This window comes from Xiphias gladius, chromosome 19, assembly GCF_016859285.1.
Source record: "Xiphias gladius isolate SHS-SW01 ecotype Sanya breed wild chromosome 19, ASM1685928v1, whole genome shotgun sequence".
NCBI lineage: Eukaryota > Metazoa > Chordata > Actinopteri > Istiophoriformes > Xiphiidae > Xiphias > Xiphias gladius.
This window is the reverse complement of record NC_053418.1, coordinates 22,437,829-22,561,828: the sequence shown is the minus strand read 5'-3', so window position 1 is coordinate 22,561,828 and position 124,000 is coordinate 22,437,829. Positions and strand designations below refer to the sequence as shown.

Here is a 124,000-nt window from a genome sequence, read left to right as displayed (position 1 = left end):
ATAAGACTGCCAGCTGAGTCATGACGCCCGTTTTTAGAGGTAATCCCTTCTGATAGCCTTAACTCACCTCGAGATCAGTCCCTGCTAAAGTGGCTCCCCGAAGGTTACAGTTCTTCAGCTTTGCATTTTTCAGAGTGGCCACACGCAGGTTGATACCGGTCATTTGGCTTCCTTCCATGTCAACTCCTTTCAGGTTAGCACCTGCTTACGAAAACATTTGGTCAAAACATGACTACAAATGTGGGACCAGGGATTCTTTGCTTAAGAATTGTGGCAGATTACCTTCCAGGTTGGCCTTCAGTCCAGATGGATCTTCAAAATTGCATCCTTTGAGAGAAGCCCCCTCGGCATTGGAACAGAGCATCTTCACCCCTTGTAAGTTAGCACCCTTCAAGAGACAAACCAAACCTCCAACAGCCATCATGCTTTATTGCGTATGCAAATATTAAGTCACATCTTACAGGATATTCATATCACATCAGCAGACTGAGGAAAAAACAGTCTGTTATTTTTTCAATGGGGTGACTGAGAGTAGGTGTGTAGCATTGGCAAACATGTTTAAGAAAAGAATAGCCCTTCCTCCACACAAGTGAGGGAGCAGCAGGTGTGAAGTGGCTGCAAAACAAAAGCCAAGTCCATTGCTCACCAGCAGGAAGGCTAACAACTAAAAATAACACAAAAATGATACACACAACTTAGAAAAAGGAAATATTTGCTTCCCCACAGTGTGGAAAACTTTTTGAGTGCATTCTCCACTTACCTTGTATCATCTGATACTGTATGTGCACATGAATCATTTAGTGCTGACAAGAAAAGAGTTCCCAGACTTACATCAAGGTTGGCTCCAGAAAGATCAGCCCGCTCCAGATTGGAACAGCACAGGTTGGCGTGTGTCAGATTGCAGCGGCTCAGATTGGCCATTTTAAAATTAATGTAGCGCAGGTCAAGTCGGGACAGATCAGCACCACTGAAATTAAGTCCCTAAAAACGGTCAGAGTAATAGCACCAGATATTAACTTGATATGGTGAAATGATGGGGTAAATGAAAACGCTTTCATTAAACTGCACCTGACAGCGGAGCTCTGACTTGGTGGGTGTTGCCAGAAGAAAGCGAACAAACTCCTTGCGGGAAATGGGAGAGTGGTCCTCTGGTGGCTGCGAGTTCTGTTTTGGACGTAATATGTGTGGTAAGTCACGATGCATTCAAGGGAGGGATCACATTACTAAATGTAAGATGTTTGCTTTCCACACTTCGTCTTACCTTGATTGCTACTTCCAGTTGTTCAGCAAGCTGCTCAATCCCAAAGAATCGAGCCTCCTCGAGGACACCTGGAAGACATTTAGGAGAATGCTACCATGTGCTTATTTTCTAATTTTAATCAGGAAATTGTTGTGGGAATTTTATGCAATGACCCTCTTTAGAGTGATTCAGGTAGACTTCATCGTTTTGGATTCATCCCAAGATTACCTCGTATATTTATGCCTTCATTGATAATGAGCTGACCATGTCTCAAGTAGTTTAGAATTGGCTCAAAGTATTCGGGGCTGCGGTCGATTAGATAAGCCCCGTGCTTGTCCTGCTTGTTCCCCCACACATCTGGAGCGAACACAGAGGTTGACAAAACTCATTCAAAAAGATGGCTCACACGAATAAAAAAAAGATATATTAATAATGAAATGCTTAATGACTGGCTAGTCTGCTCTGTAGCCATAATGTACCTTTCTCTCGAAACATGTGAGCAAGCATACTCTCTGGCTCCTTGCTGACCAAAGTGCTCCTGAACACAATACAGACACGGTCAGCAAAGAAGACAATGAAACGTAAAACGCAGCATAAACAAACACTGTGGTATCGAAATCTCAAGAGTTTGGCGTTGGGTTTGTTACTAGGGAACACGGCATTAAAACCACGGATACCTGGTGGTGGTGAAGAGACGCCCACCAATATTGAGGGTCAGCCAATCAGTGTGCGCCCCATGCGGATCAGATCTGACTTTGGCTTCATTTTGAGGATCTGTGACATAAAAAAGAAGAAGAGAGAGTTGCTGAGACCATGTGCATACTCTATACCGACTGTGGATGAGAATCCTGCAGCAGACATGACAGCACCCACCGATAAATGGATCTCCTTCCGATACATACAGCACGTCGTCATCTCTGTTAGAGGCACAAACAAGAGCGATGAGAAGCACGATGAGGGGACAGCCCCATTATGTTTTGGCCATATCTCTATTATTACCATGGGAACTTACCTTATAAGGGCAATGTCATCTATAAGACCACCCTTTCCATTGTAAAAACTAGAGGCTTTGATTCCTAACTTATTGCTTGCTACGGATAGTAAGTCGGACAAGGTCCCGTACACTGCTACAACCTAAAAAGAATGGATTAAAAAAAAAAAAAAACAGTGGGCGGTTAGGGATTTGAATCTGACACAAAATGGGTCACTCCTGCAAAATACAAGATTAATGAGTCGCGTTTAGCTGTGATGTAACAATTACGTGTATCTTAAATGTGGGAAGAATGTCAAAAAGGCTCAAGTTAGCCAGGACCGCTGTTGATGATATGTTGTAGTTTCAATGTAAGATAAATAAGGACGCAATAATAATGAAACACGTATGATCACTGGAAAAAGCCAGTCATTCTACGGCCCGGGCTCCCACACTGAACAGACTGAGTTATTACCCACCTTGCCATTTTTAGATGTCCCGTTAATAAACAACGTAACTCTTCTCATTCTTTATGCGCTTTGGTTATGAGTACTTTGCTATAATTTCAAAAGTAACGTAGCTTTTGCCAGCTACTTGTTTGCCGAATCAAGCTGGATAGCTAGCTGCATCAGACAATAACACGAGACAAAAGATGCCTTCACAAGCTTACGGGGAAAATTGGATCATGAGTTTATAACTTTAAACGCAGCTGAGAGGCGGATATATTACATTTATAGCCATACCCGCGCTTGGGATTATCATATAGTTATGGTACCATATTTATTATCAGCGAAATATATAAATACATTTATTTTTGCCAGTTGGGGAATTAAAGAACACGGAAAATGTGTTTAATATCTGTCATTAATAACAGATATGATGTTTTTTGATGAGTTTTTTATGATTTATAAATACATGGAATGATCGGTTGCACCAGTGCAGTGTTGCACCTTTCATAATCATTATCCACAACACAAAGTTATGTGCCACCGCTTGTCTGTCTAAACGCATTTGGGACGACAAAGTGACCGAATCAGAGGGCGCCTGAAGGGTGCCTTCTGACTGCAGCTCTGCAATTGGTCGGAGCGTTCACACGTAGGCACGCTGCCTTCGTGCGTCGGGTGGTCTGCTGCAAACTAAAGTTGTTGTTTCTTTATTGTTTTGTATAATTATCTATAATTGAATAAAGTGTCTGAATTCTAATATAACGTGTTTTTGCCATTCGCTTTAACAATTGTTGGCTTCTTAACTTTATTTTTGGGCTCGTGTGTCTGCAAGCCAGACCTGCTGGTGGTGGTAACGCATCACAAAGTTGTCGACCGCTAAAGATCGAAGAAGAAACACGGAACTGTCACAGCATGATGCCAATTCATACCTGTGACTGAAGAACTAGCATTGTTCAGCTTCAGGTTTGAATCAGTCCGGGACAGTCTTTATGCGGTTTCTGCCTGTTAACACAATGGCGTCTGACAAACAGCATTGCTCGTGCTGCTCCCATCCAGTCTCCTCTCCTAGTGTTTACCAGACGCTGAATGAAATGGAATTTGAACGAGGTTTGCATTCATGTGTCAGGCATGTGGTGACTGAGTTAATCCGTGGTACTGATAAAGTTATAGACGATAACAAAAATATTTGTATACTCTTTTAGTAAAGGCGTCCTGACTGACTCGGGCTAACGGGTTATTTTCACTCCTGATTTGACTGATGTGTCAGTGAAGTACAGTACAGTGCTGTGCTGTGTGTCATTCCTCGATGCAGGTATCTGGTCTTCTGCAATGGACGGGAACTTGGAGAGAGTTGAGTCCTTGGTCCAGAAGGGCACAGACCCTAACCTGAGAGACTCATCTGGATACACAGCACTGGTGAGTTTGCAGGGAAGGTGTTCGGCTATAAGTATGTGCTGTAGTGTCCACTGTTCTTATGTATATAAAAATCGGTGCTTAATTTTTGTGTTTTGTCTCAGCACTACGCAAGTCGCAGTGGTCATCTCGCTGTGTGCAAGTTTCTTCTTGAGAATGGTGCCTGTGCATCTCCCCAGACACCAGGCGGTGCCACACCACTCCATCGATCAGCCTACTGCGGTCACCTGGATGTGGTTAGACTCCTTGTGCACCACAGGGCAGATCCAATGCTCTGTGATGACGATGGTGCATCCCCTTTACATAAGGTACAGAAAGACCAGCAATAACATAATAAGACCTTTCCAGAGAGAGAGTTTGATGGTCATTTAACTGGTGCCTGCATTTGTTGCTCTGTTACATGCTTGAGCAGGCTGCAGAACAGGGTCATGAAGAGGTGTGTCAGCTGCTTCTTGAGCACTGTCCTACACTCTGCAGCCAGGTGAACAAAAGGCTCCAGCTACCCTACCAGCTGGCACAGCAGGGAGATCTGCAGGAGCTCTTAAAACCGCCTCGGTGACGACGGACACACTGCATCTGAGTTGCTAAGATCAGACAAATGATATGACCTCAAAACATGCTAGGTGAGGTCCACTTAAGTCAGGATCATGTTGACCTGGATTCACTACATTGGGCTGCTTTTTTCTCAAATGAACATCAGAAGAGAGCCACTGAATGAAACAGGGTGAACACGACATTACATTTTCTAGCTTTATACATAAAAATCACCCTGTTTTTGATTTCTAGTTTACTGCTTGTGTAATAATTACACATCCTAAGCTATAGAAACCTGTAAAACCTGCCAAATAACACCAGTTTCCACTGTCTGCTACTGCTGCACTCCTATCAGGTAATTGTCAAATAAAATAAAAAGTAATTGTATTTAATTAACCAAGAATGGTCGCCATTTACGGATTTGAATTATTGACTATGACCATTCAAAGAAAGAAAAAAAACATCAGCCTTTGTGTTATGATGAGCAAGTTATAACTGTATTTAGTTGGCGTTTGAGAGCTTGTAAGTAATGAGGAAACAGTGAATGTGACTGATCAGTTGGAAAAATCACGTGAATACTCCTACCTCACCATCTGATGTGGCGTTATAGCTGAATCTTCAGACACTGATGGTGTGTAGGCGCACTGAACTTCAATGTGCATTTGTTGATTGATTTCACAGTGGAATTAGCCAGACACAGATTTTTAAGTTCAGTACAGGAATAGAGCAGGCATACAAGTAAGCTGCTGACAGACGGACAGGAACAACAGTCCGGTTTAAAAGGCACAAAGTCTTGTCATGAGTGCTGAAGTTTCTCTTTGAAATTACTGCATTTAAACACACTCGGTGCAGAATTTGAAATGGTCTGATTTTAAAAGGGCCGAAAGCAACAGATCAACATTGATGCCATCAGAATAATTTGAAAGGCTTCGTAATGAAATTTAAAAAAGTCGACACACACTGCAACATTGTGAGACAGAAAGCTCCTAGAGCATCTTACAAGCTATTTGTAAGTGGTTTAGGAATGATAGTGGAGTCATTTGATTGGTATCACATACTGAATTTGTTTTCACATACTGAATTTTCGTAGTGCACTGGAAACACTGTGCCATGATCAACACAGCAGTTTGTATTAAAACTTGAGGTCAACATCTTCCTCATATTAGGGTTATTTGTTAAACTTTGCCTGGCAAATTTATGTGATGTGACCCTTGCTGGGCTTTTTAAGTTTCTGGCAGCAGGGGGGGCTATTGTCTTACAAGCAGCATGTGTTGTTTTTTTTCTTTTTTTTTTTTTCTTTTCTCTTTTCAGTAAGCCATGTGAATTAGCTGGCATCTTACACACAGTGACCTCATTCGGTCCTCTCAGCACACTGCTGGAAAACACAACAAGTGAATGTTAGAAAGAGAGAAAAGCATCAATGTAGCTCTTATCGCTGATAGTAAAGCATCATGGATGGACACCACGGTTCAGCCAAGTTATGTGTATGCCACTGTTAATTATTGCGTATTAATGAAGTTATCAATCAATCAAACACTGCAACAGATTTTTGATTTATTATCATTATTTTTTTCTAAAATGATGACAAATTCAGGTAATTTTGACTCATTGCTAAATTTGGTGTGGTCTTTAGGAACACTCACGCTCATTCTGCATATTTTACTAGTGACCTGTTGCTAGCAACATGTCTCCACTGCTTCTACTATACTGGTTTTATGTCTGTGAGTATTTTAGCAAAGTCTTGAGACCTACTGCTTCGAGTTTAAAGCCTTTACACTTTCCTGCAGTGAGAACAGATGCTGGTGGTTGATAGTCTTTGTGTGTTTGGTGTGGTAATGACCTGAAACCACACAACTGGCCACCAACTTAGAACCTCTGGCTCCTATTTTGTCATATCTGTGGTTTTTTTATACCTCTTTGTGTATTATTGTGACCCACAATGAAAGATTAAGGTAAATTAAATAATAGTTTCAAGACACACGTTTTATAGGTCTTTTTAAAGAAAATTTTGTGCTACAATTTTTTTTTTTTTTAAGTTTTAAAACTTTTTTTAAAAAGCATTAGAAGTTATTAGCTTTTGTCTTGCCGCTCTCAGTGATATGACTCGTTTTTTCTTAGGATATCAAAGGCAGAATACATTACTGAGTCCTTTTTAAATCAGTATTTGTATGCAAAGGGAGTAAAGGATGGAAGCCTGGGGGTGAATAAAGGATGCTGATATTTCCATATCTGCTGAAACAGATGGAAATACTTTGAACTATTGTCTCACATACTTATTTATTCAAAGCATGTTCAATAAGTAACACATGCACATTCAAGAGGCAGATACCTTTTCCTCTCAGCCTTCCCAGATTTGCAGAGCAAGTACTCCACATCTTCTGCGCTCCTACAGTCTGCACAAATATGACCCCGCGACAGAAACCTCTCACTGCAGTCTGAGGAACTTTCATTGGGTCCGCTGGTGGGTGGTGTTTCCAAACTACCTTCAAACCACATCCAGCGCCGTGACTGGATGGGTGCCAGGCCACATCTGGAGCTCATTGCAGCTGACGCCACACAGCACAAGGAGATGGGGTGTCGGGGGGTAGATGGGATGGGGGTATTTTTTCTCGGAGAACTAAGCCAAGAGAGCTGTTTACGCTCACTGACAAGTTTCCTGCTTCCACACAGCTGAGGAGCTGTTACCAGGATCACCCGACTTGATTGCCACATGTCAGTAATAACAGTGTTTGGCTCAGCCTTTTTTACACTGGTCACTGAGGAGATTGGTTATAAGATATCCCTGTTTGTTATCTTAATGGCACAACAAACCAACGCACATTATGCTATTTGAATTAAACCAGTAATTTTGACCGGCACACAGACTATCACACCCGCCCACAGCTCCCTCTGATTGTTCCCTTGCCAGGTTCTATGTAACATAATCAAAGGTGATGTCTTAGATTTGCTAGCAGTGAGCGAGGTAATGGAAACCCTCTGTGTCACTCGGTAAAACCGGAGGAATGTTAAAGGGCCTCATTCTTTTTTGATAATTTTTCATGAGCTGGTTTGAATTTGAGAGCTGCTTTGCACCTTTATGTGGAAACAATCAGAAACTGGCCCGTGTTGGCTGAAAATGAGCAGCTATGTCAGAAAAACACATTTTCCACCCTTTTTAAAAGTTACTTTCAAGCAGCTGTGTTACTTAACTCAGTTTTGTCAGTACAATTGTTGTAACAAGTAACATCTAGAAGCATAGTGTGGGATTTTTACGCCTAGCTTTTGAGAGCTTTCACGTAATGTGAGGACTTGGGGAGGACTCCACAAGACGAGGAATTTGGATTACAGCTCTGTTTAGTGAGATTTATTTGGAAAGCAATGAAACTTCCTGGCCCTGGAACCCACTTCCACCATAATGAGCCCAAGTTAAACCAGCACTGGATGTTGTTTTCCTCAGAAATAGAAGGTGGTCTGTATTCCATGCTTGTGTGGAGGATTTGTAGTCCGTGTTTGGGACTATATTTTTAACAACACTTCAACCTGCGAGTGGATGATGAGAACCGCTTGTCCACTGTGGAAAAAAATGTTGTTTAAGCAAAAGTAATATTAGTTGCTTTTGTGGCTACAAAAAAGGTGTCATCTAACACTAAAAAGTATGTAATTCACCATTGTATTCAATTGTACCAAATGTCAATTTTCCCCATTTAAGTGATATCTAGGTGCTTGTTTTCACAGGTAGAAGGGTCATCTGGTCCTTATCTTTCCTGTGTCCACCTGTACAAAACTAATGCCACTCTCTGGCCTCCCAGCTGCCATGGCAGAGCCAGACCTGTCTGAGTTATCCCGAAGTAATCAGGTAAATGGCTGGCAGATGGGCACACATTAAAAAGTGTATTACCAGAGTCTGGCATGGAGGACCGCCCCACTTTGTCTCATCTGCTTTTGGGGAAGCAGGAGTGTGTGTGTTGGGTGAGGTGGCGTACGTAATCAAATCTACAGGAGCTGCTCCTCAGAGATGCTGCATAATCCAATTTAGGTCCACTCCCACTTCAAAGCAGCATGTTGTCTGCTGGTTGAAGTGATGTTGCAGATCTTACGATCCCACTTTCCAGGTCAGAGGGTGATGAGAGCCATGAGTCCAGAGCGCTGCAGCTCAGTTCTTCCAGGCGATCAGCACTGTGACTGTGGCTAATGTTAGGCTTATCAGGTGAACCAGCCAAACACACATAGGACCATATGATACAGGGTTTTTTTTGTATGTGTAATCAACATACTTGTTAGCTTTATATTTTGATCTGAAAGACTTTTTTTTTTTTTCCAACCACATTATTTGTGGATATGGAAGCCATGTGAATTTGGGTTCCTGTAGCCACACTGGGACTAACATGCACATCCGGACAATGTCAAAATGTCCCTACCTCCTATCATAATCATGAAAAGTGTCCCCAGGAAATTGTGCTCAGTAAACATTCAGTGATTTTTGTGTTATTGTGGGTATATTTGAGGGGGGAAGTTTATTATCCCAGATGTTTTTCTGGTTCAGACTGTGTGGTGGATGGTTAAGTTTCTTTTTATTGATTATGGAGATGTAATCTTCTCAAAAGCATGGCCAGACAAACAACCCATAAGCTGTACCATATGAGTCAGAGGACAATTGATGTAGCTTTTGAGATCATATATCTAGGTCCCATCATACAGAATTTTGTTAGAAATCAGCTTATTATGCATCATCTACCAAGTCTGCAAATGTACTCTGCAAATCTGGTGTATATTATATGCCCCTTTTTGAGCGCACTCAAGCTTTTCCAGCATATTGTTCATGCGCACATGTTGTCCACCCTATTGAGATTTAATTTGCATGTCTGTTTTCCATGTTTTTATATACCATGTAATTTATGGTGATGAGCGAATTCATTAAGTTACCTACAGACTGTGGTTCAAAAGAATGGAGGCTTTGAAGCCTCTTTGAGATAGAAAAAAGCAGAACAGATACCCAATGTCATTCTTACAACACCACTTGGATCAAATAATTGTGCTGTTTTAAATATGCTGATGTGGGTTCACGTTCCATTAGCTACGCCAGTACTGGCTGTCCAACATGTTTTTATGTCATTCAACTTTACTGTCGGACCCGTTTTTAAAACATTAATTACATTATACTGTATATGTCACATTAAACAATCTAAAATATATTTTAATCTAATTTTCTGCTTTTTTGCCGCCATAGATTGATGACAAATCAGAATGTTGGTGATGATTATTAACTCCAGGGACAGCCAAAGTCATCAATACGTAACTTAATGTTAGGGTGAGTGCTCAGGATCATTGTGTGAAGTACAGTGGTGGAAAGTACATTTCCTCAAGTACAAAGTTTTTACACACAACATGTACAGTATGACGAACTAATAGAAATGATGCGTTGTTATAGATTAAACTATCCAAGAGAATGTAAAGAGAATAAAATGAGCCAAGCCTCATCCAATTAAACATTAAAATGCTACTACACATCAGTGTGCTTATAATAGTAATCCAGTATAATATGTAATAGTACGACACTCACACGGGGGCCATTTTATGCATTGCAGGAAGTTTTTTTTTTTTTGATACTTAAAATACATTTTGCTGATAACATTTTACTTTTACTTGAGTAACATTTTAAATGCAGAATTTGTAATTAAGTTGTATTTTTAAAGTGGCATTGCTACTTTTACTGAAGTAAAGGATCTGAACTATTCTTCCACCAGTGGTGAAGTAAAAGGAAGGGATCAAGAAAAGTACGGAAAAAAAGATCTTTAAGTCTTCAAATTCTATAACAAAAGAACAGGAAAAAAAAATTTTGGGCTTTAAAATTTCACTAATGTTGTCAGACAGAGATGTATGGGCAACTGGATGAGATTCACATCCAAAACCTTTGACATATTAGGTTTATTCATGCATTGTTGGTATTGGAGCACAAGGGTCTGACTTAACACAAAGACAAGATCCTGCAAGCACTCTTTTTATATGATCACATCTGATAAATCAGATAACGCATTGAATTTTAGATATCAAAGGAGAAAAAAAATGCATTTGGAGGTAATCATTCACAACTAAAACAATGGAGCCTCATTTGTTAAGAACTCCTCTACAATACCGAGCAGCATAATATTCACAACTGCAGTGACAATACTCCCATTCAGTGTGAATGTCCACGAAACGCAACACCGGGTTGCACGTGTAATTGAACAAGATGGTTACGCTGATGAACTAAGACTCATACAGAGGATCACCGTCCCTCTGTCAGTAGGTGCCCATCACACTATAACCCTTTCATATGCGCATTCCTGTCTCTCCACTTACAGCCCAGCAGGTTCCTCCCTGGCCACTCAGGACAGGGGCTGACGCACACAAAGGGGTCTTCAATCTGCCTAAGACAACAGCCAGCATAAAGGCCCGGAAAGCCACAACAGTGTTATGTCAAAGACTAGGCTGGGGGCGGTGAGCAGAGCTTGGGGGGCCCTGTATAGAACAGGGGCACTGCTGATGGATGGATGAGGGCTGGGCTCAGGCGATGTAGTGGAAGGCCCGTCTGAGGTTTTTACGCATAAAGGAGGATATTTGTACTTGCCCAGTAACAATGGAATGCAAACACGAAAAGCAAGGACAATAAAACACCACTTTGGGATGATGAAGAAGCTGCTACGGAAATCATCATGCAAAGCATCCCATGGGCAGATATTGTTCACTCTGAGGATCGCATGACTCTGGGTTTGTTCTCATGCTGACCTGTGGCTTAGCCTGCCTTCAGTTTGCTTTTGCATAAGGTATACCTGGCTTTAACAGTGTCCAGCACATTTCCTTACACTGAAAGGAAGCGAGGAGTGATCAGAAATGCCCCACCTCATCTTAAAAAAGACTTTGTGTAGGCTGAGCATTTTTCAGCCGCATTTAAGCAAAGGTTCAACTGACTTTAAGGCCTACACAGTCCTGTTCCTATCTCAGATCATCTAGATGACTGATTTGACCCTTGTAATCAACCAGTGAACATTTTTTGCATTTCCTTACAAGTTAAAAATAACTGCACTGTGTAATTATTAATAAAAATCATAAACTTTATGCCTTCATTTTATAGCCTTTCAGGTAAGCCCTGTCGATAACCTTACCTATATAATTCTTGAGCTACCGTGGAATGCACACATCACAGGAATCACAGGGACAGGTTAATGATTAGTGATTGAAGCTCTTTCAAATTAGCCCCAGATTATACAAGCTTTTATTGTCTTACGTGTGCTAGTGAACTTGTATAGAAATACAGACAGTATGTCTCCCCTGTGCTTCTGTAAACAACTGAAGACCACCCTTTATTGGTCTGCAATTGCTTTTTAAAGTTTTGTCTCATCTGTTTTGCACAAATTCTACCACCCTAATGTAAGCTGTCTCTGTTCAGACTGTGGTGGAGTTCCAGAGATTCAGCTATATTACTCATCTCCTATCATCAGAGCAAAAACTATAAGCAACCAAATGAATAAACAATCACAATATGTAATGATTTCTGCCAGGGCTTTCATGTTATGTGTAGAATTTGTTTTTAATCATTAACAGCTTGATGCACATCTCAAGGGAGCTCTTCATCAGTGACACAAAAAGAAAAAAATGTCTATGAAAATCTGGCTTCAAACTGCTGCTGCATCAAAGATCTTTGCAGTTGTGGTTGCTGCTCTGAAATTGTAAGATGTGGCTGATGGCAGCGCATGCAAACTTAACTCTCACTATTAGTTACCCTAATAAACATGCTTGGTTTTTCTCTGGTATGTATGCGGTTGTCAGAGTCACACTTCATGTGCTTCACAGTTAGCAGTTCTCTTTGAAGTTGCAAGCTGATTTGAGCAAAAAGAGCGCAGGACAAAAAACTGGCATCACAGTCAGTCAGTATGACTTTAGTCAGCATTTTGGGAAATATATGTATTTGCTCTCTTGCCAAGAGTTCGATGGGAAGATTGATACCGACATCATGTCAGTGCGTTAAATGTGAAGATACAGCCAACAGCTAGTGAGAATAGCTTAGCATAGACTGGAAAAAGAGGAACACTTAGCCTGGCTCTGTCCAAAGGCAGCAAAATCTGCCTATCAGCATCTTTAAATCTCACAAATGAACACTTTATATCTTGTTTTTTTTTAATCCTCGCAAAAACCGTAATTTTAGAAACAACGCATGTTTAGGTGTTATGTGCTGGATTACTTCCTGGCCATGCACAGTCACTTCCTGGAGTCTTCGCTAGTTGCCTGGGGACCTCAAGGTGACGACTAGATTCAAGAAAGTCGCCACACCCGCTCAAAAATAGCCCCCCCTAAAAACACACAACCCCTGTTTCCAGTATCTGTGCTGAGCTAACTGGCTGCTGGCGGTAACTTCAGAGTTAGCATACAGAGATGAGAGTGGTATCAATATTCTCATCTAACTCTCAGTGAATAAGCGTTATTACCCAAAATGTTTAACTATTCCTTTAAAAGAGTACTCATCAATCTAGCATTGCACTTCTATAACATTTTCGGACTCACAGTGGACAGTTAAAAGACAGTATCTAAATCAGTACAAGAGAACAAGAGATATAATCTTTTTTATTATAATTATTTCTCGTCAAAATCTGGCCCCTACATTCCCCCAAAATGCAACTCGACCCTCGACAGTTTGGTTGGAGATTTGGGTGCATTATGCTTGGAGCAGCTAATGCAGTCTTGAGCCGCTAACCTCAAGCTGAGATGAGAAGTGGGCTACAGAGGTCTGGAAAGCTCACTTCTTTCTCACTCCACACCACCAGATTTTTTTTTTACATTTTCAGACTTGTAGTCTTCAGACCCAACTGACGTTGAAGTCTGACGAATTGCATCAAGTGATGCCTTTGAGGCAATTTATAAGACTTTATAAGACTTCACGCCGCTCCCTCAGGAACCACAAAAGGCTTTATCTAACCATTTTCACATATGCAATAGAGCTCCCCAACATCTGCGAACAGACTTAGATGTGTAAAACCAGCGGCGTTCTCCTTTAGGAAAAGTTATTGAAACTGAACAGAGGTTTTAAACTAATTAAGACAAAAGTGATAAAGTTAGCAGTACAAATATGTAACGTTCAAAATTTGCACCTACATGAGATGTGAATACAATTATGCTGCTCATACTGAGTGCTTGAGCAAAACAATGCAGCAGATAACAAAAAGTATTAATAGTAGTAGAATTGGTAAATTCACAAAATCACAGCATTTAGAATTTCAAGTATCTACGCTTATCTTGTCCCTAAACTCTTGTGTAGTCTAGACTCAAAGGCAATGTTTGTTTCTTGATGGATTTCCTGGTGTGGCTCAGGATTGTTTTTGTTCATATAGCATATTGTTCAGTCTTGATCTCTTCTTGCACTTTCTGTTTATAATCTAACATTTGAATTTTAGGTAGATCGATTACAGTGTCAACACTTAATCTAATGGATGAGTCAGAGAAGCCATACAGTGTGTTGCGTCATGCCAGGTCCTCCTGTGTTTGGTGATAGGAGATCAGTTTGGGGCTTGTATTACAACCAATATAACAGCAGTAACATAATGTTTGCTTTCTCAATAGAGGAATAGAATAGAATAGGGAAGCATCTACAAATGCAGAGCATAAGTATCTTTGTATGAGGCTCAGTTGTTGTTTGGGACTGTGACCATCTAGCACTGACCTTCAAAATGCAAAACTTGGATCTCCAGGAAAGTAAAGGAAAAGAGAGAGTCACCTCATTTTGCGAATGTCCCTAACATCACGCGAGGTTAACATTGCGTGGAAAACGAAAGGCCAACACATGTTGAAACACAGATTCGGTTTCTTTGTTTCCCAATCTTCAATCTAACTACCAAGCTGGGCTTCATGTGTCTCTGTAGCTTCAGTCGTCAATCATTTGTCAATCGTGACATGAAATCAAAGACCATATGAGCTCCTCAGATATGAACTATGTGTTTGATCAGGCAGAGCAAACTTGTATTAGTGCTGAGTTTGTAGATACATTTGAGATCCTGATTCTCTTTGAAATGCTGCCAAAACCAATGATCTTTACGCCAGCACAATAAAGCTATTTTAAAGTTGCCTTGAGTGGCTTGTTGATGAAAGTGTTTGTTTTCTGTCAGTGAATTAGTATTCATGCTGGTTATTTGAAATGCTGCGAAAAAAACAAAATTCCCTCCTTACACATACATACTCATTATATTGCAGGCTCATTCAGTAAACATCTCTTTACACATCTGTTTACACTGATAAACCTTTGTCCTCTCGCATCAGCTTTTTAAAAAATCCTGTACTTTTTGTTAGGAAATATATAGTAAATGTTGTAATCTGCCAGATTCAGCAGGGATCCTGTTGAACTCTATAGTTTTACATTTACTTTATATTTCTTCAGTATTTTTATGTATATTTCTTATAGTTTTTTGTTGTGATTAGATTTGAGGTTGTAATTTGTTACAAGGTTTTGTGCGCAGTTTTTATACACTATGGTAGCTGAAATGTAATGCAGGAGTGCTCTAATTATTTATAGTCAGGGTATTGGCCTGTGTGTTGTGTAGGTCTCCAATCCCACAATGCAAAGAGCGCGGTGGTGAAAGTTGGTGGAGCTCAGCTGGAGAGGTGCAGTGGATGGCAGGGGCCCTTGAAGATCTGGTCAAGTTGGAAAGTAAAAGCCCGGATAATGGCGGTATTACGGCGATTTGACATTCAAAATAAAAGCTGAAAGAATTTACATCTCAATATGGCACACGATATTTCCAGATGAACTGCCTTTCTATGAAAGCTGAGGTTAGGGGAAAAAAAACAGTTGATTCATTAAATAACTTTAATGGCAACACACAGAAGAACAACTTTGAAGAACCTTAAATAAATTCCAATGTAAACTCAAGTAAATTTAGGATGTAAAAAAAAACACAACAAATTTTTATGTGGCAACAGTTTGTCTTTAACAAATAGGTAAACAAAATACAGGTAATGTTTGCTCTCCATTTGGTTGAACTGCGCTTTATTCAGTTTTAACTCTAAACAACAACCATCTATCAGTGCATATAATCAATGAGAAAATCCTCGCCATATTAACATTCCCTGCCTATTTTCCCTTAAATCTGACAAAAATGTCTAATGTCTAAAAAGTCATGTTTTACCTATAGAGGTAGCACAGTTAAGTGCAGAATGGGAGTTAAACAGGAGCTTTGACCTTTCTAACAAAGCAGAAATAACTATTCAGCTGGGCAATGTATTTAGTTAACAATGAAATTTACATCAGTCCAGTAAAATTTTCCAGCCAGCTACTGCTTCTCAGGGCTGGTTTTGTCAAGTTTAGTGGCCCTTGCTCATGTTGGTTTTATTTTACAATTTGAGACCGGACGTTGTCTATGTCACTATCTCTGTCTTGACAGTGGTCCGAATGATGCGCATAGTCTCAGACTTAAGGGGGGAGGTTTGGAGCAGCCCGGACTCTCGTTGTTTAACAGGATATCTCCGCCAGGAATAGTCAAAATACTTTCTAGGATTCACTTAAGAGCCTCTCTTGTGTAAGAATATAACACTGAACGACAATTCGTTTTCGGGAGTTCTGTTACAGCGAGTTGAACAACTTTAGGATACAGTTTTCGGAGGTGAGGAGACTTAATTTCATCGCGAGCGGAACGTTTTGGGATAAAGGGACTATCAAAACCACCTCACGGGCTCGACTCGCTTAGTTTCTTCGGGTCTGTATAGGTTAGCTTGGTAGGATAGAAGAAGCTTATCGCAAAGGAAGTCAGACCCCAATGTAAATTTTAAAAATTCATCAACTTCACACTATTTAGGAAGGGTTTCTTTCCCGCTCCGTTGATTATTGAGGGTTTTCGGACCGGGAGACTCACATTCTTTTCCTCCGTCGCTCAAGTTTGGCAAAAAATATGCGCAAACTTGTTAGCTTAACGCAGATAGCTCGGAGTAAGTGAGCTTCACACGTTAAAGTCTGGATATACTGTTTTTTCGGGAAGTTTTTTCTGCATCAAATTTCAGCCCAGTAGTCTTCCTTATCTGACCAACGCAGGCTGTTTCACAGCCCCCCGCCTGTAAGGTGAGTTGTTCTTATTATTCCATCTCTCTCGGATTTACCTTCATCTTACTGTGTACTTGCTCAAGGGGGTAGCCAGTGGTGCCCATTGTAATGGCGTGATTTTTTTTTTTTCTTTTTTTGTACGATCCTCTTGTCCTAAGAAGGAGGCTAATTAAAAATTTGTGGCTCTTAAATTGACTAACAGTTATTCCGTTGCTCACATTCAACTACCTGTTTTTCTTCAGAAAATGTTTTTTTTTTTTATCTCTGGCAAATAGTAAATAGGGAAAACTGTCTGTTTACGTACGTATTTTGTTTTCTTGACGTTATGTTTCATGCGTAGTAACACCTCAGTCTCCTCCATGCTTGAAAATGAAAGGTTGCAAACGGTAACGTTAAAGCACAAGGCCCAAATGTTGCCTGTAATTCTGCTAAAAGCTGCTTTGGTTTATTATCTAAAGTCACAGCAGGCACCTTTCTTCAGATTAGATCATTTACTTGAATAATACTACCCACATCAAGGTAAAAACATGGAAAGCAAATGATTTAAACTGCACATGATGGCGTTATTCCTTAGCAAACAATGGACTTTGGCTTCATGGATCCATAGTACTTTTCCGAACTTCTTTGTTGTCTTATGATACAAGTTTGCAGTAGTGTTATCATTTGTGTTGTATCTGTTCAAATTGATCCTGGTCCTTGTCTTTAGCCCTGTCTCATTTGTGTTACGAGCTCATGTCGCAAAATTTTCACACAACCAGTAATGTTCAGCTCTCAACATTTTTTTCTTTCTTTCAAGTCCTTGGACAAATTGCTTATTAAGAAATGGAGTGAAGTAAGTTACCTCTTTGAAATTCTCAAAGGACGGCCCTCATTACTACATCTGTCATGAGGTCTGGGTCTGGAGGGACAAGCCTGATGTTATGTAAAGCTCAAAATGTTATGTTATAAAGGGAGAGGGAGACGATGGATGGTTTACAAAAGCAGCATGTCCACAGGGAGTTCACCAGAGAGAAAAAAGTTTTCTCTTGAACCATATAATGGGAAGTAAGGATAGTCCTGCCCTTTAATTTGCTAGACTGCTCCCTTGGCACAGAATTATTGTCACTTGAGCTGTTTGATTGTATTTACTATAACTAAATCCATCAAAAAACACATTTTTTGTGAGTGTAAATTTTACCTGAGTAGAGTGTAGTCACTCAAGGCTCAGATTGATATTGCAATTAATTTTTAGAGATTGAGGATGTCGTTTGATTTGGTGTGTCTGATGATAATAATGTAATTTATTTCAAATACAACAGATTCTGTGCACGTTAGGAGCATCTCCAGGTTTAGAGTTTTGTTTCTCAATTTAACCTCCCTTGGGAAAACATACATACTCATAAGTACTGAATAGAACTGATCTTACAGCAAAGCACTTTGGATTTGAGTGTCAACCAAATGGCATAGTGTCAGATGGCTCAGCATTAATTGTCTTTATATTTGTGTGTAATCTCAAGACACCTGATATCCCTCCATGGCACACTGCTGGTGAACCACTGATTCAGATTGTGAGGCTGCAAAGAAAAAACAGAAGTGTCTGTTTTTGTAAAAACTGTGGCCTTAGGGAAATGGTCTGATGCTCTTATGTCCGTTGAACTGCAGCCATGTGCAGACTGGCCTGTTGCTGGCTGAGATTGCAGACTTAATTGGGAAGGGGGATACAGAATTTGGGAGCTGAGGAATTTTATGCATGGATGGCAGTGAACAGTAATTATTGGGCAGGCCATGTTATGGGTTAGGGCCCTAACCTTTGTCTTTGTATAATGAGAGAAGCTAAATGTGTCTTGCATGTTCTAATCTGTTTAGTTTAACCCCATTTATCTGCCAAATTCGGGGAATGTTTTCCTCTCTTAACAGCATAGAAAACCGAGTGGGATTTTACCAAACATAATTTTGTACTTTTCTAATGCAACAAAATTGTAACTAGAAAATCCGAGTTCTCTAGTTAGAATTTTTATTTTCTGAGCTGACACTGTTATTAGTTAAGGAGCATTTTGGATTTTTTATTTTCCTTGTTTTAGATCCAGTATGTTTTATACATTTATAGCAAGATTGTTTCTTGAAAAATATGAGCAACAAAACTGAGACTGTATTTTCCTGTCCCATCACCATTTGTGTTGGAAGTGTTTGTAATTTAGAAACCTCTCATAATGCCAGGAAAGGTACTGAAAAAAGGAACAAGAAGGCGGAACACTAAAAAGAGAAATGTAACATCAAATTTATGGACAGGTTTCGGTCTTGTTATTTCGGTTTGAATCTCCCACTTCTGGAGGGTTTGGACTTGCTTTTTAGTCCCTACTCAAGTCAAGTTATGTTGAAAGTGAATCATTTTATACAACTTTTACCCACCTGAACCAGTGAATGAGTTGTAGCTGCACAATGGCGACAGTAGAGGACTGTAGTATTGGAGAGTTGAGGGGTGTGAGAGGAATTTGTGTGGAATTTTTCTTCATTTAGTCCCTTCATCACTGTTAATCAGAAGTTGTCCCCTATGATTTGGCTGGTTTAAAAAAAACCGGTTGGATTTTTCATGCCAACACTGATATAAATATAAAAACTGGATAATGATATATTGTTGGATTTTTTTTTTTTTTTTTTTTTTTTTTTTTTTTAATAATTGAGACCAAACATCTGAAATGAGTGGGACATTTTACAGTTGAAAAAACAAACTATGTAATGGTTATACTGTTTTTGAATTAAAATTACTAATTTTTTTTTCTATTTTATTGGCCTTTTGAATATACCAATATTGATATTTCTTTAATAAGCTAATATCAGCAGATATATCGGCTGGCCGATTAATCAATTCAGTTTTAAGAGTAACTATCTATAAAAACTACAATGAAAATAACCTGACAAATTAGGACTGCAGACTTTATATATATATTTTTTTTTTGTAATGTACTGCCAATACTTTTTATAATACTAGTATCTGTGATAAAACATATTAATATGAGCCTGCCATGTGTTGGTCAGTCTGTTCAGACCTACTCACAAGTTCAAGATGAGTGTGCTCTGTGTGTGGATTGTAAGACATACTGTATGTTTAGCTCGTGCTCCCATGGGAGCAGAGTATGACAAAGCTTTGTGTCATACTTTGAAGAAGCTACTTCCTCCTCTTTCATTTATTGACGGTTGTCGTACTGACAAGGGCCCGGGGAACGTGATCGGCTGCTCTTTGCGGTTCCTTCTGTCTGGCAGCAGAAGCACTTTCTTGGAGCCCTCCCAAACACTGACTCACTGCATACAAAGCTGCGATGACCAAGCTTCTTTATCCCCCTCGGACCCCCCTGACCTAGCTCAGCTGCTGGAACACTAGACCATTCTTGGAAAGTGAAATTGAATTGGTTTTGAGTAGAACACAATGACTGTTTCAGTGATGAACGCTCACACAAGTGATTACCTCTCAGAGGAAACCACAGCTGCTTCTGAACATGACTTTGTGTGAAAACGTAAACCAAACTGGGATTTCTTTGACCCAGATGCTTGTGTTGTTGTTTTACAGAATGGACTTGAATGGACATTTTGGATTCATTCATGACTACATTTGATTTTTTTCTTTTTTTTCTTTTTCCTTTTTCCTTTTTTCAAAGTTTTCATTGATGAGGCCTATGTTCTTAAGCTTCAATTAAAAAGAGTAAAGAAACCCTAAAAACAGCATTTGTTTGACACTTATTGACAACTCATGGGAGCAAATGGTTGCAGGGGGGTCATTTTAGGCTTGGGGACAAAAACCAACTGTTAGGTGATAGATCTCTCAGTGTGGAAATGATGGCCTGGCGGTCTCTCTCTACAACGGTGTCACGTAACAGGCTGTAGTTTTTTTGGCCTTAAACAAATTCCTCAAGGGGGGTTATGGGGGTTAGGGCCAAGTGTTAATCTCTCTGGCCAGATGCTACAGAGGTGATGATGCAAGCAGATGTGCATTTGAGGGTCACCCACTGCACTATGCCCCGTTTTGGAGGGTACTGTACATCTTTCAACTCCGACAGTGGTCTAGCAGCGAAAACGGAAACTTGATATGGCATTGTCTGAATGTGATGACAGTATTTATGAGGTCAAACTTTAATAGTAGTTTTTAAGTTTTCAAAACAGAACATTTCATTCCTAAGAACTGAGCAAGATGTGTCCACTTTTTGCTTGCTTGAGCTATCAGACCGAGCCTGGTGCTCTGGAGTTTCTTATCAGTGTTTTTGTACAAGCAGCCTTAAATGCTGAAGTACCCACCTTGAACCTTGCAGACATACAGAATATTCTCTTCTTCATTTTTGATAAGAGAGGAATTTCCTTGTCACATAAAACATAGATTATCTTTAGTAAAAAAATTACCTTAGAGAGAATGTACTCTTATTAGTTTGTGTCAGTTTTGAAGATTTGAACTGGCCTAGTTTCTATCTTGTATATCAAAGTTTATTTTCCTTTAGCATAGTCCTATCAAATGTTTCTTTTTCTATTACTTGTACCCTGAATAGATTTTGACGTATTGTTTTTCTTACTAAAAACACACTTATGAAGATGTGAGGCTTGCTCATGTGGCCAAGCATTCATTTGTTTTTATTATTTTTTGTTTGTTTTTAGTTGAGCACTGTGAATGACCCACTGCTGATGCCCCAAAGGTCTGAATGGAGTTCCAGTCGCAGAGAAGCCAACAGTTGTAGCTCCCTCAGCAGGATGCTGATGAGGCAAAGTGTACTTCTGTTTCTGGCTTTATTCGCCCAAGTTTTGAGGACCCAGTGCTGGCCAGCCAACACCGATGAAGGTAAGATGGCCTGATAATTAAAGCTACTCAGACTTCATTTGTACACTGCATTTTTCTTAGTTCTGGTAGCTTTATTATTCAATATCGTCTAACTGTTTGAACTCATAAACTCATTAAGTCGGACCTATCTTGACTCTCGCCTCAAGAAACAGTCAATTGATAATCAAAGCTTTGTTCTTCGTGCAAGACTGTTTTGTAATTCTAACACACTCCAGGCTTTGGTGAAGTCTGTCATTTGTAGCGTTACTGTTCCCGCACCACCCCCATTTGCCTGAGTCTGATGTTGTTTGCGTATACTTAACTGCGTCAGTTATAGCACAGCTCTGTTTCTGACTATTAGTAACACCTTTTGTATTTTTCCTGCCTAACTGAACTAGTTCATACATATGAGCTTATTAGAAACGGGTTCCCAAGAAATCTTACTGATGGAACTTTTGGTCTAATTATTTTATTTTGTTCTTAAACTGGACAGTACAACTTAAACACAACTTAAAAACTAAGATTTCTTTGTACAGAATTTAGCCTGGTCTGGCTGCTACACAAGTTCAGTTCTGAAAAAGGGAAAGAGGCCCTGAAATCGAATCCTTAAAAATGTGTCTCTTGGATACAGTCCAGCAGTGTAATAGCTGCCTGGACTTGTGGGTAGATGAGTTTGGATGTTTACACTCTGCAGTCGGAAGTGGAGAGACGCAAAAGAATATGATAAAGTTCAGCATTATAATTAGAGTAATTAAGCAAAAGGGTCTCTCTTTGGCTGTAAGCCCTGAAATAAACTTGGTGCGGCTGTGTTTAAGCCAACAGTGGGACAGGGAGGAGAAAATGACTCCCATCTGTAGCCCAAGGGCAGCCCCACTACCTAGCAGTTCCTGCTCCTCTACTTCTTTGTAATGAAAAGGTATTTGTTGTCACTAAAAGAGGAGTTAACTGCCAGGGAAACTATAAATTAGCCTGTTTTTTTTTTTTTTTTTTTTTTAAAAAGGAAAGAAGATGCTACTTTGAGCCCTCCCTTATCTCCAAGGATAGGGTTTCTGAGGAGAATGTTTGTCTTCTAAGGTGAACCATAAATTTTCACCAGGCTGGGGGAAGTCTGATGCATTTACACTCCACCCAGTTCTTAATCGCCAAATGGCCAGGTACTATCTATGCGCCTCTGTGCTTGTCCTCCTGCTCCCCCACTGACTTTAGCTCGGGAATCCTTCACTTTCCCCCCGCTTCCCTGCTGGGTGACGGATGGCTTCAGCTGTCGACAAACAATCACAGCAGAAGCATTTGGTTGCATTCCTTTTTGTCTTCGGTGAGGAAACAAAATAGTTATATGCAAATGGCTGTGTTTTATGCATGCTTCATTGTTTGTCTTGGGGTTTTTTTTGTTGTGTGCTGTTCACATAAGAAAAGAATAATTCCTGAACAAATTCAGTTAACTGAATTACCTAAGGAGCCACATGTACAACCATTCAAATGATTACAGCACCTTTAACTTTTTCTCAGTGTGATCATTCAGAGAAACTTGACTGTGTTTTTGTCTTAAAATAGTTTTAATGTTTGTTTATATTGTTAGACGTGACAGTGAAATGTCAGGAAGTTTTTTTATGTGTTGTTCCCAGCGGATTTCTTTGACTCAATGCTCTGCTGTCAGTCAGAGAAGAGCCACTGACCCTTTGGTGGATGGCTCTTCAGATTTAGAGTTGCCACAATCCTGAGAAAGTCTCTTTTCAACCAGAAGTGGGCGCCCAGTGGAGTACAGCTTTGCTGACTCTCTGAGAGCAGATGAAACAAGTGAATTTAAGGATTAACACCAGATTAATGTAACATTTTCCCAGTAAGCAGTAATTTTTCGAACTGTGTGAGCCTGTGACTTTCTGGTTACTGAGGCAACACTGCAGTAGAGCAAATGAAAATAATAGAACTAGATGAACATAGTTTTATTTGTCTAAGATGTCCTGGTTTTACTATGTTTGTCCATTAAAGACACAATGTAAATCTAAATGTAGCTGAACCCATTTGAATGACAGTGGAACAGCACTGCATAGTAATTCTTGTAGCTCCCAATTGTTAATCCATGCTGATTGCCAGCGGCTCATTTAGGAATGAAAAGGTCCTCCACTGGAGTGCTTTCAGCGGGGACGCTCACTGTTTTTTTTTTTTCTCTTTCTCTCTTTTTGGGCTTGCTAATAGGCATTGTCCTATTCTTTTGCTTCCTGCCAGTCCTGCCCTTTGTCTCTTATCAATCCTCTCTACACGTCACCCACCCTTTCACTCCGGTGTGGTCAAGTCAGCAGAGGAAACTTGCCATAAGCCATTTTTCTGTATGTGCCACAGTAGAGCCTCAACCAGCCTGACTTTGCTGCATTCAACCATCACTCCAGTGAGAGCAGGAAATCCCAGAAGTCATTCACGCGGCATATTGCTTCCTATCTTGTAGCCAGAGAAGGTTCCATAGACTGGCGCCAACTCTTCCTTTTAGTTGGTCTTGAATTTACAGACTAGTGGGTTTTTTCCCCCCTAGTTTAAAACCTCTCAATGCTTTTGTCTTCACCAAAATTCCTTTCAAGTTTTATGTAATTAGGCTGATTTTAAATGATGTCAATCAATTTTTCCAAATGGTGGAAAAAACACAGGAGACCATTCCAGATGGGTTGCGTTCTGAAAATATGGTTCTCGATCCATTTTAATCCAATCATAGCATCAACAGGATTAACTGGGATGAAAAATCCTCAAATTCAAAGGAAATGTTGAAAACTTGGCCCTTTTGTAGTGAAGAGTTGAAAATAAATTTACTTTCATTGAATAAAGGGTGTTGCTTTTTGTTTTCTACACTGAGTTAGTCAGAAAAATGTTACCTCTGTCTGCATTTTAGACAGTGGTTGGGTTGATTTTACTTAATTGTGTTATATCTTACTCCTCTTTTAAGTAGGTTGTCACAGAAGCACAAATGGTCCTGACTGGCCTACCATAAAGCAACAAGCAAATTTTACAGCTTTTATGGGCGTTTTATGATGTCTGCAACCAGATTAACAGCTGGGATGTTGACACAGCCTTATCAGTGGCATCTACATTTAGAGGGCAGGGACAGAAATTTACTGGCCAGCCCCCAACACAACGCAGAAACCTTGTGTGTAAGACTGTCCAGGTTGGATAGCTGTAGCCCATCACTAAATGCCTCTTCTGCTTTCCCCCTTTGGTTTTGTTTTTTAGGAGAAAGTTGATCCTACCCCCTGGCCCCTTTTCCTTCTGGGATTAAGGGGCTGTCAGACATATGTGATCCAGGAAATACCTTTACTAGGCCCAAGTGGGGTCACCATAGCAACTGGCACTAGAACCTGCCGCTGCAGGCCCTCTCTCGCTTGCTCCTGTGCACATGCTCACTGGCTCACTCTCCCTGTTCCCTCTTCCCCTTTATTGTTTGGAGGCCTTTGTTGTGATGGTGGGAGGGATTAGTCCGGTTTGCTGGTGTTTTCCTGATGTTATGCTATATAAATGTGCTTCCTGTTGTGAGGAAGTGCATCTACAAACACACAGTGTGTTTTGAGAACAGTTCAGAATAACCACTAGATAATCAAATCCATCACTGTGGCATTTGATGATCTAGTTCAGTTTCTTGTTACAGTGCTGAGGGTACTATGTAGGAAAGGAGGATGAGTGAAATGACAGATTTTATATTACAGTGCTGCAACAGGGGATTACTTTGGAGATGCAGCTTGGCTAAAACTACAGAACTACTGTATGTCAAAGCTGAAATGATTACTTGATTAATCAATTAATCAGTCAACATAAATTAATCACTAGCTATTCTGATAACTGATAAATAATTTGAGGAAATTTGTCAAGCAAAGCTCTGAACATTCTTTGGTTCCAGGTTTTCAAATGTGAGGATTTGCTGCTTGTTTTATGTAATTGTCAATTGAAAATCTTTGGGTTTTGGACTTTTGTTTAGACAAAACAAGGTATTTGAATGTATCATCGGGGGCTTTAGGAAATTGTAATTATTATTTATTTATTTATTTTTTCAATATTTTCTAGAAAATTTATAGACAAAACAATGAATCAATGAAATAATAAAGAATGAATTACTTGATAGTGAGAATGATCATTAGTTGCAGCCTTTATGTACACAAAATCAGGGTGCTAGTTCACTTAATCAGAACAGTGTACCTTGTGTGCCTTTTTGGCATGGAAGTGTTATTCTAGAGCAAGAATGTCGAGCAGGTTGGCCAGTGACAATTTTTTCCTTTTGTAACTAGACAAACAACACCGTTGTGATGGACAGCGTGTCAGCATAATTGGGTTACCCCCTCCCCCTTGCAGACTATGTAGTCATTTAGAACATGGGGGCTCAGGTGTCTTGCTCTCTGACGCCTCCCCTCTCTTCATTCCTCTAATTGAATTTCACCTTCCTTTCCCAAGTAGCTCCTTGCCTGCATGATGATAGGGCCTTGACTAATTTGGGAGGCGATTTAATTTTTGGGAGAGGTTAGGCAGGCGGTGTGCCAGGAAGATATCAGGGAAGCTCTTTCCTGCTGTCTTTGGATGCTTTTTCATGATTGAAGTAGTTTTTGATGTGTTTACAGTAAAGACACAGTCCTGTTTTGTGTGTGAGCACTCTGAACATTGTAGATACTCTGTACCCCGTCATCTATTATTTATTCAGTCTGAGATATGATGCAGTTTATTTGAGTGGAATAATTCTGGTGGTTGTACTATTGTGAATGACTTGCAGTATGTGTCATAGTTTGTATCAAAGATATAAACTTTTTTGTGTTCGCGGAGCCATATTATTGTGTTTGTAATTGCTTAAAGTTGCAGAGCATTAAAAAGCCTATTGAGCTGATAAAGTAAAACCATGTGCTATGTTTCCTTTTTTAGTCTTTGTGGAAACGCAAGCAGAGCTGTTCACGCTCTATCTTGGGGACCGTCTGGATCTGAGTTGCTCTGTCAAGGACTCCCTCCATGCTGTCAACTGGACCAAAGACCATGTGGCCGTAGTGGATGGAGAACACACACGCATCCGCAACGGCCAGCTGGTAATCGAGACTGTGGAGCTGATGGACTCTGGTCTGTACGCATGCACCACCTTTGGCAACCACAGCCTCTACTTCAATGTCTCAGGTAAAGTTGAAGAGACAGCACAGATAGTTGGAGCAGCATTTTTAGTAGAAGTTTTTCTGTGTTATTCTTATGTTGTTCTTTTTTGTCACTGAATAGTGACATTCTCTTTGTCTTAGTGTATAAATACCTCAGAATATAGTCATGAAATGACATCATATCGTTACCATCACAAATGAAAAGTGAGTAGTAAAGGGTTTGAAAATGTAAATAATTAACGATTTATCAGTAAAGCAAACATTGGAGATTGTTGATCCTTTTCCAATGTACAAGATTGACACACTTGGATCAGCATCACCTTTATTAGACTGTTCCAATTTTCAACTTAACATCTAATCTAAAAAAAACCCTTAGACTGGATTTGTAATAAGTAAAGGGAGTGTATCACACCCAGTAGCCATAGTCTGTGAATATCACTAAATGTACATACTGTACATACTGATCCTTGTCTTGTATACATAAATTCCCAAAGACTCATTATTGAAAGAAAAAAATGACAATTATAATAACAATAACAACTGTGTGGATCAGTATAAATGGAATTGTCTTTGACCTCACATACTTTCTGTTTCACTAGTTGATACCCTGGCCTCATCTGAGGATGATGATGAAGATGAAGAGTCTTCATCAGAGGAAGCCAAACTTTTGGGCAGTCAAAAACTGCTGCGTAAGTGTGCTGTTCTCTTCATGTTAACTAATGCTTACTAATGCCACTGCAACAAATGGTCATTACTTGTTCACCAAAAGTCATGGGATTATGAGTAACTGTCAGGAATGGTCAGTGATTTGAGAGCTTTATGATTCAATTATGGGTCTGTCGTGTGCATGTGGGTCACATTTGGCTGAATGATTTCACTCTGAATCAGAGGGTTTTCACCACCTCCGTGACAGCTTTTACACGAGGAAAGTCCCTGCGGTGACTAAATGTGGTTAACCTTAGATGTCTTCCAATTTGTCTATAGAGCAATTAAGACACTCAGGCTTCATCATCTGGCAACTACTGCCCGCTCTGCCCACAAAGATTCCAGCAGCCGCCAAGCATGACAAGCATGGCAACCTTGAGTTTGTACCTTGACTCCCAGATCTTTATCTCCCCCTCAAATTTACACAACATGACTTGCCTTAACTGAAGCTTATTTTGAAGCCACAGCATCTAAAAAAAATGATTTTATTTTTATTTTGAGAAACTTAAGGTCCTTACCTATCCATTACTGCCAAGCCCTGTGACTATAATTTAGAAATCCTTTTTTGGTGAACATGCCTTGTAATGTCCTCTATATAAAAAGAGCTTAAGGTTTAGGATACTTAAAATTTTTATGTTGAGATTTGAGCTTTGTGTTATTTAGTATTAGAGAATACACAGTTTTTTGCATCTATGTCAAACACATAATTTGTCACTCATCTACTAACTGCTTTTTTTTTTTTTGTCTTCTTCTTTAGCAATGGCTCCACAATGGGCTCATCCAGAAAAAATGGAGAAAAAGCTTCACGCTGTCCCAGCCAGTAAGACCGTGAAGTTTCGATGCCAGGCCAGCGGCAATCCAACTCCCATTCTGAAATGGTACAAGAATGGCAAGGAGTTCAAGAGAGACCATCGCATTGGAGGCTTCAAGGTCAATAATAATATTTCAGAATTTTTTTTCCCCTGAGTTTCTTCTAAGTGAAACTACACCCTCCTTAGCGTTTCTTATTGAATCACCTCTAACTCATTCACTATGAGTGGAGATGTGTCAGTGCTCACATTAGATCACCACGCTCTCCCCTGGAGTAAGAAATGCTTTCTACCTGTGAAAAGCAGAAGCAAGTTTCATATTTGACCTAAGACACAATGCAAGATGAAACCCTATGCCAAAAAGAGGAACAATACCTCCAGGTGGGCAATCCTAGCCATCCGTTTGAAGGATGAAGGATAACATTGGCTGTCCTCATTCTAGGTATCAGTTCATTGTCTTTTCTGTAATTACATCCATGCAACAGTAAATTTACCATACCTACCTACAGATACCTACTGTATCTGTGATATAAACCATTCAGCCACAACATTGTGGTTGATTGGTGTATGACGTGGTGTGATTACTCTTTTTGTCAGCATCTTCCCATTTCCAGGCAGGCTGTACTCAAATGTGACGCTAACTGCTGATAAACTAGTTAATTTACACCAGTCTCTAGATTTACTTAGCAGAGGTGTGGCAGGTGAGAGATGTTGACCGGATCTATTATATCACCATCATTTACTGTAAATGGCATCGTGAGCCCCGAGAGATCAGTGTAATTAATCAGTTTTTAAGATCATTTCCTACTGGGAACAAGGAAGTTATGAGAGCCAGTATTGTACCAGTATTGTATTAATCCACAACATTATCAACCAACACATAATCTGGTCATTATGTAATATGAGGCTGTAGATGCTTTATGCACCTTAATATTGACTTGGCTGCGAATGGCTTTATACAGTGGTAGTTGCATCACAGGTATGGGATGTATGTGCATGTTCACAGACACTAGGAAACAATCGTCCTCGTTCCCCACATCTGCTCTTCCCATCAAGGTGTAGGCTAGTCCCGCCTTGTCTTGTGCTTCCCCAGCCCATCTCCCTCCCCAGCTGGGGCACATTTAGGAGTTTCCTCTCAGCTGCCAGCTCCCCTCTCTCCCTAAGCCCCCCACCCAGCCGGGCAGCACACTTAACCATCTGGCTGCTGTTTTTTCAGTCAAGGTGCAAAGGTCCGCATCAGCGGCCGAGGACGTCTGTCATCCCTCCCACACTCTTGCTTTTATGGCCAGGCTTCTATTGTTCATATCGTCTGCATGGAGACGTGCAGGAGTGAGGGAATAATGTGGACCACATGTATATGAAGCCAAGCACAGCACATCTGGCAGCAGGCAGCTGGACTCCCTCATCACGTTTTTAGCTAAATGAAGGAAACTGTATGGCTCAGTCTGTGTATATGCATGTTTGATGTTGCCATTGCCTTAGAGGTTTGTTGGTTAATCACACACTGCCGGTCTTGGCAGATTTATGGAAGAAAAATTATAACATGCCTTGGAAAAAAGAGCCAGACATCAGTTGGTGCTAATAAGACAGGTTGGGGCAGAGATATATAAAACATGTACCCATTTTCCTGCGGTCTTTGTTAGGTAGGACAAAGATCTGCAGTTTAAAACACTGGGTGGTGTCACAGGAAGAGAGAGTAGTGTGTTATTTTATTATCATCACATCACACATCATGCACCTTGTCAGTTGTTGCTTTAAAATGAACAAAATTTGAATTACCACAATTCATATTGGGAGAAGGAAAATGGAGAAAAGTGTATCTCATTTATGTTAATGAAATGTGATTGAAAACATTTTAGCTTTGAAGTCAAGAAGTCAAAGTACAATTCCTAAGAGCTATTCAGTGTTCCGTGGCTTATTTCTCACCATTTCTTTTGTGGACAGGAATTAAAATGATCTGCACTGAGAGATTTATTTATTTATTTTGTTAGTTAAAAAAAAAAACCATAGCCACCAACAAATTAAGGAATCTGTGCAGACAGGCTGGAGTTTTATCTGCTCTGTTTCACACAATAAACTATATGTTTGGTCATGTTCATCAGCTTAACAAATTCCACAAATTTTACTATTAGCATAAGTTCTGTCTGGACTGTATGATTTTTGTTTTTGGTTATGAAATGCTGTTCCATACGCCAGCCACTGTAACCGTGTGTTTTTCACAAACGTTTAGGTCCGTGACCATGTGTGGACCATCATCATGGAATCTGTAGTTCCCTCTGACAAGGGAAATTATACCTGTGTGGTGGAAAACCAGTATGGCAGTATCAATCACACCTACCAGCTAGATGTAGTCGGTAAGTATTATTTTTAATTATGTTACTGGTTTATATCTTGCCAGGAAATCTTGACAATGGTTTAATCACCTGTTTGAATATTCATGACAAATGTCTCACACCAGTACATCTGATTAACCCATCGGATGTGTTTGTTGTCCCAAACGCATAGGGATACAGTCTTGCAGACTGGGTCTTTTTGTCAGCCATTTGATAAATTAAGCGTGTTTACTTGTGGCTTTAGTAATGAATCTATGTTGAGGAGACAGGTGATTACTCCTCTAGGACCTGCCCTGTGACTGGCTCTTACACCATTGGTCCTATAAATCACAATCCCACTTCCTCCATCACTGTTATCCCCTGAGCTCTGCCTGACCTCAGTAGAAGTCTAAAGCCTGATGAACAGTGAGATTGCTTCAGTGAGGGGAGAGTTTTGTCACAAGTCCCCACGGATGTCTTGGTTGAAACTCAGCCAGATTCTTGTAGATAAGTTTACTTTGGAGACTTATCAAAATGGAGCCATAATAACATTTCTTTTCACAGTAACTCTTCAGATGAGACACTTAACTTGCTTGCCCATCTATCGTAGTCAACTTTTAATAATAACACAAGATGCATACAGCTAAGGAAATGGCTGCTTTAAGTCTTCATATGAGAAATTATAAGCTGTAACTTGTGAAATTACACAGTATGAGATCAAATCATACAGGCAACTGTTTGCCATCAGCCCCGGCCATTTCCAGTAACAAAGCCTTGATGTGACGGAGGTTTTATTTGGTCTGTGTTTGAAAATCAGTCAGCCGTGTGTACTTCTGAATTATTGCACGTGTTTGTCTTTGACATTACATGTTTGCGTCACTGCTCACCAAACTTCAAAACTAACATTTGTGTTTCTTTTGGTTGTGTTGCAGAGCGTTCTCCCCACAGGCCAATCCTGCAGGCTGGCCTGCCAGCTAATCGCACTGTAGCAGTGGGCAGCGACGTGGAGTTTGAGTGCAAGGTGTTCAGTGACCCTCAGCCTCACATCCAATGGCTGAAGCATATCGAGGTCAATGGAAGCCGTGTTGGTCCTGATGGTTTACCTTATGTCCGTGTCCTCAAGGTAGGAGCTCATTCTGACCAATTCAGCTGCTACAAGACCAATTCTGCATGTGTTGCTGCAATTGTTTAGGTGTTTTTTTTTGTTTGTTTGTTTGTTTTTGGTTTTTTGTAATGCGAAGGGGAAACGGAGGATTTTTGTATGGAGTGACTTGTATCAGTTCTGTCTGTGAAAGTAGTCTAAATGCATCCCTTAAATAATTTGAACTTAATTTTGCTATTGTAACTCTGAAATAACTTACACAAACCAATCAAAGATCCTTTGTTTGCTACATTTTTTTCTGTGCTGCACATGACTTGTTTTTATTTCCAGCATTCTGGGGTCAATAGCTCGGACGCTCAGGTGCTGACCCTCTACAATGTGACTGAGGAGGAGAGCGGAGAGTATATATGTAAAGTGTCGAATTATATAGGAGAGGCCAATCAGTCAGCCTGGCTGACTGTCACCAGATATGAGCCCACAGGTAATCACCACGCAGCAATACAGGGACAACACAGTGGACGCGCTTCTGGGACCACCCGGAAAATCTAGGGCCGTATAACTTGAGACAACCTCAGCTGTTTCTCTCCTCCCTCTCTTCGTTTCTCCCTCCCTCTCTCCTGCCTCAGCGCTCCTGACTGTAAATGACGCTATGGAAAATTCCCAGCAGAACAGTTGAAAGTGTTCAGTCTCAGGTTTATGTTGGACCCGTTCTCATTCCTGCCCCATGCCTTTGCTATGCCCTCCTAATAAGGGCCTCTCTTGCCATCCTCTTCTATTACTCTTGCTCCTTTGCCCTTCAAAGTCCTGCGTGCACGGCTCACAGGCTCGCTCTCTCCTTTGTTTTTTTTTCCAGCTGTCCCTCTGCTGTTTACCTATGTTTCAAATATCTCTTGTTTGTATAATGCCCACATAGTTGGCACAAGTGTGAGTGTGAGTTTGTGTGCCCTGTTCTGCTGCGGAGTTTTCCATGTTGCCCATCTCTTGCATGTAGAGATGAGACTGAGGTATTTGATGTGGTGATGGGGTGGACCAATGTGGGGTTCAGCAGTGCAGACCTAACCTAACCAGTTCCTCCACTAACAGATACCGGAGGGCTCTTCCTGACAGAGTCCTCTGCAGGGGCTCTCAGTGGTACCTTTTGGGCAGATGGTGTTGGACCGAGGAGGAGAACGCTCCTCCATCCCCTTTCTCTTTCAGAATCCTTTACTCATGGTTCCCTTTCCCCTCTTGGGCCTCTTGTTGGGTCTGCTTCCTTTGTTATTTTCTAGACCGCTGGCCTTAACACCACGGACAAGGAAATGGAAGTCCTCCAACTGAGAAATGTGTCTTTTGATGACGCTGGGGAGTATACCTGCTTGGCGGGCAATTCTATCGGGTTCTCTCATCACTCTGCATGGTTGACCGTTTTTGAAGGTATCAGTAGTTCTGTCTCTTTCCTATATTTCCTTCTTTTCCCTTTTCCAACTCCAGCCTGGCCGTCCACCTTCACATTTGCCAGAATGAGGTCTTTTCTGACTTTAGTTCTGTTTAAAAAAAATGTGAGAGGAAGCCAGGGCAAGTTACAATAACTTAACCTCCCCCTCTCCCTGTGCTCAGCATGGCTCCTGCTCCATCTAACCTCCTTGGATGGGAGAGTATGGGCCATGCTCTGCTGTTTCTTATATGAAATCAGAGAATTCCAAACAACCCGTGAGCTGTCTCCTACCTGTTTTGTCAGGACAATGAGGTCAACAAAAAATCTGGCCAGTATTACTTTAAAAAACAAGATCACACAGATGTATACTTAAGGGTCTCAGCCAGGTAGAACCTCACATTTACAGAAGAGTTGTTTGGCAGCTCTGATCAGATTTCCCTTTGAACTATCTCGACCATTCTGCTCTTTAATTGGTGTTTGCATTTTATTTGGTGTAAAGCTGATTTTCTTTGACAAGTGCTAAAAATGACATGTATTCCTGATGTCATTTCCTGCTGTGAGCACAGCGGCTGGCTTTGATAATTGGCTTGCTGTAGTGAATGTGCCTCATTCCTGAGGCTTGGAATGGACATTTGTCCAATTATCATGCTGCTTGTCAGTCAGCCTCTTCACACAAGTGCAGTTCACTTGTGTTGCTGGTGTTGGTTTGGGCTATAATGGCACACTTTAGTCAGAATGGGACCATTGGTTTGGGATGCATTGTTCAACATGTAGTACTTCCAGCACAAATGAGTTGTATGTTATAATCTCCCACCAACATAAGACAACAAACTGCCATATCTAGTATTTTCCAGTGGTAATACTTGATGTGATTGGAGATTTACGATGTGCAAATGTGCATCTAAAATTTAAATACAAACCCAAGCATTTAAGTCAAGCTCTAAAAAAGGAAATTGGCAGTTATAATAACACCCCAGAATTTACATGTACTACTGAACAAATTAAATAAATAAAATTGTGCATTGAATAAACGTCATTATTGAAGTTAAGGGTTCATAAGGCACATATGTTTGTTCACTCACTTTTAGCAATTGAGACAGGAATATAGATTTAAAAGGCATCATTAAATATTATACTACAGTTGATTTTTCAAGAATAAAGGAAAGGCCTAATACAATTAACTGCACCATTAATGAACTCAGCAGGATTTAAAGCCATAGGTAGACGTATGTATGAACAAGAAATGTATTCAGAACTTGTATTTGATAAGTAGCTCCTGTACATGAAGCCACATCCCAAGCCAAGGTATGCCCCGAACTATCTTTTTCACCAAAATTTGGAATCCATTACACCCGTAGTGTTGATGCGAATAAATGTCGGTGTTTTCACTGAATGGGGGGAAAAAAACAAGATCTGAATTGAACAGTTTCTTTTTAAATGTTAGCATATTTTATTGCAAATTAAGCACATAAATATGTCGTATCTTGAAAACCATTGTTTGTATGAGCAGCATGAACACACAACATTACAAAGAGAGTAAGAATTTGACATATCGAGCAGTTAAACTACTGTTTTGAGATGTACATGTAGACATGAAATGTGAATTGGACTATTTGAGGTAGAAATGATTTCCAGTGTTGAGACATTGTGTGCGAAGTGTTGATAGTATACATAAAAGTCAGATCCTTTGCAAACTGTTACACTCTTATTTACAGTATATCAATTACTTAGTACATCAACACATAAAATATATTTGTGTTTGTATTAAAACATTGGTATATCTGAGTCAAATAGCTAGCTTGCAAGCACAGAATCTGGGTTGTTTGGGTTTGTCCCAACTATTTCTAGTTTAGCTGTGATTCAAAAGACTATGACCACTTCTCACTCTGACAAAGAATGCAGAGTGAAACTCTGCACTCAGGAAGTTTGCATCCCATATGTGTCTGTGTCAAAGGCTCTGGTTTTTAGACATATCAGCTGTGCGTATGTGTTTGTGTGTGCGTATGTTTGTGTTTGTGTGGGACAGTTGTTTTTAATTGAGTTACTATGTACTTGAAAGCATGGGTATGTTTGGTGTGCTTGGTTATTTACAGTCGGTTCATTCATGAGAGCTGACTACCACCCCTCCCTGCCCCCTGTCACCCTACGTTCCCTCCACCTAGCTGTCACACACTACCCTCCAGCCAGCCACACCTACCTGGAGGTGGTCATATACTGTGTGGGCTTCTTTTTCATCGCTGTCATGATTGCCATCGCAGTTATCGTCAAGATTCGCACCTCCTCAAAGAAGAGTGACTTCAACAGTCAGCTGGCTGTCCACAAGCTGGCCAAAAGCATCCCCCTGCGCAGACAGGTAACAGAAAGTAGATAGGGGGTTTGGAATATTTATACCCGTTCATCTCTTCTTTCTGCCACTTGCTCAGAATTTTTATAAATTCAAAGCATTACAATGTGTTTGACTTATTTGACTAATCTGCACACTTTAACAGCATCTAATCTTGATGCACTCATGAAACCGAGAGCATGCATTCATAGAGCTTTCAGGTTCATTTTAGATCCTTGAGGTCTTTTACGTCGGGTAAGTACCAGTAGTCAAGGAATGCTTAGGCTTCGCGGGCATGGCACATCCAAATGGTGTGGGTGGTTTTACATGGTCCCATATGGTAATTTATTTTTAATTTTCTTCTGGTCAATGTTGATGAAATAAGTTCCTGCTACTGCTACGTCTGTTGCATTATGAAGGGAGTAATGTCAGTCTTCTTTATCCCAGGTATCTGTGGACTCGAGCTCCTCCATTCATTCTGGAGTGATGCTGGTTCGCCCTTCCCGCCTCTCTTCAAGTGGATCTCCAATGCTGTCAGGGGTTTCTGAATATGAACTGCCCCAAGATCCCCGCTGGGAGCTTTCCCGGGGCAGGTATGTCCTGGACAAAAACTTCAGAAAGGGCACCAACAGCCTAGAGGCTAGAAAAAGTGACGCTTTGAAGGAAAGTTAGTGGTTTGAAGTAGTCATTTTGTAGGGACAGAAACAAGCTCTACGAGGAAAGTCAGTTTTTCTCACTCTTCCTCAAAAAGCTAATGTTGAGATGCCCTTACAGAAAACACTGAAACTCTTAGAACAACGTGGTCATACAGGGCAGCTTTCTACATTAATATGGTATAAAGTTAAAGCAGTCTGTATAAAATTTAACTAAACCTCAGATGTCTAAAATGGAACTCAAATTTGAAATCAACTTTAAAAGGAAATAACAAACTTTATTACGCTCATATAATACAGATTCGAGGTCGAACTCCATTGATTGTTATAACTCTCATGTCTTTCCACCCCTCACAGACTTGTTCTTGGGAAGCCGCTGGGTGAAGGCTGCTTCGGTCAGGTGGTGATGGGAGAGGCACTGGGTCTTGACAAAGAGAAGCCAAACCGTGTGACCAAGGTTGCAGTCAAAATGTTGAAATGTAAGTCAGCTGTTCTGTTCATGTGAGTATACAGTAGGTTTGGATTGATGGGTACAGGAAGTAATGAGATCTGTTGGAATAAGCTATGGATTTGCGGAGAGGAAAACTCTTCAGTGTATAGTAATAGATTTGACAGAAGCCTCAAGTCCAGGCTCCAGGGATTACAAAACTTCTGACACCGAAACTGATGAACAGATACTTAGAGACATCTGCCCTTGGATCCCAGCCACCATGCAAATGGGAGAGCAGAGTAAAAATTTATGAGAACCCTTGACATCCCATATAAAACAGTGTTCATTAAACTGCACGGAGGAGTGAGGGTGTAGGGAAACTAGCATTTATTGTCTTGTACTTTAAGTGCCTTTCCCCAGGGAGCATTCTCCAAGACAAATGGCAGCCTAACTCCGCAAGGGCTGATATGTTTGTGTATATACTTTGCAAGGTGGTTATTGTGAGGCCTTTTCACCAACAGAACATCAACTAATTACCCTAATATGACTTATTTCCCTCTCCCTCCAGCTGATGCCACAGAGAAAGACCTGTCAGACCTGATTTCAGAGATGGAGATGATGAAGATCATTGGGAAGCACAAGAACATCATTAATCTGCTGGGAGCCTGTACACAGGATGGTAGGTTCAGACAGACAGGGGGCCTGCTACTGACCTGCCCTGGCCTGCTCAGACCAACACACACTTTTGTCCCTCAGACAACAGTGTTGCAGTGAAGCTTACTTTGGAAGATGTGTAGAACAGCATGAATAAATGATTCTGACACCAGCTTCCGAGCTCACAGTTTGAAGCAACCACAACTACCACCATTTCTCTCCAATCATCCCTGACGAAAAACTAATGGAAAACTAACCTCCAATGAGCCTGTGGTGCACATTGCTCTGTTGCCTTCACACTGACACGCAAAGCTCTTTGTCTCCACTTTATCTACCAACTGTTATAACTTTGGAATGTAACTTGAGTTTGCATATATCTGTTGATCTCAAAGTATTAATGACATCTGCCAGTGAGTGCAGGTTATGTCCATTTGCTTGGCTATAACCCCTGGATTTAAACCATTGGCAGGATCGGAATCAAATTTGTGCACATTCTTTCTCACAAATGAAGGATTGTAATTCATTTTGATGAACTTGTGACCTTTACCTTTGCACCACCATCAGGCAGTTTTTTCAGTTTTTGACCTAGTATCGCCTGATTTCCTGTAAGTGCACATTCGGTGCAGAATTAGGCTCCCAGGACAAAGAAACGTTGTGATTTCGGTGGCCACGTTACCCTTTCCTTAGTGCTGCCATCATTACTGTTCTATGAAATAATTCAGATGTCTCAGTTTAGAATGTTGCATGGCATCATTTTATGGTGACGAAATTAGTTATTTTAAATTAGATTTTTTTTTTTTTTTTTTTTTAATTGTTTCTAGGTCCCCTGTATGTGATAGTAGAATATGCATCCAAGGGAAACTTGCGGGAGTACTTGCGAGCTCGGCGCCCCCCAGGCATGGAGTACTGCTATAACCCAGACCAGGTTCCTGTGGAGAACATGTCCATCAAAGACCTGGTGTCCTGTGCTTACCAAGTGGCCCGAGGCATGGAGTATTTGGCTTCCAAAAAGGTAACCACAAAGTACAACCAGCCATTCTCAGCCTTCCATGTCTAATGTACAGAATCGATTAGAGCAGCACCTCTCTATGAAAACTGTACATGAGTTTGGACCCGTTCTTGAAAGTTTAGGCTTTGTGTTTGAGACACTGATTTCTGGGACCTTGGTTAAGTTCTAGTAAAGTCTGTTTTTTATCTGTGCAGTGCATCCACAGAGATCTTGCAGCTCGCAATGTTTTGGTAACAGAGGACAACGTGATGAAAATAGCTGACTTCGGCCTGGCAAGAGATATCCATCATATTGATTACTATAAGAAGACCACCAATGTGAGTACTCTATCATTCATTTAATGTGTATCACAAATGTGAACACGTACTGTAGATGGCAGTAACAAGCATAGCTTTCCCACAGGGTCGTTTACCAGTCAAGTGGATGGCTCCAGAGGCTCTGTTCGACCGGATATACACACACCAAAGTGATGTGTGAGTAGCACGTGTCGTAACTTTTCTAATTCAGTCTTGATGGAATGTGAGGAAAACGTTTAGTTGTGCAGAAAACTGAGACGCTCTTGGCTGTTCCTGTCTGCAGCTGGTCATTTGGGGTGCTGCTTTGGGAGATCTTCACCCTGGGAGGCTCTCCGTATCCTGGCGTCCCAGTGGAAGAGCTGTTCAAGCTGCTGAAGGAAGGTCACCGTATGGACAAGCCCTCGACATGCACGCACGAGCTGTAAGGAAACGCTAACCACAGTAAAACAAAAGGGAGATTTACCGTATGACATTGTGAGGCCAAAATTGATTGTGCTGTTTTTGAAAAAGATCTGTTAAACTAGTCTTAAAAAATAAGAACTTTCATGCGCATGTCTACTAAAACAAATGGATGCACTTTTATTCTCTGATTTGGAATCCAGTTTGAACTCATAAAAAAAGTGACAAAAGTCTCATATTTGAACATTTAGTTCAGTTTGTAAAAGTTTATTTAGCCCGTGCACACAAAACCTGAAAAGATATGGCAATTTAAAAAGTCACATTGAAAGTAAGATACAATCCGCGAGGCTTTTCAGCCAAGGCAAAGCTCAGTCACTGCTGTCTCTCAAGCTTTCCCCAAACAGTTGGCATTAATATTTACATTAACATTGTTCTTGTATATCAGAAAAATTCCAGATGCTTAGCAACGTAATGATGATCCTACCATTGTTTGTATGATGACCAATAAAATGAATTGCTCCAAGGTTGAGTGAGCTACGAATGGAACTTACGTTCAGCTTTGGTTTTTTTGTCACCTTCCAGTTACGGCTAGATGGAAGTTTCTGATCACTCCTCAGAAGAATTTGTCATTCTTTAACATAAGATTTGTTTTTTAGAAATTGATGCCCAAAGATTAAAGGCAAGATAAGCTTGACTGCAAACTTCTGAATCTCTTGATCTCTGCAGGTATATGATGATGAGGGACTGCTGGCATGCTGTGCCCTCTCAGAGACCTACATTCAAACAGCTGGTAGAGGATCTAGATCGCTGCCTGGCCATGACATCCAACCAGGTCAGTTCTCCTCTCTTCACCATGCAGAGATGAAGCAGAGATGTCTGTTTCTGCTGGGAGCGAAATGTTGAGATAGACAGATAGATATATAGATATATATTATATATATATATCTATATATATATATATATTTTAATTTTTATTTCTCCCTTTGTGCTTACAGGAGTATTTGGAGCTCTCAGTGCCTCTGGACCAATATTCCCCCAGCTACCCTGACACCCGCAGCTCCACCTGCTCCTCTGGCGAAGACTCGGTCTTCTCCCACGATGCTGGGGCTGACGAGCCCTGCCTGCCAAAGTTCCCTCCCCACTCCAACGGGGCAGCCATTAAGAAACGCTGATACCTCATCTCTCCTTTCAGACAAACATTCAAATTTCCTCCGCTCCCTGCCTCATGGGGTTGGACTCTTCCCCATATTCCCAGAGATGAAGCTAAAAAAAAAAAAAAACACTGGTGCTTTGTGAGAAAGGAGCTTGGAGACACCTTGTAGAACTTGTTGGGTCACATGGACTGAAGAGTGCAGCAGTTATCCCCGTTCTTGGTGGTTACTATATTTATGGGGCACTTTGTATTAACAGGACTGGCAGTTTGTCACTGTATCAGAAAAAAGAGCAGACTCCCAATCTTCTCTCCACTTTGGGCATTCCAGGGGTCAGGAGAATGGAAAGGACTGACAGTGATTATGTCAAGTGTTCGTTGTTTTCTCCCTGCGTGGTCGTTGCAACAGTGGTGAAGGACTACAATCTGCTTTTCAGACCAAATCCAGAGAAAACACTACCAAGGGACGTACAGCACCGCGGTTCACTGCATCATTCTCCCTTCTTGTAAATACAGTTAGAAAATTATAAATATGAATATATATTTACACTGTACTCTTATTTTTATTACCATAATTGATTTATTTTCTTTTGTACAAGGATGCTTTTGTTTGATCCATTTTTGAATATAGTCAGTAGGGGCAGTTGTTACATGAGAATATTTTAAAATTGCTGAGGATTACATGGCCAGTTTTTTTGTTTTTGTTATATTTTTTTTTTTTTTTTTTTTGATTCCCCTAAATTTAATGCGTATTCATCAATGGAAATATATATATCGGGTTTTCTATTTTTTAACTGTAAGTGCTTTTCATGACACTACCTGCAATACAGTGTAACTCAGTGTTTGGGGTTTCTCTCAATGAAAAGAGAGAGATTTATGAAATTTCTTTGTGTGTGTGTGTGTGTGTGTGTGTGTGTGTGTGTGTGTGTGTGTGTGTGTGTGTGTGTGTGTGCGCGCGGGTTTGTCTGGGAAAAATTTGATCTTGTCTCATTCAAGATTGTTCATTTACTTCAAGGATGGTCACAACTGTAAATATTCCTGGTTGTACGCCATGCTTGTTAAAAGCCCGAGTAATTTGCTTCAGTCAACATCATGCACTTCCACTGTGCATGCCTTCCATGTGATGAACTTATCTTCTACTGTAAATGCTTTTACAGGAGTTACATTTGCTGCCATATAACTTCTGATGAAGGGTTGCAGAACACGTATGTCATCGTAAAAGGATTACATTAAATAAAATGCTATTGAAAAACCAACCACCAAAGCTTTCAGAGTTTGAACTCAACTCCATAAACAGGTCTATAAATATCAAGATTTTCAGGTTTGTGATGTAAATCATGTTTACAGAGATGGAACGATGGCCACTTCATTCTCCCACCCATTTAACACGGGTTGCTGGGAGCTGATTAGATATGATAATGTGCTGCTGACATCAGAAGAAATGTTGGCGGGCGCAGAGAGCCACAGCCGGCAGTAAACATGTAATTTATGGCTGTGTGAATGGCTTGGCAAGTGCTGGTGCTACACTTCCATCCATCAGCCACACCAACCTTGATGCCCCTGTCAGGCTCTGGCTTCCTGCCATTGGCTGATGCATCACCTGGATTGCAGTCTCCACGCAACAGGCCAAAATCAGCCGCACAGTGCGACCGGCCCTCAACCCTATTAAAAAGCCAGCTCTTACAGCTCGGGTCAGTGCAGGTAGACTTCTGTGCGCACTGTGTTACAGCAGAGGGGGAGAAAAGATTATTTAGTAATAGCGAAGAGATCCTTGTCACTTTTATCCAAACAATGATATATGAATCTGCTGGGATTTGTAAATTAACAGCAACATGCTGTACGCCCAACAATACATGTCACGGCCTCCAAGGATACAAGGTCATATCTGTCTCACTGTGAACAGTCACCTCCAGATTTCCACACACGCTGCCAGGATCAAACAAACATATGACCTTAACGTTTTTTGGCAAAATATCATCCACTCCTGGAAACGGGGGATAATAAAAAGTATCAAGTGTGCACTGTGGTTGAGGTGATGATGAAGAGCTCTATTCAAGAATAGAAAGGACAGGAGAAGGCCTTGCTTTATAACCTGCTAATGGTGCAGAGCGAGGAGCAGAGGTGCCATTAGGCGGAGGGTGTTATCACTTCTGACAGATGGCACAGGAAGAGTTCGGTAGAGCAAAGTTCATCAGCTAGCGTCCAATATAGCAACAGTTACATTGCCAGTGCTCTGCCGATAGCTGTGATTCACGAACTCAATCAGTGGGTGTCTGTTTTGCTCTGATGGGGACACATGGGGGAAGGCGATAATTGTTAACAGTTATGATTGGGGAATGTGACAGTATCTAATTAATGGTTTCTAATCACTGTGATGAAAGAAGAAGGGACTGCTATGTCCTGTTTTTGTTTTCTCAGAGAAATTACTATCTGATGACTGATTTGGGGTTTGTAAATTGATTTGGGAATACTGGAATTCCAGCCTAACGCGCTGTGTCCCAGTATACCAGCTGCTTATTTGAATGAAGAAAAGCTTAACTCTTAAATGGCCGAGGGATCTTGATGTGACGAAAGCACATCTGTGGACTAATGACAGGGAAAACGCAAGACATCCTTTCTGTTTAACCTCCCGAAGAATTGTGTAAAATGGGAGTGCGTGAAAAAAAGCAATTTTCCAAATTTTAGGCTACTAAAGCCTCATTACTCCACCCTCTCTGAGAATGCAACAAAGTCAAAGAACAAAGGTGGGGAATTTCAAAACATATCAGATTACAGCAAGATGGACATAGAGATGTGCATGGTTCAATTAACCAAAATAAAATCATTTTTTCTTTCAATATAGTTCTGAATAGTAAAAAATAACTACTATTATAGACAATTGGGTTGATTTCATTATACCAACCTGCAGAGTGGACCAATGAGGCCATTTTCAGACACACTGGGACCTATAGAACATCTTTATCAATATATCATGATTATATAATATTCATTGTAATGTAAGGTACTTGACATTGTTGTTATTACTATTGTTATGGATGGTGATGATGTCAATACTGATAATAATATATTTATGATATAAATTTGTAAGAAGGTTAATATAGCTGAAAATTAAATGGGTAGGGAACTGGAACAAGACAAATGTTTGGTTTTCATATACAAAGAAATATTGACAAACACTGACATGTTGGTATAAGTTTTTCTCACCCATATCTTAGTCAGATCTGACTGATTTAATGTTGTCTGACAAGCTGGATGATTGTAACCACCCATCAAATGACTGTAGACTTGTTTAAATCTGTCTCTTGTGACTTCCACAGCTTTGGAAGTGCTGGAGTAAACCTTTAAACATGGAATGTGATTCTTTTTGCAATGCGTGTTGTTATTTTTAAACAGACCATCGCACTTCTTTCTCTTCTATCTCTCCTTTGCATCGCCACGTCCTGAAAATATAAATTACCAAAAATGAACATATCATCTGCAAACTGTGTACATTTTCTGAAAGTCAGCAATATGAGCGAGATGAGACCCATGCATGTTTCCTTGGTGGCCTGTTAGATGAATTGCTTTGTGTTCTTGTTTACCCGAGAGGGTTTGATTTATTCCAGTTTAGGATTATCATCTCCAGGTCTAGAGAAAAGCCTGAGCCTCTCCATTAATCTCCTCCATGTGTGTTTCCTGTCAGCAGTGACAGATGACCTACCCTTCAACTCTCTGCCACCCTGTGGAGGAGACACGTCATCAATCAGAGTTCATTTCTCAGATTCATGCAGTTAGGAGAGAGGGTCCTGGGAGGGTGATGCTGGTGGTGATGATGGCACCGGTGATGGTGTGTGTGTGTGTGTGTGTGTGTGTGTGTGTGTGTTTCTGCTTGTTTTAGGCTCCAGGAAACAAGATCAGTGACATCAGCCTGTTGTCGTGCACCTCTGTCTCCCCACAAATGAGCTGATTATTTATGGGAAAGAGAGAGGAGAGTTTAGTGGAAGGGAACTGTCGATGCACATGAAGGGACAGAGAGAGAAAAGGGTTACAGCGGTACAATATTGGAACTCATTAATATCATTCTGGCCAGCATCCATGTGCAAGGTGAAGGAGACATGTCTCTTGTCCTGGCATTCCTCCCTGTGCTGCATACATTAAAAAAAGAGACCTGAGACACTTCAGACAAGAAGTGTGTGATCATAGTGTAACCGCAGCAGACAGACTTAGCTCCAATGCACCATAGATTGCTGATTTCAAAACAGAGGAGGAATTTTAATTTTCTGTTATTTGCTCACTGGTTTGGATTCTCCACCCTCGTTAACAATAGTTAAGATGATGAACAGCTGTTTTGCGTCTAAATGTGGCCACTGTGGTTTTGGGTGTAGCTCACTCATGAGGACATACAGTATTTTGCAGCAGAAGAAAATATGTAATACTTTTAATGATGTAAATGTTTTTGTCACCAGATGTTGACGTCTCGGTGCTGAATCCTCTGTTGGTTTCCTGAAGTAGAAATGACAGACGGAGGCACTCGGCATCCTCTCCTCGTCTGTGCTCTTTGGTTGTTGATGTTTCTGTCTCCACAGAGGGCCCGGAACCCTGTTTTTGAGATGGCTGTCTATATGACAGGTCCCCGGTGCCCTGGCTGCTCTGTGGGACAGACATGACAGAAGGGGTGAGCCTGGGGCATGGCCTGTCACTCACTGCACATCTCAGTATTGTTTCTGAGTTGCTGCCCCTTTCCTTCTTTTCTCCACACCACACAAACCATAAGCAAACAAGTTTGTGAGGAAGTGTCCATGCCCTAAAAGTATTACATTAAACCCAGTTGGATTTAAATGGGTGAGGCTTTAGATTACAAGAATACAGTGAAATTATTTATTAAAGACTTTGTGGGTTAATATGGAGTACTTATTACATTTATTACAAACTTTATTAAAGTTTATTGGACAACATACAGCATAAAGCATACTGTGACAAGGTATTCATTAAATTTAACAAACCTTATTTTGAAAAGCATGCATGAAGAATTCCAGCCGAGGTCATGTACGTTACTTTTCAATAACAATACACGATGATTGGGACCAAGAACTGAAAAGCTATGAGAGAGTGCCATTATCACAGTGTAAGTCCGGGGTGTGTGGGCTGTACAATAAAGTGGTCCATTGTTCACCAGTATTTCGCTGTAACTATAGTGTAGTTGGTTTGGTTTTATTCTGTCATAAAGCAAACCTACACATAACAAACTTCTCCGAATATTAACCAAAAAACATACGAAAGACACAGATTCAACCCATCATTAAACATGGAGAGTGATGCGAAATAAAGTGGTTAATTGTTCAATCCCTTTTCAAATTAATTATAGTGTGGTTACATGGTCCGGTAACTAAAACATTCTCTTGTTCACCCGTTTTTCAGGGTAATTACAAAGTTAGTAAAAGATATGTGATGTGTAGAATTACATATCAACAACTAGTCGACAGCCATGCTAGCACGACTGAGGCTGTACTTTGAGCTAAATGCTAACATAAGCATACTGAGATGCTCAAAATTACAATGCTAACATGCTGTTGTCAAGCAGACGTAATGTTTATACCATATTCACCATCCCAGTTTAGCGTTTGCTAATTAGCACTAAACACAAAGCTCAGCTGAAGCTGATGGGAATGTCATTAGCTCTACTGGTATTTGGTATTAAAACATATTTGGAAAATTGGAAATTTTGATCATATGGTGGTACTACATGAAAAGTCTGGGGATCACCAGTCATTACAAGTTATCCCAAAGAGGGTTTGAATATGTATAGCAAATTTCATGGCAATCCATTGTGGAGATCTTTCAGTCTGGCCTAAAGTTGTCCGTGGACTGACTGACCACCAGACAACATTGCCATTCCTGGAGCCGTGCAAGTAGCACAGCATAAAAGCACAGAAAAGTGAAACACATAGCTGTTAAGCCTGTTGGTCCCCTGTGCACTGTGTAGTTAGTTGTTATATCATGGGTCATTTAAAAAGTACTTAGAGAAATGTATTGCTAGACCCCCCCCCCCCCCTAAAAAAAAGGCCAGTTTTTTACCCCCTTGCTCCCTGTACTTTTTCCCTTGTAACCACAATGTGTACCCAGTAAGTATTTCATTGGTACCCCACATGTGCAATTTGCCAAATAAAGTCTGCAAAAGTGTAACAAAAAGTCTAGCAAAACATACTGTATATCTGGCATGATTTGTGGAAAGAGTGTTTATGGCGTCTGGAGGCACGGGTGTGGTCAGGTAAATGAGATGGGTGAGGGTGTTTGTTTGGTGTCGGGCTAGCAGGGGGCTGGAGAGGGGGTAGTGGCAGCGGTGCCTGCCCAGCAAGGTGTGTGTTGGCGTCCATTCAAAAAACTGACGCCTACAGGCATGGCCCCGCCTCTTTCCCACCAGATCGACTTTCTTCAGTGGAGGAATGAGACACAGACACCTCCTCAAGGCTGAGACATATAATCTGGGCCTGTCAGGGCCTTTATCAAACAGGATCAACTGGTGCACTGGGCCTTTCTCCACAGTCCCCACAGGCAGCTGGATACCTGTACATGCATTCCTTCGACACATCCCTGTCCCAAGAGGCGTATCACCTGTCTTTTATGGCAGCTGGGCTCAAGGGTGGATGGAGGGCAGGGGTACAGTTGCTCCTCTGCATTGTCCTGATTGAAAACTAAGATAGCAGCACTGCCTTTGGTTTGGAGGATTCTCCTGATCCCCTGAGTCTCAAAATGTCAGAATGCTGATCAACAGAAAATCCCCATCTTAGAAAAAAGACCAACAGATTTTTGTGTTTTCTTGCTTGTTTTGTGACTGCAGTCTGTTTTCGCTGCAAAGGTAATGACGATGTGAGCTGTCGGTTCCGAGAGGTGAGTTCAGGAGGCCTTTTATAGCCCCTTGAGGATAGTGCAGCCCACCTGAGGGAGCACTGCTTGGCTCAGTTGTTACAGCTCAAAGGCCCGTCGCTGTGAGTGACCAGATAAGTTAGGGTATGAATCAAAGCAGCAGCTTCGTTGTGCACAGGACTCTAATCATATCACTCGCCCCTGAGCCATATGTCTTTGTACTCTCTTTAATTGAATTGAGCCTGGGATGAGATTGGCTGACATACCTTCTAGTGACTGAACCGCACTTAGAGAGCGAGGAAAGGAATAAGAGCAATTTTGGATGGCTGTTTTCTTGGCACAGTATGGCATAAAATCCTGAAGGTATCCTAGAGCCTGCCTTTGTCTTCTGACTTGTCCCAGGCCTGCAACGTTTACGATCTAATATGAAATAATTGGGAATTTTATTGGCACGTTTGCAACACTATGATTGCTTATTAAAGACAGACTCATCAGGCATGACAGATTGGCACGCAGCAAGGCTTGTTGTGACAAACACTTACCTTATTGAATTTCTTGGTCACGTGTGGATGCATTATTTGCTCCTGACTCACCAGGGAGGACATCTGACGTCAACCTGTCCTCAGACTTGGCCAGCTGAATTACTGGCATCTATCTGCAAGTGGCCTCATGAAGGCGCATGAAGAATACGTTAATGATTTTAATGCCTGAGAACCAGCTGTTTATTTGTGCCCTTGTCCACCTCTGTTAATCACTTTGTGTAAAGAACAGCAGAGGAGGGGCAGACATGTTGCATTCACACCTCCAACACTACAGTGTCTACAGTATGGAAACACCATAACGTGTGCATACATGTCCGACTGAAGCCTCAACACCTTTGTGAGTCCTGTATGAAGCACACTGCCTGGAGCAGTTGGGGTTTTCCCTGAAAAGAACTGAGGTGAAACAAATTTTGCCTTTATTCCTATTTTGTTTTTCGTGCTTCCTGTGCAGCCAGGAGGCCAAACCGTGAAAACCAAACAGAAATGGAAACAGACAGACAGAGAGGTCTTTTCAGGCTCCTTGGCCCATAATCAGAATGGGATGTGGGTTTGAAGCTGAAGTGAACAAAGCCTGTGTTAAACGTGGCTGTGACATAGAGTTCAATCTGTCCAAACAGCGCTGAGGCAGGGCTGGCTGGTGTGGAGGTGAAAAGCTCTGATTTTAGAATACATACATGCCAGACAGCGGAGGATATAATGAGACAGTGAGAGTCTGGCACGGGAGACAGGAACACTTTGTGATGCTTGATGACTAATTTTTGCCAAACTCAGCATGGCCAAGTGCTTTTGCTAATGTTGAGCTCTCAGAGTGAGTGGTGACTTGGCTGAACCTTCCTTTATTACTTGAAACGTTGATGTGAAACAAGGCATCTCAAGAGGCACGCCTGTTAAATGCTATACGGTACCTGACTGAGGGATGTGCTCGGGCCGCACAGCTCGTAGAAGCACACTGAATTCCCGACATTTGTCCTCAGTGCCGCTGCAGATCGCAACCTGGCGTGTTTCACTGGAAAGGCCCCTGACTAACCACTAAAACATATACATTTAAACTGTAAAAACTGAGTAGAAAACTGATTGATTTTACGTATTGAAAAGTCAAATTCAATCATCTGACACTAATGTGTTTTCGCCACACAAACAGCAACGAGCTCCAGCCTGTTCGCCCTCCTGCCTCAAGTTTCTGGAAGTGCAGTGTCCCAGTGGCTGACTGTTGTTCAGTCATTCAATATGCAAAGTAGTTGTTTCTGAAGACAAAGCCATGTATGCTTTGATTTGATCTCTGATTTATTTCAATCCAAAACAGTATTCTAGACTGAAACCTGTGATTTAGTAAGTACACTTGGATAGAGAGACTTTAGTGGATTAATCTCAGTGGCATTTCAGATTCCTCTGCCTCACACAGAGCATGTCAGGGTTCCCAGCTGCTGTTTCATGCTCCGTTCTCTATGCCATGCAATTATGCTGGTTCCCACCGGAGGTTTGGATTGGGTGGAGCTCTGCAAGGAATAAGCTCAGGCATTAACTGCTCCTCACTGAGCATGACTTACATAAAAATACAAGTATACAGTTAGAACAAAAAAGTTAAGACGCACGCAAACACACTGCACCAACGCACAAAGGAAAATAAACCATAAAAATAGCTGCCGCACAGGAAATGGCATTCCTTAACTGGATAAGGCACAAAGAGACACCACCCATGATTTTGTAACTGATTCACATTTGAATTCACTCCTATAGAGAGGCTTCACTGATCTGAGGCATAGACAGATTTCTGAGGCTTTGGAACCTTTTCACTGATAAACATCAAACCGTCTCAAGGCAAAGACAACATCTAACAGATTCCAAACAAAGCCCCGGACTGCATTCTGGGCTTTTCCTCTTTAATCCATCAAGATAATGCTTTTTATTTAATTTATACCTTACAGTAGGCGTACATCAGAGAACAAGGGACAATGAAAGAAAGAAAGCAAGCAAGCAAGAAAGAAAGAAAGAGAGAAAGAAAGCATATTGAAGGAAAATCAAACATTTCATTTATATGTTCATGGTCTGTATAGTTATCATCTGCTTTAACATTAGTGCAAAAAAAAAAAAAGCTGCTGTGGACTAGGTGAGGAAAAGCACGCGTTGTGTCTGGGTTGGGAACAATGTGCGGAGACCTGGACAGACAGTCTGTTGCAGGGGCTCTCTGCCTGTGACAACAGTGTCGTTGTGAAGGAAGGCTGGTAACGCCTGGCACTGAGGCCCCAGCCCTGCCAGGGGGGACATTCAGCCACTCACCGCACAGTCGCCTGCCCTGAAGTGACTTCTTTTTTTGGCCAACAGCGCCCTCTCCTGTCGTAAGTCAGTACTGAGCGTCACTGGGCAGATCGGTTTTCCAAACGTGTGAGGATGTATCTGTTGCTCATCAGGTGTTATTGCGTGAAATGATTCAGTGCAACGGAGCTAGAAATCTTAAACAAACAAATTTTGGTCATGTCAATCTTTAACTTGTTGTTGCTGTCCAGTGAAAATCATACATTTAATACATAAAACGTGTTAATAAAAAATGTATATTGGATTGTCTCAAAAACACATTGTCAAACAAAAAAAGAGAAAGAAATAAGAGAAAATGATGTTTTTTGTACACATACTCATGAACCCTATAATAATCAGTAGTATCATGGTGACAAAGACTAAAAGGCAAAAATGATTTCACTTTATCTGAAGTCACTTAGAGAAGATTCTTTTTCAGTCGTAGTTCATATGTTTTCTTGGTCTCGTATGACGGTAAACTGAATATCTTTGCAGGCTGAACTGTTGACCGGACAAGACAAGATATTTCAAGCTGTCACCTTGGGCTCTGGGAACTGGTGATGGGCATTTTTCACTATTTGCTGACAAGAACGACCAGTTTATGATTAAACCTTTGACAATAATCGGTAGATTTACTGACAGTGAGGACAATTGTTAGCTGCCACCCTAGATGTATTGTTGATGAAATACAGATGTTTTAAACTGCCAGAGTTTGTGTTTTTTTTTCTGATAGAACACTCAGGTATATTGTGCAGCATTAAGTATTACATAGATTGACTTCTTCACAGGTGGGGGTTCTTATTCTTCCTCTTGAGAGAAGTGGGTGTTTATTTTGCCTTCAAAAAAATATCAGCACTGGTTGCTGTTTAGAAACTGCCCGAATACAAACACCTCCCACACACACACACACACACACACACACACACACACACACACACACACACACACACACACATATCACACACAGATACACAGCCACTGACACATAAATACATTCACACACATTTTCCCTGCATCCCTGAAGCTTCCTTATCAGCTCTCATAACTGCAGCAGCTTGACACCTGAGAAGATGTCCACAGAACATGCAGACTGTTGGCACTATAATCTTCCATCAGCACTGATGTGATTCCCCCTTCATCCCCCCTCCTCATCTCCCCTCTCCCGGCTGCAGTTGTTCTAAGATTTTCTGCATGTGCAACAGTAAATAATTCATTCTCAGCGACGCTGCCCACAGGTCCTAGTGCGGAGAATGCAGCCTTGCTCGTCATTCCTGCAGTGTGCATCCTGGCAGCAGCCCCTGACAGAGACAGAGAGAGACTGCACAGATCCAGGGAAGCTGCAGAGCACCCACACCCACCGAGGATATACAGGACTACCCTTAGTCCCCCTCCTCCCTCCCTTCCTCTCTCTCTCACCCACCCCCTATCTCTCTCTCCCTCATGCTGCCTCTCTCAACTCTGCGCTCAGCGTTGTCAGAGCCGCTGGAGTTGTAGGCGGGCTGACCATCACCCTCTCTAAGAGCCACTTGCCACTGAGGAGAAACTTCCCCTAGCTCACTCACACGGCTTCCCTTTCCTCCTGCCTGAGGATGTTGGAGCTCGGCCCGAGATGGCTGAGGCTGATCTGCTTGTCCCTTCTGTGTATGTGCCTCTGCCTGCCGAGGGAATCCAACGCCAGGAGAGCCCCCAAGATACCCCGCTGTCCTGCTACCTGCTCCTGCACCAAAGACAGTGCCTTCTGTGTGGATACCAAGGCTATCCCCAAGAGCTTCCCTCCTGGAATCATCTCTCTGTGAGTCAAAAATTCATGTGTGTGCCTTACACTCACCACGAGTATCTTTTCAGAACCTGTATGAAGTCTCAGCAGTATGCAGGCCGGCACAGATGGCTAGATCACTGATGTCACCCTCAATTATGTAATGATGCATAAAATCCCTACTTGTCTTACTTAAAAGTGACTATAGTCATTTTTCCTGTTGATGCTTTCTTGATGCAATATTTTTTTTGCATTGGCAGAGAGATGTATACCAGTCAGCATTACGTAATAATAATAATAATAATAATAATGTCCCTCCGCTATATGCTGAACTTAGTTGAGGGAGCCCAGCAATAAAATCCTGTCGAGCTCCGGGGAGGAATACCAACAATAGATTCCCTATCTCGCTGCAGGAGACTTGCTCCTCCTCTGAGAGATTTAGTCTTGAAGAGCGTACAGGGATAGGCTCGATAAATGGCGTACATATAATGAAATGGAAAGCTTGATGGGATGGAAAATGCTCGATGGGGGGAAGGTTGTGTCAAAATGCTCCCTTTCATCTCATATTGACCCCATTGCCCATGGATTGAATGTTGAGTTTAAATAGTCAAGGGAATTCAAGAGCACAGGCTGGTGGAGGTGCCCTCATTTTACAATAGAGAAGAAGTAAAGAAGTGAGGAAGGAAGTTCTGTGTCCTAGTTTTCAAAAGATTTAGCCCTCCTTCATATTTAAAGTGCGGGGACAGACATGTCCTGAGACAAGAAGGGCTTTAGAAGGAATAAAAATGACACGCTTAATGTTGGGAACAAGACATTCTCCACCATGAAACACATGACGTCTCACTTCTAAGCCTCAGCACCGCCTGTGTAATATGCATTTTCACGTGACGAGGACACATCTATTGATAACGGATGTCTGTTGTATGCCTGAACAGGACCATGGTGAATGCAGCCTTTACTACAATCCCAGAGGGAGCTTTCTCGCACCTTCACCTGCTGCAGTTCCTGTGAGTGCTCCGACCCACCCAACAGAGCATTACTACAACTGTAAAAACGTCCTAAACCTGTGATTCCGTAGCTCTCTCACAACCAGTTAAGTTGTCCCTATTTGAAAATGCAGTCACCGCCCTTCATATCACAGGTACTGTGTATGTTTTCAACCGGCTCATACTGTAGCGCACTCAGACGTCTTTTGTTTTGCAGGGACAATGAAAGAACTTGAGCTACTAGAAATGAATGGTCATTGGAAACAGTGGTGACCTAGCAGTAATAAGTGTAAAGTGCCTCTGTATCACTGTCATTGCCAATGACTGGCTCCCTTCAGTCGTGCTCTGTACGACAAAGGGCTGTTTATCTCCACAGATGCAATCATGAGAGTGTGTTCATGTGTGTCTCTGTGTGGTTGTGTTACTTCGAAATGTATTTATCATATTGTTCAGAACTTTAGCCTTAGAGTTATCTTTGTATACGGTGAATGTTTTATGTTGTTGAGACTACAAATGTTTTTATGATTGCAGGATACTCACTTCTTTATTCCTAAATTTGCCACAAATCACATGGAAATTGTATTCCTTAGACACTTGAAATGGCAGTCAGCTGGTTAGATGTTTCCCTCTGGCTTTAGTTGGACACATACAACATCATCAATATGATTTGACCAGTATTGCCTCCTCTCTACAGGCTCTTGAACTCCAACACATTCACCACGGTGGCTGATGATGCCTTTGCTGGTCTGTCTCACCTGCAGTACCTGTGAGTGTCTCACTCTATGCTACTAACTGCAAGATACTACTGCTCAAAAATGATTTTTTGACCGAATTTAGTCTTCAACACAATAACTTGCTGTGTTGTGGCGTACCTGATTTTCGAAAATTTTAAAATAAAATGTACTACTGTGTATGTAACTGAGAGAAATAAAAAAAACTACCTTTTACTCAAGAAGTAGTTTTAAAGCGAGGCTATGTAACTTTAAAAGAATAAATAAATAACAAGTTCTTTCTCTTACAAATGAAGGTTACATTCATTAGCAATAAAATGCTCCCTCGTTGAGGTCAATTCACAGAGGGGTTCTGCTGCTACGGCCTAGTTTGGTCTGGTATGACCAGTAGCTAGTGTTGGAAAACTAGATAAAATAGATATTGCTATGTATGACATCCCTGAGTCAGTTTGTTGACTGTGACTTTTATCTACTTGTGCTACTCCTACATTGTGTTCTAGCAGTTACCATTATACTATAATTGTACGTCTCGGTAGGTTCATTTCTCCATAAAGTGAACAAAATGTACCTGACTCAAGGCTGCACTGTAACATTTAAGGATTGGATTCTGCAGTAGGGCAAAGAATGCCAAAAGTAAAGCTGAAAATCAATCCTCCTACGACAGCGAGCACCCCTTGAAGCTGAAGCTGCGTGTGCCATTCTGTGATCGGATGGGCTGTAGAAAGTAGCTAGCTGATGGCTTGGAGCGTGCAGCTCTCCGTGATTGGCCATGCCTCGGGCTTTTCACTATCTGTGTGTCTCCGGCTGCAGCCCAGCCGTCAGGCCTCTCTGTATCGAGGCCACTAGTGAGGCTACCCGCTGTGAATGCTAATAAAGTCATATTTTCCTATCCAGCCACCTCCAGAAAGTCTGCACCTGCTGTATGTCCTCGACTATCAATAGACAACACAAAGACAGGGCAGCATCAAATGCGCTGCACTCACTGTCTCTATTTTATCACATTAATCAATGGCAAGAAATGAGCTTTTACCTTTAGGAGTCATTTCATTTTTTCACTTTCTTTGCAGTTATTACACTGATTGTATTAATAAATAGGACCCATCAAATACAAATGAAAGACAGTAAAATCTTTATCTGTATTGTCACATCTTCATTTGTTGCCAACTCAGACCTGTTCCTTAAGATAGACAGGCCTTTTTATTGTAAACCCACCAGAGGACTGCTATTATTGAAATAATGACTGCTTACCGTCACACACCTATTGCACCCTCCACGCATTCGCCAAACAAGAATGACATTATACAATACTGGTTGAATTTCAGAATTTGTCATCACTTCTTCCTTTCTCAGGTTCATTGAGAATAATGACATCCAGGCTCTCTCAAAGTTTACCTTTAGAGGACTCAAATCCCTGACTCACCTGTGAGTATTTTGTTGAGCTCAGGAGATGGAGACACAGTTTCTTTGGCAATTACAGACTAAACAAATAGACATAATAACTATTTCTCTTTTCAGATCTCTCTCAAACAACAACCTGCAGCAGCTGCCTAGAGATCTCTTCAAACATCTAGACATCCTCACAGATTTGTAAGTGTGCCCGCACTGAAATCAAAACAGTGGCTTGATATCCCGAGAGCTTTGACCCTACAATCTGCCACTGCAAAACACTGGTTTGCCGGGGTTCCCGGAGAGTTTAGTGGACTACCACACTTGTCTGCAAAGCTGTCTGGCTCGAGTGTGGGGTTTGTTTCTAATTCAAACTATGTTGATGCTTTATATTTTGTAATTTTTTCCCCCCTGTTACGTGTGGAAGAGTTATGTTTGAGCATTTTAGAAGAAAACTGACATATTCTCTGTTACTCAGAGACCTGCGGGGGAACTCTTTCCGCTGTGACTGTAAAATCAAGTGGCTGGTAGACTGGATGGAGAAGACCAACACTTCTGTTCCTGCCATCTACTGCGCCAGCCCCTTTGAATTCCAGGGACGCAGAATCCACGATCTCGTACCACGAGACTTCAGCTGCATCAGCGCAGGTTTTACTTTGTCTCTTCGGAACATTTTTTGCAAAAGGTGATGTCATGGCATTACATCTTGGTAAAGTTCTGTCACTATGGTTTTTCTTCCTATAGATTTTGCTGTTTATGAAACCTTCCCTTTCCACTCTGTGTCAGTGGAGTCCTATGAGTTCAATGGAGATCAGTTCGTGGCCTTTGCTCAGCCTGACTCAGGGTTCTGCACCCTGTATGTATGGGATCATGTGGAGATGGTCTTCAGGAGGTTTCACAACATCACCTGTAAGTTTCAGGCTATGAAAGCATAAAAATTGTGCGCTACAATGTAAAAAAAAAATAATCCTGATGTTTATTTTGTTTTTGTTTTTGTTTTTTGGCTTCTGTGTGTCCATCTTGCAGCTCGCTCTGCTGTGTACTGCAAACCAGTAGTGATAAACAACACAATTTACATGGTCGTGGCTCAACTTTTTGGTGGATCTCATATCTACAAGTGAGACTTAATCTTCCATACAGCTAGCTAGTGTCTTCTTGTCAACATGGCCTTAAAGGAAGAGTTCGGCATTTTGGGAAGTACAGTTATTCACTTTCTTGCTGAAAGTTAGATGAGAAGATTGATACCCCTCTCACGTCTGTACAGTAAAAATGTAGCTGAAGCTAGCAGATGATTAGCTTAGCTTAGCATAAAGAATGGAAACGGGGGAAACAGCTAGCCTGGCTCTTTCCAAAGATAACACAATCCACCTATCTAGACCTCTAAATCTCACCAATTTAACATCTTATATCTTGTTTTTTAAATCCATACAAAAACTGAAGTGTAAAAATTAAAGTCTTCTTTTTTACAGGTCGTTATGTGCTGAATTATTGCTTGTCTGGGTGCAGTTTCCTCCTTTTTTTCACTTTATGCTAAGATAACTGGCTGCTAGTTATAGCTTGATATTAACAGTACAGATGTGAGAATGGTATGAATCTGTTCATCTAAGTCTCAGCAGGAAAGCCAATGAACATAATTCCCAAAATGTTGAACCATTCCTTTAATCGTGTAAAGCTTTAGGAATACTATGACAACCTTTATTTTATCACAGGTGGGAAGAGGGCCCGCAGCGCTTTGTAAAGATCCAAGACATAGACACCACTCGAGTGAGGAAGCCCAACTTTGTGGAGACCTTCCAGATGGATGGAGAGTGGTACTTTGTAGTAGCAGACAGCTCCAAGGCAGGCTCCACCAGCATTTATCGCTGGAACAGCAATGGTTTCTACTCCCACCAGTCGCTCCATCCCTGGCATCGGGACACCCATGTGGAGTTCCTTGATGTTGGGGGAAAACCTCACCTCATCCTCTCCAGCGCCTCTCAACCGCCAGTAGTTTACCAGTGGAGCCGAAGCCAGAGGCAGTTTGCTTTCTACTACCAAATCACAGAGCTGGCCGACGTGCAGATGGTTAAGCACTTCTGGGTGAGGAAAGTTCTCTACCTTTGCCTAACACGCTTCATTGGTGACTCCAAGATCCTCCGCTGGGAAGGGCAGCGTTTCATAGAGATCCAGACTCTCCCGTCTCGGGGCTCAATGGCAGTGTATCCTTTCACAGTGGGCCTCCGCCAGTACCTCATTCTTGGAAGTGATTTCTCTTTCTCCAGAGTATACCTGTGGGACGACCTCACTCAGCGCTTTCAGCCCTTCCAGGAGCTCAACATGAGAGCCCCGCGGGCATTCAGCTTGGTGTCCGTCGACAACAAGGACATTCTGCTGGCTGCCAGCTTCAAGGGCAACACCCTGGCCTACCAGCATCTGGTGGTGGATCTCAGTGCCAAGTAGACATGTAACAGTCAGAGAGAAAGGAGGTGTCTCTGAGCTTATAGCGACATGTGCCAAATAAATGAACGACTGCAAAATGTTTAAGCCATGTAACTAAAGGTCTGCTGTTTAACCTGATGTTTTAAGCGAGGCAACTAATTAAGTTACTAATCTCTTTTAATGCACTCTCTCTTAACATGTGGATGAAATGATGTGATCATATACAGCATCAGTAACATGCCAACTTAAGTGTCATGTCACTGTCGCATCACTGCTTCTCTTCTGCCAATCACATGTCCAGGCCAGTTATTTTTTGAAAGTATTATCTTGTATGTTGTACTTTACTAATGTGAAAATGATGTGCATGAGCATCTCCTGAATTATTCAATGGATGAGACTGGGCAGATTGTAACTGACTGTAAAACTATGAAGGTTTTGTAAGTTACACGGTGTAGTTTATCTGTGTAGCATTTTGCATGACACTTTACAAAAGATATAACTATGTAAAACAAGCAATACTTACCATTGGAATACTTTAAATCCTTGTTTATGTTTATCTGTATATATCAGACATCTCTGAATCTGTTTTGGATTTAATGTTTGTTCTGCAATAATAACATGGGAGTTTGCTCATGAAGCATGAGCAAACTAAACAAAGATCCCCGAAATTAATTGGAAACTTGAACCTACTTGTAAGTGTTGCTCTGTTTATTGTCTTTATAATTAAAATTTTCAAAGATATATTCCGTGATTTTGTCATCCAGTATCCCAAGTCCCAAAATGTCCTTTCAGATCATGACAGTGACATTTTTTTTGACACCCTGGGAAATCAGAGAACATTTGGGGGCACTCTTGCATATTTGGGGATTATAACTGATTAAAACTAAACAATTTGAGAAGTGTTACTCAACATTTGTATGCGCTCTAACAAGATCAAAGAATGTATAAGAAGTTATAAAAAGTTCTAATACCATTCTTTTTAAAGTGCAGTCACAAACTGTATTTAATTTTTGCTGTGTACATTTACACATGGAAGGTTGGATTGGAAGGGTGTATAATTAAATCCTGTTTATGGCCCTTAAAAAAAAATCCTGTGTCCTATGTCTTATGTGATTACAATTGCTTGTCAAAAAACACGATAACCCAAAAAAAATCAACACCTGCAGCCACTACTAGTTTCTATTGTGTTGCAGTACAAATCAGTCCTAAAGAGTTGTCACACTGTATTTGCTGTTAAATGATAATGATGATGATGATGATGATGATGATGATGATGATGATGATGATGGTGTGTGATGCCCTTTGAGTTGTAGGCTACATCCCAAATGGCATAAAAAAACGTTAAAAAAAATACTCGAGAATAACTCAAATCTCGTAGATGCGCATGTAGGACGCAAACATAATGTTCTTGAGCAGAGTTGTGGGTGCGCTTGCTTTGGGTTTTCGATGTGTCCGCGGAGGTGGAATCGACGTATTTGCACTTTGGGACAGACGACACCGCTTTCTCGCAGGGTCCTAAATTCTAAAACGTACGACCGCCTGTTGTTGTTGATATGTGAAACGTTAGCTCGTGTTAGCCAAATTTCAGTGCATCATGGTGAAGTGAGGGTTGGCGTTGACAGCCGGCGGTGACATGTGAGCTACTGCCTTGAATTCTGCCTCAGCAGACGGTACCTGAGCTTACATGTCGTTCAACGCTTACGTGTGATACATGTTTCTGGTAAGAGCGAGGGCTGGTAGTGGATGTTGCTAGCTAACATAACGTTAACGTGGTCCTAAGCTAGCCGACGTTAGTTGCCAGACCTGCCTGCTTGGTCTAAGTAAACCGATACAGGGGTTGAGCTCAACTTTAGCTTCGGTCCTTACACATGTCTAACTCCGCCGAAATGACCCTGCCACCGGAGTGGGACGATGACGACCGGATGAATTTTATGTTCTCCGACTTCAAGGAGAACCGAGATGTCAACACGACGGACTGGGACAGTAAGATGGACTTCTGGACGGCTCTGATCGTGAAGAGCTGCGGGGACCGCGGCACTGTGTGTGTCAATCTGCAGGAGCTGAACAAGATCTTTCGGAGGAAGGAGAAGTCACCGCTGGGCTTGGCGACTGTCCTCCAGTCCATGGCCAGGTAACCGTTGTTGTGCTAGCTCTGTCACTGCTGACTGCTCCTCTTTGTCGGTGTCGGTCTGGTTGCATTGACCGGTTACTATTTTACCTTCTTTCAGATGTGGGAAGATTCAGAGGGAGTCAGAGTTTGCTGCCAACATGGACTGTGGCTGGCTGTCCTGGAGTGTCGGCCTGCTTCTGGTGAAGCCTCTGAAATGGACCTTCTCCACTCTGCTGGGTAGCAGCCGGGTCCCTTTGGAGGAGTCCTTTGTTGTCATTGAACTAGTGAAGGTTTGTCAAACTCAGCGTCTCTTAGGAGCATGATTCGGATGCACCACAATCATCACATTATAATGATACTTCACCCACCATGATTTTTGCATTCATAGTTTTGCTTTCAGTTATTGCAGTAAGGTACTATGTGTTACATTTATCTGAATTGTACTTACATTAATGTCCCGTCAGATTTCTATTGCAGCAGCACATTGCGATACTAATTACTGAAGTAAATTAAATTGTCTCTGCATCTGAAAAAAACTGAGACACCATATATGCACACTGATGTGTGGACGGCTGTACCACCACATGTATTCTTGGCACGGGTAAACTTGCAACCATGCCGAATTTGAATTGGACCCTTAAGGTTATGATGGAGGCTGCTATATTCAAAGTTATCTCATGTTTTCCAGGAGAAAGCAACAGAATTACTCAGGGTCTACAGGAGCAGTGAATTTGCAAGCCGCTCCATCATGTCATTTCAAGAGCTCTGTGCTCTGTCCTCTGACGTCTGTGCTGATGAGAGCACCCTGTGCATGGCTCTCCTGCAGCTACAGAGGGACAAACAAGTGATGGTTTCATTGCACGAAGGCGAGAAGGTGAAGTGTAACCTACCAGTCTACAAACGGTCCATTCATAGTCTTCAGAGGTGTCTCAGGCTAGTAATTTTCCTGTCTTTCTGTGTTTTCTCTACAGATTGTTAAGTTTTGTCAGCCTGGGCAGGACTGCGTCTCTCCAGTCACTGATGTGGATGTAGGCATCTACCAGCTGCAGCGCAGTGAGAAGCTGCTGGGGGAGCGGGTGAAGAAACTGGGCCTGGAGGCTGACAAGTACATCAACTCAAATATGAGCTTCAAGTAGAATGTTTAGTATTGACTGATGATAGGCTGGTAGGGATTTGTAACCAAGGCAGTCAGTTTAAGCAAAGTCCACGGTGGTGTGTTTTTAAAAGGTCAAATCAAGTGTGGATTCATCATATCCTGTAATCATTATTTTAGAGAATAACATTTAGGGTATATGATACAGTCGGAGTTAAATTGCTGCTGTTCTGAAACAACCCCGTCGTTTGTGTGCAACTCGATTCCTGAGGCATCCGTTTCCAGGCATTGGAGTATTAGTCATGTCAGAGGGATTGCGCTGCATTCAAACAGTTCAGTCAGTAAGAGTGATTATTACAAAAAAAATGCTTTACGTAATCTTTGCGCAGGTGCAGAGAGGAGGCAAGGCTTCTGCTGAGGGAAGGGAAGAAATCACAGGTTACTAGTAATGTTTAACTTTAAAAACCCATTTTATACCAAGTGTTTCATAGCAGTGAGTTCAGCCCGTTATATTCCCCGTCTGTTCCGCAGGCACTGAGATGTTTGAGAGGCCGCAAGAGGGTTGAAAAGAGAGCAGACAACTTGTTTGCCAAACTGGAGTCCATCAGAGGAATCCTGGACAGAATAGCCCAGTCACAGACAGATAAGATGGTAATAAACCTCCCTCTATCAACATTTTTTCTGTGAGGGTTGTCTATGACCAGATTTGTTGTCAATACTAAAAGTGTGTGCTGAACACGTCTGTAGGTTATGCAGGCATATCAGGCTGGAGTGTCTGCGCTCAGACTCTCTCTTAAGGATGTGACTGTGGAACGTGCTGAGAACCTTGTGGATCAAATCCAGGAGGTAGCTGTTAATTTTAAGACAATGACTTGTGTGTATTTTTTCATTTTAATTGAATCTCACACTTAAGCATCTTAATGTATCTTTTCTGTCATTTCACCAGTTATGTGACAACCAAGATGAGGTGAATCAAACTATATCCAGTGGTGTGACCAGCGCAGGTAGGCCATCCTGTTACTGCCACTTATTTTACACAGTGTATTGTATGTATGAATATCAATATTCAAGTCATGCTTTTTTTTTTGTAGATGAAGACATAGATGAGTTGGAGGAAGAACTAAAATCTCTGTTGGCCGAGTCAAAGCCAGATTCCATCTCAGGTTTACCTGAAGTTCCGACCAATGATCTGCGACCCTTCGGGGAGCTGGGCCTCCCAGGTAACGCCCCGCTCAGTTCTCCCCCCGCTGTGCCTCACAGCCACTTGAATATTACCACTGAGCAGCTGGAGGAAGAACTGAATCGGTTAACCCTTACAGATTCAGGTTTGCATTTTTTTTCCTTTTTTTTTTTTTCCTGCGGGGTTGTCATATAAATGAATTGAAGTCACACATATTCTCCTCTCTGTCCAGGGTTTCAACAGAAGAAAATGACATCATCTGCCAAGAGATTAGAGCCTGCACAGTGATGGCTTCGGGCAAAACATGGCAAGTTTCTGTTATAACATATCAACAAAAACTGTAACTCTTAAAAATGTTCTGTGAGCCAGAGTGCATAGAAGTTTAAAAAAAAATGTACGTCAGTACTAAATTAGCAGTTGCTAAATCATAATTGGAGGCATTGTAAGATAAATATCAGGATGTAAACAAAGGCGCTTTACTCTGTTTAAAGAAATACAATGCCTTTACTGTGGAGGCATGCCAAAAAGGATTTTTTAAAAAATTTTTTTCATAAATTAACTTTCATAAATGTTTAACCTGAAAGCTTTCAGATCTGCTCCGTCACCAGTATCTGAAGGCTCTCAAGTCAAAAATAAAGATTTTAATAGTTTAAAATATCCGTTGGTATGCCGCCACCAGCAGGAATGCATTTAATTTTGTGGTATTTTTGACAATAAGACAACAACTGTATTTGTGGTTTATTGTGTGTTTATTGATGTCTGTAAATGTCCCCTATTGGTAATCCTGTAAAGTGTATTAAGTGGCCTTCTGAACTGTAAATATAAACTTAAAAAAAAACAGAATATTATGCCAAATGATTTAAGACAACCATAAGTACATTTAGCTTCACTGCAACATATCTGTAAGAACCGAGAAGTCTACCTTAAGTGAGTTTAACCAAATATGTTTCTCAAAATAAAGTTTATTTTAATCACTTGTCTGTCGTTTTATTTGCATATCAGTGTGATTCACTGTGTTTGAAGCAGATACGGAGCTGAGGAGAAGTTACTCTTTCCTCATTCTTTACAATCTTTGTGTGTGAATGAATCCAATTTGACTCTTTCCACTCAGCAGTTATGGTTGAGGGGCCTTCAGTCATAACTGCTGAGTTATGAGTTACGAGCCATTTATTTCACTTTCCTCAAAATGAGGTGCTACACAGATGTACCAGCCGCAGACACCACAGGCAGTTAGTGTATGCTAATGAAAACACTGGCAAACATGGCTGTTATCTTAACAGACAGCCGACAACATGCAAAAGTGATCCTCTGTCTTGGTGTTTGGAGTTTGCTGGTGTTATACAGAAAACGTGAACATTAAACCTTTAGAGAGCAAGAAAAAAACAATAATAACCAATTTGTTGATGAATGTAATATCCAGTAATGTGGTTAAATAGAAGTTGACTGTTTAAACTTATTTCTAACTTTTTTTTTTCTCAAAATAACTTGCAATCGCAAGTGCATGTTTATCTTAGTGTATACAGTACACTGGCCACCAGGGGTCACTATCAGTCATACAGATATTTTTGAAACAGAATGAACTCTTAATAAATATACTGTAGCTTTACTGATGGTTTTAAGCCCAACCTCTCTGCTTTTAAAATCTCATTTCTTATGCCTTTATAGACTGGATCCACATGAAGTGAAGCCAAAGGAAAAAGCTCTGCCACTGAATCGTATCACTGTACACAATATCTTTGACTTTGACCAAAATTAAGACAACATAGGATTAGTTCAATTTAAGGGAAGTATCACACATAAATACTCTACATTTTCTCGGCATCTACCGAGCAACTGAAGATCAGGAGACTGGTTTTTAAAAATAAATGATAATAAATTATGTGTTATTGGGAGTATTATAAAAAAATATTAGGATATGTCCACGTAGCAGTGGCAGAACACAGTTGAAACATACAGGCCAGGTTCCTGTTGAGGATAATAAATATGTTGAATGGTTGAGAGGCAGAGACCATTAAAACGCAATCTGTTACAGATGACTGAATATTGTAATCAAAATGTGCATTAGAGTAATGAAGTTAAGAAATTCTGGTTTATTTATACCTGCCATATCCACACCAGGGATAATATTGTATCAAGATCCTTATTTCAAGATTTACAAAGTGTTGGTATCAAATGCCCTTTCCCTTTTAGCCAGTTTAGTGCTTCTTTAGCAATTATTTTGATACATCTACATGAAGTCTTAGTTTAGAGTCTCACAGCTGTTTTGATAATCAGATGGTCAGTTCTGGTTCTGTTAGGCCCACAGGAGAGGCCTGTGTGTGACGGACGTGATCCTCATTTTTTCAGTGTAAACAGGAGATCAAAATTCTCCAAAAAATGTATTATCAGTGGGCATCTGAGCCGCAATGGTCACTTTTCCCTTTCTTGATAAGCCGTTCTGAAGTACACTTTAGCAAAACACTTCATCCAGTGGAGAAGCTCAGGGTTCAGAAGGGTTTGGCTTTCACATGCAGTTTAGTGCCATTACTGTTCTTATCACACCGTGGTATCAGTAACTAATTGCAGTATTTGTTACAGGGCAAGAGGGGGCGTTGAATGATTTGATGAGTATAAAAATCTTGTGAATCATGTGATTCAGCCGTTACAATCACCAGATCTCAGCCAAACTGAACACCTATGGATAATTTTGAACAGACCTGTTAGACTTGTGTAATGTCCACAACCATCCTCAAAACATTAAACGAGGAAATATCGTTTGAAAGAATGGTGTTCATCCCTTCAGTAGCATTCCAGAGACTAAAAGCTATGCCAAGGAGCACTGAAGTTGTTCAGAAGGCTTGTAATGGCCCAAAGCCCCTTCATGTTGTCTTTTCCTCAAATTTTCAAACATCGGTATATACAGAAACCAAGTAACCAAACCAAAAAAGCATTGCTTTATTGTATTGATCTATAATACCTCGAGGACAAGTGGTGTTAATGTGAAAAGCAGGTTATTAAGTGATTATAATTACTGTCATGTGGGTGCTGCAGTAACTAATGTAAATTTCTGAGGTGCATTTGTGGTGCTCTATTAAACAATAAATTAAAAAAGAATTCATTACAAATGTACAGCCTTTATAAAGTACAGTTAATAATATCACAAAATCCTATCACAGCAGTGTTTTCAAAAATGCCCTTATATCACAAATAACATCAATGGATTTTGTTTAAGCCAAATCTTAATTCTCTCAATGGCCTTCATTGTCGCTCTCTGAAACACACATTCTCTCTCTCTCCCTCACACACACACACACACACACAAATACACGCCCTGTTCACCATCATTTCATACTGCATCCAAACATGTACGCCGCTGCTGTTTTCGTCAGTCAAGAAAAGCAAAGTGAGATTACAGCTCTGTCACCTCGACGACCAGCAAATTTCAATTGCACATTATGAAGATCTTACCTATAGTAACGTTATAATGCTGATATCACAAGAAGATGAAACGAAATTTGGGTAGTATTAAGTTTAATAATTTCCATTCTATCCTATGCAGCTGCAGACATCTTGTTATATAGTTTTCTGATATGCCCAGACTGTTGCAGAGAAGATGGAGCGGACAGAGATATGTAGAGTTAACTATTAGCCATGACTACACTACACAGCTCGTGTATGGTTGAACCAGTCGAGCAGGCACTGATGCAGATATTTGGCTGAGAGTTTGTTGTATGCACCACATAAAGTCAAAATGAAGTGAAAGTCTAAGCAAACAAATCAACTTGTGTATAATACAAGCTTTGAATGGGTTGTAATAAAGAAACATTTGGCATGCTTTATAGTAGTCCTTTTCTACTATGTATTAAGAAAAACAAAAGTCTTTATGGAATACCATAAACAAAATGATAATTTTGTAATTTTTTTTTATATTGCAGTGTTGCGTAAAAAGCAGGCTACACAGTGGGCCAGGCTCCTTCCTGCTCTTGCAGTGTAGTGTGTATACAGTAGATGCGTGTGTGCATTTATGTGCATGTTAGCATTGCAGTGTTAAACTGTCCTGTCAGCTCCCGAGCGCTTCCGCACAACCTTCTCCTCATTGACCTGGTCCACAGCCAGGGTCTCCAGCTCAGCTTGCGGTGGGGCCAGGGGAGTGGTGCCATGTGGGATGCGGTGCGCCACGCCCACATGAGCCTTGTGCTGACGGTCTCGAGCAGGGCTGTGACGAGGGCTGGCTGTAGCACCCAGGGGAGGGACGGGGGAGCGCTCAGAGGCAATGGGAGGGATGACGGCCGGCCGTTCACGCACTACCTGCGGTTCAGGAGACTCTCTCCCAGCCTGTAGGAAGGGTGTAGGGTCAGGCATGGCATCAACTGTCTCCCGCAAAACCAGCCGCCTTCCATCTGGGCCGAGCCGGTACACCTCTGTCAACTCCGGGTGAAGAGGCTGGGAGAGGCTCTTCTTCATGCGGCGACGTGGGGTTTCAGGCTGTCTGTCCTTGGTTGGAGGAGGCGTGGGCTTGTATGAGGTGACTGGACTGACGTTGGGGCTGGCCTCAGAGGAGCTGCCAGCCAACAGCTTCTTCTTAGTGGCGTGAAGTTGTGAGGTAAGGTAAGCAATGGTGCTCGCTCTCTGCTCGAGCTCCCCGGACAAAACAGCCAGCTTGTGGCTCTTCATCTTAAGCTCCTCCAAATACTTCTTCTCCCTCTCCTTAATGGTGTTTTCCAGGACGGAAATCATGGCGTTCTTCTGCTCCAGGTCCCTGAGCAGCTCTGTGTTCTCCTCCTCCTTCTTCTTCAGCTGGGCCTCAAGCTCCTCACACCTCCTTTGCAGCTCCCTGCAACGGACCTCGCTGCTGTCTGCACACACAATAGAAGGCGGTCAAATCAGCAGCTCTGACATGTATGCACAGATGCATAATTGTAGTAAACAGCAAACATAAGTTTATATAAATGACAGCACACGAGAAATACACACCCAGAGACACACAGATCGCCAGCCTGGACCAATCATTAGTACATTAAGCGCAGACACTGAGTATGGACAGTCTGTTAGCTTACAGAGGCAGTATGATCCTATGGAGACTCATCTGCACTGGGCAGAGACCTCTGGTCTCGCATTACAGTTCTGTATTAAGCTAGGGCACTGCTCTCCTCTGGCCTTCATCACTGCTGTCCCCACCCTGCCCCACCCAGTTACAGCTGATACAGCCATGTCTGCATATGTGCAAAAATAAAACACAATTGTGTACTATCTACATAAATCTGTGTATATCACAAACTTCTCGATGTCTGGTTTACATTTACATTTCCTAAACTCAGTCTTCTATCAAGCACAGGGAGGTTTACCAAAATGACTATTGCTTTCCTTTAATTTTTCAAAGGGGGGGCTGATAAATTTTCACCTCAGCTGGAGCAGCTGAGCCCTGCTGCACTAAGCAGGTTGCAGGCTGTGCATTAGCGCTGTGACAGATAATCTGATTTCCTGCACTCCAGTCTCTGAGATGTCCCACGCTAACATGATAGTGCCTCTAACTGGAGGCCCTAACAGCATTGCTCAGATCTGTGCCAGCCATGTAAGAAAGCTTATAACATGCCTGGTGAGATGCAACATGCTTCCTGTTCAGTTACGCACATCTGCAGGGACATCAGTAGCCTGTAAATAAATTGAACTGCATGCAGTCTGTTAGATGCCTCCTTGACTGTACTGTGCTGTACGTCAAGCCAGTATAAAGATAGTGGAGCCGGGTCAGAATCAGATCAGTGTTGTGACTCCATGTCAAGGCCATGGTAACGTGGGGGGAGGGGCAGTTGGCAACGAGCAGTGGGAGCATTAATGAACAGTGGGGAGTCCCACAATGCAATGCTTCCTGGGTGGGACTTTGTTACTAGGAAACAGACAGAGCGCTCTGCTCTCAGGCCTGTCCACTGACACCGACCTCTATTTCTGCAGAGAACACCGATTTATAGCCCCGACTGTTGTAGAGTTTGTCTTCTGCTGCTGTGCACTTTCGTAATTTGAACCACTAGTGTAAAAATAAAGCTTTACTGTGAGATATTACTAGAATTAATATTCTTAATAAAACCGACAGCAAAAATAAAGACTTTATAGAAGTAACAGAAGTACTTCCAAGTCAACATAATTTAACACAGTGCAACAGATTTTAAATCAGTATTCATGAATTTTACAGTATCATTATATAAATTGTTATTTTACTTCCCTTGTAAGAGTACTACTTTAACTCAAGTCATACAGCAGGATTTGTAGGTGAAAGGGACAAAGGGATCCCACTCTGTTAAAACCCCAGTTGAGAAGCTTAACAACAACAGAACTTCTGCAAACCATTAATATTGATGGTTGCTATAACATTTGACATTGAACAGCACCTGTAAAACTGATGTGCGTGTGTACCATTCAGTATGATGGAGGCTTACCTGAGGGATCAGAGCTTCTCACAGTGAGCTCATATGTCAGGTCTGTGAAAAAAGAAGAGGGTTACTCACATGTCTGTGTCACATGAAGTTGCAACAGAGCAGTTATCAAACAGCATGCTCCTCAAAAAGCCAAACTAGCTGCAATGCATGTTTGGGGTAAACATGTCAAAGCTTTCCATATGGTGGAGTATTCATTTAACAAGATTAGTGAGAGTTCCACGTCAGCTTCGGTGACAGGTTACCTAGGGTTACGGAAAATCAGGGCTAAGGCATACAGTGTCCTATCTTTCTTTGAACTGGAAGACCATCTTGCTTTCCTTTGGGACACACTTTATCTATTACTGGTGGTATGATCAATACTCATTTTTTTTGCGTTGCATCACTATAGTGCAGGGTGTACTCACTAATGCTTGTGTGCATTTCCCATGAGGCTTCATATTCTCTCCTAAAGGTTTAAGAGTGGCACCACAGAACCTTGTTGACTTCTGGTACCAAATCCATTTAGGTTGTACATCTATCCCACCTATGAATTCGAGGATACCACGATCATTATTGACTTTTATTGCTTGCTCTGCTGTTTACGGATATCCTCTACGAAGTTCTTAAATGTGCTGGTTTTCCACAGCAGCATGAAAAGAAGAATCTACGTACTTTTGACCATGCTCACCTGTGCATTGCTGTTGTAATCTACGGATCTCTGCGTGTAGCCCCTTCAACGTATTGGCATGGTCCTGCTGGAGGAACAGCAGGTTTTTCTGTGCGCTATGCAGCTGATTTTCCAGGGTAACATTTGCCGATGCCATGGCTGATAATGTTCGGACACACACCAGCCTCGCAACCTCCAAAAAGAGATGACAGTAAACAAGGAGAGAAAGAGAAAGGAGAGAGAGGGGGAGAGGACGATAAACAAAAGTCAACTCATCTCGCAAACAGGCCGTTAATTCTCACCCTTTAGCTCATAAACATCTGAGTTTTAGGATTTGCTCCAACTTTGCTCTGTCTGCAACCTGACCAACACGATTTGCTTTAGATAACCGATCGAACTAATCACTATTTGATTACACCATTAAAATTCATCCACGATGGAGGCTATCTGGCACTTCGACTGACCAACCAACAGTAAAAAATTGTAACCCTGTTTATTGATTTTTAAAAAAAAAGAGCAGCAAAAATGCTGAAGAGATAGTGAAGATAAAGATTTATTAATATGCAGAATACGTGTGTAGGTTATTACCATCACTCAGGCTTGAATCAATGCTAGAATAAGACTATAGCAGAGAAAGGCTAAGTGACCATAAGTAGACACTATCGGTTTTTGCTTGCTGTGATTACCAATGAATCACTGAAACAAAACTATTGATTTGGAACCTGAGAGTGAGCAGTGAGGGCCTTCAAAAAACAGACATCTGAATCTAATATACGCTAATCTAATCTACACTGTATTTTGTAATTTTATTAAGACATCCAGTGGAAATACTCATCCTCAGCACAGACGATAGATAAGAAAATAAAGTCCAGTTCTTACACTGGAATAAAAGTGGAAAATTAGAAATGTCTAAAACATGAAATACTGTATCAGGTACATATCCTGTAGCACAGCTTCTCTTCACTCGGTATGTAAATAAATACAACAGATGGCAGGAATGACATTTCATTCTGCTAGAAAATATTCTCTTTCAGTGTCCATACCTTTCTCAGTAACAACAAAAACTGAAAAGAAAAAAAAAAATCAAAGCTGAACACACTGATAGACGTCACAGTTACACTGGGTGTGGCATGGAGGTTGCTAGGAGCAGGCCTCTTCCTTCCCTGCCTTGCCCCACCTTCCTCTTCCCTCCCTTGACTGGACGTCCTTTTCTCCAGAGCCAAGCCAGAGAGAGAGAGGAACGATCACTCAGTCCCAACATCTCCACCCTTTGCCAGACAACTGTACTTGGCTGAGAGTTGAGACTGGGAGCACATTGATCCCTGTGAAACACCCCTCCTAAGCGCAGAGAAAGCCTCTCCCTGCATACATATGTGTGGTTGAATAAAACATCCCAGAGCTTCTCACTCTTACATCATCAGCTCACTGGCATGAATAATATATCCAATCGCACTTCGCTGAACACTCTCCAGTTCGAGAAGTTGTCTGTGTGTGTTTTTTTTTTTCTTTTCTTTTTTTTCATCGTTACACAGGAAAAGGAAAGCATGTGATAACCAAGACACTGGCTGGTAATCACAAATAGAGCCAGTGGTGTGTCATAAAGAATGAAGAGACAATCTATTATTGATGAGTAATGTGGTTTTCTTCCAGTAAACCCTGCGTTGCATGCATGTCTCTCATCCCATCCCTTTCCAGGAATAGCTTAGATAGCTTTCCATTTGCAAAGACATCACTTCGGCCAACTTCACAATATGGCTCATGTCATAGAATGGAGGGGACAGTGTTACAAAAGGAGTACAGAACTTCAGGGAATTAAACAGACAATAAAGTTGATCTCTCTTTGTTCAGAGACAGTGTAGACAAAAGACAGAGATTAATGTCAAACCAGCGTGACGTGTTCTTCGACTTTCCATGTCTTTCTTTTCCTAATACACAAACCAGCATTTCCGCATACAGAGATCATAAATAATCAATGGACTGCAGCAGCCGGAAACATTTGCTAGTAGCTACCATCCTCAGCTACAACACGAATTTAGCAGTCACTGTTCAGCTGTTTCTGTTTCTTTATCCGCAGATTTCCCAACTTTATCTATAGATTTGGCTATGTGGACTATGGGTTTTCTTCGCATGTCTTCTCTAAATTTTTTGCTAGTATTTTAGGGAAAATGCGTTTAAACACACTCTGGAATAAATAACTTACTCCTCGCACACGCTTATGTTTTAGTAAGCGACAACACCTACCTATCAGCTACCACGTCAACAATAATAATAATTGTTGGAAAACAGATAAACAACTAAAGCTAAACTAGTGTAAGCATTACAAACACTGGCTACAGTTGTAACACGATATAAAGCTACGTGTTAGCCGGCAGGGACGCTTGATACTTTCCACGGCACTTTCAATTTCAGCACCTGCATTGCGGACAGCACCCCAAACCCACAGCTCACATTAAACCGCTGCTGGTCCTGGCAGTAGATGCCAGAGGCTCGTTACTTGACACAAACGTTATAGTCAAGCCTAAACCAGCGAGATCCTTCAGGACATGACCTTCTTTATCATTATCAAACAAAACGTTAGTGGTTGTGAATCCGGGCCTGGCGAGCGGTGCCTGTGAACGACTTGAAAACATTTCACTTCCCTTTGTTGTCTTATGACCTGATGTATTGTAGGATGCCATCACTACATTGCCTACGGTCATCACAAACAGTGTCCATTGCAGCTAATGGTATGTACCGCTGCTGTCCAGGGAGGAGCTGTCCAGTTTCAGGAACCGCAAACAAGCTAACACCGATACGTGCTATTCTCTGTTGACTGGGGAAAACGTCACACCAAACTCCCTCTACAATCCGACACCCAAACAATCGCCTCCTATAAACAAAGGGTTTTTATTTTTATTTTATTTTATTTTTTTTGCACTGTGGAGGTGTTCTGGTAAATTCGGCATACACTGAATCCACCAAGTAGGGTTTTTTTTCCCAAAAGAAAAAAAAAAGGGTAGGGTTTGGGTAGGTTACATATTAGCAGCTGCCACCCTTGTACTCAACGATTTAAGATATTTCTGAAGAAGAAACAACAGGAATAACAGGCAAACTAATTATAAAAGTTAAATTGTCACTGTAGTCAACCTACTTGGACGAATGCCGAATTGGAAAATGCTCGTTAAAATGTATGCAAAAGATAAGCATAATGATATTAAAGGGCGAAATTTTTAAACGTTTCTGAATGAAAGTCTCTTCATACAGGGGAAGCACGTATGAGGCTTTAATTGTGCTAGCGTCGCTGAACAGCTAACGAGGCTACAACAGCACATTATTAAGGGGAGAGCTTACCTTATGGCTAATGAGACGCGGCCGTCGAATATCTTATAAAAGGTTGTAAATTGTCGTTGAACAGACTAGCCACACCGGCTAAGTGCGTTCCGCCTTGCGGGGCATGTCGGTGATGCTGTCAAGTGCTCGCCTTAGTCGGGTGAGAGCGCAGGGTGGCTGTGTCAGTTTCCTCTCATCTCCCTGAGCTACTAGACAAAATAAAGCGATGCATCATGGGAAATCGGGGGAAATTATTTCTAGCCTAACGACATTCAGAACGACTAATTGCAACCGCGTCTATCAGCATTAGCAATTAGAGTTACAGCTTGAATTCAAAAAAGTACAACATAAGTAGCAAAACAGGTTTTACGAACCTTGAGCTATATGACATGAAACGTAGAAGTCTCGGTTCTCTGGGGCGTGCTACGGTTTGCGGTGACCAGCGTCGTCACCATAGCAACGGAAATGTCACCTTTTTAGTAACGATGCTCTCACGCCATCTAGTGACATCTTCGGAACATAGTTACTGCAATAAGTGAGATATCTGGCAATTTCTAAACACTTACTCCGCTACTATTTAGGTGTCAGGTTTAATGTCCATCATGTGCCAAACTGCCAAGGTGAACTCAATTAATGAGAATAGACAGAAGATATTGGACAGGGTACAGCCTGTGGACAGCAGGGGGGAGTGTTGCCCTTCAGTGGCAGTGAAGGGACACGACAACAGCATACTGGCGTTGCTCCTTCACATGCTGCATTCGCACATTCACATGCAACACTAATGTCTCTTAGTGCAAACACACACCAGACTGGGTGGCTTAGTGGGTTTCTCAAATATACACATCACCCAGCTATCAAAAAACAGTTCCAATATATATATATTTTTTTAACTTACAAGATTATTTCTTCTTTTTTAACTATTTTATTTTTTTAACAAATCTCACAGTGTTTGAATTTATCATTTTCACTACTTTAAATTTTTCATAATAATAATAAAAATAAAGTACAATATACAGTTTGCCATTTAAAACCTATATAACGCATATGTTTAACTCTTTATGTGCACATAGATAATATTTATGTAAACAGGTACGTTGGTAGTTAAATAGGTAGGTTAATGCACTCCTGATGAGGCTATTGAAGTGGATATGTTTGCAGATTACGGACTAAGTGTTTGTGTGGATTTATCAGATGTCAAATGCTAAAAAATATGTGTATCTTGTAAAATTTCTTTTAGAGAAATTATTTACATTTCTTTTTGTTTGTTTTAGAAATTATTTGAGAAGTGTTGACACAGCAATCTGTCTTTCAGTGGGGAAAAAATGTGGCTTCAGTTACTGAATAAACCAGAGGCTAATAAATTAAGAACCTTAGCAAACAGAACCTTATGAGCAGCATATTTTGTCAGGACAGCATCAGCATCACAGTGCATTTGCCGATTTGAGGTGAGGTGTTGCTTCCTTAGTGATAGGAAAATGTATAGACACAGGTTGATATACCAAATTTGATAGATGTTTCTGTGTTTTTGTAATAATGAATCTAAATTTTAATCTAAATTTCACAGTATTTATACTGTCATTTTTTTTCTTTGTGTGTGTGTGTATATGTGTGTGTGTGTATGTGTGCACGTGTGTGTAATAAAGTTTATTATTTCCCAATCTACAATTCTATAGTTTTTGTAAGCTCAGTTTTTTTTTAGTATTTAAATGATCTGTGTTATGTATGTTTATTTCATTTGATTTCTTAAAAAGTAGTTATAATAAATTGTACTTTTTACTGCCCCCCATGCAGTTTTCCAGAGGAATGATTCAACTTAATCTTGAGTGATATCAGCATCTCTTGACTTGAGATTCCTAGTCTGAGGTGTGAAAACTTGCGACACAGAAGCCTTTTCATACTGACCCAAAATATCACATTAAATTATTTCTGCCAAAAGAAATTCCTCAGTGACATAGCTACTGCGTAAAATGATATAAACCAAAAACAAAAGCATCAATTTTCATTCCCAACCTAAGAAAGAGTCTCACATGAAAAAGAAAATATCTCATGGAATAAATGGAATTATTGTCCAGCTCCAGAAATGTTATTTTTCGGAAGCAGCCTTTAATCTCCCTCTGGCTTTGGCATGTTTGTCATAGGGATTGAATTTTTCTCATTTCTTTATTTTTAGGGTTTCTGGCAGACTTCCCAGCTGCCTGCAGAAAGCCACCGGTTGAGGAGAAGGTAAGTTATCCTCACCCCAGGAGAAGTGAGGTGAAAAGTAATTCCCCAACAGAGACCCTTACCTTCCATGTGATTTGTTTTACTTACATACTACTAGAGCTGTCCATATATCATAACAGGTAGTAAAGTAGCTCAGTGAGAGACACCAACCAAATAAAACAAGAAGGACTGACTCTGGACTCCTCCTGTGACTCTAACCAGTTTACAGCCGTTGTTTTTTTGGCCTTTGCCTGCGGGTGATCCGGTGCTGGGTGGAATCCAGCTGAGAAATATCCTTCACACAAGCTGACCAAAGCTTCTCTCCAGCTTGATGTGTCCACGGTGGGATTTCCTTTAACAATCTGGCAGGCCTCATGTGTCTGTGATTTACTGCCAAGTGTGTCTGTAGATTGATATTCTCTTTATAAAGAAGGCGAGGAAGTACAGTACATTCTTTCAAACACAGCCATGCACTCAGAAATATTCCAAGTGATGCCGAACAGACAGTGGTGCGGGTGCTGGACATGGGCCCAAAACGTCATATGTTATAGTGTTGGGAAATTAATAAGAGGGAACTATTAAGCTTTTGTTACAATTTCTGGGCATCAGTCAAACATCAAAGAGTGTAAAAATCTAAGTTATACCATTTTTGAATGTGCCTCATTGGTATTCTTGCCGGACTACAAAGAGATAGCACAAGTCCTTGTCAAATCCATGGACATGACAGCCTGTCTCAAATGGCATTGTTTTACTGCCCCTGCTCTGACAAGATGCCAATACCAACACTTCTCATTTGTAATAGTTTTACAATTGTTATATTGAGGTTGGCGAGAAAAAATGCCTCTAGAACTCTGAAAACCTAATTTAATTTTCCAAGGCTTTTTTAAAAATGTGTCAGTCCAAAGAAAGTCATAATCATTCGACTGTTGAACTGAATGTGTCGTTTATGTGAAAACGTCAAAGTAAGCCAATGACAGTACGATGGCATTTTGCATTTAATACAGGATATATAGCATCATAATGTGAATGCAATTTGTAGCATTTGAACATTAGCTGTTTTTTTTTTTAAATAATTTGCCATCATAGTAAACCTTGGAATTTCTAGTATACTGTAGGCAGTAAGCATACATGCTTATGCGTGCTCATACCCCACATACAAACAGGGTACAGCACTTCTCAAAGGGCTGTATTAGCCAGATGTTGAGTCTATAACAGACATTTGAATCTTCTCTCTGTCCAGTGATAAATGGATCCAGAGTTTTTTCTATTTTGATTTGCTCTGTGCTTGTGTGGTATGGAAAGTATTTGTCCTTTCAAGTCCTAAGAGAGTATCTACAGTAAGAATGCTGGTAGCATCTGGACATTATATGAGGCCATTTGAAAATAAAGAGCACTGAAGATATGAAATGAGTACTTAAAGTAGAGGTTACTTCAACAGCAATCACCTTCTCTGACACAGTTTTGCACCTTTCAATTAATTCATGACAAATTTACTAGCTGAAAAAAATTTGGTGAAATAAGAGAAGAAATTATAGCCAACATGTTACATAGGGCCCGCATGGAAAGCCATGCTATGGAATCATTACACCACCACTGCCAAAATGTCTGTGCTTTTATTCTGGTAATGAGGGTGGACTGCAAGAAATCATGATTTCTATGCAACATTTTTTTTTCTTTTACAGTTTATTTACAGTCCAGGGAGAAAAGTGCGCTCGATGCCATTTAAAGTGACACTTTAATTACTAGTGGTTAATGGACCACTAACACGAGACTTTGAAGTGGCTATTACTCAAGGTGCCCGCACAGCTAGCCTTGGCAGGAAAAATGTGTGCCATGGTATAATCCTTCCACACATACTGGTACAAGACACGCTGTGATAAGACACATAACTCAGTTCAAATGAGCTAATGAAAGAAAACATCAGGTCTCAAAGGACAAATCAAAGAAAAGCAATTATGGGAAAAAGCTTTAAGTATTCTGCCTAAAACCTGTATTCTCTAACAAATTAGAGAATACAGGAGAATTTAGAGTAAAGCTTTTTTTTTTGCTTTTTTTTTTTACATTGTTGAAGCTGTGTGGATACAATGTTGGAATTCTATCCTGTAACACTGTTGTGGGAGATCATTAATATATAAACTACATAATAGAGGGCCTAACATTGATCCTTGAAGTACACCCCTTGTACACTTCATGTCACTGGAAAGTGATAACTTTCCAAGCACTGTATCCTGTTAGGTAAATGTGAAGACATCCATGCAAGTGTTTTAGATGAAAATTTCGAGTTTAGAAATTAGAATACTATAACTGTGTGTATCTAATGCTTTATGTAAATCTGAAAATACAGCTCAAACTAATTCTTCTTTTTCAAGCTTAAATTTAATTTGCCCTTTTAGGTGTAAGGTAGCTGATTCGGTGGATGTTCAGGTGCATAGCCTTAAGTACAGATTAATCTGAGGCCAACCTGTGTGGTAAAGGTATTTGTAAACCCTTTGTTTGTAGTAGGCACACTCCTTTCAGATTATCACAGTTTGGTCGACAACCAGGAAAGAATCGGAGGCAGACATGCCTTTCCTGGATTCAGAGCAGTCATAAAATCCTCCAGGCTCCTATTTCAACCACCTCAGCCATCCACTCTGCACCACCATAATCATTGCTCCAAGATGCAGCTCAAAGATTCTCTGTTTTTCCAGAGACATAAGAGACTGGTTGTAGGTTTTCCCTGTTTTCATTAGAAATATTTCATCCTTGTGCCTAGTCACCACATTTATCCATCCCGAAACCACTGCTGGGGTATGCAAAAAAGGAAGCTTTGAACACTGGATGTTCAAAAGCAGAGAGAGCATGTCTCTGAAATATAATGCTTTATCCACCAGTGGTGCCAAATGATGCAGACTAGACTACCTAACTCTCATGTCAATGCACTTTATGAAAAGGTTACAGACAACTGTCAAAACACTTGCTAGTACTTGGTGGGTGCTCGGAAATGTCGTTGTTGCTGTTTGTGCCCTTGCAGTGAGGAATTCATACATATACTGTACATGGAATCTGTTTTATATGGCGTGATTCCTGTGAGAAGCAGCGCTGTGGCTTTTGTAGAGTAATGTCTTATACCCTGCTGTGAGTGTGCTCCATAACTCTATGTCTTCAGAATTGTGTTTTTGTATTTTTTGCTGTGGGTCTGAGCAGACGCAGTTTAATCCTGAGAGTGATCGAAGCCTCTAAACCTAACCTTAACCCAACCCTATAGCACAAATCATTAAACTCTACCACCTGCACTGGATAAGGTGAAAAAGTCAAAATGCTCTTGGTACCCACTAAACACATCCCTAAAACCAAACAAAGTAATTTCACATTTTGGGAAAGAGTCTTATTCCCTTTTTTGCCGTGAGTTAGGTGAGAGTCTGTCTGGTAAGACCACCAGCAGGGGGTTAGCTTAAGGCTTAGCTCAGCAAGAAAGACTGACGACAGGGGGAAACAGCTAGCCTGCCTCTGTCTGGAGATAACAAAAATCTACCTACCAGCACTTCTAAAGCTCACTAATCAATCTCATTTGTTTAATCCACAGAAAAACATAATGTAAAAACAACAATTCGAACTTTTAATGGGGGGTTATGTGGATTTTGTTACCTTTGGACAGAGCCAGGCTAGCTGTTTCCCTGTGTGTCCAGTCTTAATGCTAAGCTAAGTTAACTGGCTGCCGGTGATAGCTTATTAACCTTCTAATGTAACTCTCAGCAAAAAGCAAATAGTGTACATCCCAAGATGTAGAACTATCCGTTTAATCTAAACAGACACTTATAGAAGTCAGTATGGGTTCTCTCAAGTTCCTCAGTAGCTCTAATCTCTAAATCTGCAGCAAAATAAGAAGACATTTTCAAATTACATTTTTTGTACATGATAATAAAATTACATCGTAGTGACACTGAATTTTGTAAAAGCCTGCTTCAGTTTGTGGTTTATTGTATGTGCTCATTGCTTTAACTCAAATACAGGTATGTCAGACTTCAGATCCTCTTTCCAGAGTATGGCGCTAGCAAGCATGGGGTGCATGCTGAAGGATCAAATGCTGTAAATAAACACTGGCTGCTGTTTATACATCTCACATATGGATTTTAGTGCCTGGGTGATCTCCAAAGGCCTTGGGCCTGCTCCAGTCAAGCTGGGCTACTCATCCTTTAGCAAAGGACTCCAAATAAAACAGAGCTGCCTAGCCAAGCAAAACCCACTACAGAGCTATTTTCCACCATCTGTGTGGCCAGGCAAAATACAAGGAAACCATTTCAACCCTGAGGTCTTCCCACATTGAGAAACACTAGATCAGTCAGATTGACGAAAAGGCCCAATCAACACACTGTCAAGGCCCTTCCTAAAGTTGTCCACTTCCTCTGTGGGGGTAAGTGAAAAGCCTCACCTAACCTTGCGCCTCTCCCAGCAGGAGAGCTGCTTCACAAGCTCTGCATGCCCCACCCTGTCTGAAAAACCTTCCTGAACTGAAAACATTTGCTTTTCAACCAGTGTCTTTAATTTAATTTGAGTCAGACACATTTCACCAATATTGACGACATCCTGACTTCCCACGTTGGTTCAAGACCTTCCAAATCACTTGCCAGATATTGTCTCTTACACTGGAGCTGATTTCACCTGTTGCCAGTGTCTTCCAGAGTCTTCCAGCTGCTCTCTGCAGGCCTGTTGTCTTTTTAAATGTCTGCAACAGGGACGCTTCTTCTCAGTGTGGCTGCAGTGGCAGGGTCCACAGGGCCTCATGGAGGGACTCAACTTGACTATCCTCTTTCAAAGAGAACTGAAGAGGACCACAAAAACCCTAGCCCAGCTGCTTGGATGGAAACCCAACGCCAGCTGGGCTCTGTGAGACCAGTCAACACAGGAAAGCCACGGATTACGGCCTCCACTGCCACACCATCTTGAGTAACGCCACTGTTGTCCTTGGCCGCCGGTCCACCTCTACTCTGAGGAAAGGCTCCTCCACAACAAAAGTCAGAACATTTCAATGTGTCAGATGGAAGAAACTGAATTACTGTAAAGAGGAAAACCAGCATTTGGTGCATTTTTGAATCACGTATAATATAGTTATAGTTCCCACCTCAGAATGCTCCTTTTCATGGAGCTGAAGTATATTTTTTTCTTGTCTAATTTTGATTGTTGTTTGACTATTCTATTTTTCAAGAACTGATTTAACTAGCCACTCAACCCTAAGACTTCTCTGATGGTTCTTCCAGTGCATATTCTGCTGTTTGGTGGCAAATGCGATTGAGTTTCAATTCAGGAAATTCTTTCCATGCTGTATTTTCATTCAGGCAGGGGCACAGCTCTGACTTGAAACTAAATGACAGGCCTACTCCAGTGCCCCAGAGTATGTAATGAAAAGGGTCTTTATCTGCCACTCACTCAAAGTCATTACTATGAATGACACCTTGCCAGAAACCCTTAGAATTTATATTACTCAGAAAACAATCAACAATTTGAATTGTGTGTGTATCTACCTAGTAGACAGGCAAATACATGCCCTTTCTTGTATGATAAATAACCATTTCATTCTGATTTCTTGTGCATTTTCAATACTTAAACCACTAATGGCACATGCAATAGTTCCATATACACTGTAATATTATTTTCCTGGAGCAATATCACTGATCAACACACCTTGACATATATCATTCCTTTGTCTGTTTCGTTTTTTTCCTCTCTTTCTCTCTCTCTCTCTCTCCTGGAGCAAGGGAGTTCCAGATTAATCAAGTGCTTCGCAGCGTTAACAGCCTCCTGGCTTTGATAGCAGCAACATCAGATAAAACAATGTTCTGACTTGCACTCTAAATACCCAGCAGTATTGTAATAAATGCAACACAAGAATTTACATGGGTGACATTGGTATAGAATAATATCAGAAAGCATGAGTTCAAAAAGGTCAGGGTGACACACAAGGACAGCAGGTCATACCATATTGTGTTAGGTAGCAGCATGAGAGAAACTGGACTATACAGTATGTATTACTCCACAAAGGTCTAAAACTGTGATCATCTTTGACCAGAACTCTACTGGTGCGGCACATGATGAAGGACATTATACTGATGAGGGTGACATGCATGAAATAAATTACACAGACTTGATGGAGGAAAAATTGAAATTTGGGGGCTGTGTAAACTAAGCTGCTGTCTGTGCTGTCGGTTCACTGCTTAGCGAGCAGCTGGTGAGCCATCAGGGTGAAGTGAACATGGCAGGAACAACAGCATACTGCCATCACAGCTACTGCCCCAAAAATAGTACTCAGTAAAAGGGACAAGGAGAGTAAGGTTAGACTAAATTTTGATTTGCACATTTTGTAAATTTATGATATATTTTTTATTTTAGTTTTATCTATTATACTTATTTCAGATGGCTAATAAGAGGAGTCTTTTGAATATTGTGGAACTATAAAGAATTTCATTTGTATGGTATTTATTTCAGAGTTGAAATACCTTATATTGATTCATATGCTATGTCAAAGACTCCCCTATATAATTTTAGAGGAAGTAAATGCTTGCATTTTTTGTAACTGGATAGTACAAGCTTTTGGGAAATGCACTTTTTCTCTTTTTATCTCAGAGTTAGATGAAAGGAGTGATACCACTCTCACGTCTGTGCAGTAAAGGCCAGTTTGTGCCTCTGCATAGAATTGATGCCATAGGTGAGCCTTGACATGCACCTCCCTAGAAATGTAACTACACATTGTGGCGACGCAGACCACCACAAATGTGAACAATCTGCTTGGTCATCCATGTCTCTCAGTGAGTGGAAAGAAAAGATAATTCACTCTTGTTCTGCCTCAATTGGTTCAACGGTCAAACACACCATACCCTCCGACGTCTTCTCTCTTTTCTGTGTTACAGGAATTTCAGTAAAAAGTTACTGTTGTTCAACATTTATTAGCTCCCACTCCAGCATGATCTACTCAGTTTCAATCGCCATTTCTGAAGTGCACGAAGAAACTCAATACAGTGGCATAGGAACCCCACCGCCAACCAGTGTTGTGGCAGTGTAATTGCAGAGCAACACAGACACACCAGCGCACAATTACATATGCTCCCAAAGGCGTAGGCCACTCGTGTAGGCTACGGCTGAGGCGCTGCGTCGATCCTATGCAGATCTATAAACGGACCTTAAATATGAAGCTAGAGCTAGCACGGCTGGTTAGCTTAGCTTAGCACAAAGACTGGAAACAGGCAGAAACAGCTTGCCTGGCTCTGTTAAAATGTAACAAAATACAAAAAAATAAAAAATCTACCAGCACCTCTAAAGCTAACCACTTCCTACATTTTATCTTGTGTGTTTGATCCGTAACAAAAACCAAAGTGGAAAAAGGAGAGCTTTATATTTTACAGAGGATTAGGTCCCAGACTATTTTGCTTGGACCAGTCTCCACTTGTTGTCTGGCACACAACCCTCTCTAAAATGACAAGTTGTGATCTTTATTCTTTCTTTTCTTGCATGGAATAAGCAAACAAGATACAACGCTCTATTAGTGAGCTTCAGACTACTGGTAGTACTGGCAGAGACAGGCTAGCGGGTTTCCAGTCTTTATGCTTAGTTACTCTAACTGGCTGCTGGCTGTAGCTTCATATTTAGCATACAAACATGACAGCGATATAACTCTTATAATCAAACTCTCAGCAAGAATAAGCATATTTCCCAAAATGTCAAACTATTCCTTTACGACCTTTATTTTTGATAAAAATTTGTCAAAAATAAATGTAGCAAATTGTGGCAGTAATCAGAGTTCAAAAGTCTGCAAGTTGCAGGTGAGACAGACAGAGAGAAAATGGGAAATGATGATACCTGGCACTGAGGGCAACAGAGAGGCAGTGTGTTTGTGCACATGCCTGGAAGCCACAGGTCCTGTTTGCAGGTTGTCCTCCTGTGCCTGTTAGCTCCCCCGGCTCCATGTGATTATCTCCTGGATTTCTTTCTTTCTCCCTCCCCCTCCAAATATTTTCTAATGCCACTGAAGAATGTTCTAATCTTGCTGAAATAATGGAGCAGTCATATCCAGTGAGCAGGATTGTTGTTTTTGTCTTTCAGCTGATACTTTATGAAGAAGAGGCTGTAAAACATCTGCCTTCTCCTCATCCCACTGATAATGACCAAACCCTTTGTGAGGATTAACTATATTTGCCTGAATGTGACACACCCATTGCACATGAAAAATGTAAGATTTTACAGTAGCATAAATGTAAACAAGTGAAAAGGTTTATTTCTGTAACTCACAGAGAAATATTTGCTCCTGGATGAACTTGAATGACTTCTTTGTTGAGTTGAAGAATGTTAGCTAAAAATAAAGCTGTGGTGTAATGGAGGGTTTCTGTGGCCTTGTTGGTTCTCCGGCTGGTGGGCTCAGAGTGGGTCTGCGGGGCTTCTGTCTCTCTAATTCATTCCACATATTCCTACGTTTTCACACATAAATAAACAGAAACTACACAGCCTTGCCATGACATGACAGGGAAGGTGAAAACTACACAACCGCAATGTGGGTACCAAGGCTCGGCTCTGATATGGAACTCAAGTTAGACGAAGACTTACTGGCATCTGAAGTGGCAGCCAATAGTGTGAAATAACCGTTAAAGGAATAGTTTGACATTTCTTTTAGAAATACATTTATTAATTTTCTTGCTGAGGCTTAGCTGAGAAGATTAATACCAGTTTTATACCTGCGCATCAAGTATGGAGTTAGAGCCAGAAGGCGATTATCTTAGATTAGCATAAAGACTGCTGTTCTCTGAGAAATACAGAGACCCAACTCTCTGTAAAACTCTGTAAAACCTCAACTCATATGTGTCTTTGTGTGTACGGATTACAAACAAATGAGATGATAATGTGTTAATTAGTGTGCCAGCTAGCAGGCTAGCTGTTTCCCCCTGTTTTCCAGTGATTATGCCAGGCTCAGCTCATTTCCTGCTGGCTCTAGCTTCATACTTAATGGAGATGTGACAGTGGTACCAATTTTCTCCTGTAATGCTCAGAAAGAAAGTGAATAAATGCATTTCCCCATCTAATAATGTATCAGAATGTAACTGTAAACACAGAAATCTTTGGCTTTAGGTAAATTCTGCTTCACATAAAGCTTCTTTGATGCACAGTTGTCTTTACAGTTGTTGTTGGGGCAACATGTTTGTAATATCTGCCTGCCTCTTCATCCTCTGTGTGTGTATGTGTGTGTGGACAGGTCAGGACTGGTCACCATCCTGTTCTTCATTAGAGTGGGAAAATGATATGCTGTTTCTGACATTTCAGAAATGTCATTGAAGGTAATGGTATGTGAAAGTCATGATTTAATCAGATAAAAAGAGTTTACATTACATTACCTTATGTGAAAGACCTCAGAGATATTTTTAGCATGTCAAAAACATAGATGAATACATGCTGAAATTGAACAGGCTAAAAATCTAATAAATAATCAATACATGTTATAATTATCCACTAAAACCTTAACTTTTCTATATGCAAGTAGTACTAGATGTTATTTAAAAGACTCAGAAGCAGATTTCTTCTCTTTAGACAAGTTTCGCTCTTTCCCACAGTAAGTCTGTCTCCTCTGAACCACCAGGGGCGGAGAGGGCACATCTGCTGCAGCCTTGCAGACGCATAGCTGATGATTACTGCAGGTAAACTCGCTTATTACCACACTGAAAATGAGGGGCTGTGGCTGCCAACAGCCACATCAATATTTCACCAGTGTACACACTACACGCTTATTTCAACATTTTTGACAAACAAGGCATAAGTTCTTCAGCATTGAAGATCCTGTGAATTTACAGATAATGGGATTTTTGTGCACAGCTGGCAATGTCAGTATGTTTATATCTATATATGGGTCAAATTTCTCATTGCAGTGAACAGCTCTAGGACTGAAGAGTGCCTGCTCTGGACTGTTTCAAGTACAGCCAACATGCTGTAGTGGGATATTTACCTTTCACTCTAAAACTGGGGAAGGGGAAGCCAAACTCCAACACAAACCTGTTTGTTCAGCAGCTGTTTAGTCAGGTGAACAAGCTCTAATCGAGGCTTTTTCTGCTTATTCTGAGGATTAGAGGTAACTTTACAGAACTATCAGCCTTTAAAAGCTGTGATTCCGCTCAAACAAAGAAAGTCACACTCACCATGTGCTGTAGTTGTACGAAATAATTAAATGCTTTGGCTCTCACTCACTATTTCACCCCTAAATTAGCTTGCAGAGTAGGTTGGTGATCTGGTATTAATAGGTACACTCTATCTATCCTGGCCACGGCTGATGCAACATAATGATCTGTGTTCTTTGAATAAAAGCACCTTAATCAACTAGCAGTTGTAAACTCTTATAATGAACCACTTTACAGGAATTTCTCTTTACAAGTTTCACGCAATGAGATGAGATGTCGAGACTGGCCCATACATCCAAGTACTGGAAAAAAAGCCTGCACGAATAAAGAAACGTTTTATGGGAACCAGTAGATTCATAACAGGCAAGTTGTCAGGGACCATTTTCCACTCCAAACATAAGCCACGCAGGAAAGTGAAAATGAGCAACAAAACAGCTGTTAAAGTTTACAGGCCTGTGGCAGTTTATTCATACATTAAAAGAGCAAAACTTTGAAGAGGCTGTTTACTTGAGGTCATACATGACAGCCCATGCTGTGAGAATTAGATAGACATGGGGGAGAGACATAGGGGCTGCCACCTTTTCATATTTGAGATCACAAATATTCAGACAATCTGAGCAATCTTGTAAAAAAACATTTACACACTGAAATAATGTTGTTAAATTCCCAACAAATTGGTGCCAGTCAAGACATTGGCATGCAATCTTAGACTTACCAAGGAGTGACTTGGGTTTCCTCGCATGCTAGCTCTATAAAGAGAAGATACAGAGGAAGTTTTTTGCCCATATTTCATAGACGTGTTTATTTGCCAAGGAAAAATAAGGTCTGCGTTGAAATAAGCTTAACTTAAAAGTTGTCTATGCTGCTCACAGGCTGTTTAAATCTATTTTGCTACACCAGGGTTGATGTCAAGAGATTGTGTTCACTGACCCCAGATATGTACGTGGCCTAGCCTCTGGTTTGAGCCTCTCCAGACTCACAGACTTGACAGTGACATTCGCTGTTTCTCATCTTTTGGGATGAACTCTTACAGGTCTGAAATTCATCAAGCACTGTCCTTAAGAGTCCATCATCTATATTTTCTTGTGATGGGGGGACCTCACCTCTCCGGTGGCCCAATCTGCCTTCACTCCTCATTGCTATAAAAATGTAATATTAGCTATTATAATAGTTACTATTAAATCATATTGTATCGTATATAATGATTATTATAGCATTATTATATTACTATCATATTATTTTATTATTATAATGATTCTGTTGTTATACCACATATTTATTTTCACAATATTATTAACACTATGCCTTTTTCCATCGCTCCCCAATACATGCCATATTCCTTACTCCAAACACAAACCTGACCACTAACCACAGATACATATCACTGCCTCTCATTTAAACATCCATACACACAGACACACATTACCCACACCTACCCTATTAATCTAATCTAATCTCATCTCCTTGACACTCACCATATCATCACATACATCGTTGTAACTACTTTATGTTTTTGTCTGTCTGTTTGTCCATTATGTCTATCGTATTTGTCTTCTAAGTTATCATCTATATTTTTGTTTTTTTTTATGTTCTATCACGCTATTTCACCAGTAAAAAAATGTATATATAAAAAATATCTATGTTTTCTTGTGACGGTTTCCGTTATAAAAAAAAGCATTCATCTAGTGCCAGCAGCAGGTCAAAGTTTTAATTTTATCCAGTGAAATAGCCATACATTTTATAAAATAGATTGGCACAAAATTTGGTAGATATTTGGTAGAAAACAGATATCCCCCCTCAGGATGAAACGCCTCTTCTGCCCTCACCTGCTCAAAAACCTAAAAAAAACCTTTTGTCCAATACTTTGGTGTTTGACCTCGTACTCGCTACTAAGATTGTGAACATGGCAAACATTATACCTGCTTTGCATCAAAAATATTTACCTCACAGAGGTATGACTCATTACCGTAATTACTCCATTTGTAAAAATGATTTTCAAATGTGGGCTTTTCTTCAAAGTAAGTTATTAGAACTTTTTAGTAAACTTGTATTCTATTGTCATAATTAGTTTTCCTTTTCTCTTTCTCTTGCTAGAACAAAATAGAAATGAATTAGCAGAATGTTTTCCAGCTCTTACTAGCTGTAATAGAAGCCTACAGCTCTGAGAACTGTTCTGTGTCCGTGAACGCCGAGACCTTTGACATAAAATAACACCCTGCTCCTTCCAGACATGTCTGAACATACACTCACAAAGCCACACAGGCCTTGGCATCGGCTTGTCTGCATTCATCAGAACACTAGATTGCTGAGCTATAGCCTCTGAACTATAAAGAGCTGTAGCTGAGAACATAAACTGTTGGATGCAAATAAGGCTGTAAAATATATTGCCTCTGCGTTCTTGGCTTTTTTGCAGAGGAGAGTCCTTGTTCTGAGTCAGACAAACAGGACCGCAGTTACTGCAGACTGCATTAAGTTCACCAACAAATTGCTAAATGTACTGCACATGCTTCACTCATATAGTAGTCATATTATGTCATGTATTTCATAAGTACATCAGTCAGCCTATAGTATCTAAACTTGAATCATATGGCATCAGTCTGTGTGTAATTTGCATGGCTATGGCAGAAAAGACAGAAAACCCTGGTTACAGAGATATTTTTGTGCGTAAAAAGTGGCCTACTATTCACGTTCAACTTCAAGTTTGGAAGGTGACGCCATTCCAGCTCTCCTCTGCCTTCCCTCCCTCTGTATGTTTGTACAGGTGCACGCGTGATGTATGTGTTACAGCCACTGTGTGACAGAGCACTGACCCACTTCCACTGTTTGGCACACTGGCACTGCTGCGTCTGTCCTCAGCAGAGAGACCGAGCAACAAACAGCCCTCTGTCCCTGGGAAGAAGCCATACTTCGTTTTAATGGTCCTCAACTCTGCTTGGGCTCTTTCATTAAATATTCATACATTTTTGAAGTTACAGTATGAACACGTATGTCCATATATACTAGACTGAATAAACTGTATGTAGTCTGTATCACTGGACATCTGCAATGATTAAATTATACTTTTACAGTTGCATTTACTGTAAGTGTCCTAAGTCATTATTGTGTGACATGCAACTCTAATTTGCTGCTATAATTTTTACCTTGACTTTGCTGCTGACCTACCGCCACCTTTAACCAACCATTTAACAGCAAGAGGTTTGTCAAAACACAGCCAGAGTAATGGGAGGCAGAAACAATCGGCATGGCAACCATCAGGGTGAGGGGGCCTGATGGGACAAGGAGAGTGGGGTGCATATAGTCTGACAGGAGCATAATTAAGCCTGAACTTGGGGGTTAGCTTACATTAATTCCTGTGCAAGATCAAGCACATTAAAAGCTAAAGTGTCAACAGGCAAGCGTGTCCCAATGTGGTCCCTGTGCTGACTCCCATTCTTCAGAGTTCGTTCCTCTGCCATACCTCTTTCCTGTCAATGCTTGACAACTGGAGTTGACCGACGTCAAGGGAGCTGAAGACACTGACACATTTCAAAATTTTGAAACAGTAACATTATCATTCACATATTATAACGTAAAACAGGGCAAGTAGGGCAGAAATCTTGATTTTTATTGGCAAAAAGTGTGTATTATGGCAGAGGGCAGACCTCCTTCTTTAAAAGATATACTAAACTGCCTTCCTACTGGATCAATGTCTTTCAGATAGGCCTGGGGAAAAGAAGAGATGACAGGACAAGCAACTTACTTTGAATCTTAGATGACAGACCAATATGAAGGAGTTGTCCATGTCTTTGCAGCTTTAGTATGTTTGGTTAGATATAAAATAATAAACTATTGACTGTAAAATTTTATCGGACTATAATCGGTTAATTTCTCTGTATCAAAATCCAAACAGGCCACTAGGTGTCTCCTGTCACTGCTGACAAACCCACTCAGCTCCAGGCTCTAGCGCTGCATTTAAACAGAAAAGCATTGTGAGCTCCACTGTAATAAGCAGGTAGGTAGGTACTGTGGGTATATAAATACTCAGAGGGAAAACTAGTTTGATTGCCCATGCACAGTGACAAATAACAAAAGCGACACAACTTCTACAGGTCACAGCAGACAAAATATGAATCACATAATGACAAAACAAACGAATACATATTGCAAAAGAATATTAGTGGAGCCTGTGCAGCCAAGAAACCTTTCATTTAATACAATCAATCAGTTACTAACTAAAAGCCAAACCAGTCAAAAACACAACCACATGTCACAGGAAGGAAACAAGCAAGCAGCATATTATTCAACATGTTATTCAAATAAATCAATCAAATAAATCCTTCTGTGAAGCATCTTGACATCCTTAACTGGTCACTCAACACACATTTTAGACCCTCAAACTGAACTATTGTTTGAGCATATAACTAATATGAAAACTGCCAGATTAGAACAGATTGGAACATAAAATTAATGACAAGTGGAACATAAAAGGCCAAGTAAAAAATGGTACATTTTTCTGACTGTTCCTCTCCATTTTCTGGGACTGCAGTTTATTTATGTGTATATCTCACTGGAGCAGGAGCTATTTAATATAGGGAGACGTTTTTAAGGCCCATGGGTAGACTTTATGAGCCTTGGGCCACAAATCCAGTCCCAAAGAGCCTCTTCTGGCTTCAAAAAGAAGCAGACAGATTGACACGGCTGATATTGGCTGACATGGCCAAATGACAAGTCAAAAGCAAACAAAAATATATAAAAGGATACATAAAGCTTGTGATCTGACCAACTGAGATACTAGCTATGGGCCATTGCAGCCCATCAGACCACCTTCCTGCCATCTCCTCTCTCCCCAGCTTGGTCGTTTAATGCTGGGAGTCGTGTGTGATTCTGTCCCCCTGCCAGCTTCCTGTAGAGCAGCTTTCAGACTTCTGTACTGCATCTTAATTACAGTCCTGCATTTGATGTCTGGATGGCAGAGGGGGAGTTCCCACACCTGAAAGCTGACAGGGCAGCGAGGCCGATTGCTGCTGGCAAAATTTAGACTGACGCTGCTGGACAGGGAAAAGTAATTTTTGCCATAGCTGTGTAGTTATTCTGTTCAATGCCTCAGACGCCACTGTCGCCCCCTCTCTACTTTCTGGAAGTAGGCCAAGCATTTTGGGTGTGCGCCTGTTTTTATGGCGCTGAAAAGCAATATTCTGACAAGCTGACACGCCTTTCCTAAAACAAGTGACAGTTGGACATCAAAGAAGGTTTAGTGAGTTTAGAGTTTGACCTCAAACTGTATTTTCATGGGAAAGCAGGCCCAATTCCACATCATGGACTAAACGGACAACTTAAGCAAGTGGCTGTGACACTGGGTGGTGGTGAAGAGTGAGGTATATCAAATTTAGCAGTAAAATCCAAATACACATCAACATTAAAATAAAGTCTCCTTTAAATAAAGGTTGATCTTGAAACAACCCATCTCCTTTTTGAATCAGACAACATGAGTCAGTAGACTGGGTAGTCAGTGGTGGAGGGTGAAATGAGTTAGTGACACCCTTCTCTCTTTTAACAGCTACTTTTGAGGTGTACTAAATACAGTATAATGCACACAGAACCTGTCCAACAGCTGGGAAGGAGCACTGTCACCGGCCATTAGTACATTTTGACAGCCAGACACACCTCGTCTGAGCTGATCTTTTGACAGATTCCGACTGTGCATTTCTATGAGTTGAAGAAAGCTCTGAAAATACTGGTCTCAAAATTCCTGATCTGCATATGGATCATTAGTGCAGCAACCAAAACCACTACTAGCTCTGCATCAGATGGAGGTCTGGCCTGTGTTTGCTGAAGCTAGGCGAGCCCACCCAAAAGAGGCTCAGGCAAACTGGTGTCAGCTGTTTGGATCCTCATAGATTTGAGGTGCACCTCAAAGAACTGATTTTGATCAGTTTTTTGTTTGAATGTTTCCCAGGATGAAGTAGTTTTGTTTGAGATTGATAAAAATGTGTTCACTGTTGTTTCTATTTTGACCTTGAGTAACACTTTTGTTGTTGGAAGTCTAAGCAGAGTAAAGGGGTTGCTGGAGGCTGCTGCAACACAGATTTTCTGTCTGGGGCAAGGAGCAGGGCTCCTTCCTGTCTCTCACAGGATGTGGGGTATCCTGTCTGGCAGCAGCAGAGAAGGGCGCCCGGCTTCAAAGGCGGGAGGAAGTGGTCAGAGGATGGAGAGAGGAAGGCAGGACAGGGGGAGGAGGTACATAAGGCCAGAGACGGAACCATGCAGCGGTGAATGGCTTCTTAAGCTCTCTTTCTTGAATTCATTACATTTCAACATGCACTCAAAAAGCACACAGTATTAACTTGATTAAAGCTTGTACAAATAAGAGGAATGTTTGATTTCAGACAGAGATATCCTTTTTTACACCATTTGAACCACTCTGACATTTCATATTTTTATTAAAGAGGATACTCATAAAGTATAATACTCTATTCAGTGCTGTTAATAGCTCTACAATGCTCATAAGTGGAGTTCAGTTTCCTTCCTACAGACCCTTCTTCTATTTACAAGTGAGGGGGCTCTCTGAAAGACGCTTGCAAATCTTGACTTCAGAAATATGTGCAGTTGGCAACGGGAGACGCACCCTGTTCCACTTGCATCTGAGTCATGCCATAGTCAGTGGCGAATGTGTCGAGAGGCATGTATGCTGTACACAAACACACACACACATAGCAAACAAATGAGAGAGAAACAACAAGTGCCAAGGAACAGATAATAGAAAGAGAGAAGGAGGAATAGAGCAGGGAACAAGGGAGGGAGAGAGATTCCCTAATTACACATGTAATGGTAAAGTACGGGCCTTTTCAAATCATTATGCTCTCCTATAATTTTATGCTTGTCTTGCAGGCTGACTCGCAGGAGATCAAAGGCTAACGCTGAGAGGGGCAGAGAAGGAATCAAGTAATTATCACTTAAAGATGAAACATCTTTACTTGCCTTCACTCTAAACCCTTTTCCTCTCCACATGTGTTTGACATTAGCTGTCCTGTGCCCCACATTGGTAAAGACATTCTAAGACCACTAAGAGGCCCGAGGCACGAGGAAGTCTATTTATAGACCTGGGTCATAACAAGCTGCTGCTAATTAGTCAGGTTTATCACAGAGTGGGAAATGTAGTGGAACATAAGAAAAGAGAAACACTGACTGTACAGGAGGCAAACTGGGTTGTTGGAAATATGGCTTTAAAGTTTAAAGGCACAAAAGCTGAGACATTTAGGCAAGAGACTGTGCAGCTGAAGATCTTCTTCTAATCGGTCATTTATTAATATATGTATTTACTAATACTATTACTTCTATTCTCAATATGTATTTAATTGTTAAAATGACTTGCTTTATAGTCTTTGGTAGTTCAAAATAGTGAGCATAGAAATAAATATGTAATATATGTGGTAAATAGTGACTTATCACACTTACCAGAATCACTTGATTCTGACCAAAAGACGCAGGTAAAGTCTTCTGACAAGTTTGTGTTTTGAATTACATTAGGAAGTAGAAATAACCAGTTATAACAGATTTTCTTTTGCCACAAAAAGTACCTGTTAAAATAAGACTGACATATTATCATGTTACAAAGTTGATAATGCAAACACGCATAATCGCAACATTAGCATTCAAGTGGTGTCATGTCTCTGTCCGATATTCACTCCCATTTTAGCTCCATTGTTGGTCTCCACCAGCTCCTGAGGGAAATGGCTGGCTATTTAGCTGCTAAATGCTCCACTAACAGATGCCTGCTGCAGCCAAAAACTACACTAATTAGGGTTAGACTAAAAATCATAGCAATCAGCTGAAAGACGGTAAAACGCTCCTTAGAGCTGAGGGGAACTACAGAGTTGGATGATAGTTATCTGTGGGTTTATCAATATCAGTGACACCTATAAGCAGTCGTGATCCATTGTTAATATTATATATTAATCGACATCATTGTACACGACAGCCAGCGCTAAATGATTTTTCGAGTTTAAATAAAGACATTAAAATGAAAGTATTCATTATAGTTGTTTTAAAAACACTTAATAAGCACCTGTTTTGTCACATACCCCCTATAGTTTCCAAGGTTGTGTCACAGCAATATCTGAATGAGGATCTTTATCTTGTCAGATTTTGGCAGTTACTGTAACTATGACTATGTAGCCCCATATAATGTCTGTATGACTCCATTGTATGAATTGTATACACTGTATACCCAGTTTGGATGCATCATTTTGAATGAGTCTGCATTTTAGGCCCAGAATTTAAAGGGAGATATGAACAATCTAGTCGTGCAGCTTAAAGGTTTTAACAGTCAAAAGACGAATGTTCTCTGACAAACCTGTTACAATTTGATGATATTTGATTTTTAAAATGTAATAAACAACTGTGAAAGTGCTTGTTATTGTGACTGTCCATGCTATCTTACCTTTTGTCCAATGCATGCAGGGAATTCCACATCTTCAGTAGTCTTGCACACTGCAGAGATTTGTACCACAGTCAAAACTTTAGGCATAAATATATAAAATACATCAGGAAATGAATGCAACTGACCCAGAAAAGTAATAATATATGTCCATTCCTTTAAAGTTCCAAACTCAACTAATGTTACATGTGGTGCGACTAAAATACTTGGCTGAATTTTTATTTGGTCTGTGGCTCTGAGATGGGGGAGTTAGTATTCACAAGAGCTGAAACGTTGGAATAACAAAATGCTTCTAATGCCAGAACGTCCTCATAGATCCTGCCAGGGTGTCAACATGCCCCACAAAAATGTGCTGAGCTCCACTCTAGCCAAGGGTTAGTCGAGTGTATGTGTGTATGTTCATGTGTGTGCAGTATTCATATGCATGTGTGCAGACGTTTTTCTATCAACAGGATTCACTATCTGTATCTGTATGTAGGTGTGTGTGAGAAGGGTTTAAGATGAGTCAGCTGGACCTGCATGTGTATGTGAAGAATGGGTGGAGACGTGAGACCAAAAGCTCAGGTTAAGGAGGGTGTTTGGTGCTGGAGGCGGACAACCGCTGACCAACAGTAACCAATAGAGTCACTTACACTTTAATACAACATTGTAGCAGCTGTTACTACATTACAGTGTGAGTAATGAGACTTGTTTCATGCCACGTCTGCAGTCACCCACGCTGCTAAAGTGTCCTTGAGAAAAATACCAAATCTCTCCCAGCTCTGTACTAGTCCCTGACCTCTTACTTGCATGTGTAGGGGGCAAATGCAAACTCGGTTCAATACTAAAGAATATCATCATTTTTCTAATACGGGCATTATGACCCCTCGGTTGCACCCTCGTGGATTGTTGAGGCATACATAAAGGGTTAATTGTAGTTAAACAGTTAAAGTATTCTGCAAGTATGTACACATATCTGTAACACAACTGCCCTGCAGCAAGGTGCATAATTTTCTTCTCGTCTCACAATATGTAAATTATATATCAGTCCTGTTTATGGGAAGTGGGAGTGGAATTTTTCAACTCCATTTTGTTCAGCAGCTGTTGCCCAGAGCAGCAGTCATCCTGGGCTGCCTGCAGTGCCTCTGCGGGCCAACTTGGCCCACACACTGTGGGGATGAGAAGTGGCATGGAGAACTCACTGGACTATCCCATAAGCCCCCTTGGTAACATGGATCAGTCATAGCTTATCTGGAAAAGGTAGGGGTTAACCTCTGTTCTCTGTGGGTGTGCCTGTCCCAGTGCCTGTGCCCAAACTTGCTTATTTTGCTCATGTATGCATGTGGGAATTTCTCCACAATGTGTCTGGACATAGGTCCCCAAGGCTATGTGCACCCACTTTGTCCAGCATATTGGGGTGAAGGTGCTTTCAATCAGGTGTAAAGGCGGACAAGGTCAGTGTTTGTAACAAGGGGAAATTCAGTAACTGCTGTGAAGGATGCTGCTCTGCACAAAGACTGATTCAGAGGGCTGATAGGAACATGTGCGCAACACATGGTGAAGCTTGAACAGAGTGAGAGCCATGGGCTGGAGAGGCCCATAGAGACCTGGCTACAAACAACCACCACACATCACTCACACACACGGACACACACACACACACACACACAGACACACACACACACACACACACACATTCATAAATACCCATGTTCTTGTACAATATCCAATACAATATGTGTGCGCTCGAGTGTATGTGTATGTGTGCGATCGGGATGTGGTGATGGGGGATATCCGGTGGAGTGCCAGCGTGTAAAGTGTCCTAGAACACCCAGAGAGCTCAGAGAGCTGATTACACCTAATTGTCAAGATGAAGAACAACAGCTGGAACTGCCTTCCTGCTATTCAAAGACACCAAACACACACACAACCCCTCCTGCACACAAATGACCCCCTGGTTTTACTAGGACAGAAATGTGCTCTGTCTTTGCACCTTACCCCTCATTCCTCTGGCGCCCCTACTCTTGGTATGGCCAGATCTATAGCTCAGAGAGCTCTGTGAGATGACTGAGAGGTTGTTGGAGTTGATATGAGCTGGCCCACACTCAGACTGGTGAGGCTGCTTTTTTTTTCAGCAGTGGGGTTTTCCCCCTTGCTGTGGTATTGATGGAATTCTAAAGATGCTTGCAGCCAGATGTCTCAAAGTAAGAGAGAAAGACAGACAGAGAGAGAGGCAGCTTGCAGCCCCTCACAGAGGCTGCAACATGCTTGAGCTCTCTTCAGGCTTGCACAGCCTGAAAAGCATGTGCTCTGATCCTCAGTGATCTGCATCCATCCAGAATTAAGCTCGAGCCTATATGCACATTGTAATTTGAACTATCAAAAGGTCATCGTGAAGCATGAAAAAAATGTCAGACCTGTGAATTCATGTTTTTTGTGCTCTGAGAGACATTAATTAACATCAAATCTTTTTCCCTTCCTGCAACCTTGCTGAGACGTCATGCATCACATTCCTCTCCATTGCAAACGTCTTACCCCCATTTTTTGCTTTTCCACTCCCATTTTTCACTAATTTACACACGTATTCTTACCCTCCCCACATTTTTTTCTGCGTCATCTACCCTCTCTTTCTGTCTCCCTGACCCACTTTTGCTGTCAATTTTCTGGTCTTTCTCCCAGAGACCAGCTCGTGCAGACAGGAAGTGTGGCCTCTTCTGGGTTTGGGCCCATCAGTGCAGTGTTTATTTTCCTAACCTGAGAGAATTAGTATTGAAGACTTAGAGTACAAAGTCAAGGGCATCAGAGCCATAGAGGTTGCAGGGGAAGGAGAGGAAGCAAAACAGGACCAGACTGGGTTGTATATTTCTTTAGTGTGGGGTGTGGGGCTGCCAACAGGCGGTGAGATGATCAGGAAGGTGAGGAGAATGTGAATTGGGGTGGTGTGATTGTTGCAGAGCTACACCCTTTCCTCCTATTGTGCACTCTGCACCTCATTTTGTTCTCCCATCACTCACTCCTTCTATTAATTTAGAAATGATCTGATTAGGTAAGATTTTGTGCATGCATTCCTCCCTCTCCTCAACTCACGATACAACATTTTCTCAGCTCAAATTCTAAGTTATAAAGCTCCAAACCACTTTACTGTATGTGTTAAATAGTCGGAGGACACGGACAATGAAAAAGCCTGCATATGGCACCTTTCTCTACTGGCTACTTTAGGGCAATAAAAGGGGAAGTTAACGACTGAAAGTGTGTGTTCCTCCTTTGTAATATGCCATGCAGAGCAGTTAAAGTTCTTCTCCTGCTCAGCAGCAGGGAACGGGAGGCTGCAGGAATGTGGAAACAAGAAAAACTGAGAAATACAGCTATGGAGAAAGCAGTGAGAAGGTGGCCACTCTCACCAACCTGGAGGATAGAGTAAACATACCTAAGCTTATTTTACATGCCTTCTTATTAGCAAAATAGTTTGCCCACTCTTACAATCAAACATGCATTTTGTATAGCCTGAACTATTACCAGTACACAACTACATAAAAGGCAAGACAAACATGTTAAACATTTATGATTTTTGCAAGATAGTGTTATAGTCAAATGACGATGAAGAATATGAACTAAATCAGGGGAACCAAACTTTTTTTTCTCTTTTACCTATGACTTCTTAACACAATGTTTATGCAACCCCTCATTTCTAGTTGCATATGCATACTGGTTATGACTATTTCAAACAAAGAGTGATATTCTTGTCTTTGATTCACATATCATGGCTGCATGTGTTGCACTACTTTTGCAGAGTAGTTCTTTTGAGAGAGTATGAAACATAAACAGAATTTTGTGAAGCTGGTTTGTTCTTGTCCTATTAATCATTTGCAACCTTTCAGATTTATCTTGTGTCCCCTTGCGATCCACGTGACATCACATTACACCACAGGCACTATTTTTTGATACATACTATATCATTGACACATGTCACAAAGAAATATACTAATGTATCAAAGTGATTTACTAGTGCAACAAGCTGTAAACACAATAGTGATATATTGTCACCTTAAAATGTTAACATGGGAACATGTTGGCAAACAGATGCCTACTTTTACTCTCAGCAGACATGGAGCAACATTAGCATTCAGTTGGAGTCTTGTTTCTGGCACTAACTCCTGAGGGAAATACATGGCTGTTTAGAAACTAAATCCTTCACTGCGTTCACTGGCTAGTTGCTTACTTTGTCTCTCTGCTGTTTGGTACTGGGTAGGTTGTATACAGTGGGTTTAGCATAGCTTTTTTTTTTTTTTTTATTTGTACTGAAAACAGCTACTTGCTGCTGCATAACACAACACTGATGAGTCGGGTGATTTTCTCTGGGTTCATTACTATGAGCAACACTTTTCACGGGACACATGGTCACTTGACCCATCGTTAATATAAAAGTATTAATTAATTATTGCAGCTTGAAATTTCAGACTGTATGAATTTTCCCACCACTTGATGCCTGCTCATCAAGTGATGATGAAGGATCATTTGGTTTTCCTTGCAGCTTTAGATTGAAATCGTCAAAGCCTTTTTCGACAGGACTGGTTCACACAAATACCACCAAAAAAATACCATGAAGCCACATGCAGCAACCATGTCCTCTGGTTGGTGTGATTGCACTGTGGAGGAGGTGGGATAATTAATATGAACCTATAATTAGTGTTAAATACACTGCTTTCCCTTCAGTTACTTCAATCAGAAACATATGGAGGCTCTTTTTTAGTGGAGAGACTGTTGATTCACACAGTACAGAGAAGTAAAGAAACAAAATCTTCTATAATGCTTTGTAAACCAAGTCAAATGTCAATGGCTTAAGCAGTTAAAGCTAATTCCCATAGATTATGGTATTATAAAATGCCAAACGGCATGAAGCCAAAGATGGCCAGTAAGAAAGCCAAGAAATAATCTGTCTCATTAGGAGAAGAAAAGTGTTTCAGTTGGTGTTGTGAGCGACCAAGTACAGTAAAGACTTGCAGAGAAAACTTTAGAAAAACCAAGCTCTCCTGGTGCTCTGCTTCTGTCCTCTGAAACCAAAGTCATTTTTCTTTGTGAAAAAATGCTGTAGGAGAGAGAGGGACAGAGTGCAGGAGCAGAACACCAGCCATACCCGTATTAGTCATGATGTGAGCAGCCAAAAAGAGAGTTTGACATTAATACAGCAATTTTACCTGCTAAAATTAAGTGGATTACAAATGAAATAAATTGTTTAATGACTCAGTTGTTGCAGTAATAGATTAGTCACCAATGTCCAGAATAAGGTGGCAGAGAAGAAGTGAATGCATGGATTTATGAGATGGTTTGGAGGTCAGCCACTTACGAGAACTAATTTGTGTTTGTTAGCATTGAAAGGAACATCTATGCACATAAATCCTTCAGTAGTGATTATGCTCTTGTCCAACTCAGATGTTACACAGAGTTTCATGCTTGTGCCTTTGAATTTGCCAAGAGAGAAGAAAAAACCAGTGCAGGCCACACAATTTCAGTATAATGAAACTCTAAGAAAGTGAATGGACACACAGTGTGACATTGGGAGAGACTTATTTAAAGAGGATTAGAGTTTCAGTAGTTTTGCTCCTGGTTAGGACCAGAGCTGGGCAAGCAATGCATGACAAATCCTATAGATGTAAATGATGGAAGACCATGAGGATTTAGCTGTACAGGGGCTGAAGACCTGGCACTCTGAAGAAGGGGGAAATCTCTGCCACTTCATCCACTGAGCTCTGTGACTCTAATCAGGAAAATCTCCCTGAAGAGGAGAACTTGAGATGAAACCACAAAATGTCTGGAAGGAGTTGACTGCAGGGGAAAGCTGGGGTAAGGTAAGATATGGCAACCTGGCCTGACCTTAATCTTGAGTGCTGAAACGGTTATGAAGAACTGCCCTAGATAGAGGTACTGATTATTTTAAGTGTAGGCTCTAGTGTCTGATGAAACCGCCTGCCTGACCATCAAAACAAGGTCCTGCGGCTGGGAAGAGGAAAAGATGATGAACTTTGGTGGCCCTAAGGAAAACTCAGGACTTGTTAAGTATATGCTCTCACCCCAGCTGTCCTGTCCCTCTCAAATCTTTGTGAATTTTGGCCGTGGGTTGAACTGGCACGGGAATGCTTTCATGTTGCTGCTTAGGAACTGGAATGATATTATTAAAGCAATTCAGAACATTGCCCTAATTTATTAAAAGTCATCTGTTTCCTATAAGCAAGTGCTAATTAATGGCCATGGCCGGGGGGGGCTGCACAGATGAGAGGCAGAGAGAGAAAGAGGGAAATAGAGAAAGGTTTGTGTGGGTTGGGGAATTAGAGGACACAGAGACGCTATACATTACTTACTGTTGCATGTTTCAGATGGGATTACTGCTCAAGTTAGACAAGAAGGCTGCATACAAAAATCATTTTCACTTTCACAATGTTTTGATTAAGACTAATTTGCTGCATTTGTTTGGCAACTGGAAAAGCAGGGTAAACAAAAAGAGGGTGAGTTTCATCTGTGTTTACTTTAGCATGGAGGGAACAGCGTTTGTCTGTATGAAACTTATGACAGCAATTTTCTCAATCCATGCTAGTTGCATGGAAATGATTAAGGGAAAAATGTGCATGGTGGTAGTCACAGTTTTTCTGGCAATCAGCAGGAGGAAAAAGATGCTGGAGAAAGCCTTGAGTTTTTTTCTTGACATTTTTCCTGCACCTGGACTCCTCCTGATCAATATAGAAACATTAGGGATCATTTTCATGAATCTAAACGCAATGCAGGTTTCTTCTTTCCCTTCACCTGTTCTTCATATCTCAGTAATCAGATCCAACTTGGGTCAGTGGATATGACCAACTTTTCTTTTGTGGAATGAGGCAGTCTTGCACAGGAACTGCAGTAGATTTCAACTACATGGAAAAACACACAGTACCTGGAGATTTCCAACAGAGAAAACCATCAGCCAGTTTTCAGACCATGGCAAGAGGAAGTCTTCTTTTCCCCATATCATAGTCCAGATTAAATCAGCATCTGCCGTCTGGAGGAACGCAGGATCGACAGACCAGAGAGCGTCTGATAGCAAAGACAAAGCCTCTTTCCCTTCTCCGCATCTCTCCCATCAAATCTTTGGATGCTCACACCCCATCCGCTGCAGACCTGCCATGTTTGTACAGCTGCTGCTTTCTCAATCTTTCTCCGTATTGCAAACCATTTCTTACATTCCCACTGCAAGAGAACAACATTACAGAAGCCCCCAGGTATCACAGCTTCTGCTCGGCGGTGGAAGACAAGTAACCAAGCCCCTGGATGACCATGGCCTGTCTGGCCCATCGGATGTCTGCTCTCATGGTTGGATCAGACATGCTGGTGTTGACAGACAAAATATGAGGACGTCTACACTGGAAGCACAGTAACTTTTTTTCTGAATCTAATAAAGGGCTCAGATTCCCAGAAAAGCACTAAGTCTTGGTTAACTACTGACTGTCAACAGCACTTGATTTCTTACCGCCCACCAGCTCAGGCAATATATCTTTACATCAGTCAAAGTAAAACCCTGCTGACAGACAGTTGCCCAGTTCTGACAGTGAAGTAGCTGTTTTTTTGCACCACAGTGTCGAGTGGTGCAGTGGGGTCCAAAAGTCTGAGACCATCAGCACATTAGCATGCTGACGTTTAGCAGTTCGCTCAAGTACTGCTGCACATACGTCTGTAGACTCATTGTTGTTCTCATGATAAAGCCTCTGTTGGTGGCACTTTTTTCTGTCTGCTTATTGGTCTGCTTATTGCAAACATACTGCTCTTGCTGCTGCCTAAAATATAAAACATCCCACTTCCTGCATGAAAGAGAATCTATATATGTGTATATAGATAATATATAAATAGTCTTTTTGATGCAAAGTGCACTTTAATCATGTAAAAAAAAATCAAAATGTTGAATTGGTTCAAACCTACCAAAAGGAGAAGATCCATTTGTGCATCTAATACAGTATTCATCAGTGCAGAAATCAAGAGAGAGGTTAAAAGCAGGTGAAATACTATAGTGTCATGAAAAACACACTAGAGATGAATGGGAGTCATCAGCAACCATTAGGAATGATTTGACTCTTAAAAACTTCAAAACACTTTTTATGCCAGAGTCCTTTTCCTTGGTTAGTTAATCTGCTGTAGGGTGGGATGTTAATGCCAAATGTAAGAAATGTTTACATAAAATGTTCCAAATCTGCTTTGAGGGAAGGTATGTGTGTGCGTGTGTGTGTATGTGTGAGTGTGTGTCATGTCAGCGTGAGTGTATTGAGAGGGGGCTCTCTTTAACAGGGTTGTCCCACGCAGGTTCAAGGTCAAGGTAAGATTAAATTTCCCTCTTAGTCGACACTGTTGATAAGAACTCTGGGATATGTAAACACCTTTGCACTCCCACTCCCGCCTTTGTCTTTCTCACACAGAAATACACAAACGATCACACCGGGAAAGACAGGCAAGTATAATCACACTGTTTTCATATTTCAGGAAGCTATGGAGATTTTATCAAGGGTGACTTATCTTCTCTGCAAGCGGAAGATTTCCACGTTTTCTCAGGGGCAAACAGTTTGGTAGTCAGGTAGCTCTACTGAACTTGTTTTCATATATTAGAAGATATCATGTACTGTATCCACACTTGCACCCACCCAAGCACTCATCCACACACAGCAGCCTGCTGTCTCCCATGACAATACCATGTATTTTTGGACAGTGCCACTGGTCATATAGTTGGTGCAGGTCCAGGATATTTTTAGATGGATTCCCTTTTTAACATTATGTTTGTGTTGTATATTTAACGGGTATGTTTCCATTCCTATATTCTGTACTTTTCATGCCTCACCAGCAGTCAGTTACAGCCTCTAAGCTGTCTGCTGCTTTGGTTTGACTGCAGGCACGAAAAGACGTGTTTGAGAAGAAGGCGGCGGCACTGACAAGGAAGGGTGTGGTGTTAAATGTCCACAATTCATGGTAGGCTGGGAGTTAAGTTTAGTTCGCTTGAGCTGGTAACTACCGGGGAGGCCCAGCAACAAACATAAAGAGGGGAATGAAGGGGAGGGGGGGGGTGACATGGCAAGCCAGAAAATGCAGAGAGACATAGCGTTGTCATGTAATCTGTCATCAACAACCCAACAGTGCTGTATCACGCTATCATGTCACTGTCTCTTTGCTGTTTATAAATGGGACATGTGACTAATACATCTACCGCTGTCCACTGTCTAGACACACTACAGCAGACTTTTCTGTGTCTGCAAGTGGACACCAAAGCTGTGATTAATTTTTGCTCATTTTTGTTCAAACACAATTCAAATGATATAATATGCATTATATGCAACAGAGTGTGCAGCATATGAAAGACGGTTTAGATGATACATGCATACATCAGCACATACACTACATATATTAATTTTAATATGCACGCACACCATTCTAGGCCGAAGGTAGCTGTGTGATTGTCCAGCATCAGAAGTTTAATAACCACGCTAGTGGCGTAGTTTCAGGGGTGGCAGTGTCGGTCTGTCTGTCAATCCACCACTTTGGTTCAGAATGAAATATTTCAACGACTTTTCACTGATAGATTGCGATGAAATTTTGTAAATACATTAATTGTCCCCAGATGATGATACATTCTGACTTTGACTTTCGTTTTTATTGAACTGTTTTGATAGCAACTGGATGGATTACAATAACATTTGGTACGGATATTTATGCCCAGAGGAAGAATCCTAGTGATTTTAGCGATCCCCTGACTTTCCATCTAGCACCCTAGGCAGGTCAGGGTTTTTCTTATTTTGTGATATTTGAAAGTCTACATGATACATTGGCACAAAATATTGTAGAGACATTCATAGTTCCTAAAGGTTGATTCCTAATGATTTTGGTGTGAAGTGTGAAGTTGATATTTGTGGATGTGATTTAACTGTCCCAACAACTATTGGATGGAGTACAAAGAAATTGGACACACATTCATGTCCTCCATAGGATGAACTGTAATACTTTAGAAGATCCCTTGACTTTTATCCAGGTCAAAAGTTTAATGTGTCCAATACTTGGGTTTACCAAATACCCACAAAACTAAAGGCATTCCTTTGTCTTTAATGATAATTTAATGTTAATTAAACATTCACATAAACAGATAATACTCAAAACAACCTTCTGTTCAGTGCATTTCATACAGCAACACAGGTTTTTAAATAGAATTATAATAAAGCAAACAGCACAACTGTCAGTCGCTACAAGTTTTCCACTTTCTCAAACAAATCGCTCCTTCGCCAGCTTCCCAGGATGACTTTAGAAAGTCTGGGTGAGATATTCATTCCTATCATTCCTGCTTGGCGGGTGGGAGTTGACTCACCTCAAGTGTTTGAATCAGCCTGTTTCTGTTCTGCCTAATGATACAGACCAGATCTTGCAGCTTTGCAGTAAAGTAGACAATGAGCCTAGAATGACACAAAAATATCAGTTTTCATCTGTGTTCCACTGATTATGGCATAGTTTATCACCTGTCAATAGTTTTGTAATGAAAGTGTGAAATAACTTTGTTCCACATAAGTGGCAGAGTGTAATAGTCGGTGATAAAGGTGCCAGTTGTACAACCAAGTGCAAATCATTAAGACTTCATCTCTGCAGCAGCCTAACTCATGCTTATGTGGTGAAATGTTTACTCAGAGCCAATATTTAATAACAAGTTATGTACCAAGTTGAAATAAATAAAATCTCAGGATTTAGTGCCATAAAACCATCATGGTCCAAAAAAAATCAAGCATTCCCTCAGTGTTTGGGTTTGTGGGCTGACAGTAGTGGTGAAGACTCAAGCTCTCTGGGGAAAAACATTCATGCCCAACATGTATAGCAAGCAGGGGGAGTGTTTATGAAGCTGCCGTTTCTCTTTCTCTCTTCTCTTTCTGATCTCTCCCCTGTCACTCTCATTTATGGTCTCTTGCTCATTTTCTCCCCTGTATCTCACTTGCTACCCTGACAGCAGCGGTACGTGGCCTCCGATTCTCACTTTGTAGGTCGAGTTTGAAACCCAACACTGGCACCAGGAGTCACCTTCCAGGCATGGCTCAAATGCCCAATGCCATCCCCATGCCCTGTAGTCACAAGACTGAGGTGGGACAGGAGGTCAGGATTGAAGGTGAAGCTGTTGCACCGGGCCTGGAGATGGATCCGCCTTTTGTGAGGATTAGGTAACTTCAGATACTTGCTGGAGGACACTGGACGGGGGCAGCACCTCATGGCACATGATAAAAGCAAACCTCAATCTGTTTGATCAGTGTTGGGGCCAGTGTGACCTTCCATAAACCTGCATGACCTCCCCTTTAGCAATCATCTTGCTTGCCCACTCCCATTCTGAGGATTTAGTTTCAGTGCAGCCATGCAGTGGATTTCCATTACACACATGGAGGCAAATTAGAGAAGCAGTGAGTGAGAGAAAAGGAATGATTGCAATGAAGGAGTGAGTCTGGAAGAGAAGAGGTAAAAAGACATAAATAGGGGGATGAGGTGGCAGTGAAGACAGCACACAAGTGGACTGCTTGGTGCTTTTCCTGGTGGTTGGTGCCTCAGATGAGGAGATTGATGGTCATTGGGGGTGTGTGTAGGTAAAGTGGTGTTCGTGTATGGGCAGAGGCTGTTTGCTGACTTTGCAAGAAGACATTAGCAGTAAAGAACCTGAGCCCTGCTCAGACACTCGTACTGCCTTCTAAATGGTGGCCCCTAAAACAGTCAGACTGCCACAAATGGTCACTTGAGCCATTTTGACCTGCTGCTCCATCCATGCAGGTATTATACTTACCTTTTATCCCTGAAAGGAAAATCCAGTTTATTACACCTTGGATGTTATTGTCAATATTTTTGTCTGTAAGAAACATGAGAAGTCATATGATCAGACAGGTTCCAAACAAGACAACAGTTTAGTCAGATTATCTAAACCACTTTGTTTGGAGGTAAAACTGATATTTTGTGCATTTGAAAAGGGCCCGTCCTGCTACTTGAGCTTCTTAGCCTGTTGCACTTCTTTTTGCAATGTTGCCACATTCCCAAATCTCAGCAGTTCACTTGGTGAGTACAATGTGATTATTAACAAAAGGAACATGGCTAAAACTATAGAAATGATACCAAATCTGTACAATGGATCAAATTACTACATGAAACTTAATAGCTATTACTTGTCATGATGACCCCGCTGAGAATTATCCGCCACCACTGCAGTTCCCCTCAGCTACAGTATATTGAGCATGTTAGCATCTTTGAGCTCATTGTTGGGCTTCACAACTTTACTGTTTAATCCACTCTCACTGCTCTCAACTACCCTGTTGTTAGCACCAGCAGGCAGCTGTTTTCAGTGAAAAAGCTTTGATAATCCCACTGGATGCTAAGTCTAAGTTAGCCACTATGGGGAACATAGTGAAACATTTAACAGCTAAAGAACCATATATTTCCATCAGGAGTTGGTGGAGACCAAAACAGAGCTAAAAGATGTGTGAGTATTGGACATATATCATCAAGTGGCCAGAAACATGACTCCAAAGGTAACATTGTTCCATGTCTGCTAGACATGTAAACAAATAGCTGTTGGCTAACACCTTTGTCATATCAACTTTATATATGTCAGTTTATTGTGTTTACAGCTTCCTGTGCAGCGCATTAGAGAACAGGTTTAAGAAACAATACTGACATGCAGTATCAGTTGTATTCACCTGTATAGCATACTGTAAACCTTCGCTCCTTACTCTCTTCACAGTCCAATCATACACAAGCAACCGATGATCAAGAAAAGATACATCTACAGAGCTGAGCTTCAATCCTCATTTCAGTAGCCCACATAACTGCTTCTGTGCACGCTCCCCAAAACTGTGCCCTCTCTGACCCTGCCAGTAAAGGTGACACATGCTGTCAACATCAAATTGCACTCAGTCATATACTTGCAGCCAGTGGCCCCTGATGTAAGCTTGCACACATTAAATTCTTCTTGGTAACCCAACGCTGTGGGCAGCCATGCAGGAGCCAGCCTCCGTGAACCCACGCAGAGTTATAAAAAGAGTGGAGTGCAAGCAAAAGGGCACTCCTTTCCTGCTTCTTAGCCTCTGTCTCTCTCCTGGCTTCCATCAGCTCATATTCCTATTCACCTATTATCCAGGTGTGATTGAATTAACTCCTTATAATCGTTATGTCCTTTATTATATTATACTGTACATTTGTTTTACCTAATTTATGGAACACCATATGGTTAGGCAAGTTATAACTAGAAGAAGCATATAATGAATACTTGTATGTGGTTGTCTAAGCGGCCTGATACTACTCAATGTTAAACTGTAACACCTTCTTTTTGCTTCCTCTGTATTTATGAACATGTTGCTACTTATGGTCTCATGAATGAGGCTGTTGAATCTGTCATGGAAATAAATAAAGTTAATCTGCTTTGTTCTGATTTTTTTTTAGCCACTTGAGGACAGTACATAATGCTGTAAACCCAATACTAACATATTATCATCTTACGATATAAAGTTGATATGGCAAACATGTTAGCAAACAGATATGGAGCAACATTATTATTTTAAGCAATGTTATCATTCATTTGGAATCATGTTTCTGAAGACCTGATGAATGTACGTCCAAAATTGAGTCTCCTTTGCTATGTTTTGGTCTCCACCACTCCACTGCAAATACTCCACCATGATCAATAGCTAATCGCAACCTTTTTCTTTCTGCCGTTTGAGACTGAGATTATCAAGGCTCTATAGCTGAAAACATCTGCCTGCTTCATCTGGAAACTAAATTGATGAAAGTCTTGAGAGAGAACCGAAACAATAAAGTTGTGGGCTACAAAACCAAAACAACGAGCTTAAAGATGCTATGACACACTGTGAAGCTGACGGAAACTGCAGAGTAGGGTGGCAATTATCTGTGGGGTTGCCACTATGAGTTACCCCCTTTACATTTGATTCTTTGTTATTTTAAAAATGTTGATAGTAGAAGTTTAATCCTAAATATTGCTACTCTCTCTGTTGATTATTGTAAGCGAACTGCTAACAAGATCTTGTGTCTTCTTTGTTTGGTGAGGATGAACTAATTTTTGCCTAATGAAAAAGAATTAGTTAAACTCTTCTATAAGATTTGCAAGGACATGTCTAAGTTCAATATGCAACAATTTCATTAGCCAAAAATTTGTTTAGTCTGCTTTTTTATTTTTTATATAATAGAGTTATTATCTTATATTTTCTTTGTCTTGATACCAGGTTTTCTTTAAAAAAAACACATCAAAAAACACCCATTCATACTCTTTGTGTTTCTGTTTTTCACACAGAATGAAAACAGTTAAAAATGATTGTACATAGTTGACTTGAGTCACTCAATTTCCTGACCAGGGTTTACCTAATAGAATCAAAGATAAACCAGCTGTACTTCAAATTACTGCATAAAAGAATGTGTTCAAAAGGAAACAGCTAAGCACATTTGTCTGTCTAGACAGAGAAAAAGGGGTAGAGAGAGATGGGATGAGAAAGAGAGAGAGCTCTGCAGCTCTGTCTGCAGTCCCATGTGGATAGAGTGTCAAGGTGTTGAAATGGCCCATTGAGCCAGAGTGTCAGCTAAACAAAATCAGATAGGACAGAGCACCGATCTGTCAACAGCTTACAGCCAGTGCTCTGCTCTCCACCACCTCCCACCCACCGGCACTTCAGAGCCAGTGGAAACCTTCCCACCACACTCACAAAACACTTCTGCAAGGGGAAGGAAGTAGCCAAGTACATACTTAAAAGTATGTAAACAATATCAGTATACATTTTAAGTGAGTGTCTTTTCCTCAAAACTCTCAAAATGAATCTGAGCCCACTTTGCCCACACTTTCACAAACAAAAATCCATTGCCATTTGTGAGGCATTCAAAGGAATCTGTTTCTCTGAAATGCCACGTCCTTAACAGAAAACGCATGGAAAGCCTTCACAAAGCCAACATTGTTCCTCAGGCCTTTTAAATGCACATGGAGACATTATTGAAGGAAAAAAACCCTACTGTAGCATTGTGGGTGAGAATTCAGGCTGCTGGCACACAGGGTCATTAGAAGTGGGGGAATAAAAATCTCCCTTATTATTTGTGAGGTATGATACTGGTGTGAAATACATGACCACAGTTGCACTGCTCTTTGAGAGTTGGTGAAGAAAAATAAGCGAGTCAAATATTTGGATTGCACTGCAAATCACAAAGAACCAGGAGTATAAGTGATTAAAAAAAAACAAAGCAGTAGGAGGCGATTCATGAGGAAACCTAAACACTTGATAATACAAGAGCACAAAATGACCAGCTCAAATGCATTGAAATATTACTAAACTCAACACACACAGTTTGTGCAAGAAGCAAAATAGCTCAGGGGAGAGAATCCAAAGCCAGATATCAGTGGTCTGTTTTTCATTAACTCCTCATGAGTTGTAACATATTTTCTAGGGGAACAGAAATGACTGACTGGTCTCATGTCACAGCGGCAATCTGTCAATATTCAGTGAGTGAATGCCACTCCCTGTGAATGATAAAGCTCTCATATAAGGAGACTGCAAGGCTACACCATCCAGCCTGCCAAGTGGAGAGCTGCACTGCAGGTCTAATGAGCAGAGAAACAGTGATGTGTTCAAAACGCTCTTTCGATGATGGAGCTCCCACTAAAGCCCCAGCTAATTAAAAGCCACCACAGTGTTGCAGCACAGAGCCAAAATAGCCTCCAAACCCAGCTGCTTGATCGATTCAAACACGGCCTCCTTCTTTTCGGTCGAGGTACGGAGATGCAGTGTATGTTTAGCAAGAAAAAGAAGATGTTAGTCTCTCAGTAGCAGTAGGAATGAAACCCAAGGGTTGCTGATTAATGCTGAAAAAGTGTCACAGGTATGAAGTGATTTTTGGTAGGCACATTACTCAGTCAGTGGAAAGGTAATTTAAGCAAGGGTAATATCATTTTTTTCCAGGATACTGACTCTCAATTTAAGAGAACAAAATATGATGCATATTCTGTCTTTTTATTTTGTTTGGATAAATGGCTTAAATGATCTGAAAAAAATACTAAATAGTAATTCAAAATAGCTCCACCAGTAATATATGTATTTAGTAGTACCTCTTAAATGGACCATTGTGTATTATGGGTAATTTTACTTGTGCTACTTAAATACATTTTAGTAATAATACTTATCTTTTAATTTGAAGCTCTACTAATCAATTTTTTTACATAGATAATGGATAAATGGCCACCGGTAATGTGAAAAGTGTTGGTTAGTGATGAACCCACAGAGAATAATCACTGGAAGATTGTCAGCATTTTTCAGCTCATTGTTTTCGCAAACAAAATTAGTTAACAACCAAAGTTAGCAACTAGCTGGTGAACATAGTGGCGCATTTAGCAGCTAAAGAGTCAAATATTTCCGTCAGAAGTTGGTGGAGACCAAAACAGAGCTAAAAAAAGAGTAACTATTGGACTTGCATTCATCAGATGGCCAGAGACACAACTCTAAATAAATTCTAGTGTCACTACATGTCTGCTAGATATGTAAATAAGCCAGTGTTTACTAATATGTTTGCCATATCCACTTTATAAGGAGATATTATGTCAATGTCATGTTTACAGCTTGTCCTGCTACCCCCAAAAGGCCAAAAAATTAAATGAATTTAGATTTAAGTGCGATTAATGCATGAACTTAATTTAAATTTTTGACTTGATTGTAAATAGATTTTTTTGAAATTGTGATACTGCTAATTTCACATTGTAGAACTGCCAGTCTTCTGTAATTTCATTTTCCACTACTGATTACAAGTAATTTAAAACAGGGAGCGAGAAGCCAGCAGCTGAGTTGGTGTTTTATTTTTCAGGTAAATCTCTCAGTCAATAGTCAGGTCATCTTAGCTTAACAGGAATATTATGTTCACTCATTCATTTGAGGCAACAGGGAGTTTTGACTGCAGGGTATGATATGTGTTACTAAGATTATGGCCGATGGCCAAGCTCCCCTGTGTAAGTAAATAAGTAAATGTAGCAAATGCTTTAGAAAGGCGATAACAGTTCTTTCCATGCTGGTGGTGGTGTGATGGGTGGAGGCAGAACCCCTGGGTGAGACGTGCCCCTCAGCAACCTCGGACATGTCAGCAGAGTTCACCTCCCATTCAGCACAGGGCAGTGCAAACACAGGAGCCAGATCAAAGCAGCTGAGGCAGGCCACAGTGCCCCTGTGTACTGGTTTGTTATTCTCCTCCAAAGGTTAATTACAGTGGGGCTTCAAAGGGCCAGCTGGCCATCTGCAAAGAATTTGAAAGTTGAAGTCTTAAATTCCTGTCAGGCCAAACGAAAAAATAAACAGACCAATCAATCAGTATGCTGCTAAATTACACAACCCTTCATTGTGGTTTGTAGGGGGTAATGACGAGTTAATGTCTTACTCAGAAAATAGCTTTTGACCATCAGGGAAAGACTTGACACCTTCATAATCCAATTTGCAGCATGGTTGATGGGACAAGGTTATGTGAGGGTGTATCTCTCTACGTACAAACAAGCAAAAGCCGAAATAATGTGACATACAAATGTGCTGCTGTCTCCGTTGTTGGTTTGCAGCACACATGGACGGAGCAAAGGTTTTTTTGGGTCAGGGGCAAGAGCAAGAGCTAAATGAAAAGAGACAAAAAAGAATATACAAGGGAAAGGGGAAGTTACGTGGGAATTTCTTTACACCTTCAGCCCCTCACCTTTGCTTTCTACCCTGAGCCATGCCTCTATGGGTGGTGAAAGTGTATTTCAAGTCCTGCTGGTGTCCCTGGCAGCTCTCATTAGTGCTATGAATAGTCAGCTATTTGTGTTTTTGCAACTGAATCCTGGGCTTTTTATGACTGTTTACCATGGAGGGTGTCTCGCTAAGAGCCCTCCACACTATTGGGTGTCATAAATAAAGGATATCCACTACCCGAGCTGGGTCAAACAGTAGTTCAAACAAGCATTTGTTTTCCCCTCTTCCAAGAACCACATGAGTGGGGTTTATTGTATCAGCACATTTAAAATAGAGTCTGGTTTATCATAGAAGAGGACAGCACATTAACTTTAAAATATACCTCCTTAAACTTTCTCACACTGATTGCACTGCTCTATATGGCAAACTTATATAAACTGGGGCTGTGGTACGCTGAAACAAACCACAAGAAATATATCTGAATACTGCTTGAACTCGCAGCTCTGTTTGCCACTCGTCAACTTTCCCAAACCTGCAAACCACTTCTGTTTATTCTAATAAGGCGCAAAGGGCTGAAAGAGAGGCAATAACTGGGTATAGTACTGCAGCACCCCTTAGTCTGTATTTATTATTCCAATATGGAGAACAGGCGTGTCTAATTGCTTGAACACGTATATGTGTGTGTGTGTGTGTGTGTGTGTGTGTGTGTGTGTGTGTGTGTGTGTGTGTGTGTGTGTGTGTGTGTGTGTGTGTGTGTGTGTGTGTGTGTTTGTGTTTGCGTCCCTGTCATGGGCTGTGAGTACACAGGCTGAATTGAGAAGTGGGTCCCTTGCAGAGCGGCAAAGCCAGCCTCACATGGTTTTAATGCTTCCTGCTTGTTGTTTTATGTGTCTACATTAAATGGAGCCACATGCTATCAATAAACTTCTACACATGAGGAGGAAATATTTGGCCTTGAAAACGCTGGGCCCATTAAGTTCGACATATGAATGGGAAAATTGATAAATGAATCAATGGAAATGTAGGCTTCACTACTGCAGCCATTAAATGCTCCTAAAAGCCTAGAGGGTCTGTCTTTGCCTTGAGGGGTTGACAGGCAGGATTCATTTTGAGTATTTGCGTCAGAAGCAACGTTTTTGCGCAAGCTGGGTGTGCCTCTGTGACATGTGACGACCTGGACGGTGCAGGTATCACGTTCGTGGGGTGAGTCACAGTCTGCATCCTCATACACATGGCCACCCTAACTCAGCAGCTCACGGGTGTGTGTGAGGCACCCACCAAAAACATTAGACCTGCTCCGTTGCCACACTCCTTACATTCCTGTGCTAGCATGTTTAAGTGCATACACTCACACACACGCCATCAAATTTGTGCATAGCACAATCCAACCACTTGAAGATGACTTGCCAAGGGTTACATAAGATGCAACATTTTTGTAAGTGCAAAAGAAAATACATGCCAGTTGAAAAGTAACAGAAAAATATGGGTGTATTTAACAGTAATTGTTTTCCTTCTGAACAGAACATTGATTTTGAATGTGCTTTGATTTGGTGCAGTGAACTATGCAAGTTGTTTTGAATAAAACTCATCTGTGATACTTGACTAACTGCAAAAAATAAGGTTAAAGGAATAGTGCAACATTTTGGTAAATATTAATGTTTGCTGTGTTGAAGGAATAGGTCGACATTTTGGGAAACACTGTTGACTGAAATCTGCTTTCTTGACAAGAGTTAGATGAGGAAATAGGAGATACCACTCTCACGTTATGTAAATATGAAGCTCTAGTTGGTTAGCTTAGCTTAGTTTAGCATAAAGAATGGCTAGCCTGGCTTAGTCTAAATGCAGTAAAATCAGCATCTGATTTTATTGGGTGTATTTCATCTTTATCCCAACTTTAAAATATTGGAAAAAAGGGAAAAAGCCTGACAACTTAAAAATGTCAGATTGTTTGGTTAAGAAAAAAATGTTTTTGCCTTTTGAGTGGACTTCCATTGTTAATAGGATTGTCTCTTTCTATTTTGGAAATAAAGTTTTCATTTTGTTGACGGTCAGTAAGTTTAATTAGATTCAGATTCTATTGTTCTATACACTGCAGTACAGTTACACAACTAATCATATGATAAGTGGTCAAAGTTTTGGCTCTAACAAAAAAAACTGACTTGATTTGTAAACTGACTACACATTTATTAAGTAGAATGTGAATGTAATGGTAATTATATGTCAATTTATTATTAAATTAAATGCTGTAAAACTATTGGGTTTGCACATAGGATGCATAATGTTCATGAATAATTGTGATATAATTGAGTAAAAATAATGGCATACTGGTACTGTATAGTAACCTACAGAAGACTTTGAGGTCAGACAGGTTGTGTGTGATATAGTAGGAAAAATCGTGGAAAGAACAGGACGATCTCTCTGCTCTCTGCTATAGTCCTTATCAATTATCACATTGTCAGCTCACTTAAGATAAATCACTGTACAACATGCAGCCATCACTTCAATCAACTGTACCCTAAGGAGGAGATTTCAATGACTTGGCAGTGAAAGAGTAAAATTTTTAAATATATCCTTCAGCAGCATCAGTAGTAAATGTTCATCATGTTTATGACCTCCTGGTGCTGAGAGAGCAGAGGGGCAAGAATGTGTCTTTCAAAAATCCCTTGACTCAGTCACTCATGTTTTGGGTCTATCCCGCAGCCTTCTACCAGTTGGACGTGCCCGGAAAACCTCCAATGGGAGGCGCCCAGTAGGCATCATGATCACATGCCTGAACCACCTCAACTGGCTCCTCTCAATGCGGAGGAGCAGCAGCTCTACTCTGAGGTCCCCACGGATGTCAGAGCTCCTTGCACTATCTCTATGGCTAAGCCCAGCCACCTTACAGAGGAAACCCATTTCTCCCCTTAGTATCCGTGATCTCATTCTTTTGGTCACTACCATAACCTCCTGACCATAGGGGAGGGTTGGAACGTAGATCAACTTGCAGCTCAGCTCCCTCTTCCCCACAATGGTCTGGTACAATGCCCACTTTACTGCCCTGTCAAGCTCACGCTCCATTTTTACTCACTCGTGAACAAGACCCCAAGATACTTAAACTCCTCCACTTGAGGAAGCAACTAGTTTCCCACCAGAAGGGAGAAATCCACCCTTTTCCAGCAGAGAACCATGGTCTTGGATTTGGAGGTGCTGACTCTCATCCCAGTCTCTTCACACTCGGCTGTAAACCGCCCCAGTGCACGCCGGAATGAATCTGATGAAGCCCACAGAACCACATTGTCTGCAAAAGGCAACGAGACAATTCTGAGGTCCCCAAATCGGACACACTCCTCCCCCCAGCTGTACCTTGAGATCCAGTCCTTAAAAGCACAAACAGGATTGGTGACAAAGGACAGGCCTGGTGCAAGCCAATTTTGAACGTGTTCTGCCACTTCCTGCCGAGTATATGAACACAACTCTCACTCCGGTGATGGACCGGATGGCTTGTTGTAACGGCCCCAGTACCCCATAATCCTGCAGTACCCCCGACAAGTCCGCCGGGGGACATGGTCATATGCCTTCTAGAAGTCCACAAAACACATTTAGACTGGTACAGCGAACTTCCACTACCCCTCCATAAAGGTGGCAAGGGTAAAGAGTTTGTTAATTTTTCCAGGTCGGAATCCGCATAACAAATTTCAATGCAAATAAATTTGCTTTCTTGCAGAGAGTTTATGAGTAGATAGATACCAGTCTCATGTCTGCCTGTTCTATATGAAGCTAGAGTCAAGGGTTGGTTAGCTTATCTTAGCATAAAGATTGGAAGCAGGGGGAAACAACTAGACTGGCTCTGTTCAAGAGGAGACTTCCTAAAATCACTGCTCCCAGCCAAGACATAGTCCAGCACATAACACAGGTTTTGTACAGATTAAACAAATGACATAGAACATGTTGATTAGTGACCATTAGAGGTTCAGGTAGGCTGATTTTGTTTTTGTTGGACAGAGCCATGCTAGCTAACTCCTACTGTTTCCAATCTTTGTGCTAAGCTAAGCTAACCGTCTCATAGATCCAGCTTCATCCATGGACAGATATGAGAGTGGTATCATTCTCCTAACTCTAACTCTCAGCAAGAAAGTGAGTAAGCATGTTACTAAAAATGTTAAAGTATTCCTTAACACATTGTAACTTGATATTTCATTCAAAGCGAGTTATTGCACATCTGTTTGAGAAGAAATATGCTATAAAAACCTTTTCAATAATAAGGAAAGGACTGAAGAATACTATGTCTGAGTTTTTTACACTGTTATAGTGGCTCATGCAATGACTATTAATTAAAAGCCTTAAAAATGAATGTCAGATTGTAATAACTTTGCATTTATTGCATCATCATTGCAAATTCTTTGTAGCATGATTGTCAATAGTATAATACACTACACAATTAAAGTTGTTTAAACCCTTACAACACACAAAGTTCTGGGGTTGAGGTGAGACCACCACTGGGGATGAGTGCCAGCATTTCTCTTACTCCTATCCAAAAAAATTTTCAGAAGGACTTCAAACTACAAATGAAGTGCTCCAAAAGTACTTATGTACAAATGCCAGGCAGTCTAAACACTGTGGACTATGCCCCAAACATAACTGTCCAGAAATATTACACAGTTACCTCTTAAGAAAACTACAGATTTAGTATGATTGCATGCAGCAGGCAGGTTGAAAATTTCCAAGAGTTGATTCACAGTGATATATAAGATGTAAAGCTCAGTACCATAACAGCAAAATTGTGTGTCTGAATTTGGCCCCTCAAACATTATTTAACATCTTTCTCTCCTCTCTGTCTTCATGTAACTCTGCATAGTGTGCAATCCACTGAAAGAGATCATTTTATACAAAAAGAATATTTCTGTAGAAGAAAAATGCTGAGTCACATGAGAATAAGTAGGGAATTTGCTGACTGCATAAAACCTCTCATCTCAAACCTCAAGTTCCATGATAACTCTCAATTGGTCAGTCAGTAGCCATGGAGCGCTGGACTTGAAATGCAACATTTCATCAGCATCACAATACTTTCAACAAAACAGTAAATACTGTCTGTAATGACGCAGATGAGGAGAAATCAAATCATAATAAGACACCCACATGACAAAACAGCCCAGACTCCCATGGCAGCAATAAATCACTTCAACTTTTTAATCAGTCAAAGATGAAAAATGAACATCCCATGCCAAAAGCAGCACATCAAATTCATTAACCGGGTTCTTACAGTACAGCAGCGCATACAGAGTGGCATTTAAAAAGTCATTTTTAATTCCACTGAACATAAAATTTGAGCGGCCGTTTGAACTCCGCCTCGTTCCATTTTCTTTGCGGTATTTCGGCTTTGTGAGGGATAAAAGCGGCCTGTGAAAGTGGATCGGGGAAAATGGACCAGTTGGCTCACAGCTCAGAGAAGCAAATAGAAACACATTGTTCCAAATCCCTCCTCTCCAACTCAAATAGGGCCCCCGGTTTAACGGCAGAGTTGCACTTGCCACAACATTCAAGGATCTTTATAGCTTACATATGCACAAATCTTATTATGACTTTCCTCTTTGGATGCTCGGGGGCTAATGGTTACAGTCAGTGTGAAAATATTACCATTGTGGAGGGTAATGACCCATGAAGGGCCAACTAGGAAACAACTTTCTCACTTTTGTGACCTGCTGTACCCGTCTGCCAGTCTTGTTGTAAGGAGGCCGAGGCAGGCAGTAGCTGTTGGTTGCTGGTTAGAGCTGCCCCCAGGTTAGTCAGGGTCAACGTGGACTGGTGGGACAGTGGTTAAGATGTGTCCTCAGTCCAGCTCCACACAGCTGAATAGACTTGCTGCCAAAACCAGACTGTAGCTCAAGTTCAAACCCTCACATTCTGTGTAAAAATGGGCCACAGTAGCATCTCCTACTCCCGTAATCACTCCAGAATGACTTCTAGGAAACCAAAATGCAGTGGTTTGTCTAGACGGGACACCAGAGGATTGAGTTCCAACCAGGTTAAATAATATTTCCAGAATATTTTAGGCTTTTTTTAAGTTGGTGTACCAGATGGTTTGCTACCATAATAAGTGCCAGAAAAGGCACGTAATCACATGAGAGTACTTGAAAACCAATTTACCATACTTGTCAGTGACTCACATTTTTCTGTACCTGGTATTTGGTGAGGTAACTCCACTCGTCTGGTATCACCAACAGATTAAATCAAAGAAAAGAAACATGTCGTTTCCCCAGTGAGTCACACTACATGGGCTGTACTTAGCTCAAATCAGACAGGTCACATGGGCTGACCTGCTAGGCAGGTTCCAGTATTGTTAGACTCAATATGTTTAAGTTTGACTACTTTCTAACAAAAGGCTGAGGACTTGAATTCATGACCTTGTTATTTCAAAAATCCCTGCCTACCCCCTGAAAGTGGTTACTGTGAGGGTTAAAATGTTGTCGTTCGGAGGGACAACTAATCAGCCTGTCACTATAATGTATTCTAGTCTTGTTCCTATTTAAAAGGTTTAGTTTTGCAAGAAATTGAACTTCAATAAATGAATATGACACATGATTAGGTTTTTTTTTTTTTTTTTTTTAAATTGAGTTTTGGAAGTATTTGTTCATCTACAACTATCATCTTCTATTAGATAATATTATGTGTTATATGTGTGTTTGTATTGCAATATATTTTATAACATATTTTGATATCTGTGTTTTCACTGGCAACAAATCGTGCTAGTAGATTCCCACCTCAATATAAATTTTAACTATAAACGCTGATGTTTAAGGTAATAAATGATATTTACTATATCCCCCTCTGTGTTTTTGTCTTACTCTTCTTATACTCCTTCAGCCTTTCTCGGGATCACTATTAATAACAACAAAGAGAAAAAGAAAATCTTATTGTTGCTCTGTCTTAAGGCAAAGAAATGCCTCCCCGGGCTGCACATAAGCGAACCATGCATGCATCTTTTTAACTTGTACGGAACATGAACATCTTCTCCGTTTCAAACCCACTCTCAGAAAGTTTGATCAACCAGTCAGCTTACATGCAGGGCTGCGGAATGTGTACTTTGAGGCGTAGATGTAGTTATTCTGTGAGCCTTTGGATTGTTTTGTTACCCATTACACCCTTTTCTGTGAAGATATGCAGAGATGTTACATGTATCTTTGCAGAACTGCAACTCCTGCCTTAGCTTGGTCTCCAGTGTAAAAGCAATTACTTTTAATAGGAATAAGCTATAAGGTTAAATAAAATTTTAAAAAATGTTGAATATAGGTTTCCGCATGTTTATTTTTATTTGGATCCTTTCTTAGTGTTTCTGTAGATTTTTTTTCCCTTGCCAGTTAACATCTGTCGTCTTGATAAGATTTTATTCATTCAAAACAGCAAAGGCACCAAAACTTACCATGCTTACATACATACACACATCTCTGAGCTCAGTGGCTAAAAGGTGCATGCAAGTTATTATGTTGTAAGTGTGTGCAAGAGAGCAATTTCATTCAGCCTAACAAGTTGCGGCAGGAGTGTTTGTTGTAGCACTGCAAATACGCCCACTCCATGTGTCTTGGTTTGTCGCCTTTCTATGTACGTGTATTTGGGTTAATGTGTGTGTCTGTGTGTGTGTGTGTGTACAGGTTGAGACATGGGCATGTAAACACAGCCTATTTACCCACAGCTGTGTTGAGCAACAGCTCCGAAATGTGTGTGCGTGCATAAATGAGTACGTTGCAGAGAGTACCCTCCCTAAGACCCGAGGCCAGACAGCGGCTGCAGAAAACAAGAACCCCAGACAGTGTGTGTGTCCCTGCAGATGAGGCTGATTCACAAGTCTGCCATCAACATGAACCTTAAGGCACTTTCAGCACTGATCAGTTTTCTGATCACTTTACAGTCTGACTCTGCCTTTTAAAAAGATTTCCATGAAAGACACTATGTGATTCTGGATGGGATGGTAAGATAACCGTTGGGCTCTCCAGCAGGGTGAATTCTTCCAAAGGTTCAAGTGGTGTTCACTTTGGAACCTTGAGCTGAAAATGTAACAGGAAAAATGTGAAGAATTTGCTTTCCTTTCATGTAGATACTTGGCAGGGCTTTTCCAGACACCTCCGGTCCTAAATGCAACTGCAAGGCATGGATTGAAATTGTCTGTCTCTCTCCTACCATCTACATTCATCCACAAACATGTATGTATGCAGTTTGACGTGTGCTGGAAACCACACATGGACACACCGACATAAAATCACGAGCCTATCTACTCATATGTCCACCCACTTCACATGACAAGAGTCGGCCAGGAAGGAAGAGAGCGAGGAAGGAAGCGGCGGTCAGTGGAAAGAGGTCCATCTACGGGAGTTCAAAGGTCAGCACTTTATAGAAGAGGTCATGTCAGACTGAAGATGGAAAAAAGAAGATGTGGGGGCATGGAGAGAGACAGAAAGAAAGTGTATGAGTAAGTGACTGAGTGAGTTAAGTGAATAAGTGGAAGAGTGAAACTGAGTGACTATGATTAAGATTAAATTTGAATTCTCCTTACTTTTTGTGCAAGGATATATACATAAATCATAATGATCCTCCAGTTGTTGATTTTCTGTCTGTAGTTGTCTATCATGTCTATGTATGTTAGTGGTATTGATAGTAGTGTTCCCCATAAACCTAGCTACTTCTTGTTTAAAGTCATTTTCTCTTTTTGTTTTCTGCCAACAGCAAATTTAAGACACTATCACCTTCCAATTCCACACCCAGTGTCATGCAATTTTAAAACACTGTATTGGCTGGAGGAGGCTATAGTCTTCTTGTTTCTAAATTAATTTGGTCATAATTTATTGACATTAACATGCTACACACAGCACCCAAAAATTCTGTTGTTTGTGAATCATAAAACTCAATGGTAACAATTTAAGTACCCTCCCAAACAAGAAATATTTGACCAAAAAGCTGTGACTTTCAAAGGAGTACAGGAATAATCTACTGTTGTTGTAGTCTATATAATATATTGTATTTGTTGTATTTTTGGCGAGTTTCTTTGCAGGACCAAGAGTGAACCTCCCAACACAAAAGGCTTCCTGAACATCTCACCCAGGACATTCAACAAGTTGGAAACACATGTATGCAGTCGACACTGCAGAAAGAAACACATGGACAGCAGTTTGTACCCCTGGAGACCATCCAAGTCAGGATGTGGTTTGTCACCAGGGTACAGTAAACTGTCCTGCACAGCAGATCCTCTGGGATCCTCTGGGGAATAGGCTGCTCATGAAAAACTCCCCACCTGAACTCTCGAGCCTCCCGTTCACCAGGGACCTCCTGTGACTTGTGCTTAGTTTTGTGTCCCTGTAAGAGTTCTACAATACTGCATGTAAAATTGTACCAACCGAGTGAGAAGAATTTGGAAAAGAATAACTCTAGATACACAAATCATACTGGTTTAATTATTCCATTCCAAATTAGCAGTGGCTTTGTTAAAGAAAAAAAAGTAACAATTTATTTCAATCCCCCTTATTCAGCATTTATAAGTAGTATATAAACAATTAGTAATTCCAAATTTGAGACTCCAGCCATGAAGCATAACTTTTGTATCAAAGCTTAATGCTTGATAACATAAAACTGGTTAAAATTGGTTATTGATAAGTTTATAAAAACACGTTTTACATCATTTTCAATGCTATAAAATACTAGGTAAAGTGATTGTTACATTTATTAACAGCACTGACACACTTTATCAAACATCAAAATTAATTTTTCTACACCCACCAACTCCAAATATGCCCCTATATGATATTTACTTAAATTATAGTGTGTTATTGTGTGTTATAAAGTATTTATTCATTTCACCAAACAAAACCAGCTCCAGAGCCACATACCAGTGTAAACTGTGTTCATCAGCAGATGGATGTGTTGGAGCTGTTGACATGCAAGCTCTGTAAACAAATGAAGTAAATTAGGACTTCAAAATGACTGAAAGCTCCACAAAAAACAAGTAAGTGAACTGTGAGCTGGCATTTCTTTTTTTTTTTTGGTCAAACTACTACTACAACAAATTTATAAGGTCAAGAATTAACTTTCATCCTTAACATGTATTACTGTTGATATAGTCCTTATAAATGCTAAATAGGGAGGTTACGAAAAAAATATGTTTGCCATGAACATTCTCTGGATTGGATAGGGCACCACCATAATATTCACATCAACTTTTGAAGAAATGTTTGTTTTGTGTGATGAATGACAAAATGATCAATTATCAGTTATTTCTGATAACTGTAATCACTTTTAGTCTTTGTGACAACCTTTTAAAATAAAGTTTCATCACACTTGCTTAAGCACAAGCATGCAAACATAAACTTAAGCTTATGGTTTTACACACAGACACACACACACACACACACACACTGAAGCTGGGGGAATTCCTTCAATAACACTCAGGCTAAAGCAGACATGGGTGGTCCATACTTGTCATTATATCCCCGCAGGCAAGAAGGCAAACAGAAAGTACCATGGGAAACAAAACCTTCCCTGATGGCACAGCACTAAAGGTTCTGTCATTCTGGCAGGAGACAAGTCATGAACTCTGAGTGAAGCACAAATCACTTGGAGATGGAACTTTGGTCTATCAAGCAGCCAGAGTATTAAACTATCCCTTGGGCAGAGGCAACTTAACAGAGAGGAAGGCCCTATGGTGAAATATATTGTGGCAAATAAATCCCTCTGTCACTGAGGAGGAAGTCACAGCTTGTTTCTTCTTCCTACAACCTGGACTGAATCACTTTTGTCTAATCGCAGGGTAATAAATATTATGTTACTGCTTCGAGCTGCTGTTGCATTGACATCAAACTCAAATTGTTGCATTTGATTTGGTGCCTTGAGCTACCTGTGCACGGCTCACACTCAAACCGAAACCACGGGCCTGAGCAAACACACTGAGCAAACACGTAGGGCTGTTTTCAGGACTCGAGAGTGGGGATTGTTTATGCTTCAAAAGCGCAGAGAACAGGGCAAAGGGCAGGTCCTTTTCTCCCTGAGTGTAGAGATGAATGCATCTGAATGGAGATGAATGGGACAAGAAACATAAACAACTCTTATCTCTCTGTCCTCTACCCCAGCAGTAACCTTTTTCTTCTCTTCCGCAGCTTGCTCACATCGCTGTGTTTGCTCCCCTGCTGAGCCTGGCTCTCCCTCTGACCACTGTACACCTTGTTTAGTCAATATGTAACACAGAGAATAGACACACTGACACAAAGCACAGATTGTATCTCTGTCCACATTTCATTTTTCTCAGGGTGGATACTGTTGACACTCCTGCTCCCTGGTATTTACCTGACAGATCTGTGACTCATGTGCGCCAGCTGTATCTAAACCAGCGACTCAGTATTGACTGTCTACACACAAAGTCAATTTTTTGATGACATTTCATGTGTTCAAATTATCTCTGCATATTTACCCTTGCAGAGTATAGATCCACATATGTATAGTTGAGGATCCATACACAAATCTGAGCACGCCAGAAAATACAGTCAGTCACATATACAACTGTTACACATTAAACAAAAGCCCTTCTCTTGTTTACCCATTGATCGTTCACACAAAGCTGTGAGGAAGCGAAAATGTCAGAGGAAGCAGCGTGCAGGTGAATCACTGATTACAGCTGAGAGTGGATGAGCTGCTAGCATGCAAGGCCAACAGCTGTGGAGCCTCAGGGAAGCCTCAGTAAGGAGGTCACAGAGTGTGCAGAGTCGACTGCACCGAGCTACACACCAACTGATTAGCTAAGGACAATGATTTATAACTGCTAAATTGTAAAGAACATGTGAACAACAACTCTGTCATCGCAAGACACGCATTCTTAATTTATCTGCAGCAGTACAGCTTATAAAAATCCTTGAAAGAAGATTTAAACTGGTATAGAATAAACTGGAACACAGAGAAAAATTTCTGCAAAGGATAAACAAGTCTCCAATAAGCAGAGCTGAAGGCACTGTGAAGGTTTACAATTATTGTTTAGTATGTCTCACATTATAATAAAAAATAAATCATCTAATTTTCAAAATTCAAGCTCTGGACTCCCACAAAAATCATATTAGTTTATCATTGTGCCTGTAGGTCTGCCGAATCCTAGTCAATCCTATGTCATAAAATTTAGAAATATAGCACTACCAGACAGACAAGTGGAGAAAACATGAATATTATCCAGTTTTCTGTGAAGTTTGAATCCTTGATTGCAAGTTCTAAGCCCCTTTTCCCTGACTGTCCAGAGATGGGAGCTTTTCTTGTTAATGTTCACTACCAATTATTCTATATTTCTCCATGAAATGTTGCATATGTTCCTACAGACAGGTAAACAAGACAGTCTGCAGCCTTCCTAGCGCCTCTATGAGGCTGTGTTTCAATATAACTTTGAGCTAAGTGCTAATATCAGCATGCAAACATGCTCACAATGACAGTGCTAACATACTGATGTTGATAAGGTTATCATCTTAGTTTAGCGTGTTAGCTTGCTAACATTTGATAATTAGCTCTAAGCACAAAGTACAGACATTCCCCCAAGGCTTGGGGTAATGTCAGTTCCAAGTATTTTTGTCAGTGTTTTGGTCAAATAAATACTTCTAGTTAGTTAGCAAGTGTTGCCAAATAGTTTCTTCGCGTTTGGACCTTGAGCTTTGTTACTTGAACTTAATGTAGGGTTTTTTCTTTTAGTTGCCACCCATTTGTATGTGCCAGAGGATATGTCCTTAGGATATGAAACCCACTAGATCCTTGAGTGAATTATATTGATTTGAAATGCTGTATCACTTCACCAAGTGGACATTTTTTAAAGCAAAATATTGCACGTCATTACTCCAAACTTTTACACGTCACTCTTGAAGCAACGTTAGGCTTGACCCCAGGTAATTACAGTAAATATGTTTATCTAATGGGCATGGTCACAGGTGTCTCACTATGCTTTGCCAACACGAAAACAGTAATATTCAAGACATTTTAACCCGATGAGCCATTTTAGAATTAGCCATTCAGAACTGTTTTTCAGAGCTAATATGGTCTGCTGATGTGATTGGTGGCAGCGTTTGGATCATCTATCTCTATAGAGAAAGAGATTAGAAAGGAATGGAGGAGAAGACGCTTAGTGGTGACAGACAGGGAGTTGCAGGGCGAAGACTGTCTTCTTTATCCTGGCAGGGTTCTCCACACATTAAAACCAGATGCAGCCAGGCTCCAGAGAAGTGAGGTGCATTATGGATTGTACTTTGAGGTCTGGATGGCATATTTAGAATCTGCCAGGCTCATCCATCATCAAGTCAAAGCATGTTCATAACTCCTTTTCAAGCGGGCCAAAGGGAACAGAGCAGAGGTGTGTGGTTCACGTGAGTGCGCTGAACAAGTTGCTAGTGTTTATGTGTACATTGTGTGAAAAGCAAACTGGAGAATGGTCACCTATCTGCAAGACGGAGAAGATTCATGGCTGGGATCCTGAAGAAGAGCGTTGTGTGTGGAAACCACAGTGACGTCCCTGTCAGCTTAAAACAACCTCCCTGTCAGGACCGGCCTCTCTGTGGTTTGTTTACATTGAGAGCTACTCCAGACAGCACATGCACACACTGACGTGCACGGCACACTGCACAACTCGAGAAAATATGTGTACCTTGCACTGCAAACACAGACTTGAAAAATCGGTCATGGGGGCGAGATGAGTGTACCTCCGTCTGTCTGTCTGTCTCATTCGCTCTCGTTGCATGCAAACAGACACACACAAACACACACACACACATAGACAAGAATACACACACACCTGTATTAGCCCTGCCTGTTTTCCAGACCCGGTTCGCACAGCTGGCTTGGCAACATTATGTGAATGCGTTGAGACTGAGCCAGAGAGTTCTGCAGATCAAGAATGTCTGTGTCTGACTGTCTTCATGTCTCTGTGTATGTGTGTAAGTGAATTTTTGCATCTATGCATCCAAAATGTATGTTTCCTCATGTTTTTGAGTGTGTGATTTTGTGTGTGTGTGTGTGTGTGTGTGTGTGTGTGTGTGTGTGTGTGTGTGTGTGTGTGTGTGTGTGTGTGTGTGTGTGTGTGTGTGTGTGTGTGTGTGTTGCATGATGTGAGTGATT

The 124,000-nt window shown here is 41.0% G+C and overlaps 6 protein-coding genes across 18 annotated transcripts; 4 read left to right on the top strand and 2 right to left on the bottom strand.

Moving 5' to 3' along the window:
* Positions 1 to 188: 188 nt before the first annotated feature.
* Positions 189 to 2,865, bottom strand: kctd9a (potassium channel tetramerization domain containing 9a). Of its 2 annotated transcripts, XR_005709543.1 has the most exons (10): positions 2,690 to 2,865; positions 2,253 to 2,374; positions 2,114 to 2,157; positions 1,918 to 2,014; positions 1,720 to 1,778; positions 1,469 to 1,597; positions 1,262 to 1,329; positions 1,069 to 1,164; positions 283 to 981; positions 189 to 201 (listed from the first exon to the last, which is right to left on the bottom strand). XR_005709543.1 is itself a non-coding variant. In XM_040155496.1 (9 exons), exons 1-9 carry the CDS (start codon positions 2,735 to 2,737, stop codon positions 959 to 961), a joined length of 672 nt encoding a protein of 223 aa, XP_040011430.1. In that variant the 5' UTR covers positions 2,738 to 2,865; the 3' UTR covers positions 868 to 958. The 2 variants fall into 2 exon arrangements, 1 of the variants encoding a protein (XP_040011430.1); XM_040155496.1 differs by lacking the exon at positions 189 to 201 and having other exon boundaries at positions 868 to 967.
* Positions 2,866 to 3,318: 453 nt separating this feature from the next.
* ankrd39 (ankyrin repeat domain 39) lies at positions 3,319 to 4,999 on the top strand. Its single transcript, XM_040155631.1, has 4 exons — positions 3,319 to 3,763; positions 3,969 to 4,072; positions 4,174 to 4,377; positions 4,482 to 4,999. Exons 1-4 carry the CDS (start codon positions 3,646 to 3,648, stop codon positions 4,626 to 4,628), a joined length of 573 nt encoding a protein of 190 aa, XP_040011565.1. The 5' UTR covers positions 3,319 to 3,645; the 3' UTR covers positions 4,629 to 4,999.
* A 10,993-nt stretch (positions 5,000 to 15,992) lies between these two features.
* fgfr1a (fibroblast growth factor receptor 1a) lies at positions 15,993 to 41,031 on the top strand. Of its 10 annotated transcripts, none has more exons than XM_040154852.1 (19): positions 15,993 to 16,206; positions 16,601 to 16,658; positions 21,296 to 21,438; positions 26,302 to 26,544; positions 27,119 to 27,208; positions 27,982 to 28,154; positions 30,264 to 30,387; positions 31,278 to 31,468; positions 32,716 to 32,860; positions 34,955 to 35,220; positions 35,632 to 35,777; positions 36,195 to 36,316; positions 36,836 to 36,946; positions 37,743 to 37,933; positions 38,125 to 38,247; positions 38,333 to 38,403; positions 38,510 to 38,647; positions 39,352 to 39,457; positions 39,621 to 39,797. In XM_040154852.1, exons 3-19 carry the CDS (start codon positions 21,351 to 21,353, stop codon positions 39,795 to 39,797), a joined length of 2,505 nt encoding a protein of 834 aa, XP_040010786.1. In that variant the 5' UTR covers positions 15,993 to 16,206; positions 16,601 to 16,658; positions 21,296 to 21,350. The 10 variants fall into 10 exon arrangements, with proteins under 10 accessions (XP_040010786.1, XP_040010782.1, XP_040010781.1 ...); XM_040154848.1 differs by having other exon boundaries at positions 21,258 to 21,438; XM_040154847.1 differs by having other exon boundaries at positions 15,993 to 16,658; positions 21,258 to 21,438; positions 39,621 to 41,031.
* Positions 41,032 to 51,041: 10,010 nt separating this feature from the next.
* lgi3 (leucine-rich repeat LGI family, member 3) lies at positions 51,042 to 56,750 on the top strand. Its single transcript, XM_040155756.1, has 9 exons — positions 51,042 to 51,244; positions 52,144 to 52,215; positions 52,889 to 52,960; positions 54,276 to 54,347; positions 54,441 to 54,512; positions 54,790 to 54,959; positions 55,056 to 55,220; positions 55,338 to 55,428; positions 56,021 to 56,750. The coding sequence occupies exons 1-9, from the start codon at positions 51,042 to 51,044 to the stop codon at positions 56,748 to 56,750; spliced, it is 1,647 nt and encodes a 548-aa protein (XP_040011690.1).
* A 1,451-nt stretch (positions 56,751 to 58,201) lies between these two features.
* Positions 58,202 to 62,088, top strand: chmp7 (charged multivesicular body protein 7). 2 transcript variants are annotated; one of them, XM_040154150.1, is made up of 10 exons: positions 58,202 to 58,860; positions 58,958 to 59,129; positions 59,528 to 59,713; positions 59,811 to 59,944; positions 60,322 to 60,370; positions 60,464 to 60,583; positions 60,680 to 60,778; positions 60,879 to 60,936; positions 61,024 to 61,152; positions 61,345 to 62,088. In XM_040154150.1, the coding sequence occupies exons 1-10, from the start codon at positions 58,598 to 58,600 to the stop codon at positions 61,398 to 61,400; spliced, it is 1,266 nt and encodes a 421-aa protein (XP_040010084.1). In that variant the 5' UTR covers positions 58,202 to 58,597; the 3' UTR covers positions 61,401 to 62,088. The 2 variants fall into 2 exon arrangements, with proteins under 2 accessions (XP_040010084.1, XP_040010082.1); XM_040154148.1 differs by having other exon boundaries at positions 58,203 to 58,860; positions 61,024 to 61,257.
* Positions 62,089 to 64,105: 2,017 nt separating this feature from the next.
* ccdc92 (coiled-coil domain containing 92) lies at positions 64,106 to 92,260 on the bottom strand. 2 transcript variants are annotated; one of them, XM_040155776.1, is made up of 4 exons: positions 92,226 to 92,260; positions 68,190 to 68,361; positions 67,523 to 67,564; positions 64,106 to 65,947 (listed from the first exon to the last, which is right to left on the bottom strand). In XM_040155776.1, the coding sequence occupies exons 2-4, from the start codon at positions 68,323 to 68,325 to the stop codon at positions 65,139 to 65,141; spliced, it is 987 nt and encodes a 328-aa protein (XP_040011710.1). In that variant the 5' UTR covers positions 68,326 to 68,361; positions 92,226 to 92,260; the 3' UTR covers positions 64,106 to 65,138. The 2 variants fall into 2 exon arrangements, with proteins under 2 accessions (XP_040011710.1, XP_040011709.1); XM_040155775.1 differs by lacking the exon at positions 92,226 to 92,260 and adding an exon at positions 71,499 to 71,663.
* Between the last annotated feature and the right edge of the window lie 31,740 nt (positions 92,261 to 124,000).

Bases quoted from the DNA above. Each gene is read 5' to 3' on its own strand.
- kctd9a (XM_040155496.1), bottom strand. From the start codon at position 2,737: ATGAGAAGAGTTACGTTGTTTATTAACGGGACATCTAAAAATGGCAAG. The intron at 1,779-1,917 runs GTATCCGTGGTT...TATTGTGTTCAG, and splicing joins CGTCTCTTCACCACCACCAG to GAGCACTTTGGTCAGCAAGG. The intron at 1,330-1,468 runs GTAATCTTGGGA...AATGTCTTCCAG, and splicing joins TGAAGGCATAAATATACGAG to GTGTCCTCGAGGAGGCTCGA.
- ankrd39 (XM_040155631.1), top strand. From the start codon at position 3,646: ATGCGGTTTCTGCCTGTTAACACAATGGCGTCTGACAAACAGCATTGC. The intron at 3,764-3,968 runs GTTTGCATTCAT...TCCTCGATGCAG, and splicing joins TGAAATGGAATTTGAACGAG to GTATCTGGTCTTCTGCAATG. The intron at 4,378-4,481 runs GTACAGAAAGAC...ATGCTTGAGCAG, and splicing joins GTGCATCCCCTTTACATAAG to GCTGCAGAACAGGGTCATGA.
- fgfr1a (XM_040154847.1), top strand. From the start codon at position 21,285: ATGCCCCAAAGGTCTGAATGGAGTTCCAGTCGCAGAGAAGCCAACAGT. The intron at 32,861-34,954 runs GTATCAGTAGTT...GGTTATTTACAG, and splicing joins ATGGTTGACCGTTTTTGAAG to TCGGTTCATTCATGAGAGCT. The intron at 35,221-35,631 runs GAAAGTAGATAG...TCTTTATCCCAG, and splicing joins CCCTGCGCAGACAGGTAACA to GTATCTGTGGACTCGAGCTC.
- lgi3 (XM_040155756.1), top strand. From the start codon at position 51,042: ATGTTGGAGCTCGGCCCGAGATGGCTGAGGCTGATCTGCTTGTCCCTT. The intron at 54,513-54,789 runs GTAAGTGTGCCC...TCTGTTACTCAG, and splicing joins CTAGACATCCTCACAGATTT to AGACCTGCGGGGGAACTCTT. The intron at 54,960-55,055 runs GTTTTACTTTGT...TTCTTCCTATAG, and splicing joins CTTCAGCTGCATCAGCGCAG to ATTTTGCTGTTTATGAAACC.
- chmp7 (XM_040154148.1), top strand. From the start codon at position 58,598: ATGTCTAACTCCGCCGAAATGACCCTGCCACCGGAGTGGGACGATGAC. The intron at 59,130-59,527 runs GTTTGTCAAACT...CATGTTTTCCAG, and splicing joins TTGTCATTGAACTAGTGAAG to GAGAAAGCAACAGAATTACT. The intron at 60,779-60,878 runs GTAGCTGTTAAT...TCATTTCACCAG, and splicing joins TTGTGGATCAAATCCAGGAG to TTATGTGACAACCAAGATGA.
- ccdc92 (XM_040155776.1), bottom strand. From the start codon at position 68,325: ATGGCATCGGCAAATGTTACCCTGGAAAATCAGCTGCATAGCGCACAG. The intron at 67,565-68,189 runs GTGAGCATGGTC...CTTTTTTCACAG, and splicing joins ATTACAACAGCAATGCACAG to ACCTGACATATGAGCTCACT. The intron at 65,948-67,522 runs GTAAGCCTCCAT...TTGTGTGTGCAG, and splicing joins GAGAAGCTCTGATCCCTCAG to ACAGCAGCGAGGTCCGTTGC.